At 40.2% G+C, this 144,179-nt stretch overlaps 5 protein-coding genes across 5 annotated transcripts; 3 read left to right on the forward strand and 2 right to left on the reverse strand.

Annotated features, from left to right (window-relative positions):
* Nucleotides 1-1,750: 1,750 nt before the first annotated feature.
* itga5 (integrin, alpha 5 (fibronectin receptor, alpha polypeptide)) lies at nucleotides 1,751-37,058 on the forward strand. Its single transcript, XM_080898790.1, has 30 exons — nucleotides 1,751-2,211; nucleotides 13,671-13,801; nucleotides 17,607-17,707; nucleotides 18,250-18,373; nucleotides 18,535-18,596; nucleotides 18,694-18,739; nucleotides 18,854-18,979; nucleotides 19,066-19,110; nucleotides 19,349-19,392; nucleotides 19,607-19,663; nucleotides 20,272-20,324; nucleotides 20,412-20,617; nucleotides 21,479-21,670; nucleotides 21,763-21,808; nucleotides 22,078-22,191; nucleotides 23,523-23,578; nucleotides 23,975-24,132; nucleotides 24,323-24,460; nucleotides 26,777-26,844; nucleotides 28,255-28,405; nucleotides 28,511-28,603; nucleotides 29,165-29,244; nucleotides 29,395-29,475; nucleotides 29,578-29,683; nucleotides 29,982-30,140; nucleotides 30,735-30,842; nucleotides 33,466-33,579; nucleotides 34,186-34,287; nucleotides 34,416-34,538; nucleotides 34,666-37,058. The coding sequence occupies exons 1-30, from the start codon at nucleotides 2,003-2,005 to the stop codon at nucleotides 34,747-34,749; spliced, it is 3,177 nt and encodes a 1,058-aa protein (XP_080754916.1). The 5' UTR covers nucleotides 1,751-2,002; the 3' UTR covers nucleotides 34,750-37,058.
* Nucleotides 37,040-62,618, reverse strand: rapgef3 (Rap guanine nucleotide exchange factor (GEF) 3). The gene is made up of 28 exons (XM_080898792.1): nucleotides 62,562-62,618; nucleotides 61,900-61,985; nucleotides 57,528-57,572; nucleotides 53,013-53,119; nucleotides 52,812-52,933; nucleotides 48,722-48,899; nucleotides 48,486-48,570; nucleotides 48,102-48,162; nucleotides 47,681-47,757; nucleotides 47,430-47,576; nucleotides 47,156-47,262; nucleotides 45,971-46,059; nucleotides 45,774-45,862; nucleotides 45,424-45,567; nucleotides 45,229-45,308; nucleotides 45,097-45,127; nucleotides 43,718-43,793; nucleotides 42,606-42,743; nucleotides 42,291-42,388; nucleotides 41,422-41,547; nucleotides 40,476-40,657; nucleotides 39,140-39,230; nucleotides 38,981-39,031; nucleotides 38,781-38,868; nucleotides 38,632-38,696; nucleotides 38,473-38,527; nucleotides 38,232-38,303; nucleotides 37,040-38,089 (listed from the first exon to the last, which is right to left on the reverse strand). Exons 1-28 carry the CDS (start codon nucleotides 62,584-62,586, stop codon nucleotides 37,971-37,973), a joined length of 2,634 nt encoding a protein of 877 aa, XP_080754918.1. The 5' UTR covers nucleotides 62,587-62,618; the 3' UTR covers nucleotides 37,040-37,970.
* Nucleotides 62,619-65,758: 3,140 nt separating this feature from the next.
* slc48a1a (solute carrier family 48 member 1a) lies at nucleotides 65,759-69,244 on the forward strand. The gene is made up of 3 exons (XM_080898336.1): nucleotides 65,759-66,480; nucleotides 67,031-67,198; nucleotides 67,357-69,244. Exons 1-3 carry the CDS (start codon nucleotides 66,351-66,353, stop codon nucleotides 67,491-67,493), a joined length of 435 nt encoding a protein of 144 aa, XP_080754462.1. The 5' UTR covers nucleotides 65,759-66,350; the 3' UTR covers nucleotides 67,494-69,244.
* Nucleotides 69,245-71,602: 2,358 nt separating this feature from the next.
* Nucleotides 71,603-77,601, forward strand: LOC308407381 (solute carrier family 26 member 9-like; the record flags this gene model as incomplete). The annotated part of the gene is made up of 20 exons (XM_080898972.1): nucleotides 71,603-71,727; nucleotides 71,935-72,074; nucleotides 72,200-72,310; nucleotides 72,457-72,632; nucleotides 72,735-72,899; nucleotides 72,986-73,138; nucleotides 73,268-73,350; nucleotides 73,445-73,592; nucleotides 73,678-73,791; nucleotides 73,912-73,989; nucleotides 74,096-74,191; nucleotides 74,283-74,389; nucleotides 74,477-74,546; nucleotides 74,632-74,724; nucleotides 74,815-74,952; nucleotides 75,101-75,352; nucleotides 75,874-75,928; nucleotides 76,291-76,427; nucleotides 77,173-77,232; nucleotides 77,341-77,601. The coding sequence occupies 20 exons, from the start codon at nucleotides 71,603-71,605 to the stop codon at nucleotides 77,350-77,352; spliced, it is 2,313 nt and encodes a 770-aa protein (XP_080755098.1). The 3' UTR covers nucleotides 77,353-77,601.
* A 12,051-nt stretch (nucleotides 77,602-89,652) lies between these two features.
* Nucleotides 89,653-92,380, reverse strand: tmdd1 (transmembrane and death domain 1; the record flags this gene model as incomplete). Its single annotated transcript, XM_080899631.1, has 5 exons — nucleotides 89,653-89,959; nucleotides 90,440-90,583; nucleotides 91,323-91,442; nucleotides 91,748-91,939; nucleotides 92,311-92,380. 5 exons carry the CDS (start codon nucleotides 92,378-92,380, stop codon nucleotides 89,724-89,726), a joined length of 762 nt encoding a protein of 253 aa, XP_080755757.1. The 3' UTR covers nucleotides 89,653-89,723.
* Nucleotides 92,381-144,179: the final 51,799 nt, after the last annotated feature.

Raw genomic sequence — 144,179 nt, forward strand, 5'->3', positions numbered from 1 at the left:
TACACGTACGTACTGCATAGAGGCTATACCACAGTGCCAATATGTCAGTTCTATATTTAAAATAGTTGACCAGCTGTGTTGAGTCCTGTGAAGTGTGCTATAAGTGTTTTGCAGCACTTCAAATCTGTTGCCATAGAGGCTGAGTGATGATGTCAAAGTCCAGGCATTGGAATAAAACCACACCCCCTTTTCAACCGAAAAGACAAGATGGAAAATACTGTTCAGTTAGCCAGACCCAATTACACATCACCGAAAGCAAAAGAGACTCTGGTTTTAGGCACAGAACATACTTAATAACGGAGCACGCTTTGTGCACTGGCTTGTTCCTGCTTGATGGCGTACATGCAGGTATGCATGAAAAGAAGTAGAGGAGGAATTACTTCAAAGGAAAATGTAACCAATACTCTGATGCTTTAACAGGTCACACAGATAAATGTGTGTGCACAGATAGCACGAAACCTATGGCTGTCAGTAAGTAGACAAAAAAGAAGCCCGTGATGACTAAGAGCTGATTATCATTTGCTGATACTATTATACCTTGTGTCTAACCTCATGCATGAGGTCATAGGACTCTGATTGCACCACCATGACTACCTCCAACTGCTTCAGATTTCAGAACATCCAGAAGCATCATTATAAAACAGCAGTGCACCTTTGGAAGATGCACTATCTTGTTATTTGAGAGCCATCGTGTGTTGGGGTTTCTGAATAACAGACCATGACCTCAGCTGAAAACTTTCAACAACAAATGTTTTTTATGGGTACAGCTCGTTTGTCTATTAACCACACCTTGTGCTTTGGCTCAAAATGAACCAGCACTCTCATCTTAGGGACTTAAAAACAGAGTAAGAGAATGAGACCTCTCTGGGATTAAGGCTTTGAACCATCGAGCACCCCCGACAGCTGTGAACTGCCCCCCCCCGACCCTCTGGATTACTCCCATCAGTTTCTGCTCTGTGTGTCAGAGCACTTAGAAGAGTTATAAATATGAGCAGCACTTGACAGAGAGTTCATGTTGCTACTGCCACACAGCCAAATTTGGCCCCTGTGTTCAATTCCTGAGGCCTCAGATGAATCAGCTAAACCAACAGTCACTAATTCCAGTCGGCCTGGATTGGTTTATTAAAGGTCTCATTGCAGTGAGTAGATGCTTTTCACAGCCTAACCACTTTCCTTGCTCCTCTCTCGTGTGACTCAGACAGAAATACATAATCTTCCTACACCCCCCCTTAAGCTCCCCAGAAGACATCATATGCCCAAATCAGATCCACACTGTAATTAGATAGAAATACATATGGATCACACATTGAGATCCAAGAGTGGCTGATGGACGTATAATTAGTACAGATTTATGCAAATAGGTCATAAGGGAAGGGGAAAAGGCACATGGGAGTCTTGCATTTGGAAAGCGAAGCAGTTATATTTATAGTTTTAAAAAAAGCGTGAAGTGACGTTTCATTGACCTTTCAATCACCTAGCAGCCTACCTTCTCTGCCAACAAATTTGGTCTCAAAGGGTCACGATAAGTGTGAGATAAAATCAGAAAGAGGCTTTAAGGTCCATTGTTAACAGTCTTAGTGTGAGTGATAAAAGTATTTCTATCACATTAGTAAACATATGGGTTAGTGGATTAGAAGATCCCTCTTCGAAGTTTTTTTTTTCTTCTCCCCTCTCTCTCTTCGTTTTTTTAGGGAATCACAAACTCCTCCTCTTCTAAACTCTGTTACGGGTCTGGGAACTCCCTGCTGTATGTATCCTGATTAGGTGAGCAGAGAAGGCGTGGGTCTGAAGAGGGGCAGAGAGAGAGAAGCCGCAAGAAGAGCGGGGACGCCGAGAGGAGCTGACGGAGCATTAATGAGATATTGGCCGCTTAGAGTTACAGGGATGCAACTGTAGTTTTACTCCCCACTGTTTACAGGCTTCATCTACGGACTAGAAAACAAAACATTTGGCCAATTTCGCCATTCAAAACTAACTTTAGTGGATTAATTTATTGTCAAAAATGGGCTTGGTGAGATTTCTCACAAAGACGCCGGGGATAGTAGCCTTTCTCGCACGCTCATTCCTTTGTATTATCGGGCTATTACTGACTTTTTCTAAGCCTGCCTGCAAGGCTTTCAACTTGGATGTGGAGAACCCAGCTGTTTACAGCGGACCCAATGGGAGCTACTTCGGATATGCAGTTGACTTTTATTTGTCTGATTCTGGCAGGTAAGTGTGCTTAATATAGAAAACAGAAAATGTAACTGCAGAGCGTTATGTAGTAAAAAAATAAAATAAAAAAAATAACATAGTTTCCGTATAAGGTCTGAAACATTTGAGGTTTATCTGGGCAATTCAAGTTTCCCAGTTGTACGCAAATATTGCGCACAGATTGCAGTGTTCATTGAAGTATTTCGGAACTTCTGGCCAAACTTCAGCCATCTACAGCTCACCCGTTAAAGTCAGAAGTTTCCAATAGGAAACACATTTCATTTGTGGGATGTTGTTTTGGCTCGGAAAATCGGGGTTTTGTGTGTATACTGTGCTTCCTGGACGCATGCCTTGCGCACAGAGCGCACACGGTCAGTCTGCCTACAACTTACTGCAATTGAATTTATCCAGAAAATTTGATTTTTTGTTGTAAGTGTTTTCTGAAATAAAGCCCACATAACTCCAATATAAAAGACTGAAAGCTTCAGTCTTTTATATTGAGATGAAGATCAAAGATCGGAACATTCGGAAATCTTCCTCAAAGCTTAATCTCATTGTCCCACCAAATTACAAAATTAAGATGACCTTTTAATCCGCCCTTGCCTCGAAACCCCAGAACATGCTACCTCACTGCAACCTTTAGCGATCAAATCTCGGTATTAAATGCTGTGGCTGATTTTGATGCTTCCTGGTTCATCTGGGATGTGATCCCAGTGACTCTTAGCATGCAGTGACCGTCTCAGTATTCTTCCCGAGGGGTTTTTGGCATCAGTCACTTTTGGAAGTAAAACTTTGGCAGGCATGGCTGTGACCAGGACTTATACTCCAGTATTCTGTGGGGAATATAAATAAGGGGTGGGGTGGGGGATGCTCTGTCCCAGGATCATATAGTCTTTCTACCAGCTGGAATGCAGGAAAAGATAAGACATAGATTACATTAGTTCCTGACAGTTCTGCATTTGTGTTTGTTTTTTGTGTTGCTGACCATTCACTATATTTTGGTGAGTCCACTCAAACCTGTAATTGCAGTAATCATTAACAAAAGGTTATACAGCTGGAGTCAGGACTTCACTCCAATGTAATCACACTCTCTGGCTGACGATGTGTCTGCTGAACAGTTTCTCAGACCACTGTTCAAGCAGCCAGCATGCAGCGATTTGAGAACGGGCTTTGTGCCGAGTGGGCTGCGAGCATCAGCTTTAGTTTCCCTGTTTCTCCTCCCCACTTCCCTGGACGGCAGACTCTCAGACATGAACAGATTTCCTCCTCTTCTATGGCCCTGACTGTCTCTTTAAACTCCTTCTGCTATTGGTTTTTATTTCCCTGCCTGGGAAGCAGGGGTTTTAGGAGAGCTGTATGATTTAGAATGTGAAGCTTGCATGCACAGAACCCTCTCCCCCTCTCCGGCTTTCCCCTCCTTATTTCCTCCTATGCTGATGTCATTCTGCAGGCTTTTTAATTCACCCATCGCCTAAACCTTCCCCCACTGTCTAGCCTTTCTCCCCATCATAACTCCTAGTCTCATTAAGTATCAGACACTGTAGACGTCATCTTACCGATGACTTAATCTGAACTTTTTTACAGTTGAGTCGCTCTGCTCTTGGAAGCGGACGTGAGACAATGGTTTATATGTCCAGGACAAGGATATTGCTTAAATGTAGTTTCCTAAAACACACTGCCCTGTAATTTTCCTCCTGGTGATCTGTGTTCAAAAGGCAGACATCAAATAAAACGAAAGTCTGAGAGAGCACATTTAAAACCATTACTCATCGCTTTATCTGCAAACCACATTCATCTGCCACATTTCATCCACACTTTCTTAGAAGTGTACACATCAAACATTATCAGCAGTGACATGAAATGAGTTCCTATTATCTCTTGTTTTGCCATCACATCATCATCGTCCACAATTTTTGGAGCCATAAGATGTGGGGGAGTATCTGGAACCACTGTGAGGTCAGTTGAGGGTTGCACAAAGAGATTCTTCTTGTCAGGATGAACTGCTGTGAGCCTGGCTCCAACCTTTAGGTAAAATTATTGCTGCTTTTCATCCATGCAGATTGCAGATGTGGATTCAGAGACTGAGACTTTCTCCTATCAATAAAGCTGCTGTCAAGTCAACAAAGAAGTGGGCTGCTTTCACCCAGTTTGATGATCCTTGACAGCTAGTTTATATATGTGGGTCTGCCATGCCCTTTGGCATGACATAATAAAGTTAAATTTAGACATTTGTGGATGGCCCCCCATGGAAGGACGCCTGAGGATAGAACTATGTGTGACAGCTCTTGTCAGAACAGGGCAGGAAGAGCAAGAGGATATATGGTTCCCTGTTGTGTGAGCATGTTTCTCCATGTTGAGTGAAGATGGACATTTCACAGGCTTGCTGTTTTCTGTGTACATCAGTCCCCTTGTGTACCCTCCTCTACATGGACTTTGGAGGGCCTACTCTTTCCTCAACCACTTAATCACAACCACTAACTGACTGCTCTTTCACTTTCTCTGGTGTCTGGCATGGATAAGGGAGTGGATCATACCGAGATAGAAAAGGTTAAAGATCAGGAGCTGTAAACAATAACATACCTTGCCTGGAGTGTATGAGCAGAAGAGACAGGTTGATGTGTTTCAGTGATGTGTTTGGTGATATGGATTAGCTTAGCCCTGTGCCTGTCCTGGTTTGGCCGTGACAAACACATGGCAAGGTCAGCCAGTCCATGTTGGTAACTCTCCTACAGTTTAATCTCTCAAACAGTGTTAGAGTTAAACTAATATTGACACTGGACTGGCTGCTAATGCAGCAGTGTTTTTTCTGTGCCTATGCAGGGGTCGCTCTCCATATATGATCAGTCTTATTTCTGTTATTGTTTTCATTGGTGTCCTGTTCTATAGACCTGGTTCTAAATCAAACCAGTAAGTGTTTGAGCTGCAGCACAGCACAGCTTGTATATTTGGGTTGCCAAGCTTTTCTTCATCCAGGTTCTCGTTGTTACGTGCAGACAAAGGGGCCCTTTGTCTAATGGCAGAATTTGTTTACCATTTTCCACTGGAGGAGCTTTCACTGTGACTCATTTCTTTTTTTTAATTTATTAGCCTTAAAAAGCAGCTTTAATCTTCTGTTGTCAAATGTTGTTTTCACCTACTGGCCAGTAGGTGGGAAATATTCATGCAGGTTTTTGTGAAGTCAGGCGGGAATAGTTAGCGAGGTTACACTGTAGTCTCTTTCTAAGTTTTGCTGTTTTTCTTTTAGTTAAAGATACTTTTTTATACTGAGTCTCTGTGTGTTGCAGTGGAAACAGATGTCAACGTGGATGGTGATGATGGCTTTAAAGGGCCACTGGACCCCACTGTAATGTCTATTCTATTAGCAATGTCCCGAGGATGTCAGGTTTACTTTGGTTTTGGAATGGTCAGGGCTGGCCGGACTGATACTTCAGATTTAATGTCTCACTGCCAGCAAGCCTGGTTTGTTTTACCTTGAATCATGAAATGACTCACTTCTATAGTAATCTGATATGGGCTGTCCTTTATATGGCAATAAGCACATGACGCCATTGTCCTCTTGTGAAATTCAAATTGGAATCAGTTTTATTATTTAGGAATATTTAGGTAACATTTAGCCTTTCTTGCCTATGAATGTGAGCTTCTGTATATGCATGTGTGGGTGCAGCAGGGGTCAGAGGGGTGGAGAGGCAAAGTGCTCCAACAGCTGCAATCCCCCATGTTTAATACAACAGCTTCTCTATTCTGAGGTGAGAGCATTAGACCCCCTGATGTGGCCATTGTGGAGAGGTGTGAACCAGCAGCAGTAAAATCCCTGCAGAGGACTGTGAAAGAGGAAGAGACTGTGATCGTGGTTGGGGATGGGCAACAGTTTGGTATGAGCAAATGCAAAGATGAAAATCTGAGTCATTTTGGATGTTTTTCTTAGTAGCTGGGTGTTTTAAATGTCTTGCTTGCCACTTGTGAAACAACTTGACACATCGACGGTTTTAACAAAACAGCTGATGCTTTCCCCACATTCACTCTAGTGAGTTCAAACTGATTGCTGCTTGTTGAAAAGTTGGAAGGAAAGGCAATGATCGCTGAATGAACTTGTTGTCAAGTTGCTGATCCGCGTAACAGCTCCTGGTTGAGAGCTGTGAAGAGAGTCAGCTGCTGAATAGCATAAAGTATTGAAGCCTTAGCTGTTATTTCTGGTTGTGACATCTGCTTGGATGCGCACACATTTTGCCTGTGTGACAATAAACAACATTATTTGGCTACCTTAGCTAGCAGTGCCTCAATTTCCAGGCCACCTGTTGCCCGGCTATATTATCCTTCTGAGGATACAGAGGAAATGGTTTTGCTGTGATATGGGATCAGATCCTTGAGAGACTGGGCTGTTTATCTTATCATCACTGGTGGGTGCTTTTTCAGATCTTAATGACTTCTTTTCAAGTCAGTGCTGGGATCTGGAAATGTCTGTAAATTGTTAAAAAAAAGGACATAACTTGCTCTAGGCTTTTAGAGCTACATATAGATCTTTTCCCCGTCCTGCAACTTACAGTAACATCTGACTGTTAAGAAAAAGGTGGCCTCTGCTCAGCGTAGTAGACTCACTGTAGTCAGCACGCGCCAACCAAACACTGCTACTCTCATCATATTCAGGCTCCTGGACAGCAGCACTGACAACATGTGTGTATGTGGTGTGTGTGTGACTAGACGAGCGTCCATATGGCAGCTGTAAGGACTCAAACAGCTTCTGTCTGGCCTTGACTTTGAGAGTACTATCCTATTTGTATGGGTCCATGTGATCTGCAATAAATCATCAGACACTACTGCCTCTCATTTCTGTCATTCAGCTGATCTCACTTCTCAAGTGTCAGTCACGCTACAGTTGGAAATCATTCAGCTTTTCTTATACGTGTTCCACATTTGAACTTGATTTCGAAATTTTGTCTCTGCTCCCACTGATCCAGGTTTCATTCAAACTGTTCATGAGAGGGACGTTTAAATCTCTTTTTTTCACTGAAGGAATGAGAGCAGCGAAGGTCATGAGCTGTCTCTGGCTTAGATCAGATCACTGCATACGAGATCCTTTTTCTGATATGGAACCACTCCAGTGTTTAACCATATCCTAATAGGTTAGTGCAAACTCTGGGGCACATGTGTTTTACTTAGGTGTTGCTAAGGTTCAAGGGACGCTGGTTCTTTTCTCCGGCCCTCTTTGTGCACAAGAACCGTAGCATTTGTTGAGCCGTGTTTATGACTGCAGATGGTGACTGCAGCCGGCACTGGAGGCTTAAAATGTGATTGTAATTTTTCCCTTTTCGAGCTTAAATCCTTTTTTTTTTTTTTTTAATAGTGTTCAAGTGACATCAGCCTTGCAGCTGGGTGGAAGACAATTAAATGTGGAATGGGGGGGAAAAAATGCTGTGCTGAACAGGAGGGGGGTAACAGAGGAATTTGACTGCTGACAACTTCCCTCTGTAACCTCATCATAAAGCGTATTAGTTACGGCTACGCACTGTTGTGTCACATCAGCAAGTTCCAGCACTCTGTATCACCCTTAATTTCTCAACCCCACATAAAATAGTGGTTGCAGTCTGGCAATTATGGCGTGGTGAAATGTTTTTTTGTCGAATGTCCCCTGATTTCTGACCTTCTAATGAGACAAACCCAGTACTTGGTTACAGTGAAGCTGTTGTTTACACATTCCTTACTTGCAGCCTAAATCGTTTAAACTAGTTTAATTAATGCTTAATTGTCAGCTGGGTGGTGCGCATCATTAGTGGCTGCTGTAAGGCAGTTGGTGGGACATGAAGAAGCCGCTAATGCTTTTCATCTGCCCTGACTTTCCCATTAAAACATTGCTCAAATCTCTTTGTGTGCTGTGAAATTGGCTTGCCATTTGTTCATAGCAGCATGACCAAATGAGCAGACCGATCGGTTTGAGATGATCACATTTGACCTTTTTATTGCCTGTCAGATGGATACTGTACTGCTGTTTTCACGGCACTACAGGAATTATTTGCCTAGTCTCCACTTTAGCCATTGAAGCATTAATACAGCCCATCTCAGGAGTATCTCTGTCCTGAACAGCTGAGAAATCTTGTGCCTGCCTCTAATTACGTGTCTTTTCTATGGGCAGAAATCTGTGCCATCAGAAACTGAATTTGAATAAGTTAAATTTGAATTTGAATTGCTCAGATTGAATCTGAATTGTAACTTGAATAAATGCTTTTGAAAACTGAATTTGAATTAGTCTAATTTGAAATTGAATTTATGGTTTGAAAATGATCATCACTAAATTGAAATTGAATTTTATATTTTGAAAATGAATTGATTTGCTTTGAAACGGCATTTTATCCTTTAAAAATTCAGCTCTCGAATACTTTCAGTTTCACTTCTCACCATTCAGTTTCAGTTCTACAATTCAATTTCAGTTCCAAAATTCAGTTTTTTGGAACTTACATCCGGTTCCGGTTCAAGCGCAGATTAATAGAACTACGTTTTACTAGCGGACCGAAAGTGTTACTGACGGGAATCTACAGCGTCTTGAGCTGAATTAAGACTTCAGAAGTCATTCGTCATGTCGAATGACCAGCGGATAAACTCTCAGGTTGGTGATAAATGTATTACATGTATAAGAACAAGCGTCATGTTAACAAAAGATAGCCGTAAGGTAACTGTTATGCTTATTGTAGCTGCTAGCTAAAAACGCTAATTTAGCGTAGTTTGCCCTGAATTCAGCTTTGACAACAAATATGATCGACTGTTTCTAGTAGAATTCCAAAGTTGTCATCTTGGACCCTCTCAGAGTACCCCCTCTGTATGCTTGCAGAGACCCCTACAGTAGGGAAACATGCAAAACGGTGTCCAAACCTTTGTATTTTAGCTTTATTTATGTCTTACACAGCATCCCAACTCTTTAGCTAACTTAATAACTTTAGCTAAAGTGAATAGTTAGTCTAATTCATTAGTGCAGCATTACTGGATCACCTCTGTTTGAAGTGATATAATGTGATATACAACTATCACTGAAACAGCAAACTTTGTAAATAAGCAAACAACACTTCTCATTCTCTAAACGTTTGGCCACAGCTGTAGATTACACTATCAGTGCTTGTTCACTCTTAACAATAATTACATTTCTAAATTTACTTTGTGCATTTACAGGTAAACAATATCTAATATTTTATCTAAATGACTTCTTTGTCTTTGAAAAGGGTGAAGAGCCTGAGGCCGGTGACAGTCCAGTTCTACTCTAAGTACATCCTTACAGTGGCTCACAGGACAAGGCCACATTCCTGTCCTGCCAGAAGAGAAGAGAAGCTTCAGAGTCTTCATGCAGTTCAACCACACCTGTCATATTCCATATGACAGGGGTCTCAAACTCCAGTCCTCAAGGGCCAGTGTCATGCAACTTTTCCATGCCCTCGAGGACTGGAGTTTGAGACCCCTGCCGTATGGTGTTTATGCTGTTTTCTACCCCACCGTTACAGCATGTCTGACTGCCTGTTCAGCATATGCAAAAATATGAGTTTAAGCATGTGATGACTAAGGCCTTCCATTATGGTGTTTGTCATCACATGTCACAGACATCTGGATGATCATTTGGAATAAACTAAAAACTAAAAACTTGTTACTTCATCTTATCTTTATTATTGTTCTTATTTTACATTGTTAGGCATTAGGTTTATTTGTAGTAGTCCTTTCCAACTTCTTTCCCTCTTCCATGTTACTGTGGCAACTTGTCAGCATCTATTTGGGGTTGGGAGTGGAACAGAAAGTAAGGAAATCCAAAGTGCCATTAAAACCAGGAGAGGTTCTTATATTTCAGAAGAAGGGATTAATTCAAAAGACCTCAATGCCATATTTTATTTAGGAACCCTAGAGAGCACTTTGCAAAATAACACATTCTTATAATTTCACCCTCAGATGAGCCAAGCTACGACTGTCAGGGAAGGTGATGTAGGTACAGAGCATATGAGAGTGGTTAAGTTTGTCTCTTGTCTAGATGAAGGCACAAGAGGGATGGATGGCAAGGCGTAGAGATTCAGTATCTTCAGTCTTCAGTGGACACTCCATTTCTGGCACAAAACACCTGTAAAAGATGGTCGATTTAGGAGGTGACCCGACAACTTCAGCCTGTCAAACATAGTAATGGAGCAGTATGTTTAAAAAAAAAAAAAAAAAAAAAAAATCTAATTAAGTAGAATTATTATGGTAGTTAAACACAGTGATAGTTGTATATCATATTATATCACTTCAAACAGAGGTGATCCAGTAATGCTGCACTAATGAATTAGACTAACTATTCACTTTAGCTAAAGTTATTAAGTTAGCTAAAGAGTTGGGATGCTGTGTAAGACATAAATAAAGCTAAAATACAAAGGTTTGGACACAGTTTTGCATGTTTCCCTACTGTAGGGGTCTCTGCAAGCATACAGAGGGGGTACTCTGAGAGGGTCCAAGATGACAACTTTGGAATTCTACTAGAAACAGTCGATCATATTTGTTGTCAAAGCTGAATTCAGGGCAAACTATGCTAAATTAGCGTTTTTAGCTAGCAGCTACAATAAGCATAAAAGTTACCGTAGGCTATCATTTGTTAACATGACGCTTGTTCTTATACATGTAATACATTTATCACCAACCTGAGAGTTTATCCGCTGGTCATTCGACATGACGAATGACTTCTGAAGTCTTAATTCAGCTCAAGACGCTGTAGATTCCCGTCAGTAACACTTTCGGTCCGCTAGTAAAACGTAGTTCTATTAATCTGCGCTTGAACCGGAACCGGATGTAAGTTCCAAAAAACTGAATTTTGGAACTGAAATTGAATTGTAGAACTGAAACTGAATGGTGAGAAGTGAAACTGAAATTATCCGAGAGCTGAATTTTTAAAGGATAAAATGCCGTTTCAAAGCAAATCAATTCATTTTCAAAATATAAAATTCAATTTCAATTTAGTGATGATCATTTTCAAACCATAAATTCAATTTCAAATTAGACTAATTCAAATTCAATTTTCAAAAGCATTTATTCAAGTTACAATTCAGATTCAATCTGAGCAATTCAAATTCAAATTTAACTTATTCAAATTCAGTTTCTGATGGCACAGATTTCTGCCCATACTTTTCATGCCCCTACTTTTACCAAGGAATTTGATGAGTCGCACTCAGCAGACTGACGTTTGAGCCTCATTAAATGCTAATTATGCAAAAGCTCTTTCTTTTGAGCATGCAGCTATAAGATAAGGGTGGGGAAATGCCAACGAGAAGTTGACAGATCATCCAAAGATAAAGACCCATTAAATACTAATTCTTCCTGCTTTACAGTGCAGAACTTTGTGTGTGTGCGTCTTTGCACATCTGCATGTATCAGTGTAAAGTAGTCAAAAAAACTGCCTTCAACTGCCAGCTTGCTGATTAAAGCATGATGTGCTTGTTTGGTTATTTCCTGATTTTTTTTTTCCTCCTCTCTTTGAAAAGCTGCCATGGCCAACTGTGGCTGGACTCTGTTCAGATCTGATTCAACAAAAGATGCTGGAGCTTTGTTTCCTCTGCCTTGTTATTGTGTACATGTTCCTCCAGCTGTGTCATTTATTGCATGCATGTGCTTGCAGATTAATTCTTAAATTATTTTGCCAAAAAATCATTTGCTCATCCTGGTTGTCCGAGAGCATTTGGCTGAAACAAAGGAAACTGTGCTCAATGAACTTTTCTCGCATAGGTTTGGAGGACTTGTAAGAGGCACACATGAAGTGTGTGGTCTGCTGGTGAGAAACTTCTGCTACTTCTAAACTCAGATCTGAATTTAAAGATAGCAAAAGCAAGCTCTCCATCTGTCTTATTGTGAGAATTCATAACTAGGAAATCCTGCTGTGATTTACAATACCGAACATGCAGGTCTTTGCTGCTTTACTGGGATATCCCTGAGTCTGCATATACAATCAAAAATAAAAGGGTGGGGGGACACAGGTTCTTCCTCTCCAAATTGAATTGGTTTGCTTCTTTGTTCCTCTTCCAACGGGAGTTTCTGCTCTGGATTTGGAACTGGCATTGCACATTCTTATGAGGTACAGGCTACAGTAACAGTGTGACCGTGACCTTGTCTTTGTTCTCCCACATATGTGTTTTCATAACCATAGATGCTGAGAGGATTTCAAAGCTTTGTGCTGACCATCAGTAGACCCTGCCCCACCGCTGTTAGAGGTTTTTTCTCTGTGGTTTTCTGCATCTTAGCATCTACAGTCATGTTCCAGGAGGATTAATTACAGTGGATTACACCATCCTTGGAATATTCCACCGTTTAACTGCTGTTTGACTCATACTGATTCTCCTGTCTTTTTCTGGACCCTACTGAGTAGTTACCCTTCGGGCCATGATACTAAGTTTAGCCCCAATGTAAACCTTCATGCACTATTGGTAGATCTAGGGCAGGAAAGGGTGTATTCTTCCTGTTTTTAAGCTCCCTGGACACTGTCTGGTCTCATTGGTCCCATACCTCCTCTACCCACATCAATCCCAAATACGTCTGTGATGCTTGTCAGGTCAAGTGGCTCAGGAATGAGGTAATGGCTAAACCCTTAGGCACATTATCTAGCCCCCCCCCCAAATCTTGCCTAAGGCTTGATTGTCTCAATTTACATAGCACCCCCTTACTGCTTTTATTCTTTTATTTCTGTTTGGAACTCACCTATAACCTCACTATTCTTTCCGTGTCTACTGGTTGTGCCTCTTCACGGGTGACTTGCCTTTCTGTAGTTGTACAGTGTAGCTCCAAGGACACTGATGTTTAGTATCACAGCTGTAGAAACAAGAGAGTGACTCTACTTAGCCTGTCTGCTTTTTTGTTTTCCTTGTGAATCTGGCCCACAGGGGAGCGTGTGTGACCATGCAATTGTTTCCCCTTGTATGTGTCTTACTGTAAACAAAGGGAGTGAATGTGCCTGTCAACATTGCTGCAGCTTGCAGTGGTTGTAGGGGATTATGTAAAACAGTGCTGCAACCTGTTAGGATGTTTAAAAAAACGTGCGCCGGATCATGCTTAAAGCTGTTCAGGTGGGAGGTCTGGAATGCAGTTTTTAATTGAAGTCAGGCTGGAGATGTTTTCACACATGAACTCCCAAAAATGTTGGAAAAAATTAGGTTGGGACAGTGTCCGAAAGTTTTCCTTTCTCACATGTAGCTCACAGCAGGAGATGGCTGGCATTTAGCTGTGTTGGAAATATTCTCTTTACTTTAGGTTTGACACCTTAACCTAAAGCAAAGTACCCATGCTGTTCTCATATCGGTGCAACTTCAAATAACAGAAACATTGTATCTGTGTGGTACATTTGCACTCTCACATGCACCTCTGATTGATTAAAAAAGGGTGTAGCATATGTGTGAAATGACTTTTGAGCTACAAACCGTGGTTTGATTAAAAAAATGTACGTTTAAAAATGCTTGGTTATCTGTTAGTCACCCACCCTGTCTGTCTTTTCTTTGCAGTGCAAGTGTGCTGGTTGGAGCCCCCAAGGCTAGAACAAAGCAGTTCAACGTTACAGAGGGAGGGTCTGTATTCTACTGTCCATGGAGCTCCAGCCAAACCGACTGCCACGCCATCAAATTTGACCTTGAAGGTAAGTCTTATGACTGATATTTACACTCTGGGCTTCATTAGCACCAAAGAAGTTTTATGCTCTTTTCTAGCTTTGCAATTCAAAAGAAATCCTTCTCCACGGGGCCTTGATGCTGCAAATCAGTTCATCCACTCTCTGAAACAAACAATTTTCTTCTGCCTTCTCCCTCCCTTTATGTCAAATTTCTTCTGTTCAACCATGAGGTTTGATCAGAAGATGTGCTGTGTTTTCAGGCTCAAAGCTGGAGCTGTTTCTCACTGACATAATGCAGAGTTAGAAATGAAAGAAAAAAAGGAGCTTTTTACTTCATAGAAGGTTATTTGCACAATCCTGCCTGTTATCTGTGCAATGCAACTACACTCTCTTTTTCCTTTAACCTGTTTGTTGGGACATATTGTTTGCTCTTAAACTATTCAGTATTGTTGTTTCTCTGCCCATTTTTTGGAGGCAATCAGAGCATTTTCTTTCTGTAAAAGGAATCATTGTTTTACTCCATTGAGTGGTTGTTGGCTACATTAGTTCCTGGACTTTGGGTGTTCCTTTTTTCCTGTTTGTCTTCTCTTCAGGGATAAAAAGATAATGAGGTGTCAAAGAGTTCTTGAAGGGTACTACTTCCTTCCTCCAGATCATGTTCGTGTTGCCTGGCCTCGGGAGGTATACGGAGATAAGCAACCAATAAACAAATAGGTCGGACAAAGAAATATCCTGTTTGTATGACAGGTGAGGTAGACACTACTAGTCTTAACAAAGAGGCTCCAGTTGAGTCAAAATCAAGTAAAGTGGTTTAGAAGAACACGAGGAAGCGTGTGAGGTTGTCTTAAGAGTGGATTCATGTTTCAGTATGTTGACAGAGTGCCCACAAGCCCTGTTTTGCACAATGGATCCACGGCGAAGTGAAGAATGAGCAGGTCAAATTATAAATGATGTAGCAAAGACATACTCCTATACAAACACACAAACAGTATGACTCATACATGTAGGAGGATCCCATCACTTCTGGCTTCTTTCCTGGGAAATCCAACTTAAATTTATTCTCCCTAATTGACAAAGTGGAGAAATATTCCACTGCATGTTTCACAAGCCCCTTTCCCCCCTATTGGACGCCACTGCTTGGTACCCTTTGCTCCACTATTTTAGCACTGCTTTTCTTGCAACATAAAATGTGTCGTGCAGCCATGGATGCTGGCTAAAGGCCACGCGGAGTGATATCATGCACATTCAATGAGCCCTCACGGTCAAGGTTAGTCTCCTGGGCTGCCAGAGTCCTTCATATTTTGAAAATGCTTTGAAAGAGCAGATTAGAGTGCCAGTGCCAGCTCTCACATCTGGATCAGAGTAAAACTGCAGTGCTGTGGAGGAACGCTTAGTCCATGAACATCTGCATGCAAATATGGCTATGACAAGCAGCTGTTACATGAATGACATTTACTGCTGCAATTCATTTACTGCAGCTTTGCCTGTATTTTCTTTGCCAATCATGATAGTAAAGACTAGTGCAATAAAAAAAGACATTTAGTGATTTTTTTTTCTTTTCCCCCAATTTATTCAGTATGAATAATAAAGAAAATGGCTCTAGAGTGTCTTGTATATTCTTGAAACAAAGTGGTGTCAGAGGTCGCCTGTTTCTTGGTGTTTTTGAGCTCTGACCCAGAGGCCACAGAACCTCTTAATTAGCCTAACTAATTGGGTCAAAGTGGCCAGAGACTCCCTCCTATCCACATCCTCTGCCACTGAGATAAGAGCCTGTCTATTTGAGAGGACACATACAGGATGGGAGGCAGGGAACGAGAGAAAAGAGGAAAGGCCAAGAAACCAGAGACCAGCTCTCTTCTGTCCCCCTCTCGTCTCCTGCTGTCAGTACTCCCACAGGGGCAGCTGATGTGATGAGTGAATTTGGCCATTTGTCTTCTACCTCACTGACACACAGCAAAACACTTACACACTTAAAACGAGAGGGTCTGACCACACTAATGGCTCTCCACTCACCCACAGTTCAAAGTAGACAGTGAGTCTGTATGCACTCCAGACCTTCACTGCCCCTCTGCTCCCTGGAGAGACTGGCACCACATCACATCAGCACACCGTGCTATCAAGCCTCCCAGGGGGACTTTGGTCGGATCACATCTTGTTGTGGGTCCTTCTCTGGATTTCCCTTTATCTCCCCTGTGAATCTCCTCTATTTTCATCTTAAAGGAATTCCACATGATTACAGCTGGCTGCCTTCCGTCGCCTCACAGACAACAAAAAGAGCTTTTCATCATTCATTATAGTGACACAGAGCCATGGCTACCACATAAAGACTTTGCTAACCTTGTTTGGGTCCTTACTATGAGGTGCTTCCTTTCTGTCACCCTGCAAGATAACCTGAGCATAGTTAGACAGTATGAATTACAAGACCACCTTTTTGAATGCTACTCTTGGTTATCTTGGGAAGTTAACGCAAACCAACACAGATGTTGGTCAGTCTTAAACTTCACCTGGCCGATTAGCATTTGCCTTGACCAAACAAACCCTTCTGTTATGAAAATGTTAAAAAAAAAAAAACATACCATGCAGCTAAGGCAGATTAGTTAAAGCAACAAGGAGCTGTTTGAAGTACTGGTTGGGGTTTTGCCCATGCAGCAAAAGCACTTCTTATCACTCTTTTGAACACTTGAATCATAGCAGCCTGCTGCTCGCCCATGATGAATACTGTTAGCACGAAAGCCCCAGAGATGGAGATTAAACAGAAATATATTTGGGTTATTATAAAACTATATTCTCTCTGCTTACTGCTTGGGTGATGGGAGGCATCACTCCCTGGAAACAGATGGGAGAAGGGGCTGTGCAGTTGAGGAGCCTTGTGGTGAGATAGTGAAAGAAAAATGAATAGGAAAATAGTGATAATGTTGAAACTGACAACAGAGAAGGGGAGAGTGAAGTGGGTGCCTAAATAGAGATGAGTGAGAAGCTGCTGTGAGGAAGTGAGGCCAGAGTGTGTTTTCCTTGGACCCCAGCCCCTTTGCTGTTTCCACAAAGACATGGTGCAGGCCTTCATCCTCAGCTCCAGGCTGCCTAGTTGGCTTGAAAGAAAGACTAGAGGAAGACAGGCATGGACAGAGTGAATATAATACACAATTCCTTCCTCACATCCACATGGGTCTTGATCTTTCCCGGTATCTCCCAGTTCTGTCTGACAGACACTAGCTCTGTTCTTTAGAAAGACACCTGTGGTTGCAGAAGTCTGAGTGAATGGGGATTATGAGTGAAGGACTCGTGGAATGGCTGATCTTATACGCACTTCCCCTTACAGATGTCAGCTCCTACACTCATATGAGCGGTATGTGTCTTCCTTGCATAATCAATTAGTTCAGATTTCGTTCTTTATTGCAGCACAGATGTAGCATCTGTTTTCCAATAAAGTTGTGTTTAAACTGGACTCCCCAGACCATCTGTCGCATCACCTGCTGCTGTCAGAGCACTAAAGTGGGAGATCAGTGATACTGTCCAGGTGGTCAAACAGGGCAAAGGGTCAGCAGGGTTAAGCCACACCAGTCCAGTCCAAACCTGGCAAAAGCTAACACAACTACTATCTGTAGAACAGTGGCCTAGTAGGAAATAACATTCTTTTCAAGTCTAACCATCTCTGTATGAAGAAAGTGTAACATAATGCATGTTGTCTGCCAGTTTTTACAGATGTTTCCAAGAATCTGGAAGGGAGGGGCAGGCAGCGTTATGATGCTTGAGGTCCAGCTGAAGGAATGCATGTGTTATCATGCTGCTATAACTCAAATTCTTTTCTCTCTCTCTTCCTTTATTTCCCCAGGGGATCGCAATGTCTTGCTCAATGACACAAATTACCAAGCTGATTTCAAATCCCACCAATGGTTTGGTGCCACTGTCCGGTCTCATGGTGACACAATTCTGGTAAGGTAGCCTTCAAAGAGATGCATTTAAAATGATAGAATCTTCCTTAAGGGATGAAAACCTCAGCTGTTGCTTTCTGCTGTTAAGATCAGGAATTTCAGACTAGCCTGATATACGACTGTGAGAAACTTTTTACTTGAGTGATGACTCACTCTCTTGGCTGGGTGATTGCACATATCCTGTGTTAGTTAGAAGTTAGGAGAAGTGGCTAGATTATTGCCCATTAAGTTGTTGTCATTCAGGTCCACTTTTCACCCCTAGTCTCAACTCACTGTACTCACAGCCACACACATACACCATGTGACATCAAAGTTTAGCTGCCTGTTGTTTGGTCTGATTGTACGGCTTGTGACCTGGGTTGAGTTACATGGTTACCCCCACACAAGACACTCCACTGACCTCAGCTTGAGACCCATTCTGAGTTCAACGGGGGGGGTTCACAACTGGAAAAACATCTCCCACCTAATGGCTCACCCTGTTCATCAACACACTGTTAATCCTCCACTTTTCTTACTTGTCATTCCCACTCCTGTGAACTGCAGGCTTGTGCCCCACTTTACTCATGGAGAACTAAGGAGGATATTCCCCATTCTGATGCTACAGGAAGCTGCTACCTCTCTGTCGAAAACTTCACCAACTTTGTGGAGTATGCTCCTTGTCGTACAGGTAATCATCACCTCTCTTCAAATCTTATCGGCATGGATGCTTTAATATATCAGGATAACACCAATGGTTGTTTCCTGGATGGTTTCTGGATATCATTTGTTGATGCTTCACTTATTCTGACAGTAAGTCCTTCATGATACACCGCTCCTTTTGTCCTTCAGAAATCAGTGGTCCATCAGGACAAGGTTACTGCCAGGGAGGATTCAGTGCCGAATTTACAAAGGTAAATGTGCATTTTCTGTCAGTGAACCAACACGGGTTTCTTGAATAGTTGTATTTTTTCCCACTGAGGTAATTCACAGGTGTTATTTTTCTTTTAGGATGGCAAAGTGGTGCTGGGAGGACCAGGCAGTTATTTCTGGCAAGGTATGTAGGACCTGCATCAATCAAAAGTCAAAAACAAAAAACACACACGCACACACAGAAATCTCAGTATGTCCTTCCAAGTTTCTTTCTTATCATTATCTTATCGTATTTTAGGTCAAGTGATCTCTGCAGCTAAGGAGGACATTATCAGAGCATACTATCCAGGCTATTTTATTCAGGCGGTGAGTGGCCAGATCCAGACCAAACAGGCCCATTCTTTGAAAGATGACAGCTATCAAGGTAAGCTAATTAAAACTTTATAAATTTTGCTAAATCACATGTCGTCATGTACCTGCCACGAAAGCTAATTTTTCTGTTTCCTACAGGCTACTCTGTTGCAGCTGGGGAATTTAGTGGTGATGGGGTAGAAGGTAAGTCAACAAATCAGGTAGCAGACACTGCCAGCATTAGGTGAGGTTGACAAATAGTGAAACACTTAAAGACATTTACAGAGCAACATGAATGTTATAGTTGTAGTAAGATAAACATAAATCATTTACAATATTTTACATAATTATTGAGCTGGAAATGTCTTTAGTAAATTCTGTTATCCTCTGACTGGGCTTTAACCGTATTTTTCCCACTTTAAATCTTTGCTTTGTCTCACAGATTTTGTTGCTGGGGTTCCAAAAGGACACATGCTTTATGGTTCGGTAAGATCGCTTAATCATCACTCTCATTTTGGCTTTCATTTAAGCGCTTTTAGAATGGGAAGCCTGGGATTTATACTTGGGAATGATACAAGAAAGAAAACAACTTTAGCGATATTGTCACAGTGGGGATTATTTTTGCAGTGAATTCCTTTCCATGGATCGTGCTTATATTAGACCCTATAAAAGTTCCCCATATGTGCTTGCTGTGTTGCAGGTGTCTATTCTGAACGGTACAGATCTGACAAACATGACTGAGTACACTGGAGAGCAGGTGAGTCCAAAAACTCCCACCTGAGCCAACTACAGAAAGTTCTGTAATGCTCCACTTCCTCTGTGTTTTTATTGCTCAGCTCCCCATGAGAGCTCTTAATTTGCTGATTCATAGTAAGCATAAATAATTTCCTCTACTGCAAACCACAATAGAGACAAAAATCTAGCAAACACAATACTGCAAATCTCAGTTCTTGGGGGGGAAAGTGCAGTCGCAATTTGTGCAAATGGTTCTAGGAATAGAAAAGCAATCAACTTATTTCAACACTGGTGATTGACTCAGCTGAACAAATATAATCACAAGCGAATTTGCATACACTACGGCGAGACTGCTTTTGCAGTGCTTTGTAGACTGAAAATCGTGACAGAAACTGAACGAGAAATGGAACCGACAGGCCTTCACTGGACCCAACCTGTAAAACCCATCAAGCCTTTGTGATTTCTTGAGTCTTTATGATTTTTTTTTGTTCTAGTAACAGAGAAAACACGCCTGAAGTTTAGTTTAACAGTGTGAGGGTTTGGGATTTTGGACTGCTTAAATTGTAATCATGTCTTCTGTTGATGTGATGTTTAAAGTCATGGAAACACCTTTTCTTTTTTTTTTAATAGATGGGCTCATATTTTGGGTATGCAGTGGCCACAACTGACATTAACAGTGATGGGTGAGTAGTAGCTGTCTGTCTTTCTTTATTTTATTTTTCAGTGCATCTTTTTTTTTCTTTTTTGTGATGTTCCTGTTTTGTCTGCAGGATGGTTGACCTGCTGGTGGGAGCTCCCATGCTCATGGTCCGAAGCTCTCATGGACGCCTGGAAGAGATGGGCCAAGTCTACGTTTATCTCCAGCGTAGCCCCTTGAAACTAGAGTCCCGCCTACCTCTAACAGGCACTCAGGTGTTTGGGAGATTTGGCAGCACCATTGCACCCTTGGGAGATCTGAACTTGGATGGTTTCAATGGTAAGAATAGGGAATTATAATATGGTAGGACAGAAATTGGTAATGTGGGGAAATGATATATAAGGCGACAATTTAAAAGAAAGAAATTTAGTAACAATCTATTATGATGCTACTTTTTTCTCATTACACTTTGAGAATGCTTGTATGCTTTGTTATAATATCGAAGATTACGCTATAACACAATGACGCTCTGTAGAAATGTGCTTGCTTGAACCACTTATGGTCTCTAAAGAATGAAGCCGAATAGCTTTGGTGACTTCAACAATATTTATAGCCTACAATACATTTCACTTTATGAATGAACCAAACTAGAAGACTAATAATGCTAAACCTAAAGACTGTTATGGATGGTAACTAAGTGTTTAGCTTAAAAGATAAAACAGTTATTGGTTATGAACTTTAAGTGTTGCTGCTTATGTCACAATGTAAGGCATATAGTCAATAAATGATATAGTATATACAATGATGAGTATGTTAAGTGATCTTGGTATAAGAGGATGAACATGAGAGCTTATCAGCTAGGATTCAGTTTTAGCTTTAATCACAGAAATGGACCGGAAGTTTCATTCCTACATAACTGGGGATTATGTAGATCACACAGAGCATCATCACATAGGTTGACTTCTAAATACCCCTGTGTCCTTATGTCAAAGAAAAAAAGTTTTGCTTCTTTGTGCAATTTCAAAACATTAGCAACACTTTGTAGAGCAAGGAAACCTACATACTGTAGGCTATTTAAGTAAATCATGCATATTAATTTTGTAGTGAAAAACAGCTGAAACTGTAAATAAAGTGCTCTGGGATTTTAGTTTCTTTCTCTAAATCTCAACGGTAATATAAGTTAATTTCCCCCCCTGCAAGATGTGGCTATCAGCTGTCCATTTGGAGGAGAAGATCAGCAGGGACTGGTTTATATTTACAATGGATACTCAGAAGGACTCAGACAAAAGCCATCTCAGGTGATTAGGGGGCAGTGGGCTGCAGGGACTATTCCTGCTAGCTTTGGATTTGCTCTCAGAGGTGCTAAGGACCTGGACATGAACGGATACCCAGGTAAGTGAGGATGAAATTTGTAATGAGCATCATTAACGGTTTATTTATTTATTTTTTGTGTGTGTTTAATTTATCTTTCTTAATTTCCTCAGATCTCATTGTTGGAGCTTTTGGTATTAATAAGGCTATTCTATATAGGTATGTTTTATTTTTATGTATGTTTTTGCTTGATCGAAAAGTCAAATTCCAAAATTAAGTCTGGGGGAAAAAGCATGGCTGTGTTCGTCTGCCTGGTGTGCCAAGATAAATGTTTGGTCACTCTACAGATATAGTGTAAGAACAAAACAAAAGGAAAGACATAGAAATAGAGTTTCCAAAATCTGAAGCTAATCTATGAAGCACTTAAAGTGGAAACTGTAATATCTGATGACTGTGTCTTCAATCAGCATTCTTGTTGTTGCCTACAGATCCCGGCCGATAGTCAACACCAGTGCCTCGCTGACAGTTTCCCCCACCATGATTAATCCTGAGGAGAAGAACTGCATTCTCACCACTGGAAACTCCAGCATTCCCGTTTCCTGGTGAGTATTCAGACGGTCCAGAATTACAGAACACTCTGTTTCCTGCAGCTCTTCACTTTTGGTATTTATTTGACCCAACTGCAGAGACATGGGCTTCCCCATTTCCCCCATGCATAAACATTTCTATCATAATAGGAAGTTTTGATAAAGAATATCCTTTACACAGTGATGGTATTCTGAGGACTGCTCTTATCTGACCTATTTTCAGAGTGTCTTCATATAACACACTTTATTTTGTGGAGTGGAGAGAGAAAAAAAGTTGAATAGAAGCATTGTTTGCAGTTTTCAGCCTGATCTAACTGTGCAAAGTATCCAGCTCCAAAAAAAAAGAAAAACCCTAGAGGAAGGAGACCACGGTAGCTTGCTGCTTGACACGGTTGACACTGTGCTCCTGTTTCAGCTTCCCCCCCTTCTCTACATGCTGATCCATAAAGGAAACTGTTGTATACACATATGTCTTGATTGTGCTACGTTGCCTGGTGATGGGGAGATTTTGGTGATCGGGGGGAGGAGAGCAGAGGAAATAATGGGAGGGGAGGGGCTGGAAGGTTTTTGCAGTTGCTTTGAATGAGATATTGTTTGGTGGTGGAACACAGCTGGGAAACATCAGGACACGTAGACTCCCGTGAGCGTGCGCACACAGTTGTGCCGAAAAGGGCAGACACAGGAGCATTCATATGAAGTTACTGCTACTCTTCAAAAGGAGGCTTTGCACTTTCTCTGTCTTTTGCTCTCATTTTTCACCTCTCTTCCTGTTACTTTGCTTTTTTTCGGTAAAGCCCATCCATCTTTCTTTTCTCTTTTGCATTATTTTTTTTTCTGTGACTCTTTCAAGGGGTTACTAGTGATAGGGGTTGGGGGTTTTGGGGTTGCAGACTTGGACAGCGGCGGCATGTTGTGTGGCTGATGTCATGGGAGAGAGCTACAGGCTTATATAGACAGCCACTCACTGGTCAGCACTGAAACCTGAGTCGTTGCTCAATTTCACCCTTCTTAACTCTGCTATTTCTTTGTGTGTGGGGAGGGCTGCGGGTGGAAAGCGGAGACACACTGATTTATCAGCCTGGCCGGCAAAAGTAGTTTTATGCCAGCCTATCTCCAAACATGTGTGGTTTTTGTCATAATATTCACTGAAAGCTCAGTGTGCTCCACGCCTTGTAATGTGAACCATGTAATGAGCTGACACACACAAAAAAAGTCACCCATGAGAAAAGGCGAGAGAACAAGGGAGGGCATCTGAGGTGTCTTATGTGTACAGTATTTACACAGAGTCTCTGCCATTAATGGATATGCTTCTCTCATCATGTCCTTGTCCTTTCTTCCCAAAACAGTGTCAACCTGAGTTTCTGCATATCTGCTGATGGGAAACACCTTCCAAAGAACTTAGGTGAGCCAATTTTCCACATCTGCATTTTATTACAAACTGTCAAATAGCCACCAGTGGTAATGTTTTAAATCCATAACAGTCTGTAGGTTAAAGTGTTTTGGCAGCTAATGCAGATTTTCAGACTTTGTTATGACAAAAAGGGAGTGCAGCATGCCAAATGTCCTTTGTGATCCACCTTGAGTGATCTAACCTCTTCTGTCCTCAACATTTTTCCTCGTTACCTCTTAGTTATCATCTCTTATTAGTCCCCCTCAGTACACAACAGCTCTATGTGCCATTGACTATGTTGTGTGTATTTCAGAGTATTTACGGAGGTCCTTTTCAGACCTGTCACTTTGTGACTCTAGAACATTCATCACACCATGAATGGTCATTTGTGTGTGTTATGCGTTCCAGATTTCCAGGTGGAGGTGCAGCTTGATAGTCATAAGCACAAGCAGAAAGGTGCAGTGAAGAGGGCTCTGTTCTTGGATTCCCAGCAGCCTTTGCTCCCGATGACTGTGAGGCTGAACCACGGACAGCGAGTGTGCCAGCATAAAAGAATCTACCTAAGAGTAAGTCCTCTCTTTCTCTAACAAAAAATGACATTTAAGCCTGTGCAATGCTTAGAATCATTATTGAAAAACTGCATATAAGTGAAGTGTAACTAATAGCTGTAGTCATTTTATAGTTGTGTTTCTGTGTCACTTTTGAACAGCCAAATTGCACGGTGGTATGACACAAAATGTGTTTTTCTCACTGTAGGATGAGAAGGAGTTCAGAGATAAACTCTCCTCTATTTATGTGGCCTTGAACTTCAGCTTGGACCCAAAAGCTGCAGCTGACTCCCACGGCCTGCGGCCCATCCTCAACTATCAGACCACACACGTAATTGAGCAAAAGGTAATTTGACGTGAACTACACTTCTATCAGCTAGGTTAATTAACCCGGGTATCTACAGAGCTGTTTAAATTATTATATAGTAAGTTCACTAATAATCTGCATGTGCGACTGAGATTCCTTCAACTCATTCTCTCTGATCTCTCGATTGCACTTTCCGCCATCATTCAGTAATCACTGGCCAACTCCTTACTGACTCTTCCGTTCATGATGAAAGTGTGAATCTTTTCTTTGTCGGCTGGGAAGAGATCCAGGGTGTCTGGAAAGTTGTTTTCAAAATGAAAATGTGAGACACATGTACAGTGGCGTGTTTCCTTGTCCCAGCAGGAGTAGCTCTTGGCCTGCTTAGCTACTGAGGTGAGTGTTTTCAGAGCTGCAGGCACAGAAGGATGGTCAATATTTCAGGGAGGGGCACGGACAGAATGTTGGCCCCTCTGGTTGAAGTGTCTCAGCATTTCTACATGAAGGCATCTTTTCAGCTGTGGCACAGCACGCACCATATGTTTAATTCAGCAACAGCCACCAGATTGGAGCATTAGGGGAATAGCAATCAGTCTAGTTTGATCTCCATCTCTTTCTTTTTCGTTCTCTACCCTTGTGTGTTTCTCTTTTTTCCTTTTGGACCTTGTCACTGCTGTTTTTCTTTCCTAAATATCAAAGCTTTTGGGCCTCCAACAGATGTGGTCTACTGCTGTACCAAGACCTTGAGACAAGCCTGAGAGAAAGAATTAGCCATAAACCTGAATCCGTTCTTTGAATGTATAAAAGCAGAGTAGGAGTGGTGTCAGACTGCCAACAAATTTAATTAATTTTGCTTTACTCTGTATGAATATAACGGTATACAAACAGAGTATGGTGACTATTATACCACAGCCTTGGCCTAGAATAGATACATGATGCCCTCTTGATTTCCACACATGCTTTGAGAATGTGTGGAAGGCGATATAACAGTTCATAGACTCTGCCAAGTTCGTACTCTCTCAAAGCTGGAGTGCGAATGAAAGGCAGCTTTTGCGCCGAGCGCAGTCTCACTCTCTCACCCTAACATTTTCCACATGTATCTGTGAAGATTTGTGGCATTATGATGGATCTATTAATTGCTATCGCATCGCTCGTCTTGCACATAGCATGCATTTGTATGCATGCCAGTAAAGATTCAAGTTGCAGCCACCTTTGGAGAACTTGGAACCGGCTGAAATTGTGAATCAATGCCCTCCTTGTTCTTAAAACAAAGTCGTCTGACCAATTGAATATGATTCTGATGAATGTGCTCCAGTCATATTGCCAAGGTTGTGTTTTGTTTTTGCCAAATGATACTTGGACTCATTATGTCACATGCTGATGTCAGTGTTGATGTTGTTTAAGTACAGTAATGGTGGTACGAATGTTGTTTTCCTGCCCCAAACAGACATATGAGCTGGGGTGCACATGTGGCCAAGTTAGCATGGTGGTTACCATGGTGTGCATAATTAGAGCTCCTAGATGGTGTAATGACAAGGGGGGTTCTTGGCTCTCTTTAATCTTCTTCTCTATTTCTATTTATTGTCTTTATCATCATGAACATCATCACACTGTCATAGTCGCGGCGAGATGCAATTTAGCAATCCACAGGGCTTTCCCTGCCACACGTTCAGCGGTCATCCACTTATCCGGCAGTGTTTCTGCTCCTTTCTTGTCTTTCCCTCCACTGTAATCTCTGAACCATCCCTCCTGCTGTCAGGTCACCAGAGATATCTTATGTCTCAGCAAGTTCCTTTAGGCTGTAGGCCTCCACAGTGGTGTAGTGTGTGGTGAAGGCGCGGTTTACCACATAGCGCTGTGATGTGGGACACTGGTTAAAGTTGGGAGCTGGCTGCTTTGTGCTCAGCTCCATAGGAGTATCTTCTTTTGTACAGGCTCTGATCTGCACCCTGTTTATAATCTCCCCCAGTTTTACATTGCAAACAGAAAGCACGTGCGTGCCGGGACAGCTGGCTCATCAGGCTGTCTGTTGCTGTCATGACCTCACTGAGGCAGTTATTGTCTCTGTGTTTTTAGCTGTCTGATGTGTAGTGATGATGTCTTGTAAATAAGAGGGGTTGCAGTCCAGGTGTGTGTGCATCTTGGGTGGTGGTCCAGAGACAGGTGGTGGAATATATTAGTCATAGTGCATGTTGCATCTTGCTACACTCATCTTGTTCTCTTCCTTAAACAGAGCTTGTGATTTATCTTGTGTACCTAATTCTCTTCACGTGTAGAATAAGTGTCACAACCTACTGTGTGATGTTGGCCTGCACCCCTATATTCAGACTTTTATCATCTTCAATTTGTATCTTCTAGGCACAGATTCTGTTGGACTGTGGAGAGGACAACATCTGTGTTCCTGACTTGAAGCTGGCAGTTAGCGGGTGAGTCTTTTTCCTTAGCTGTTGCTAAAAATCCCAGAGCATATAGGTTTTAGAAAATAGAATAAAGTTCAATGGATATTACACAGTGAACCCTGAACAGGATTACAAACACTGAAATTTTCACCTCCGCTATGCAAAAAGAGACCCTAAAGCATAAAAACAGCTGTTATTGTTGTTCTCTACTTTCTGTTTAGTTTAACAAACCACAGTGTGAGTGTTAATAGCTACAATTTTGAAGTACAGTAGGGGCACCATTCGTTAAAAACAAAACAAAGCAGGAAATAGCTCAGCTCCACAGGTGCTGTGACAAACGCTAAAGGGGGAAAGACAGAAAAGATGAAAGGAATCTGTTTGCAAGAGGCCCAACCCTGTCTTCATCGCCATCCCCGCTACACTTTGATTCGAGAAATCTGTTAGCAGTTTTCTCAAAAATAACTGCCTCCCTGATACTCCCTGCTCTGCTCTGTCATTTTGATTTCACATTCCTATATTTATCTACCATCTGACCCCATTTTTCCCAATGTATAACTTATCTATTACATATGGAACAACCTGCTGGGATTCTGCTGCGCCCCATCCGATAGAAACCCAGACGCAGAAAGTGTGATTAGTGCAATTAAAATTATACTTTGTTGATTTTCGTCTGCTCTGCAGTAAATTATGGCAGCCTAATAGTTGTTGGAGGGGGTGATCAGATGGTCATGATTTAGTGGAATTTCAGAGAAAAATGTATCCAACATTTGTACGATGTTTTTTTTTCTATTCCGCTGCCAAATCACATACCCTGTTAGACCAAGGGTCCCTCAGGGAAGTCTTAGGGTTTTGTGGTGTTTTCTAATTTTGAGGCTTTGTTTGCTTTAAAAAGTGCCATGTCAGTTAAAATCAGGCCCCAGCTGAATCTTTGGCCAGCAGAGGATCGGCTTTATAACTCGTCTCCCTTTTGCTGTCTCTTGCTTTTATGAGAATAGACTTTAATTAAAAGTGCCCTTGTAGCCCTTCTTGTGGAATTTCTCTTTGTGCCTAGCTTTGGAGGAAGGTGTAGGGAGTGAGAAAAAGCAATAATTGGGAGATGCTTTATAATTCTGCGCCTTTTGTATGTCTTTAATATCACATGGGGAAAAAAATTATGTAAAGTGGGCTATTTTGAGATTAATCTAATTGTTGCATTTTTGCAGCCAGGTTCTAAATAAAATAGATCTTATAAGCACAGAGCATGCAGTTATATTAGTTTTATTAGAGCAATTTGCAATTTATTGCCTGTTCCACTGCCAGCAAATGGGAACAAAGAATGCCCTTGTTTACTTGGAAAACAACTTAATCCATGTTTATTTATGGAGGTATTTATCTAGTGACCCAACTAATCATTTGGGGGTTTCTTTGTTTTGTATTTCTTTTTCCTTGGGTCCTCAGTGACAGGAAGGAAGTCTACCTTGGTGATGACAACTCACTGACCTTGACATTCAATGCCAGGAATGAGGGTGAGGGAGGGGCGTATGAAGCAGACCTGTATGTGGTGCTGCCCCCTGAAGCTGACTACATTGGCATTGCCCGCAATAATGAGGTGAATAGAAACAATCAAACTGACACCCTGATTTTGGGACTATTGGGACTTTAATCTTGATGATTTTCTTTCGATGTGGTTTGACCAGTCTGTCCTCTTTTCCAGACCTTGACCCAGTTGACTTGCAGCTATGAGACGGAGAACCAGACCCGATACCTCAGCTGTGATTTGGGGAACCCAATGAAGTCGGGCACCAATGTAGGAGCAATGTTGTCTTTTGGCTGTCTTTCTCTTTTAGCTCAGTGCTTAAGAAGTTTAAGTGTTGTGACACAAACAAGGTTGTTTGTTTGCTTGTTTTGTTTACATAGGACATATAAATAGTATCTGAAATTTAATGTATCAGTTATCAGTTCATAGAAACTAAAAAAGGAAGTGATGCGATCTTCATTTTGGGTGTGGACAGCACAGGAAAAGTCAACGTGTGTCAGGAAATGGTGTGGCAGGAAGTACAGGCTACATTTGTTCTATTGGTTCCCTTTTTTATTGATTGAGTCACAAGTCAGCATGTTTTTAATAGGTTTGCAGTGCAAGACAGTTGGCTACATGTTAACTCAAAGCGACAAAAAGACTTCTTTATTGTAAATGGATCTGACTGAATGACCCCTTAATAATGTGCAGCACAGGAACAAGAAGTCACATTTTTGTGCTGCAACATGCTCAAGCAGTCAGTCAGTAATTTTAGGTCCTTTCCTTTTCTCTGTTACTTGTAATGAGAAAAAATTCAGAGGATGTTAATATGTCTGAACTTCCTTTCCTTAGCTCTGGGCAGGCCTACGTTTCACAGTGCCGCGGCTGAAGGACACACACAAAACGATTCAGTTCGAGGCGCAAATCCGCAGGTACAATTTCATGTGATCACCAACACAGGAAAAAATAGCAAAAGTGTACACAATATCAACTACTTCTGATTTAATAGTACTGATTTTCACAACTCTCAAATGACATCAGCTAATCAGATCTTCTTTTTTTTCCATTCTCTGTTTCCACAGCAAAAATGAGAATAATTCCCATAGTGAGGTTGTAGCCTCCAAGCTGGAGGTGATTGTTAAGGCTGATGTCATTCTACAGGGGTGAGCTGAGTGTTAGAATTCCCCCATTCGTGCTTTTGTGACTTCATTAAATCCCTAGTGCCTCCCTACACATACTCTCATACCCCTCCTTCCCATTTTAAGTGTGTCTCGACCAGATAAGGTCTTCTTTCCGCCGGCCAACTGGAAACTGACCAAAAATTACAACGTGGAGGTGGACGTTGGGCCTGCCGTGGAACACATCTATGAGGTAATCGATGTTAGCTGTGCATGCTCAGTGGGGTTGAGCAGATTGGTTTGGAAAGCAGATATTATAGTTTAAAAAAAAAGAAGGAGGAGGAAGACAGAGGAGGAAAACCAGATCACACGGTGGGATTTGCGCCAGTGCAGATCCATGGATTTGTGGATTAAAAAAAGTACACCAGATATTAATATTTCAACATGGGAAAGAAACTGCTTGGAGAAACAAATGAAAAACTTAAGGGGACTCTTACAGTTTTTTTAATGTTTGATATAGTAAAATGTTTCTTTTTCACTCCTTTTTCCAGCTTGTGAACAATGGCCCTAGTAGGATCAGCCACACCCTACTTGAGCTGCGCTGCCCTTTCCGTGTCCAAGGTCAAACTCTCCTTTACCCTCTGGAGTTCTCCACTGAAGGCCCCATTAACTGCACAGCTGACAAAAACATGAACCACCGAAACCTTAAAGTGAGTGACATTCAGATGAACACCTCTCAGGGTCAAATGAGGCAAAGTCAGAGAGTGAAGATCTCCCATCATTTCCCTGTGTGATTCCCAACGGTTGGCCCACACCCACCTTCTCCACCCTGAATCTCGACTCCACCCAGGACACTTTCCCCACCACTGCTTTGAAGTTCAAACTCTTCCCTATGCTCAGCACAGCTTGATGAACCACCTCACCCAGCAACACACTCATTCATCTACAACACCCCCTCATACTAAGTTGTAACTTGGGGATTTTGTGGGCAAAACATTTTAGTGTGGTTGTTTGTGTTTACATGTGACGTTTGACAGATGTTGAGCAGAGCTGTGAGTGGTCATCTGTCTTAGCTGTGATCTAATGTTTTTCCCACCCCCTAGTGAATTGCTAAGTATGGTGTATTTCCATGGGAATCCATAAGGAGTAGAGCTCACATGCTTCTGATTAATGACAAAAAGCCTCAGGGTCATGCTAACATTAGGTCTTATATTGACAGAAAGGGTGGTGCACTTTTTTTGCCTAGTGAGGTCAGTATCTGTGTTGTTCTAATGGGTGGCTGGTGTGTTTCTGTTTTCCTTTAGCTCCAGCGCTCATCCACGGAGTCACCTATTCTGGCGCTAAAGGGCCATGAGCATCGCCTCGAGAGGAGGGACGTCCACAAGAATCAGCTTGCTCATTTGACTAACCTGGTAAGGCACTTAGCGGGAAATTGTCACATTCTGTAAGAGCAACATGTTTTATGCATGAATGAACCCTGTCGGACAAAAGGGTGGAGTCTAGCAGTCGGGGACTGATTGTGATAGTGTCTTTAAAGCAAAGGAATGACAAGCTTTAGTTTGTAGTTTGTAGTAAGTATGATGATGGAAGTAAATTCATTTTTGCACCACATATAAACTTATATTTGAAACTATAGATTTGATGCTTTTCTGTGCGACCCTGTTTTGGTGACACTGGCCCTGCTCCTACATGAAGCTCTGGGGACGGGAAATTAGGTTATGATGTCGTTAAAAGGGAGGGGTCAGAGGTTACAGGCTTGTCCCATTGTGGTGATTAACATTAAAGAGCCTTTAGTAGTGGTGGGGAAAAAGGCATGGGAGGCTTTTTGACTGTGATGCACTGCTTAGTTCACAGACTTGTCTCTAATTTTTGGCTCTGGGTGTTATAAGCCTGCTCAGCCCCCACACACTGGTCCTATTGATCCACCCAGCTGTAGGTAGCTGCTCTATCTCCCTCTGTCTGTGGATACCTGCCTCTACCAAAGAAGTCTTTGTCTCTGTGCCCGTCTCTCCTAACTGTGGTCGTTTATCAAGCATGTCCAATGACACTCTAGTATGAAGCAGCCCTTTCTCCTGTTTCTCTTGTGTCTGCACTTTTTCCTTATGCCTGAGAGAATAGACATCTCCATTCAGCACGAGTCTTGATCAGAATGCATTACTGTTTTGTGGTCAGAGAAGGTGAGATGGTGAGAATTGTAGATGACCTGTTTAGTTTTTGAAGGACTGGGATTAACTGCACCAAAACTCAAAAGACTTCCAAATTACTTTGATTTAAAATGGCCTCACTTTCATTGTGTTGTGGGACATGCAACATTCAGTGGCACTGAATGGGGAGCTCTTTGAAGATAATAGTGGTATATCTTATTGTTCTAGCACATGTAATACATTTGAAACCACTTTACAGACTTTTCTGCTTGCTAAAAGCAGGACTTCTTGGTTCAAAGATACCAGACGACTGGGGTGTTTCTGTGCATGTCCTCTTTGTGCTTGTGTGGGCTCTCTCTGGGCACTCCAGCTTCCTCCCACAGTCCAAAGACCTGCATGTTAGGTTAATTGGTGACTCTAAATTGTCCGTAGATGTGAATGCCTGTTTCTCTGTGTTAGCCTTTCAAAGGACTGCAAGCCTGTCCAGGGTGTACCCCGGCTCTCGTCTTATGACAGCTGGGATAGGCTCCAGCCACCTCGCTACCCTGAATTGGACAAGCTGCTAAGAAAATGGAAGGATGGAAAAATTTGTAGGCTAATAATGGCCGAGTGCTTTACACGTATGTTTAAAGCCTTTAAAACCTCATGGGTTTACCAAGTTGGGATACCTGGCAGATGTTTATCTTTATCAGGGGCTGAACCAAAGTCCTCTTTATTAACAATCTATTAACATACTGACTGTAGACGCGTATTAGTCTTAATTCTGTCCTTATTAATGTTGAATGACTGCCATATTTATGAACCAGCAACGGTAACTGTCAGCTTCAAGATTAACTAATTATAAATCTAACATCAAGCATGTCATATATGAAAAAGGGCTTCCACGTATTTGATAGTTCTGTTATGTTTTACCTTACCAAATGCTCTCATTATCTTACTTGAAATATGGCTGCAGTTAACAGTAGTTTTACCTGATCAACACTCTGATTCAAAACCACCTAATTTATTATTAGCACCATTGAAGCGTAATTGTAAAACTTTACAGACCGCTTCCATACAGTAGCTGTGTTTTCAAGCTCAACTGTCATTTTATTAAGGATCCATGCCTCCATGATCCAGCTCTTGACCACATAATCCTGCCAGTGAGGATATATGTGGGAACTGGGTCTGAGGCATCTTTGGCATTCGACCATGTGCATGTCATTTTCACAAACCTTTGAGGCCCTGCTGCCCTTGGGCATCAAGCATGACTACCGAACGGAAACAGACTGATATGCTCTCTGTCTGTCTGAATAATTATTAAGACTGTCTAAGACTGAGCCTAAAGGAACTAGGCGGGTACCCTCTTCTCCTACTTTTGCCTTTCTCTGTGTAATAAGTAAACTAATGGGTTCCCGCAGGAAACCCGCCGAAACCTCTCAGTCTAGGGGTGGTCTGGCTACAGTACCTTTAAAACAGAGTGTGCACATGTTTTAAAATGTTAAATGTATCAAGCTGCACTATGGGGATCTAATTAAGATTGTGTACTCTACAGTCTTGAGAAAAATGGGCTGGTTTTAGTGGTTGGGCAATAATGTGGCGAGTGGTGCATGCTGCATTTTTACAGTCTCATGACATTCCTTCAATCTAATTCGAAGCAGGCGTGCAATAGGGATCATAACATTGGGTTCTTTGTTATATTTGTATATTTGTTCCACCGGCTTTTATTTATCTGTTCTGCTAGTTTTTAGATTTGCTTTAATAACTTCCACTTGAATTTAGGCTTTGTCATATTATTTAAGTTTAGTGGGAATAAATTTTTTTTCAGATGGTATTCTCGCACAAAATGGCTTGACATGTATTTAACATCGCTAACCGCATCATAATGATGGCATTCTCTCTGTTTGCACAGAACTGCTCTACTGTGGACTGCTGGAAAGTTGAATGCAATGTGGGTCTTCTGCAGAAGGGGACTACAGCTATCCTTAAAATGCGATCCCGTGTCTGGGCTGAGACCTTCACTGAGGTTTGTGGGGGAAGAACCTTGCCATACAAACTCCCCACACACATACTGTACATTTTACATATCTTCCAAACATAAGACAAAATACAGTAATAAATTGATCTTCCCCTACCAGTGGCTGTATATTTTCTCATGTCAGGCTCTGGGAGGAAGTAAGAAGCCATTTTTATTAAAGCGTTATTAAAACAACACTGAGACTCGACCTCAAATGTGCTGCTAGGAAAGGCAAATAGTTGGAGTTGTCAGTAAGACATGTTTGGTTGTGATCAATTTGTACTCAGCAGCAGCTCTGAATCAGTTAACAGTATTACCAGTTACGCATATTTGCCTAAACAAATGAGACAACAGTTGCTTTCTGAGGATGCAGTTTGCTCCACACTGGTGTTCATACTGCAGCTTCTACCAGTGTTTGTCATGTCTAAAATACACAGATTATTTCCCATCTATGTGGTATGTACTGAAAATTTAATATTTGGTTATCACAGCTTCTCATAGGGTAGGAATGCTAAAGGGTGTTTCGCAGGGAGATGCACATGGTCAATGTCGCCACCTAGTGTATAACTAGTATATTATATGCATTTTGAATGTAATTTCTTTTTTCTTCTTCAGAGAGCTTATAAGCAATATGTGCTGGAGTGCCTGGCAGAATACCATGTGAAGAAGATGCCATATGCAATCCAGCCTAAACTTTTTCCCAGTGGAAACAAAAAGGTATTTAATGTGTTTATTAAGTTATTCAATTTATTAGAACTTGTTCATTTCACACAAATCTATATTTTTAGTACATATTTTTGTATTGTTGTAGTTTGGAAGAAGACATCTTGTCTTGTCATCCTCAGGTGGTGACTCCAGTGGTTTGGAACAAGCCGGATATTGAGAACTCAGTTCCACTGTGGATCATCATCTTGGCTATTCTGGCTGGTTTACTGCTTCTGGCTCTTCTCATATACATCTTATACAGAGTGAGTACTGCTGTGATATAAAAAGAATCATAGCATGCTTTTGATCTGAAAGATCAATTAATGGGCTGGTTTTCTGTTCTCATTTATGTTTCCTGCATTTCTGAAATGTTTTTTTTTCTTCTTGCAGTTGGGCTTCTTCAAACGATCTGACCCTTACGGCACTGCCATGGAGAAAGCGGAACTCAAACCGCAGGCTGCCTCTGAGGCCTAAAAGACCACCAAAGCTACCAAAACCACAGTACCTGGCCATATGATTGCAACGGAGAATTGTGGTGGAATATGTAGAGTGGATTTAAAAAAAAGAAAGAAAGACAGAAGCAGTTGAAGAGTTACAAGAAAGAAAGACTACTGGAACTCCACTGTGCTGCACTAGAGGAAGACAAAACTCCAAAGATCTCAAAGCCAAATGAATGTTTTCTTTTTCTATTTTTAATTTATGTCTTTTTTGCTGGCAGGGTTGGACTGTTATCAAATGGAACTTGTGTCAATGCATAAGGCTAACATTGGACTGTACAACAAAAAACGACTGCAGAAGAAATGCAGGCTACCGTCAACCTGCAGATGCAGGAAGATGGGTTTAATTTTATGGATTCTTGGTATGGATCATTTTGTTATTTCCCTGTAACTGCCTTATATTGGTGCTAATGATCTGATATGATTGCTGCCTCTAACAGGATATGGCCACATGTTGCTTGTGGCATCTAGGAGCTGTGAATTATGCTGCCTGCTGAGGCCTGAAAGTATTCTGATATCTCCTAAACACATTTAATTGACAAAAAATAAGAAAACTGTTTATCTGCCTTTAGTAAAGGCTACATTACATCGACAAATATTTAACAACAAAACCTGTTTTAAAGCTCAGATTTCATAGCTAATTGTAATTCAATTCCTTTGCTAAAATTTAAGTAATTTTAAATCCCAACTATTCAGAGGTGCTGATTCTTGCCCAGTGCATGCTGGGATATGCTCCACCACTCCACCACTCCGGAAATTTAAAAAAATGCATAGATGGACATTTCTCACCCGACCATGGAACTGATCTCTCTCTGCCTCAGGTTGGTGGACAGTGCCGGGTTAAGTTGTTTTTGCACTCAAAGGAAATCTACTGATATTATTCCAAAGACACCAAAGACTGACTGACCTTCCTTTGAGTTCTGAATTTGACTCCTACTGATCACTTTGTTTAAATCCTGTATGTTTGAGTCGAGAGTTACCAGTGCTGGCAATGTCATTGTTGTGTAGTCGACTGGGATGGGACTGGAACCACCACAGACCTGTGAAACCTCATGTAAGGCCTGAAGCAGTGTGGTGCTTCTGTCAAAACGCAGTGTTCTCAAGATTTAGTTTTAATGTCATTACTCCTGCTTTGTTTGGATTGGGTTCATTCAAGATGGAAGCCTAAATGAAGCAAATTGTGCTTACGGTGGAGGAAATAAGCATATAATGATATATATATTTTTTAAACTGAAGACATGACAATCAGCAATCCTGTAGCCTCGACAGTAGGCTGAAGGCAGAATGATTCTTTTTCAGCATAAAATGTGTGTTGCTGTGAGATACTGTATTTTTCTATTCTTTTTTTTTTCTCTTTTTTTGTGTAAATGCTGCCCATGCTTAAAATGAGAAGTAGCTGAAGCCATCCCACACCCAGAGGCTGCAGGGACGCAACATTAAAATGCCTCGTGTTGGTTTCTTTTGACATATGCATAAGTTTAATGTGTCCTTAATGTAAATACTTAGTGCTTGTCAGTTACCGTTCCAGTTGTGTGTGTTTACATGTATACATGCGAGATTTCATGAATACATGCATTTGTGTGGATGGTATATTTATGAATGTTTGTTTTTGCCTTATTACCTTTCCCACTGCCTAGTCCTTTTTATGCCAATCACATCAGTAGCTTGAGATAATTGAGCTTAACCAGTTCTGCGTTACTTTTAAAATTGATAGCATAAATACCTCTAACAAAGGGATGACAGCTAGGCACTGGGAACTACATGTTGTTTGGAAGTGCAATATTTATATTCACTTGTTTTAATATTACAGTGCTTTCTTTTGATTTATGTTTTGTTTGTGATTGATTTGTGATAAATCAGACCTTTACGTGTGAAGGTGATGAACATGTAGCCAAATCCTTTGTTGGTGGTTCACTTGCTTTTTCTCACTAAGCATTATTTCAGGTGTGAAAGTTTTTGTTTTTCAAGGATTTTTCCCACTTCATATGTACTCACCACTGCAGGACCTTTCTGATCTCACTTTTTGTAGCATAGATTTTCATAAAAATACAAGCACATTTCTGGTATGTTGAATTAGTTTGGTGATTTATGTGCTCTGGTGTTGCACCTGTCCAAACAGCATCATACTGACCGTCTGCAATGCATTTGTTTGCTTCATTAAATTCTCTTCATAAATCCCCTTGTAGTTGATAGATACAATTTTCCAGATAGTCCACAAAATTTGCGTTTGGAAAATTATTTTTATCCTAAAATGTAGTCAGTAGACATTGTTTTTTTTTTTTTAAACGAAACACAGAAAATCATTATTTATAATGATGGGATAATTTTACTTCTTCCTCCTCAGTTACATCAGGAGAAAGCACTGGTTTCTTCATTTTGTTATTTACATGTCTTAGCCAGGACTTTCAAAAAGGTGTTGTAAATATTAATAAGATGGAGAATTGTGAATATCCTCACCCCATATTGGGGAGACCCTTTAATGTCAGGTGGAATGGGGGCTCTTTGAAGGTCAATTTTTACCTGTTACGGTTTGTACTTTAAATAAAATGATTCCTTTTTAAACATGTTTGTACTGTCATTAAATACACATTAGTGGGAAAATAATTTATTTAGAAAATAATATACGAAATTATGCATGTCAGTTAGTGCCAAACATGATCTGATACAATATATTTAATGTGAAAACACTTGTGCACTGACCTAAAGTGGTTAATTGTGGCACAGGTCTGTGTTCTTATGGCAGTTTTGTGGAAAAAACAATGTGATTCTTCCACAGACAGCAGTATAAAAAAACTTCACAAAATGAATTTTGACACCAAAGACAAGAATACTTCACTGTACATCATGTTGTAACATTTCCTTTTGAAGGGATCACTTGAAATGTTTAGACACCAGTGTGACATAAGGCTTTCTGAATAACCACAAGTCCTGTCAACACAGAGTCAGGGCCACTGGAGCTCATTTCTGTGCACAGAGCCCATTTTGACTGTCAATGTTTTGCTGTGCAGAAAGCTTCTCCAGTAATGTCCAAACTCCTTAAGTAACAATGAATTTCCATGGGATGCTACATCTCCAAAGGTCCAGTTCCCACCTCTAATTGAGATGAGTTTGGAGGTTTTATTCCGTTATACAGAGTTAATTTTTCGGCTGTGATTTTGCTTCAGTTTCACAGTCCTTGCACATTTTCAGTCATATTTCCTAGCAATCGATTGTTCTCGATAGCTGCGTAAGCTTGCGCTGGTTGTCAATCACCTTCAGGTTTTGGATATAGTGCCGGATGTTTGTGGAAGTCCGCAGAGGAAAGGCGTGATCTGAATCTAGAAAAGATTAAAATCATGCCTGAATCTGCATATGTTTAAGTTTTTGTACTTTTGTAGAAACAAGGTTAAACTGAACCTTCTATAGATCTTATGAAGAAAATATTAAAAACTGTCGAATGGCATTAGAGATGTGGCTTACATGTAGACAAGCGAGTAGCAGCGCCTTCCAGAAACATACGATCTGCCAGGCCTCTCTGTGGAGATGAAGGCACTGCAGAGGGAAAATAAAACATTATCTTACCCGATTTATGCACAAAACTGCATTGTATGTGTTTACTCCAACATGCCTGTGAATTACTTCCAACTTTTCCTGAATGCATACAGTCTCAAAGGTATGAAGTCAGTGGGCCCGATCATTTTGCTGCCAAACTATCACTTACCATAAGGTTGGCTTCTGCATCCTCGAACGATTTTCACTGTTTTGGCAAGCATTCGCTACGACAAGGTGAGAAAGGAAACTCTTCAAGTCAGTCTATACTGAGGATATGATTTGTAAGGAAACAATTACATAACAACATTTGAAAATAACTTTTCCATACCATTTTCTCAAAATTGACCAGTTTGTCTACGTAGTTTGCGTTTCCCTCATGGATAAACGTCATATCTAGATATAGGAAGGGACAGAAGTAATTAGTATCTTAATAATAAGGACTTGCCAGTGGATTTGCGATTTACTGGTGTCTGTTACCTTTCAGCAGCAGAGGCATGAAGGGAATGTAAGGAGGACTGAGTTTAGCTATAGCCAGTCTGTATGCCCTGTGGTTGCGTGAAGGGTCCTAAAAGAATAAGCGAGCATAGCACAATCAGACCATTAGAAACCTTAAAGAAAATCTATTGTTTAGGACATTTATAAAACTTATTCAAAGCTGAGTACATAGTATAATTTACCATGAGTCTCTCAAGAGAACAGTAAATCCTTTTTGTCTTGCTGGGTATTCTCTGTAACAGACCAGCAAAAGATTGCAAAGTCAATTTTAAAGTATTTGTTTAATAAGTGTGGCAGAACATTTATTATTATCATGCCTGCTGCCTCAAGGGGGCTCTCACCTCCCAGGTCTTGTAAAGCCTCTGAATTGCACTGTTGCTTAAGCCAAACATCACAGCAAAGAATGAATTTAGATTCTTCTGCTCCTTTAATCTGTGATGGAGAGGACACATGACTGTAAATAAAGTGCAGTCCTTGAAGTGGATGGATAAAGTTTAAGATGGGGGGACAAAAGTAAGTACAAAGGTCCTGCCCGGATACTCACAGTGAAAATACCTGTATGATTACAATATATGATATTAAGCAGGATATTAATGTTTACTGTATCAATTTCTTTTTTTGGTATAAGACCATGCTAATTCTTCTAAATGTATACTATATACAAAAAAAGTATTGGGCCGCACCTCAGTGGATAAAAAATGAGTTGGCCTGGATCTTTTAGTTTCAAAGAATGAAAACCTTAATGCTTCTGCTTACTAAGACATTTTCAATGTCTACTAAGACATTTTCAATGTCTTAGTAACAATTCAATGGTTCGAATGTTGTGGTAACAGTTTGGTGAAAACCTGTTTCTGTTCCTGCACGACTGTGCTCCACTGCACAAAGCAATGTGCACATATTTCACACATTTCTCTGTGAACCATAAATAATAATATATTGGATTTATATAGCGCTTTTCAAGGCACCCAAAGCGCTTTACAATGCCACTATTCATTCACTCTCACATTCATACACTGGTGGAGGCAGCTACAGTTGTAGCTACAGCTGCCCTGGGGCAGACTGACAGAAGCGAGGCTGCCATATCGCGCCATCGGCCCCTCTGGCCAACACCAGTAGGCAAGTAGGGTAAAGTGTCTTGCCCAGGGACACAACGACCAGGACAGAGAGCCCGGGGATCGAACCGGCGACCTTCCGGTTACAGATGCGATTCCCAACCCCCTGAGCCACGGTCGCCCGTGGCCAAACGTTTGCACCAAACCATCTGAGGTTTCAATCAACAAGTCTAAACTATGAGTTGCTTACTGGTAAAGTAGATGCACCTATGGTATGACTCTGAAAGTCGTAGATGACTTCCTTGTTGTGTCATTACATTAAAATGTGACATTGACCTTGAAGCTGACGTCACTGAGATTTAAACTGAGATTTGATTTATAGTAGATGCACCTATGGCATGAATCTCAAAATCCTACATTGCGTCATTCTTGAGTTATCGCAACCATAAACTTGACTGTCCACACCGCCCACCCGGTAAGGTGATGACAACACCCCATCGGCCTTTTAGGGCCGGGAAAAAGGCAAGACATGCGTGAGGTCAGTAGGTTTCACTGTTGAGATGCTTATTTGTTCAGTGGCCAACCTGCTTTGGCTAAATGTATGGTTTATGCAATTAATTCTTACACTGAAGCGATCTTGATAAACTTCTTGAGCAGCATAGCACGTTTCACGAGGTCTTCACATAGGCACAGCTCAGTCAGTACCCAGTGCTGCACCTCATTAAAGCGACGCACAAACCGCTCTAGGTTAGCCGTGATGGCTCCAGGGAATTTGTGGCGCCCAAAAATGTAGTAGACCAGCTCCACCTGGAGAGACACAGACAATGAGTCACAACCACTGGCATAATTTAAACACACCGTGAAACAAGCGGACAGGAAGTCTTTTGCAGGTATCTTTTGTTTCTTTAGAAATGTGAGGCATGCAGGAAATGACCCAAATAATCTGATGGCAGAGATGATACTGGTAGATAAAAGGCGGTAAAGTTTGAGAGTCATGCAAAGTTCTTTGTTGCACGAATGCTACTTTGAGCTTTGGTTATGTATGTCAGTGAGCAAATAAACAGCTATGGGCGTAGTGGCCATGAGATACAAAACACAACTACAAAGGGAAATCCACAACATTTAGAAAATGCAACAAAAACAACAATTCAGAGAAAAACAAAAACAAATGCAGAACACTTCAGAACATGCATAAAGAATGTACAACAGGCAAATACACTGTTGAGAAACAAAAAGGCTTCAAAACCAAAAAGGAAATGCTGTTATAGGTTCCCTCGCCACCAAAACAGTCTTCTCCTTCCTGCATGGTTCTTTCTTCTTTCTCACTCCCGTCAGGCTGTGTTTGCTCAAAGGGGATTACCAGATCATTGTGTATCACTCTCTAATGTTGTAGGGCTTTTATCTTACAATATAAAGTACACAGAAATAGCAATTTTTGTAAAATATGCTATATAAATCAAATTCAATACAATTAAAGTTAATTACTAGTTAATACTCTAGTGTTCTGAAGCAGTTTTGAAGCAGTTGATTGGTAAAATCAAACGAAACATCAATCATAGCCGCCAAGTTACCTCGTGCATGGCAGTGAACAACTCCCAGTCATAATTGGTGAGCTCACTGGCAATGTCTTTAGAAGACATCTGTTCAAGGACGTCAGCGCTTCCTTGCTCTGGACCCTGCTGCTCCTTTAGAGGTGTCTGACAGAGAGAGAGACGGCGCAGTGGCAGAGAGAATGAAAATCATCAGGAACAATGTTGTTCAGGTGAACATTTAATGACTCGCCTTATAGTTGGGGATGCTGCTTTCAACAAAACCATAATATGAAAAACCATAATAAACAACAAACATATTTAGAATATATCCCGTGAGTTAAATCCCCTCCTCATTTTCTATGAAATAGAATAGGATGATATTAATCGTTACTAGTTCATGACCATGCTACAGTACTTTATGGTGAAACTTGGCTGTGAGATGAAAATGACATGAGGCTTTTATTAGGTGTTGCAGGTACATAAATGCAAAATATAGGTTGTTTTAGGTTTGGCTGCTAGGTAGTTGCTATGAAACATAATAATATTGTGTATGATTCAGCTTTTGTGGCTATAAATGAGATGTTACTGTTACAAAATTAAATGATAGGATGTTTTCATAGGTGCTGTACATGCGTAAATGCAGAAAACAGATCCTTTTAGCCTGTTGATAGTTGGTTGCTAGGCAACATCATAATGTCTGCCATAGATAACAACCGGCAGCAATATCTGATGTAGATAAAGGACATAGGATGTACCTGTCTTCCAAGTCTGGTTGCTCAACCCCTGATTGTGTAGGAGGAGTTGGTGGACAGACAGACAACGAGTTCATGTATTTTAATAAGTGTGTTTTAATAAACTAAATAGACCAAAAAATGGTAAAGAAGTTATGGAAGAAAACAAATCCTCACCAGTTGTTCCACTTCGCTGATTGTGCAGATGAACAGTCTCTCGTTGAGTCCCAGGGCGGTGTAGACTGCAGTAGCATCCAGCTTTAGCTGAGCTCTTTCTGTGCGCAGTCATAGGAAACAGAGTAATTTTCACCGTAATTAAAAAAAAAGGAGAGCATTTGAAATTCTGTGAACACGACATAGGTTTGATGACAAACAGAATTACTCATCTGTTAGTACATTAGTCTAGCAATCTACAAAAAACTGATTATTTTAATGAAAAATAAGTGTTGGTTCTAGAAAACAAAACAAAAACATATGACTAATGCCTCCCACCTCCTGTGGAGTTCATTTTGATGAGGACATGATCTTCTCCAGCTTTTCCTAATGCTGACATTATCTCCTGTACAGATGTATTCACCGGCAGCATCGGAGTGAGAGGTTTGTTGTCTGGCCTGTAGATCTCATACAACACTAAATCAGAAGAGGACAGAAAATAAAATGTCACATCATGCTAATTTGGTGATTAATTTAAAGACTAATGGTGCCTGTTAAGTTACTGGATACTGAGATTGTTGTCCTTTATTGACATATTGCGTGACACACACGTCACAAGCACTGATTCTAAACCCTTTTCCCAACATCTGTCATCATGGCCATTCACGTGTTCATTTAAACTAACTCTAACCTGGATATGGACTTCAGCTTAGCATTTAAAACATTTTTGACTAGTTTTACTATTCCATCAATCAATCAATTTTCCTGTAGACTCCTGGTGGAGCATAGGGCTGCAACAACACCACGCCAACGGACTGTTCTGGGGCGTTCTCTTCAGCTGGGTTCACGTCATTCAGGCGGCCAGTCCAGTGCTTGCCTTGTGAAGTTGTCGGACGGTTTTCGGAGTGTGTGACCTATCCAGCCCCATTTTCTCTACTTGATGCCTTGACCGACCAGATTCTGGCTGCTTCTCTTCCACAGGTCTGTGTTCGAGATCTTCTCAGGCCATCTGATGTTAAGGATGTGTCGCAAGCACTTGCTGATGAAAATCTGTATCTGTATCTCGGACCCATACAGGAGGACTGCTTTCACATTGGTGCTGAAGATGCGGATCTTGCCACGCTTTCTATTCCATACTGCTATTTAATGCATATAGTGACCAAGTTGAACTTTATATTCAGTATTTTTAGTGAACATTAAACATGAACATCTAGCAAAACTGTTTATACTGTTTAGCTATATTTCAGACACAAATTTGGCCAGGTTTGATTTTGAAGTTGTTGGTAAAGATAGATGTAAAAGTTTATGTATGATGTTTGTAAGATTTGCCATCAATTTCAGGTCGTTTCCTTTTTTCATTTATTTAAATATCCCCCACTAGACTTCTATCCTTATTATGGGGATTTGGTTTTCTTGATTATTGTCAGCTGTAGTGTTTGAGCTTTACTCACCTTTATCATGTGCTCTGATTGGTTGAACCCTCCCAACTGACTCCTCAAAGTTTGAAAACCAATCAAACTGGTGGTTCTGCCAATAATATAAAAGGCGACTCAGTGACACTTCAGCGACATTAAACTCTCTAATGGCAGTAGAAAGACATTTCTTACACTCTGTCACACTTTTTGGCAAACATCCCAAAGGGTTTAAGCTCCAGTAGGACTTGTAGTATAAAGAAAAACTTTCATTTTGGCCTTTAGCCTCTGTCAGGGTTATCAAAAATATACTGCAGATACAACTTTAAATAGAACACATTTTAAGTAGAGAGTTTAAGTAGAAAAGACAAGCTGTGATATATGTCTGGTATACATATCCATCAATCCACTCAAATGTGTATTTTTGGGGAGGAAATTTTATTTTTAGTAGAAAATTATTCAGCATACATATTCACCAATAGATATAAGGCCAACTGGGCCTTATACCTTATGAGCCCCCCCTCAAAATAAATTAAATATGTCATGGCTGTGTCCAGGCAGGGATAGAGGACCCAAATGTAGACTCGAAAAGGGCAGATGTGAGCTTTAACAGCTTTATTGCTGGACACAAACTGAACTAAACCGAGAGATACAAACATAAGCTAAACCGGTAAGGGAGACAGAACACACAGCTAGAGTGAGGGTACCATGCGACGACGAGCAGTAGAAGACACGGACACTAAATACACACACTTGGTAACAAGGAAGTGGTGCACAGGAGGGCGACACACCTGAATCTAATTGCTCAAGGGAAGCAAGACAGAATACACTAACCTGAGACACGGACCCTCAAAGTAAAACAGGAAACACACAGACAGACCCTCCAGACACAGACTCAGACACACGATACTGACTAGACAGGAAAGGTGGGACCGCGGCAGGTAAACAGAGGGTGCACTGAGTACAGGGACATGAGGAGCACAGGAACCAAAACCTAAAGAACTTGAAATGCAAAACAGAAATCAAACCCTGATATATATGAACCAAGATGAAACCAAAGACTAATAAAAAATAACAATACAAAATCCAAAACACTGGGTCACTGACCCAGGACTGTGACAAAATATGGTAAAGGATAAAAAACTGGTTTAAAACCATAGAAAACATACTATTTAAAAAGTGCTCAAATATGATCCAGTTAAGGAATACCTTAAGGAGTTGCTACTGTAAGAGAATTTTCTTGGACATGATATCTCTGAAAAAGGGCCAATTTTCTTTACTTAATGGGTTGTTCCTCATACTACAAGAGTTGCTGGAGCTTCAGCCTCTTAAGACATCTGCTCTTCTCCATGCACCTTTGAAGTAGGCGAAGTTGTGCCAGAAACCTGTACTTTGTTTCCACACACTCAATAACTTACCCTGCTCAGTGACTGATAGCCATTCTCCAACCTGAAAAAGTATAGAAGAATTAAAGTGTTAAATAGTATGCGAAGAATATCTATGACTTGTGAATTGTTAAGAAATATGAAACATGATCTGATAGTGCGTACACTTTTGTCCTCCTCCTTTCTCTGAAGTCCTTCAGCACGTTGAACAGTTGTGAATTCGGTGCCATATCTTTCTTTAATCTCTGTTTCAACCCCAACATTAAAATAAAATGATTGATGAAAAAAACATACTGACACAAAAATCACACAGTGATATGTTTAAAATTTTAATTTATGACTTTGGGGCTGAGATCTCACCTCCAGAAAGTCCAAGGCAATAGGGTCTTCTTTCAGGTGAAGGCCAAACAGTGCCACCCACTGGCCAACCAACTTTACTACTTTCTGCTTAATGTTGAGAACATAGGCAGTCTTCTCCTGCTCTGAGCCCTCAGCAAGCTGTGCCTGGTAAGTGCAATGTTGGTTAAGGGTATAACACATAAGACCTTAATTACAAAATAAAAACAACATTAACTATAACAATTTATTCTGGTAATAAAATGCACTGAGAATTCCATTATATTACAAAAATACACTATAATACAGCTTTGTTTGACTACAGTAATTCTCATAAACAACACTAGCTTCACTGTTGTCAGTATAAATGACACTGTAGGATATTGGTGCTGTAGTGCAGGACAGAGCTGGCTGGAGGGCATGAAGACTTTGTGGGTGAGCAGGAAGTCACTCACACAAGAAGCTGCAGGGACACAATCATCACCATAATACAGTGATTACAAAGTAACTGACTTGGTCTGAACATTTTTCAACAACAGAAAACAGGTATCTGTAATCTTAACAGTGTCACCTATAGCATCATTTCCATTACACTCCAACTTTATTGTTTCCAGTAGGTGTTCCAAGATTTTCTCAGGTGTTCCTGACATAACTGTGTACCTGCAAAAAGCAAGACAGAAAAAAAACAAAGAATAACTTTCAAAACCTTGTGTTTGCCTTACATTGATCCACATAAATAAAGCAATAAATTAATTAAAAAGTATTTGTTGTGTAAATGTTGACTTGTTATCTCCTCAAAAAGAAGAAGCACAAAAAGTCTCTTGACGTAATCATTGCATAGTTTGTCTAGCAGACTGTGTTTACAACACTTTGAAAGTTCTTAGCTGTATATCACAGCCGCGTAGACAATAGCGCTCTGTCTGTTTCAGATCATAGCTTTACTGTGTTTGCTTAAAACACTTCACCTTCCAGCACATCTCTAATTTCCACACCCCTCTTTCGCTCATGATGCTTTTACATGACGCTACCTCATGTTATTAACTTTTGTGTACTCTCTCACATACTTTGTTATGCTCTTGTCTATTTATGCTCTCCTCTTTTCCTCTTTTCTTTCCCTCACCCCTCCACAGCCAGCTGATTGCTGCCCCTCCCTGAGCATAGTTCTGCTGGAGGTCTGTTTCTGTTAAAACTAAGTTATTCTTCTCCATAATCACAAAGTGCTTGCTCATGGGGGATCGTCTGATTGCTGGGTTTTCTCTCCAACATCAAAGGATCTCTACAATGCAATATAAAGTGCCTTGAACTGTTTTGAATTGATTGCTATATTAATCAAATTCAATTCAAAACTTTGAGAGCACAAAAAGGGACTGAATGTTCAGAGAATAAATGTTCTTTTCAATTGTGTAGATTTACAAGTAAAGAGAAGAAAGTGGTTTAAACGTAATCTAAATAAGAGTCCTGCATCAACTTAATTGACCTTCATACTTGATAAAGTGGTTCAAGACTGATAACACGTCACTCAGAAAGGCAGGGTTAAAGTCCGCCTATTATGTGAGTGTTAGGTAATACTCCATTAATAAACGGTTAACCACATCTTTAAAAAAAATTTATGTAATCATCACTTATTGTGATGCAGTGTTTGTATTAGAGCCATGCATTATCAGCCCACACCCAGGCAAAGCGTCTTCATGATCATAAACCTACTTGTAAATTAACTGCAGTATTTTATAGAAGTTAGTAGGTCAGAGTCGCTTACTTGCTGCTGTTCCCTGCTCCTCCTTGTTCAGTCGAGTCTGCACTCTTTTCCAACACCAGCACAGTCTTTCCGTGCTCTTCCAGTCGCACTGTATTAGCCTCCACGTCCTGAAGGACAGAGAAGGATGACAACCAGTTTGAAAAGTTATTTGAAAATTTGCGTGAATCTCACATCTCTTAAATTGTCACATGGGGCTACATGTGTTCAGTAAGCACCCGATGTCTGACAGACAACTTCTGGTGATAAAAATGCAGTAAGAGGAAATCCAACAAACCTTGAGGATCCTTATGAAGTCCTGTTTATCAACACGAAGGAAATGACAATTGTCCTCTCGCAAGATGATGGTGGCGGCTCGAGGTTGCTCATTTAGCAAAGCTAGTTGCCCAAAATCCTCACCTTCATGTAGAGTAGTCACCAGACCCTATATGCACACAATACTCTGAGCTATACAGCATACTTGAAATCAATTGCAACGTGTTTTATTAGAGACAGTGGGTTTTATTAATTTGGAACCACTGGCTTTACCTTGCCGTGCGTGATCACATTTACAGAGCCTTTCCAGATGATGTACCAAGAGGTTCCTTTATCCCCTTGACTGAACACTATATTGAAAAACAAGCAGAAAGAAACCACATCAGTCAGTCATATATCTTTCTAACCATTACAACTCCTAGAAGATCACACCTTGAGAGCACCTTCCTTAAAAGTACTTTGTTAAATATGGCTTTAACATTAAAGAAATGGGTAGGATTGAAGAGAAAAAAGACCTGATGATCTTCTTATCCACAGTAAACAAAGAAATTAATTATAACATTAGACGGTCTGAATAGTCTTAATCTTATTTTCTGGAAACAATGAATGTTTCACAGAAAAAGATGCTATTTTCTGTGCATAAGAACCGTATTATCGTGTGATTCAGCAACACAATGAAGCTGTGTAAACTCACAGACTGTTCCAGCTTTGGCATGTGATTCAAAGACCAGCACTGCTGCCAGCTCCTTACGCACCTACAGGCACAGCAGGACAAGAACAGACAGAAGCGCACTGATACCTTTTGCTATCATTGTTGTAAATGGGTTTTTCTTGATTTTCACTTTCATATTTCCAGTGTATTTTTAACATTTCTTTCATGTGGCATAAAATACAAAAGAAAAATATTATGGTTGATGTATGCAAGTAGAATAGTGTCTTTTAAAAAAAAATATTTTAATAAAATATATCAGATCAAATCCATGGTTAACTATCACGAAAACTTGATAACAGTTCACATTAAAAAAAAAATCAATATGTAGAGCCTTTAAAAATGTTAGGGGAGTTTATAGAGACTGACTGAAGAGGAGAGATGAGCGGCAGCTTTGACGTGGAGCAGCTCCTCGTAGATAACCTCCAAGTCCTCGGGACTCCTCTGACTGGGGCTGTAAAAAAAAAAGGAAAGAAGAAGAACATAATAAGCCAAACAAAACAAAATACAGTAACTTTGCTAGCACCTTGAACTTGTTGTAAGAAGCTTTCTGACAATACAGGTTATCATGAGGAAATGCTCATGTAACAACTAAACAAACTGACCATTTACGTAGAATCATAGTGAGCAGAGCATCAGGACCAAGCTGAGACAGCAGAGACAGAGCTTCCCCTAGTTCATCCTCTGAATCCTTCTCATTCAATATGTGGTTAAGTCCAAACTGGGAGTCTTGGAAGCGATAGAACTGTGTGTCCTTGTCGAGGAAATTCAACTCGTGTTTCACTTTGATTGAGACAAAACACAGAAGAGAAAATAAAACCCTTAAAATGAAATGCAAGAATGCGGTTAGACAACTCCAACACACACGTTGCTTTAGAAACAACAACGAGGCAGATGAGTAAATTTTTAGATAAGTTTTATGCCGGTCATTTATAAAACTTTAGATATATGGAAATAAATGCAAATGCTTTCTGAGTGAGTTCCTTCATTTGATGATGAAGCATTTCTGTCCTGATTGGAGTGGTCTCTTCCAGGAAGACAGTGTCTCATCCAAAGAGCTTAAGTGGTTAGTGAACACTTGACTGACTGAAATAACAACGCAAAACAAATGTCATGGTAGACTCGGTCACCAGATTTCAAGATACTCGAGCATGTCTGGGACATTTCTAAGTGCTACCAAAAGCATTATCATCAGAATACATGAAAAGTAATTTGTTTGGACATTATTCCACATTCATCTACAGTTCACAAGAAGCCCTAAATTCACCCAACACATGACAAGTATCCTTCCTATTTTTCATCAAAATACTAAATTCTTCCCCTCCTTGAATCGCTACCTTATCGTGGTGGAGGGGTTTGTGTGTCACAGGGATCCCAGGGGCTATGTTGTCTGGGGGCTTTTGCCCCCTGGTAGGGTCTCCCATGGCAAATTGGCCCTGGGTGAGGGACCAGACAAAGAGCGATTCATAAGACCCTTATGAAAAGGACATCGAGGGAACAGTTTACCCTGCCCGGGATAGGGTTACTGGGGCCCCGCCCTGGAGCCAGGCCCGGGGAGGGTGCCCGAGGGCGAGCGTCTGGTGGCCGGGCCTTAGTCCATGGGGCCCGGCCGGGCACAGCCCGAAGAGGAGACATGGGCCCATCCTCCCGCAGGCCCACCACCCGCAGGAGGCGCCATAGGGGTCGGGTGCATTGTGTGCCGGGTGGCGGCCAGGAGCGGAGGCCCTGGCGGACTGACCCCCGGCTGCCAAGACTGGCAATAGGGACATGGAATGTCACCTCTCTGGTGGGGAAGGAGCCTGAGTTAGTGCGTGAGGTTGAGAGGTACCGGCTAGATATAGTCGGGCTCACCTCTACACATGGCTTGGGCTCTGGAACCAGTCTCCTGGAGAGGGGCTGGACTCTGTCTCAGTCTGGAGTTGCCCCTGGTGAGAGGCGGCGGGCTGGGGTGGGTATCCTAATATCCCCTCGGCTTGCTGCCGGTACGTTGGGGTTTTTCCCGGTGGACGAGAGGGTTTGTTCCCTGTGCCTTAGGGTCGGGGAACGGGTCCTGACTGTCATCTGCGCTTATGCGCCAAGTGGCAGTTCAGAGTACCCAGCCTTCTTAGAGTCCCTGGGGGGGGGGGTGCTGGAGGGTGCTCCACCTGGAGACTCTGTTGTCCTGCTGGGAGACTTCAATGCTCACGTGGGTAACGACAGCGAGACCTGGAGGGGCGTGATTGGGAGGAACGGCCTCCCTGATCTGAACCCGAGCGGTGCTCTGTTATTGGACTTCTGTGCTAATCACAGTTTGGCCATAACGAACACCCTGTTCGAACATAAGAGTGTCCATAAGTGCACGTGGCACCAGGATGCTCTAGGCCGTAGGTCGATGATCGATTTTGTAATCGTATCAGCAGACCTGCGACCATATGTTCTGGACACTCGGGTAAAGAGAGGGGCTGAGCTGTCAACTGATCACCACCTGGTGGTGAGTTGGATCAGGTGGCGGGGGAAGACGCTGGACAGACCTGGTGCACCTAAACGCGTAGTGAGGGTGTGCTGGGAACGTCTAGCAGAGGCCCCAGTCCGCGAGATCTTCAACGCACACCTCCGGCAGAGCTTCAACAGCAGTCCGAGGGAGACTGGGGACATTGAGTCCGAATGGACCATGTTCAGCGTCTCCATTGCTGAAGCTGCTGCATTGAGCTGCGGCCGCAAGGTGGTTGGTGCCTGCCGTGGTGGTAATCCCCGAACCAAATGGTGGACACCAGAGGTGAAGGGAGCCACCAGGCTGAAGAAGGAGTCCTATCGGGCTTGGTTAGCCTGTGGGACTCCGGAGGCAGCCGACAGGTATCGACAGGCCAAGCGGAATGCGGCTCGGGCAGTGGCTGAAGCAAAAACTCGGGTGTGGGAGGAGTTCGGAGAGGCCATGGAAAAAGACTTTCGGGCTGCCTCGAAGAGATTCTGGCAAACCGTCAGACGTCTCAGGAGGGGAAAGCGGTGCTCTACCTGCACTGTGTATAGTGCTGGCGGAGCGCTGCTGACGTCGACTGAGAAAATTGTCAGGCGGTGGAAGGAATACTTCGAGGACCTCCTTAATCCCACTGACACGTCTTCCGAGGAGGAAGCAGAGTCTGGGGATGAGGGGAATGACCCGCCAATTTCCGGGGGCGAGGTCACTGAGGCAGTTAAACAACTCCTTGGTGGCAGAGCCCCTGGTGTTAATGAGGTCCGCCCCGAGTTCCTGAAGGCTCTGGACGTTGTAGGGCTGTCCTGGTTGACACGCCTCTGCAATGTTGCGTGGAGATCAGGGGCAGTACCTGTGGACTGGCAGACCGGGGTGGTGGTCCCCATCTTCAAGAAAGGGGACCGGAGGGTGTGTTCCAACTACAGGGGGATCACACTCCTCAGCCTCCCTGGGAAAGTCTATGCCAGGGTGCTGGAAAGGAGAGTTCGTCCGTTAGTCGAACCTCGGATACAGGAGGAACAATGCGGTTTTCGTCCTGGTCGCGGAACACTGGACCAGCTCTTTATCCTCTCCAGGATACTTGAGGGTGCATGGGAGTTTGCCCAACCAGTCTACATGTGTTTTGTGGACTTGGAGAAGGCATTCGACCGTGTCCCTCGGGGTGTCCTGTGGGAGGTGTTGCGAGAATATGGGGTGTCTGGCCCATTGCTACGGGCCATTCGATCCCTATACAACCGTCGCAAGAGCTTGGTTCGCATTGCCGGCAATAAGTCGGACTCGTTCCCGGTGGGTGATGGGCTCCGCCAGGGCTGCCCTTTGTCTCCGGTTCTGTTCATAATTTTTATGGACAGGATTTCTAGGCGCAGCCAAGTGGCGGAGGGCTTTCGCTTTGGTGGCCTCAGAATCTCATCTCTGATTTTTGCAGATGATGTGGTTCTGTTGGCTTCATCGGGTGAGGGCCTCCAGCTCGCACTGGAGCGGTTCGCAGCCGAGTGTGAAGCAGCGGGAATGAGGATCAGCACCTCCAAATCTGAGGCCATGGTTCTCAGCCGGAAAAGGGTGGAGTGCCCACTCCGGGTCGGGGATGAGTTCCTGCCCCAAGTGGAAGAGTTCAAGTATCTTGGGGTCTTGTTCGCGAGTGATGGGAGAAGGGAGCCGGAGATCGACAGACGGATTGGGGCTGCAGCTGCAGTAATGCGGACGCTGCACCGGTCCGTCGTGGTGAAGAGGGAGCTGAATGTAAAAGCGAAGCTCTCAATTTACCGGTCGATCTACGTCCCTACCCTCACCTATGGCCACGAGCTGTGGGTAGTGACCGAAAGAACGAGATCGCGGATACAAGCGGCCTCTCCCTTAGAGATAGGGTGAGAAGTTCGGCCATCCGGGAGGGGCTCAGAGTAGAGCAGCTGCTGCTCCACATCGAAAGGAGCCAGCTGAGGTGGTTCGGGCATCTGACAAGGATGCCCCCTGGGCGCCTCCTGGGTGAGGTGTTCCAGGCATGTCCCACCGGGAGGAGGCCCCGGGGCAGACCCAGGACACGCTGGAGAGATTATATCTCTCGGCTGGCCTGGGAACGCCTTGGTATTCCCCCGGATAAGCTGGAGGAAGTGGCTGGGGAGAGGGAGGTCTGGGCCTCTTTGCTTAGGCTGCTGCCCCCGCGACCCGGCCCCGGACAAAGCGGATGAAAATGGATGGATGGATGGATGGATACTAAATTCTTCAAAAGTTAGCTCTTCAGTTCTTACCATGGAGAAGTATTCCCTCATCCACTAAGACCTGCCATATTCCCACTGCCTGACTTCTTGATTGGAGGCCTTCATTTTGGGTCATCAGCCAGTCAACAAGGTCCTTACCGGAGCAACATTGCCTATGAGAGAAATTTGCATGTAATTAAGAGACACTGTTACTTTTAATCATGAACTAAAGCACATCGCCAGAATAGGTACCTGTATGTTTTGAGGTGATGCTTTCTATCTCGGATCAGACCAGGGTTCTTCTCAATCATGACACTATATACTGATCTGGCTGCCTTCACCACGCGATCTGAGAGAAACTTGATAAACATGAAAGATAGGTGAAGTTAGCAAATACAGCAAAGTTACTGTATTAGGTGAAGTGTTTTTTATAAACACAATTTCTGCCAATTTTTGGGTTGGTGAAAGGCCGAAGTCAGCAAAAGAAACGAGTGTTTGTGAAAGTGAGGAAGACAATTTCCCCCTCAGTTTTGAACAATGTTGTGTGTGGAGACTTCTGTAGGTGTTGGAGTGTAATGGAGAGTTTGTGGGGGTTGCATAGGTGTCAAAGTGTAATGGAGTGTTTTTGGGGGTTGCACAGAGGTGAAAAGGTGTTAAAGATGCAAACTTAAATGCTCTGAAACTTCACTGACTTTCCAGCTTCTGACTCTGGCCAGCACAGAGCAACAACAAACTGTATGACAACTCTGAACTAGTTTCCCTTTAACCTGCTTTGATGTCCCCACCACTCATTCTCAACAGCACACACACACACACACACACACACACACACACACACACACACACACACACACACACACACACACAGTCCTGTTTTCATATCTTAGTGGGGACATCCCATTGACATAATGCTTTCCATAGCCGCCTACCCTAACCCTAACCATCAAAAATGAATGGCTGAACCTAACCATAACCTAATTGTAACTCTGACACTAAAACCACATTTTGAGTCTCAAAAATGCCTTTAAACTCATGGGGACAGGCATTTTGTCCCTATAAGGGTTGTTATGGGGACAAACAGACCACACACACACAAACACACACCCAGACACACACACACACACACACACACACACACACACACACACACACACACACACACACACCATAATATAAAGGGTTGCATTAACCTAGACCATAACTTTAACCTAAACCCAAATCTTCAAATTTAGTGAGATTATGGGGGCTTTCTTTTTGTCCCTATAGTCCCAACAATATTGGTAATACAAATACACATAGCTGCACATAACACACTGAGGTCAGGCTTAAACTCACAAAGACCTGCACACAAGGGTGCACAACCTGCCAGCCACTCATGCAGAGGCAAAGCTTACGTAACAAGAATGTACTTTGTTTGTGGCTGAAATTCAGCTCTCCAATTTTAGACCTTCTCATGCTTTATGCTTTGTATTTTGAACATAAAAGAATTGATTTAAACTACCACCCAACGATATTTACTGTCTCAATGACTGACAGTCGCACAAACTTTAATTCTGCGCCTCCCTGGTTGACTCCCACAGGTCTTGTGATTACATGCTTGACACAGGCTGTGGATTTTCCCCTAGACACTGTTGTTTGTCTAAGGTGGTGACCTGGAGATTCACACAAAATCCAACACGGATTACTTCCTATATTCTTTTCTTAAGAATGCAATGCAAAGAAGCCAGCAACAGAAACTACTTTCTGTCTCCTGTAGGTTTCTGCAATTCATTCAGGATGTAAAAACACCTACTGTTTGACTTATCTGCTGACATCATGCCTCGATGACTCCAACACAGCCCCTGGTTTTCCCTATTTAAAGTGGGCCATAACACATCCTTGGTAAATCCAAGTTCACACAAAGTTGTTAATTCAAATTTAAAATTGCAATTAACAGCTGCGGGCACAGTGTACACTTTAACCTATCGCCCTGACACTGGACTCTTCCCAGACCTGACATCAACAGAGTAAATGCGTCCTGAGGCCTCTGCTGTGCCCTGCTGAAGTTAGTGTGTCGTGAGGTCACTTGTATTCCCAGAGGCCCATTTTCCCATGGGGCTCCTGCAGTCACATTCTCATGCCTGTCAACTCCCAACTTATTTTCTTGATGAGGCGACTTTCCATTACCTTCAGTTCAGTTCAGTTCAGTTCATTTTTATTTCAAACATTTCAAACATGTGCCTTCACAATCATTACAAAATATCATTCCATTATTTGTTTGAAAAGGAGTAGGCTGAAGTATTTACTTATTTGTCCCTACCCCCTCAAGTTTTACCTCTCATTCATTTAATTTTTTTTTTGTCTTAAATTAAACAAACAACATATGAAACATATAAACATATGAAGTAAAACAAAACATAACATACATAAATCAAAAACAAGAAATTAGCAAGCCCCACCACAGTATAGTTACCTAACTCATTCCTTACAAAAACAACATCAAAAGCCATACATCACTGTGAGCCCTCTGCTGCTGACTATATGTGGTTGAGTCGGCTTCCTGAACTAGGCCATCTAATCCCATTATCTGAGAACTACAACACACATGTAACTGTTTCTAGTGAGTGAAATTAAAGAGCAAACATTTTTCCCACAGGTGTGCCAGTCAGTGACACAGAGTACAACACACACTCAGCCCGTGCATACACAGCAAAATCTCCAGTGTTAAATTAACACTGGAGAGTGTCTATATGGGTCCACACCTCTGAGTGTTAAATACAACACTGTTGAGTGTTAAATTAACACTTTTGACAGTGTTATATGTTTAAAAGTAACCTAGTCAGTTTTGAAGATTAACAATGGCTAACACTGAGCAGTGCTGATTTTCTAACACTGGAAAATAACTCAAAATGTTAGAAATATTCCAGTGATGTATATGCCATCTATAACAGTTGGACAGGCGGCCATAATATATTCATGACAGGGCACTATACTGTTGTTTAGGTAATTTTAAAGTCAGGAACCTACATTATTAGGTGATTTATGACTGAATATGTATAGTATAATACTCACGTGATCCATACTAGATCATACTCAAATTGTCAAGGAAATGATTCTAATCTGTGATTATAAATTACTACAGCCAATTTTTGCAGGACCAGGCAAAGAACAGCTGTTCTACAGGTTGTACAGTTTACTCAAACATGCTAGATGCTTGAGAAAAGCTTGTAATTGTCTTTATCACAGCTCAATTGGATTATCTTTTCTCTGTCTTATCCTTTTTGACTTAAATCTGATGGTGACTAAAACCATTAGTCATGCTCTTTTAAAATGTTTAATTTCATGCCTTTGTCTCATTCAGTGGAATATTGATGAGTGCAGCATTCACTGCATGTCTCCTTTGTAGGCGAGACCTTTCTCTACTTTCTCTTTGACCTCAGTGGGCTGTGTTGTGTGAGAAGCACAGAGTGAGTTGACAAGCAGCTTCATCTTTGGGCTGATTTTTACCCCTCTCTTTCTCTGTGAGAAAAAACAACAACGCCACACTTCTTCAGCAAACATATATACCACAAACATGGGTAAAAATGTACGGTAAAAAAAAAAAAGCTTTTCAGAGATTACAGACAGATTTCCGTTTCCATTTCATGTTTGAATTGGAAAATGTTGGAGCACAATCAAACCTTGCTTATTAAAAACACCAATCCTGTACAGTGCTATCATAATGTATGATGCTCACTACTGACTTTTAGAATCGGGAGCAAACATTTGCTAAGCAACAATAACAAAAAAAAACCCCAATGAGGTTAGCAACACATGTCTCCTGCAGATTCAGTTGCTCTGTCCTCCCTCTGTGTCTTTACAAACCCGAAAATATTCACAGGGTTGATTATTTACCCACATGGAAAAGATATATATAAATCTTATAAAGTTTGTATCTGTCTTGTGTGAAACTTGTATTAAAAGCAGATATAAGATCCCTTGAAAAATTACATAAATGAAACTTGTATGTTTTGGATACTTATGAAAACAATATATGAAAGTAATGAGAAAGTGGCCACTTTCATGAGTAAATCATATAAGCCTTATATGATTCACTATATGAAGTAGGCCACATCTTATGCAAGTCTTTTATAAGTTTTTACTATTTCTTTTCCATATGGGTAGGAGTTGAAAGATGCACTCTCTGTACTGCTTTCTACCTTTTCTGTCGCAGGGAGACCACTGAACCTAAACAGAAGCCACTTTCCCTGTCAATTCTTCTTATCAGGGTTTTAAAGGTTCACTACTTGGCATGCTGTTGAAGAAGCTGAGATAAAGCAACATGAGGGGCCTGGACTGAGTTAGGTAGGACTCAGGAGAGTGGGGAGGGTCAATTTATTGTGGGCCTTGGAGTGCTCTTTAGACTCCTTATGACTGCTTGCCCCTGCAAGGAATGTGTTTTTTTAAAACTCGGTTGAGTAGTAATGCAGGATATTATAAACAACAAAAGAACAAGTTCAGCAGTTTGAGAGGATGCAAGCTCTGCAACTCTGAATTATACTGGAGGTCAGTAAAACTAAAGCCACCAGTGCAGTGAAACTTGTCAAAGGCTAACTAGAGTTTAATCAGCTAATTAGTGATAACCAACAATAGATCTCACATGTGCTTAAATTATCTTTCAGGACAGGGGTGAAGGTGTTTACACTCTGCTTTAAATCTTACCTCTGCTCTCACATTGTGGTTCTCCTTATGGTCAGAGTGAGAGTCTCAAAGCACCACTGAAATGCTGTTAAATGTTGGCACACATACCTGCTTCATAGTGTCCTTTGAATTCAGAGCCTCTGGCAGTGGAGTCTGGGAGAAACAGAAAGACATACTTTATACCCAGTGAACCGTTTCTCCATATCTAAAACCTCTAAAATAAAGAAAATAAATTGCTTGGGAGCAGCATTCCACAGGAACTAGCTGGGCTGGTTGTTGATGACAATCTTGTTGTAGCTAGTCTGAAAAAAACACAACCAAGCTGGACCATCGAGAAACGGAAAATTGTTTTCTTTTCTTTGGTATGAAGGTCACTACAGATGCATTATCTCAACCTGTGATGTGCCATTGTCTCCAACATGGTGTGGGTGGTTGTCAAGTGTGTGTAATGAAGTGGGAGGAAAGAGTATTTAGACCTCGGCAACAGAAGGTACATGGTTAAACTCTTTGAATTTCATTAAAACAAATATTTGCTTTAAACTACAGACTATCCTTTCATGTAAAAAGTAATTGAACCTGAATATTTAAAGATTAATACTGAAGCAGCTGCCACAGGTAAACAATATTGATGATTTTTCATTACACTCTTGAAATGCTCACTTAAAAGAGTCAAATCATTGCTATCTCTAACGTCCTACCATGTAAAAATATTCAACATTCCCACGTTTGTACTTTGACCCAAGTCAGACTTCCCCTTTGTTGCTTAGATTTTATGTTTTTATGACCATCTTGCGGCTGTTGTTGTCTGTCTGTATTCCCAAGGTAATTGGGTTCAGTGTAACTAATTGAAAATATAAAGGACACACTACGTTTCAACTTGCCTCACAGTTCTAATAATTTACTAGTGTCACTTTAACACAAATCTCTCTCTTTCTACTGAATTGATGGATTGTAAGAGTTGTAACAAAACAAAAAAAGGTAAATATGCAGAGCACTCACGTGACATAGAAGACATGTAAACAAACAGTAGCTGATGTGATTCTTCACATCGGAGATAGACATCGGTTTCTCTGCTTCTACTGCACACACACTTTGTGGCATGTTTTATTTGGCCTGCTGTACAGGCAGCTACATCATGTGATATTAGCCTGAATGGACCACAATTTAGCTTGTAACCCAATTGCCACTGAATGGCAGTAACTCCATGAAACATTATGCATAGCATAGCTAATTTATGAGCCAATCAAAACAAACGTGCCTCGTAAGTTAAAAACATGTGGAGAACATTTCAATATCTGTTCGACAGACACACTTAGGAACCCTTATGTATGTGAGGTATTTTTTCTGCATTGTGTCCATGTGTCAGCACTGGTATGCAGGAGCAAGAAGTCCAGGAGGGATGCTGCAAATGATGACAGAAAAATGAGCTCAGCTGTGCTCTTATCTGCCTCATGTGCTCAGAGAAAGAATTAGCTTAACCTTCAGGGCTTATTACTAATAACACACGACAATGAATAGAAAGATTGGATATCACTCTACTGCCAAACAACTAAACAGCTTTGAGTAAAACCAAATACAGCATACAGGCTTGCTATTACCTGTTACAGAGTCAGATTCCACTAATGTGCTGGCATAGCACAAACAATATTTGAAATGCACAATGCACAATGTGAATGCATGCATTTGTCAATTTTGCATTTAGGATGATTTAGCATGTTTTCAAGTTCTGTAATTTGTCAGCTGTAAGATATCCCTCGGTTTTATTCGGTTCAGCGATACTTCTGACGTTCAAAAAAAGATTGATACTTTTATACTTCTAGATTAATGTGTTGTGCATCATAGTGTTATGGTAAAAAAATCCAAAGCAATTGTTGCTGTTCATGCAGAACTTTTAACTAGTTCACGGAAGTATGACATTGATATTTGGCTGGTAAAAGCAGGTAGTTTGGGACACAGTCTCTGCACGTTATCTTTGGCCCCCTGATAGTTAAAAATCAGGTAAATTTAGAAGACTTTCAGCGCTGTTATGTGTCTTCCTGTGACCTGGCAACCGAAACCTCCCTCATTTTGCATTCTTCTACAAACTCTTCTGTAAACTGAGCAAGGGTGTTTCAGGGAACGTGAACAATAAACAATGCACTATTTATAACCCGAGGTAAATAATAATAATGAAATATGCTTTGTTACCTTCCTGTGTCACCACAGCCAACTGCTACAACAATAGAGGAACCTGCTTCAGTCTACTTGGAAGCGTTCCTGAATATCTACAAAATGCAGAGACTCCAGCTGATTTACATAGTTAAGGCTGAGCTAATTTTATTTATTCTGTATATGACTAAAACAGCTGCTTAAATGGATGACATTCCATCTATTTTCCTGGAATCAACTGATGATAGGTTTTCAAAAACTAAGACAGTGGCAAGAAATGCTACCGCAGTCAGCCACAACCAGAAGAGAAGGGTTCACACTCCTTGGTCTGTTTAATAGCCAAAACATCAACATCAATAACAATGAAAACAAGCTATAATAATAATTCAGAGGGAATTTTGAAAAGTTGGACTCATGAAAATGCTGATGTCAATTAATTTGCTCTAACTAACTAATTTGTAGGCTTGTTAGCTGCAATTGTTTCTGCTGTGGTTTCTATAATGAGGCTAGTATACAGAGAAAGTAAGGCTGGGAAAACTAGTAAATAGAGCAGGAAAGGCAGCATAGTGACATCAAATAAACAGAGAAGTGCCACAAAACTGGGCTGTACTCAGTTACATGCACTGTTCACACAACCACACATTTTGCTCCCAGATCTTCAGAAATGTTCTGTCACTTTTCCATCTTTCCTATTTCAGCACCAAATCTCGAAGCTTACTTGCAACGTAAAGGATACTTTTAGGGCCTTTTAGGCAACATGTGTCAGACATTTAGGAGATACCAATTTGCATACCAAATTATGATTACAGTCTTTTACCCTCGCAGTAGCTCTACCAGCAGTGATTTCATATGAACTAAAGCAAGAAAGCAAATGACATCTTGGAAGCCCTATTTTGTGCCAACACCTCAAATTTATAAGCTTTTTATGTTATTTTATTTTTTCTTAATGAACGCTAAGCCTTTAAGTCACGTTACTTTGGAAATGAACGGATCAATATAAAAAGACAGTGAATTATGATGTCATCGTAGTCATCATTCTCATCTCTTCTTATCCGCATATTGTGACACCATGCAGTAAAAGCAATTCTTGCTTATGTTCCATGAAATATTCCGCAGTCGTTTCGCTTAAGTAAATGTATAAATATTAAAGAGGCATACCCAGCTGATGCCCCGTATTGTCTGTTTTTCCACCGAGCAGCGGTCCGGGAACACTTGGTAATTGTGAGTCCGAAAGAGATGCATCTTGTTTCGGATCAAAACAACCGACAAACAAGTTTCCCAGTCAGAAGATCTGCAGCTCGGCAGCTCTACACATTATTCACGGCACAGTAATCTGGATAGCCCCGTCTCACACTCATTACTGCACAGCGGCGACTCAACACGGCGACAATGTGAACTCATAACTCCGCATTTTGTCCTCCTAGTAATTCCAGGCAGGTCCTGCATCAAACTCAGATCTTGCTGCCTCATTGAGGTCGAGTCGTGTACTGTTCAGCCATCCCTCGCGGCACAGGCGCACTGTTGCTGCGTTGCGTGTGTGCGCTCTTTGGCTTTTCACAAGAAACTGCATCAGAGAGACTGCCTCTTCTGGCAGTTTTACCACCTAATTAAAAACGGCGTTTGACGTATTTAGCTTGACCTCGTGTGCATGTAGAACCTTAACAATTTGTCCTTCTGTTAAAACACGTCAGCGAGTAGACAAATATGATGTGTATATTTCAACTCAAATTCATTCTTGAATGCTAGAGATGAAATTTTCAAAGATGTCAAACCTTACTCAAGTCTTAGTCAAACAAGTAATTTGCTAAAAATGTGCACCCTTTCTGTAAAATAACTGGCTTATTTGTTACAAATTTGCATCATTTCTTGGCTGAACTGTTAAAAAAAATGGGTGAATCCACACAAACATTGGGGTCAGGGGTATTAAAGGAGGTATAATGTTGCATGAAGGTACTATATAATAAAGTTTGTTTAGTACAGTAGTTCAGGAAAACACACAAGCTGCAGCACGTTGTATAGACCACACACTTATCAGGTTATCCAGCTGCCTGGCTCAACTGGGCCTGTAGGCAGAGATAAACTGCTTCAAGGGCAGAAAGTAATTTAGGTTTGAGGACAACACTTAATGCGTTTATGCAGTTCTAGTTCACAGGTGTTTTTCCTTTGGTGTTGAAGTGTTATGTACCCATTAAAGCTTTATGAAATCATAAAATTCATAACAGGTGTTCAGTTTTGAATGGATTTTTCAATATTTCTTCCTGTGATTCAAACCTTACACCTGTAGTTCACACTTTTGGCTTTTTGTGTTCGTTTATAGATGCAGGTGACTTACGTCCCCCAACTCTGGTGTACGCCGCCTTGGTGGAAAACTGCTGTTTCTGACGTAGTTCTCCATCAAGAAAACAGCTTGAACAAAATCTGTGTGAAGAAAAAACAGCACAATGATTTTATTCTTTAACAGTCGAGAAAGTAAAATGGGAAGGTAGCGTTTTCCCTTGTCAGTTAATAGCAAAACAAGCAGATGTAAATTTGCAATGTCTTACATAAGGACAAGGAGACCCTTCTAAAAACTTAATTTCCCATGTTCTGTTATAACAGGATCATGTCTGTGTGCTGCAGGCTGGAAAAGTTATGCAAGAATTGTTTAAATCCCAGCTATTGTTCTAGTGCAGGGCAGCCCTTCCTGTACTGACCTCAGTGTCTGAGTCACTTTGCCAAACCTTTCCACAACACACACTGACCAGAGCATCCATGTTTTCCATGCTTGGCTGCAATTTGAGCTGTGTGTTCAAACCGCCTCTTTTGTATGTTTTTATTAAAAGCTCAGCACCTGTTGCTGACCTTTACTGTAGACATTACTGCTTCCATCTTGGAACCCTGTTACATAATCGTGTGGTAAGTGAACGGTGGCTCTTGGAGTACAGAAAACTGTACTTTAAAAGGTACCGTGAGGCACATTTGCTGCAAATGTTCAAAAGAATAATGATTTCTTACCATGTTTAGACCTCCTTCGAGTCATGACAACAGTCACAATTGTCTCAAAATCCAATCTTAAAAGTAGCCAAGCAATCAAACCCAACCAAACAGAAATTACCGCTGAAGTTTAGTCGATAAATTTTGTGTTCTCTGACTAAACTGTGTGTTTCTCTGTGTCTTGAAAATGGCTCACAGGGGCTCTCTGATGCCACATAAAGAATGTTCACAACCAAGGAATCCGGTTTTCCTTCTTATGACCTCCTGGGGGAATTTAAATACAATAGTTTAGCTGATAAGGAAGAGCATATTGCTACAGTCTGGTTGATAGCATCTGAAAAAGTGACTGTCTTGATTGTCTTCTGTAAATAGCAACATATTACTGGGAAAACATTCTTTCAGGGGATTGATGTTTTGCACCAAATATCAAAAGACCTAAGCTGCACTTAGACTATGATCAGCTTTCACCCTGAAAATCCTAAAAATTCAGCAGTGGCGATTGCTTTCTGGCCCAGGGATTGAAATCAAATCTTATTAACTCGTTTGGAGATTTAGGTGACCTTGTTTTAGCTCCAGAGAATATAACCAGCAAAAAGCTCCAAGTTTCAAGGTAGACTGAATTTAGACTGTTGACACCTTGAACTCTTATGGACCCAGGTCTGCATTGCGTATCACATTCCAGGCTGGCACTTTGAAAATAAATGCTGCCCCCTATTGATGATGCACATGCCCTGCAAAGCAATTCACAGGGTATTTAGAAATTGAGCAACTCGCTGATCAGTTTCTTATAAAGAATGCTCAAAATGAAACAAAAAAAAAAAAAAAAATGCAAGCATTAGTTATAGAATGTTATAGACTTAATTTTATTACAGCATCAAACTATAATGGATTGTTTTATGTGCAGCGCTTCTCTCTGTGTTTCTATCTCTAAAGTTGTATTTATTTGTGTGCGTGTGTTTCTATTTAGATCCTTCGGGAATGGGAGTGGGATTTCCTGCAACACACCCATGGAATGTACTTTGCCAGTAGTCTTTGTTGTGACTGTCTAGTGTCTCTCCATACACACACACACACATAAACACACACATGTCCGTGCACATACACACATTTTCCTTCCTTTATCCAAGCCAGTTAGCAGTGACAGGGAAATACGTGTTTGATCTGTTTGACCTTATGGTCTATTGAGGGCTGAAGCAGAAAGCAGAGCACACATAAGCAAAGACATTAAAGCAGTTGGAGACAATATTTCTGCACCCACTGCAACACTTTCACATTTGTCAACCACGTTCTTTCACTTCTAATCCCCGCTGTGCAGTCACATGTTGACATTTACATTACCGACTTAGTTTCAAATACTAAAAAGTAACAATTTAAATATATTATTTGGAGAAAAACTAGAATTTGAACACCTGTGATGGAAAAGTGCCTTTATAGACTGAAATTATCCTTAAAACCCTGTCAGACAAATCAGCAGGGGCTTTGTAAAGCACAAGATATTATGATTAAAATAGACATATAATATTCATTAATTAGCACAACGAACCAAATGGTCTGCCACAATTCCACACAATCCTTTCCTCTGCAATCAGTAACTCACCAATGTCGCAGTCTTATAAGATTCTTCAGTTTGATTACTTCAGTTCTTTAATTTGTCTGCTTTCCTTTTCTAGCCTTCGCTTCTATCATATGTCTCTCAGTCAGGGTACTTTATGTGAGTTACGGGGAGTGCTACTGGACACAGCTTCCTGTGTCTTTCTGATTGGTCCTGAAAAGAGTGCCCGGGGGCATGGGCTTAGTACAGCACTGATACATGGCAATGTATGTGAGAATATGAAGACAGAATTTGAATCTAAGCAATGTGAATTGCAGTTCATCAGAACTAGGTTATGTGGTTTTCTTGTTTAACAGTCTCGACTGTAGACGAGCTGCAGACAACCACAGGAAATCTATGAGGCTCAGCTTCTGAGAAAAAAAGTCAGTACGCTTTACTATACATCCTTATCACTGTTCCATTCATAGTGAGATTATAAATACATTATGTTTTTCCATGGGAAAACTGCTTCATGCCTGCCACTGTTAGCCAGGAGCCATGATTTACTTTGAATACAGTCTTTGGTGTTATTCTTTTCTGTGTGCAGCTGCATTAACACATGTCCATTTGTGCAGGAAAATACTGTGATATATTTGTCTGACCTTATGACCACATAAACATTTGACATTTTACTCATAAACTTCTAATGCATTAAACAGAAAGAAAAGAGACAAACTAAAAATTCATCTCAGGTCAGTTAGTTTTTTGTGTGTGACCAAAATGCAAATGTATGAACAGCACTACAGCACTGTATAAGTTATAGGGATTTTAGATGCTTACATTCTTATTTATCAAAAGTACATCTGATCAAGCATCATGCATTCAAGCATCAAGCATTCAACATAAAATTGTCTTCAGAGACCTGATCAAGTAATCATGACACTTCTTCTTTCGGAGCTCCCTTCAGGGGTCCCCACGGTGGATTATCTTCCCCTATTCCTAGCATTCTCTTCTGATAACCCAGCCCCCTGTATGTACTTTTTCAATACACCCATTAACCTTCTCTGCAGTCTTCATCTTTTCATCCTACTTACCAGCTTCATATTCAAATATCCCTATATTCCTCCTCTGCACATGTCCAACCCAGCCTTGCCTCTCTAACTTTGTCCACAAACTGTTGAACCTAAACTTTCCCGCTGATATCCTCATTTCTTATCCTCTCCATCCAGGTGACTCCCAGTGAAAATCTTAGCATCTTAAGCTCTGCACCCTCCAGCTTGGCCTCCTGTCTTTTTTGTTAGTGTCACCGTCTCCAAACCATACATCATTGCAGGTCTCACTGTCATCTTGTAAACCCTCCCTTTCACTCTTGGTTTTGTCCTTCTTTCACAAATCACCTCTGACATTTGTTAAATTATAATACATTAAAGCTGTTCAAATTTGCAGAATAGTTGCGCAAAGGTCTTTAAGGTGCTCAAAACAAAAGTCCCAGAGAGTGCAGCGCACACAAACACTAAAGGCAATGGGTTGAAGTTAATAAACAAATTAAAAATTTATAAATTCCTATTTTGTTTTCAGTGCCTACAACTTTGCACAACACATTTAATTCTACAAAGCTCCATTAGAGAAGTCTAAGAGAAATGCTGTTTCTCTTTGCTCCACTAGGGGCGGTGTGTCGATAAGAAGGGGGTTTCCTCTGTACAAAGATATTTAAAGGGGAGGTGATAGTATGGCAAATTTTTGTAAACAGAGCATAGAAATTCGTTTTTTCCCTGAACTAGCAATGCTAGTTCATTTGTTTGTCCTTTGTCGTGTAACAGCGAGTGGCAGGTAAAGACCAATAACGAAAGTTTTTTACTGAAATAAATATTTCCTCTGCGGATGAAGAGGCAGCTCTCCGGGGTGGTTTTGTTTTCTCGATGATAGCCTAACATCTTTGCGGCGTACATCGGATAAGCTCGTCTGTTGTTATTTTGATGTTGCTTGCTAGCTGGAAATCTTAACGCCATTTTCGTCTTTGTATTACGTACAAGGCACATGAAGTGACTGATCTCTATTTCGAAATAGAGTTTTGCTAGCAGGGATAGCTGTCGGTCTCTCCCTGGGTCCTCTTTAGCGGAGGGGAAATTCATTTCGTCCTTTTCCTGTAGCTTAGGGTATTGCATAATGTGGCAGTAAGCTGTGGTTTAACCTAATAATAGTTTGTTTTGAGGGAAAAAAAATACTCCTTTATCTTCGACGACGGTGCTAACGTTGGCTAACAGTAGCAATATTCCAACATGGGAGTCACCAACATATACATTAAAATAGGATATGCTACTGTTGGTACTGTGTTTGGACTGTCGGCTTTCTTGGTCTGGAATATCGCATATAAACAACCATGGACGGCGGCTATGGGAGGCCTGTCAGGTATGTTGAAACACATAGCATTAACTAAAAACACTGCAAACAGTTAATGACTTTATCACGGGATATCGGCGCATTTAGCCATGTCAGGCATCCTAATCGCGATGTAGGCCTGGACAGTTAAGCGCCATAATCATATAACGACTCTTAAAATTTAGTCCGTCACTGAAATCTTTATAAGATACAATGCATTATTGGTACATTATGATTTTTAAAAAAAAATTTGTAATGATATTTTTAATGCTAAATTATAATTATTTATCTTTCAAGTAGAAAAACCGTATTGTTCTTTTTTAATTAACTTCAATAATTGAGTAATTTAAGTGATTTACTTGCATTTCTGAGTATCATGTAAATTTTGTTTTAAAACACATTTTTTTTGCAGAAAATTTCTAAAATAGTAGTCTTTTCTTGTTTTGTATGGGAGTAGTCTATTACATTCTATTACAACACTGTAATTTCCATAAATTACTGTCACGTGGTGGTTTTCTGTAGTCTTCAGGCTGCAGTGTTATCATACTCAATCGAAATCTGTGTTTTTCTGTCTTGACAGGAGTTTTAGCGCTCTGGGCTCTCATCACACACATCATGTACCGTCAGGACTACTGGCGAACCTGGCTCAAGGGTCTTAGATTCTTCATCGCTGTTGGAGTATTCTTCTCAGTTTTGGCTGTGGCTGCCTTTATTATCTTCCTAACTATGGCCATCGCACAGAAGCAATGTAATCTTGTCTTTTCTGTTCCTGTTTTTTTTTTTTTTTAATGAATTTTGTATTGTTGTTCATTTATGTTAAAATAAGTGACTGACAATTCAAATACTCAGAGAGGTGAGGATTGTTGTAACTCTAGTAGTAACCACCTTGTTTTTTCTGTCCCACAGCTTTCACTGACCCGAAGAGCTTCTACCTCTCCTGTGTGTGGAGCTTTCTGACCCTCAAATGGTCTTCCCTCTTGGCCTACTACTCATACAATTACCGCCAGGAGTTTGCGGACATCAGCATCCTCAGTGATTTTTAGTCAGTACTCATTTTAAAGACTTTGGTGGACTTAAGGGGTTTTAGGCTGCCAGCAGGAGATGGACAATGAGCTTTTATAATAAAGAAGAGGAAAAGCAGACATGGCTAGATTAAAAAAAAAAAAAAAATCATCAGACTTTTATCACATGGTGCTGCATTTGCTGCACTTGCTTAACAAGCTCTGTATTTGCATAGTAACCTGTTCTCCCACTTTTAATGGCCTACGTGCTACAGTCCTGTAGAAATTGTAAACCTCTGAAAACGTCAGCTGCTTTTGAATGAATTTGTGGAGGACATTTGAGACGTGCAGGTGGTTTTAAACAGCTACATCTTTGGATTGTTTCATTTTTAAACAGTCAGAAAATCCCCTCCATAACAGGCTTTTAATCCAGTGATTAGTGTTTCAAATGAAAGTTAAAATACTCAACCATAAAATCGAAACCAAAATTAAAACCATTTACCTTAAAAGTTATACTAGCTTGACAGCGAGTGATTGTTTTCATCCAAATTAGCTCTCAAACAGTCAGCACTCAACTGCAGAATACTCATATCTCCTGATAGTCACTGACTTAATGTTTGAGAAGTGTTTTATAGTTATTATAGTCCAGGATTTGCTAGACAATACCAATACCACTGTTCAATACCAAGTTCTTTATTCTGCTGCACTACTCTGCTATTGCTATTGGCGCTTGTTATTTTAGTATCACGACTAAACATTATGTGTGAAGCATTACTACAAAGATCAAGCTGTTGCAGTGCACTAACAAAAATGGCAACATTATCGAGAACGTTTTGTTTATATAAACTTAACTGAAACTTGTTCACCTTCACTTCTGTGTACAGATACAAATGTCTGTCTTAGATGAGTTAAATATGTTTTATGTGCATCCTACTTTTTGATGAAAATCCTCTGCGGCATTGGTTTTATACAGACTCATGAAAAAATGTATACACTCACTTCTTTATATTTTTTCCCCTACAAGTCCATGTACATGTTGCTACATGTAGCCACGTATCACCAGTACTTGCAGCATTTTACTACTGTTGGCACCATTCACAAACAGTACTCTCAGCTTTTCACAGTTTTTGTTTGGAAAATGACTGGTTCTCATAACATTTCTGTCATTGTCAATTTATTCGTTGAACTATGTTTTTGGAAATTTAGCTGCAGATATAAAGTTTTGTGTTCTCATCGAAAGCTTTCTGTCATGTGAAATGTTAAGAGCATTCATGCTTCTGTAAGAAAGGAAGAAGTGCTCTATTGTTCTCTCATTCTTGAAGGCGATGCCTTCATGTGAAGTTTGTGCTTTTCTTTTTGTTCCACCAGAGGGAGACTTTCATTTTATGTCGAGAGGTTATCTGAAGTCTGGCATTCCTCTTTTAGAGAAAACACAAATGGAACTACTATATAATTGCACTTTAGTCTATGATATTGATGCCATTGTTTTGCACACAAATTCTAATACAATGGGACAAAATCATGTGTTACACATTGTCATGTCTGTCTCACCCTTTTTTTGTGAAAAGAAGGTGTTTGTATGTATCATTTTGTTGCAGTTAGCAGGATTACTTGTATTCGCCAAATTAAACTGGTTTGTAATTGGTTTAGTTCCAGCTCTATCTTATGTCTACCCTTTTCCCATAAAATATGTAAAGTTGTATTTTTGTTTGTGTGTTTCTGTTGATAAGTATGAATATCAGGATGCTACATGTATATAGAAACTGAACCTATTAAAATACATTTATTGGTAATTACATCTTGTGTCCTTGCTCGGTAGCACACTGATGAAACGGCACATTCGGCAATCAGAAGTTTAACCGATTTAACTACACTGCTCAATAAATTAAAGGAACACTTCAGTCAGAGTATACCATCAAGTCAGTTAAATTTCTAGGACATTGATGTGGTCAGTTAAGTAGCAGAGGGATTGTTAATCAGTTTTATTTAATTTGTTTTAGTGAAATTCAACAATGAGACAAGCCTTCAAACAGGAATGTTTTTATAGATGGAAGCTGACATTTTTCCTTCCTCATCTCTTCTGATGACTTTTTTCACTGGTTTTGCATTTTGCTAGAGTCAGCATCATTACTGGTATCATGAGTCGGCACAGGTAGTCCAACTCTCCCAGGACAGCACATCAGTGTGTGACATTGCTAGAACGCTTTGTCAGGGAAGTCTCCAAAGCATGGAGGAGAATGTAAGCTCTAGGAGAGCTGGACTGGGCAATAGAAGGCCTTTAACTCATTAGCAAGACCAGTATCTGATTCTTTGTACAAGGAGAAACAGGATGAGCACTGCTGCAGCCCTATGAAATTGCCTCCGCAGGTCACTGGTGTGTATGTTTCAGACCAAACAATGAGGCACAGTCTTCATGAGGGTGGCTTGAAGGCCCAACGCCCTCTAGTGGTCCCTGTGCTCACTGCCTGACACTGTGGAGCCTGATTAGTATATTGCCAAATATTACCGGAATTGGGAGTCCAGCACTGGTTCCTGTACTTTTAATAGATGAGACCAGATGTTAAAAGGTCAGGAGATGCCATGGAGAACATTATTTTTCTGGTAACATTGTTCAGCATGACTGGTTTGATTGTGGATGGACGGACAGACCTCTACTGGCTAGGCAGTGCTTGGCCTCATGTGGCAGGAGTATGCAAGCAGTTCCTGAAAGATAAAGGAACTGAAACAGCTAACTGCCCCTCACACTCGCCTGGCTGAAACCCAGTAAAACAGCTCTGGGACATTATGTTTTGGTCCATTCGATGCTACCTCAGACTGCCCAGTAGCTTAGTCATCTGGTCCAGATATGGGAGGAGATCCCCAGAAGACACCATCCATGGTCTCGCTAGGAGCATCCCCTGACGTTGTCACGTATGCATATCTTGGGCCTTCACATACATCTGAATACAATTTTGAGTTGCTACAATGAAAATTCAGCATAATGGACTTGCATGCTGTATTATTTTTTCACTTTGATTTTTTTGTTGTCTTTGAATTCAGCCATCTATGGTTTGATAATGATAATTTTCATTAAATGATGTGGCATCCTTATGATTTCATTATGTGTTTGAAAGTGTTTCTTTAAATTTTTGAGCAGTGTATTTCACAGTAAGCGTGCATGCACCAGGCTTTATCCTTTTAAGCTCCACCCAGCAGGTGTAGAAGGTCTTTAGCATTACTTCAAAAGTAATCAAACAAGTCTCATTTGAGTCAAACATCTGCAGACGTGCTTCAAGAGTAAGCAAGGCAAAAGTAAGTACAGTGTCTTAAAATTTCTGTTTTTTATTTAACATTGTACAACAAAATTTCTTTTTTTATGTTGAGCTTTAACATCTGTCTAATTGTGTTTGCCTTTACACACGGCATTTTAGTCAGCTGCAATCAGTCACACTACAGGCATACACCAGTTGTTAGGAATCGCTTATTTACATTAACAGGTTATATGTAAGAGATGTAATGTAATATCCCTAGGTTGTGATATTGATAAGATATATTATTCACACAGTATTTCCATATTGGAGATTTATTTATTAGACAAAAAGGCTAAATCTAATTTCATTTTCTTAATGCAGTTATATCTCTTTTTAGCTTTATTTCTTTAAAATCTTCTTTTCCTGTTTAGTGTTTAACAGTTTATAAAAATATAACAACAATTACAACTGACAGCTGTTGGATCATCTGTTCAATATAAAAAGTAAAAATATCTGTGTATTCATAATGTATTGTATTGTCATTCTGGTGAAAAATAACATAAGTTTTTCTCCTGCATGGAGAAAAGGATTACCGAGGACTGAATAAACTTGTGCATGATCTTTTATTTACCCAGTGTAGATCAAACATTTTATTAGTCCCGTGAAGTTTTGGCTGATCTTTCATTCATCAAGGTTAGATAAGGACCTTACACTTAAAATATGGGCCAGGTTTAGTATCGGGAAAGGTGAAGTATAAAGTTCCAGGTATGCTGTTGAGTTTTTATGGATACTTTCATGAATTAATGACAAATTTAAACAAAAAAGACACCAAATGACTTACTATATTAATGTGTTAAATTTCACTTTGAAGACATTGCATAAAATATCTGCCTGCTTAATATATTTTGCTATGTTGTAGCCATGCAACAGGAAAGCCCACGTTATGTGATTGACAGGCCGGCATATAACCTCCCTGACTTTGACAGAGAATTTGACAAAAAGAGTCGACAGTTCCCTGTTGGAGAAAAAGTAAAGAAACTCTTCAGGTACCGAACTGCAATCTTACTGCACAGTCAACATGAACAACGTGCTTTTCTCTCACACAAACTCTTCTGATAAGCCTCTGTATTATATTCAAAAGCACGGGGATACATAACTAGAACTCAAGTTTACATGTGTGTTATTGACTTTTATAAATGAACAAGCAGAAAACCAGAGATCTTCTAAGACAGTTTTTTGTTTTTTTGTGTTAGATGTTCTGTACCCAGGCTCAAAGGATTGTTACTTAAACACCTGCCGGTTCTAAGCTGGCTTCCCAAGTACAAAGTAAAAGAAAACCTGCTGTGTGATGTCATTAGTGGGGTCAGCGCCGGCACCATTCAGGTTCCCCAAGGTCAGTCAATCTTCTACTCTCAGATAACTCTGTATAACAGCCTTTGACTGATGCTAGCTGGTGGAGTGGATAACAGTTTTTGTGTTATTTTTTATTATTTATTTGACAGCTTCTTTTCTTTCCAGGCATGGCTTTTGCTCTCCTTGCAAATCTTCCTCCTGTCAATGGTCTCTATTCCTCTTTCTTCCCCCTCATCCCATATTTCTTCATGGGCACTGCTCACCAGATGGTCCCAGGTAAATCAGAATGATTTATCTACAGCAATTTTGTGTGATGACAGTGATAAGTTACCAGAGCTGCATGGTGCTGCACTGAGCCTGACTTTGCCCGCTTTGCAATATGGCAAGGAAAATAGATGTGACACCCTACTTTCTATGTCTAGGTACTTTTGCTGTTCTCAGCATTATGGTGGGAATCGTGTGTCTTAGGCTAGCCCCTGAGTCGGATTTCAGTCATTTCAATGCCACTCTTAATGCCACAGTAGTGGACACTGACAGGATGAATGAAGTTCGTCTGGCTATATCTGGTACTCTGGCCTGTCTCACTGCAATCATACAGGTACTTATACCACTAAAAGCTCAGTCCTTTAAGGTAAAATCTGAAAGGAATATGGGATATAGTTTAAAGGTGGCACACTGAGTATGATTTATGTCTGTGCAGATTGGTCTTGGCTTCATGCAGTTTGGGTTTGTAGCCATCTATCTGTCAGAGTCGTTTGTCAGAGGCTTCATGACTGCTGCAGGACTGCAAATCTTAATTTCAGTGCTCAAGTACATCTTTGGCATCACAGTGCCATCTTACAGTGGTCCGCTGGCTGTTATATATGTAAGTTACCCATTCATTATTAAAGAAAATATGATCGGATACTTTGCAAAATTATGATTTGCTGAAAATGATTTCTTTCCAAACAGACTCTCAAGGATATAATATTGGGCCTTCCTGATACCAATATAGCCTCCTTAGTCTTTGCTTTGGTCAGCAGTGCAGTTTTGATTGTGGTGAAAGAACTAGGTTTCCACTTTCGTCATAAACTTCCTTTCCCTATTCCTATTGAGATCATCGTCGTAAGTAGTTAAAATTTTTTCTTTTAGATATTTGAGATAGCTGTTGCACAGATGTTTTTCTGGGTGCACATAAGAGAATTAACAGTATATAATAGAATGTAGCGTGATTTCTGTTCCTGTTTTACACAGGTGGTGGTGGCCACAGCCATCTCAGGTCCGCTGCATCTTCCTGAGATCTACCACATGGACATTGTGGGCAATATTCCTCTGGGGTAAAGCAGACATCAGCTTTTTTGTCCTACTGTTATTCATGAAAGTCATTAAAGAATGTTTAACTCTGATTTGTTTCTTGTCTCTGTTTTCTAGATTTCCTGCACCGATCCTCCCAACAGTGAGTCAGTGGGAAGACATGTTGAGCACAGCTTTCTCTCTGGCTATTGTCGGATACGTCATCAACTTAGCTATGGGCAGGACACTGGCAGCTAAGCATGGCTATGATGTGAATCCCAACCAGGTTTGAAAAACTGCATCTCTCTTAAAAATGTAAGAAGTGTATTTTATTTCACTTTTGTCAACACTGAAATGGTCTTTTTGAATAGGAAATGTTGGCTCTAGGCTGCAGCAATTTCCTTGGGTCTTTCTTTAAGATCCATGTGATCTGCTGTGCTCTGTCTGTAACGCTGGCTGTTGACAGTGCTGGAGGAACTTCACAAGTGAGTGCAGATCATACTCAAATTATAACTAAGAACCTACTGAGGAAGATTTAGTATGGACTATAAATACAGCAAATGTTTACCAAAGCCCCTAACTACTGCACTACTGCTCTCTTGTAGTTTGCCAGTCTGTGTGTAATGCTAGTAGTAATGGTCACCATGCTCGCCCTGGGAATCTATCTAAAGCCACTCCCAAAAGTAAGTGGACATAACAGTGTGAACCTGAAATATCATACAAAACATACAGACGTAAGAGAACAACTGAGACATATTAAGTAACTTCAGTTATCTTTGTTTCTCCAAGTCAGTGCTTGGAGCGTTGATTGCAGTAAACCTGAAGAACACGCTCCTACAGCTCTCTGATCCCTTTTACTTATGGAAGAAGAGCAAACTGGACTGTGTAATTTAAATTATTTGATATGATATTGAAGCATAATGCAGTGGGGTTTTTTTTACTATATTTTTTTCATGTCTTATTGTCTCTTTTTTAGTGTGTGTGGGTTGTGTCATTCTTGGCCACATTCTTTCTAAGCTTGCCTTATGGTGTTGCTATCGGAGTGAGTTTTTCCATCCTGGTAGTTATATTCAAGACACAGTTGTGAGTAAACTGTATGAACATGTAGTACATTTGAACCAAAAATGAGCTCTACTGTTTTAGTTTTTCATAACTACGTTTTCCTTACAGTCGCAATGGTTCAACAATTGTTCAAATTAAGGATACAGATATCTACAGAAATCCAAAGACGTACAGCAAGGTATATTAAGTATATATCTTTTTTTTTTACCATAAGAAATTACTTGGGGTGAATTGCATCTCATTTTTTTGTAACAACTCCACAGGTCATGTCAGTAACAGGTGTGAAAATAGTTAACTATTGCTCACCAATCTACTTTGCAAATGTGGAAATATTTCGCCAGAGAGTCATCAAAAAGGTAAGACAAAATGGCCACTTTTCCCGTCAGGCAAGGTTGGCCATGTGTTCATGTGACATGTAGACGTTTATATAGTATTTGTATACCTAGACTGGGCTGGACCCTGGCAAACTTATCCTGGCCAGGCAGAAGTTCTTGGACAAAGAACAGAAGGAAAAAGTGAAACAAGATAAGGACAAAACGTCAAGAAGGCGGAAACTCAGCTCTTTGGTTAACATGAAAGCTCAGGTAGGATCAAGTTCATATGACATCAGACTCATGTAATTTACGGGCCATCCAACTGTTGATATATATCCCACTGAGTTAAAGGTGATTCACTGAAAGTACAACTTGTGACCTTTCTGTACCTTTCTGTATTTGTTTCCTGTAAATCTAGACCATATCTCAGCTTGAACTGCAAAATGACTTTGATATGAACGATGGCAGTGCCAACAATGCTGAACTTCCTACAAGCTATGTCAACTTCCACTGTAATGACATTGAACTTGGTGAGCAGTTGCCTGACCAAGAGCCATCCAGTCCCCCTGTTCTCACCCTGGAGCCTCAGCCAGTGCCCTTCCACACCCTAATCCTCGACATGGCGGGGGTCTGCTTCATAGACCTGATGGGCATAAAAGCATTGATAAAGGTTATAAAGTTCTCTCCTGTGCTAACAGAGTCAGGATTAATACAATATAGGATTAATGTAATGTAATATAAGTACACTAAATGTTTTAAATTTTTTTTATGGTGCAGAAAGTAACCATAAAAGATTAAAGATGCAGTTATTTTAGATTGGAAAATAGTTTAAATTGGCAGCAAAAGTTTTTTGAAAGGGGTTTTATTATGTTTAATAATATAAAATGGATGTCTAACAGCTAAGTTAATTAACACAAATTATAATTTCAGAGAATTTCTCATTTTGATATTCCCATATCAAAGAGACTGAGGCAGTTATGTCCAAATAGAAAAAGAGAGCTTCTAACCTGCGTTGAACACGTTTTTGAATCATGAAAGGATGCCTTACTTTTTTCTCAAATATTTCATTTTCAGTTAGCCAGATGCTGTTCAGCCGAGCCTTTTTATGAGAGCATTAATAATTGGATTTCGTTGTAAGTTCATGTATGTGCATGTCCATGACAGGTTTTCTTTCTTTCATTTTCCACGCAGATGAACTCGGGCTACACGATGCTGGGCATTAAACTGTACCTGGCTAACGTTCAAGGTAAAATCTTAAACTACCTGCATTTGTTCACACCTGTTGGCTACTCTGTACAGTTGGCATGGCAACAAAGACCTAATCATTCATAAAGCACTGAGTCCATTAGCTCTGTGAAGTGCTCTGTCAGAGGAAAACAAGTTAGACATTGCTTAACATTTTGTGCAGGTAATCTCAATTTCCCAGCGAGATAAAGGGAAGATCCACAGTGACTGTAGTTTATCATGCTTGATTACTTTAAAGCTGCAAATTTTCTCTTGTTTCCTGCCTTAGAGAATTGTAATTACAATACTACAGGCGCGTTAGGCAAAATCACTACGTTTAACAATGTCTTTGTCCCTGTATAATATTAGTTGCCTTACTTTCAGCCCAGGTGTATGAAGAACTGGAGGCCGGGGGAGCGTTTGAAGATGGCAATATTGCCCGCAGTAATCTCTTTCTTTCTGTTCATGATGCCATTCTGTTTGCTCAGCAGACCTCTGGAGAGAGGGAAGTCTACTCAAAGGTAGGCCTCTCTGCATAAAATAACCTTATCAGACAAATCCTTTTCAAAACATCACATACAAACACATGCTGTTTAAAGCCTCTAAGGTTAGGGATATGGGGACAGATTAAACAGAGGAGAAAAATATATTTTTTTCTTAAGTGAAAAATTCCTCTTCTTAGTACAGCTTTTGTCACCTTATCTGGTTCAGCAAAGGTAAACAGAAATATCACAGGGTTTTGTGACAGAGTAAGCGCCACAACAAACAAAGCTGTACGTTACACCAAGGTCATGGCACATGCTGTATGCTCTGTATCTGATTTAGTCTCTCATATTGTTTCTCATTGTCACATGAGCTAGAGCAGCCTTTTTATTAATCTAACATGACATACACACCATGGAAGACAATAGCAAATTATTATAGGTGAAAAGGTAGAAAATTGTTAATATTTTTTTAATTCAGAAGATTAATAAAATAGATTATGTTGTACATTTCTAAATAGAAAGTAAAATAGCTCTGTAAAAATTGGTTACTGATAAAAAAAATATTACTTAGCATGGATAACAAATGATTTTAAAGTATACTTTAGTTCTGTAATGCAAAAGTCTAGGTCTTTGAAGAGCACTTTGGAGTAACTGCTTTCACACAGTTAAAGGAGATTTCATTGTATGCCAACTGTCTTACTGCATGTCGTGTCAGTATTAATAGAATCACATTGTGTACAAGCCTATTTAACTAAAATATGTGAAATGTTGTTGGCTGCAGGCCCAGGGAGCAAAACACGGACTTGATTTTAACATTAATGAGGAGAAGGATCTGGAACAGGTACACTGACGTTTGTTTGCACAACCTGATACAAAATGACAGGTTCACCTACTTATTATTAATTCTGTAGCGAACATTCTGTGTCTAAGAGTCACTTTACTTTTGCAGGAAATGTTTTGAAGTGAACAAGAGCAGAAGAAACATACTGAAGATATTGTCAATAATCTTGACATTATTCTGCAATTTATGAAATGCGTTCTTGCCAAAATCCGTCCTCTGCTTAAACTTTCATCTTTTATCCGACTATCTAAAATTTTCCTATGTTCTACCTTGATCAGTAATCAGGGGCAGTATCCAGTACTTCACGTCACTGGCAGGGGGTGGCACGTACTAGCGCAAGAGACACTAGCAACAAGCAAGTGCTAATGAAGGGAACTCTGGGGCTCAGTTTGCCTACCTTTTACAATAACCGAGGAGTGAACTGCTGACTGCGCAGTCATACAGAAGTGCTCCTTTAATTAAATGAGAGTGTGCATGGCCACAGCTGTGAGCTACAACTAGCTGAGCAGTCTGGCTAAGCCCCTGTGGAGGTAAGGAACTGCAAAAGGCTAAACATAAGTGAAAGGAAGATTACATAGTATCAGCAGTTTCATGGCTTTGTTGTTGCAAACTCTGTTAAGCATCAGAGTCTTCATAACTGTCCATAAGGCAGAATTGAGCTACAACAACCAAATAACACTCTTAATTGTTGCCTCTTGCGCCAGTATAAACTGTAAGAAAGAGAAATGTGTGGGCCAGATAACTTGTGTTTGTGTAGCAGGTGCTTAAAGGCCTGTGGTGTCTAGTCTAACAGCAGGCTGTCAGTGGTGTTGGTATGCCTGTGATGCATGAATGGATTTATAACGCTATTAAGAAATCATCCTAAGGTATTCTGGCACACATCTGCTCCTCTGCTCCCCTTCGTCTCTGCAGCAAATTGGCACCACAAGTGATTACAAGGTTTCTATGGCCATCAGCTTTAATTTGGAGCCTTGGGAAAGTCTTTCATCGCTTAATGCATGTAAGTGTCTGTGTGTGTTTGTGTTTAATTCATCACCTGCAGCTTACACTTCTCTTTCTTCTCTGCCTCATTGTTTTCAGGCTGCCTGTGTGGACTTGATTTGATTTAAATTAAGGGATATTTTGATTGAAAGAATTAGTTTGACTATTGTTTGACATATGGTTATGAGCTATTATTGTCCTACTTTTCTTGACTATAAATGTTTCAATGTACTGTGTAAGAAAAGGCAATCTCTCTGTCATTTTTCATTTTCCATACACAACACTAGCAAAAGCTAATAGACCACTATATTCATTTGTTGTACTAACTTTAGCCAGTATAGCAGTTTTTATTATGTACATGTGATAACTCATTAGAAAAAAGTTTTCAAAGGAGTCTGTGCAGTCCTTTGAAATGCAGAGGAGTTCAGCTCAGTGACAGCAAGGCGCCCAAATCATCACCCCTCCACCCCCCTTGACAGTTGGTATGGGTTGTTTGGCTGTGGGTTGTTTGGGGTGGTAGAACAGGTCAGCTACTAACCAGAAGGTTGATGGTTCGATCTCAGGCTCCTCCAGTCTGCATGCCAAAAATATCCTTGGGCAAGATACTAACCCCATGTTGCTCTCCGATGCATCCATCAGAGTGTGAATGTGTGTGAATATTAGATAGTGAGCACTTAACAGCTTATAAAAAGTGTTTGTGTGACTGGGCGAATTAATTAGCTGTATAAAGTGCTATGAGTGCTCAGATAGAGTAGAAAAGCCCTATATAAGAACCAGTCCATTTACCATTTGTGCTGATATACTATGTTTGGTTTACCAGACGTGGTTCTCTGGTTCTCTCTGCATTGTGGTCAAACATATCTACTCAAGTCTTATCTGTCAACCTTTCCAAAACATACATGCTCAGTTTTTTTTTCTAATGGTGCTGTCATTAACTTCAACATTTAACATGCTCACTGAGGTCTTGGTATGTTATTTTTCATTTTCTTTGAACATTGAATGGTTTGACTTTGAATTTGCTGGGACATGCAGACTGTGGCAATGTGTTAACGTACACCTGAATAAACCAATAAACAGCCAAAATGTATTCTTTTATAGAGGCAGTCACACTTACTGACCATCAGTTAATCAGATGCATTTGATTAGCAGTACCTGGCTGTTCCTCTTAATTCCTATAGCTCCAGTATTGGTGAGGACTTCATAAAGTCATTTGAAAATGTTATTTTTCAAATTACTGTAGTATTTAATTTCAATCACTTTCAATTAATTTCCAGTTTTTAATGTTTTTTTTAATTTTATTATTTTTTATAAATGTTATGTTTTTGAGTTTCAGTTATATTATGAAAGTTATTAGTTATTGGTATGAATCAAGATGTCTTTCATTGCAATACAAAAACAACACTCTGTTAAGACAAGTCCCTCACATTCATGTAGAAATCCCAAACTTAGTAAGCATCTACATTACTTACTCTTCCCTGTGCTAAGAAATTTTGATAATATTGATTGTTGGCCTAAATCAATTTTCTTTGTATTTTTAGTTAAATATGTTACTTCATTTGTGTTGTTTTTATTTTTATCTCAAAAATAAATGATTGAACGATGAAATTAAACGAGTTATTTGCAGTAACATTGTGAAATTTCAGTGGTCATTACTGAGCATTAAATTACTTTACAGTAACAATACTGTAGGCCTATGCACATGTTTGTGTGTAAAGCAGGCCTAGCTTAAAAACACCAGGTGACTTAATACACAGTAGTTTCTTGCACTTTAGGAGAATCTTTTAATTTGCTTCCATACTGTAAAAAACAAAAGTAACGGAATACAGTAAATAATGTATGCAATAAATATATGGATCACAGAAACATGTCAGTCATAGCTTTTGAAATCGTGTGGTTGCAGCTTTTTGTGAATTGTTCAGAGTGAAAGGGATTAAAATACTGTAACACCCCCAAGCCACTGGTTCACATCGTCTATGCACCCACCCATGAATTCTGGGCAACTGTTTATTCTTATTTGGTGTTGTTACAACTTTACAGTTACCATCATATTTTATTCCTTTCTAACGTATTCAAATTGAACAACAGACTTTGGACTACTTCTGTTTTCAATCGGACCCCCTTGATACTGTGACATTACTCCATAATTACTCTTTATCAATGAAGCAATAGGTAGAAAAAAACCAAACCTTTCTGGAGGTCAAACGATGATTACACTGAACTATGAAATACCTCCAGCTAAATCCCTTTTCAAATGAGATGCTGTTATAATGGACTAGCTTCTTAATCCTATAATAGCAAGTTCACATAAAAATTAATTTTACACCCCTTGCACATTCATTGACCATGATGGTTTAATTAACAAGGTTCCTTTTAGAAATCTGAGACCAAGAGATTTATGTATTAAATTTGTTTACACGCCCAGTGGTTTCATACTATTGAGACTAATTGCATGGTGTCAGAGGGTATCTTCTCATTGAGTTATGGGACCTTGTCATTTAGCGCTCGTGTACTTTTATGAAGCGCCTTCCCTGAGAAAATATTTAGTTCTGACCTTTCAAAATCAGATTTAAAATTGGAGCGCTTGGATAAAGACCCAGGAAGCCAAAGACTGTTGTGCAAATTGGATGTGGGCTTGTGAGCCTCATCTGAGGAAATGAGGATGATGGAGAAAAAACATATCACTTCTGTAAATTTAAATAATTGTTGTCTGACATTGATCAATTGACAGCAGTTGGTGCTTTGCATATGCATTTTACAGGCCTGTGTTTGGGGATCTGTTCTGCATCATTAACAAACTAGTTTTAAGCTGGGGCATCATAAATCTTGATTGTGTAATGTCAGCAAATTGTCTTTGGACAGGGTTTGTTTCCAGAGTTGCAAAGAGCAAATGTGACCAGTGATATCTGGTATTAATTAATGCTGCCTATTGTCTCATTCCAGTAGTTCAGCAGCAACTAAATGCACCAACAATGGAACGTTCTCTTGTGATTAATTAAGGCATAAAATCATTAAGTCTGCGTGTCTAACTGAAAGATGGTTAATTATTTATAGTTGAATTAAGCCAGAACCCCACATCTGATTGAAGATGCTGTTCAACCTTCTTGCCATTTTTGTTTTCCTCCTATATCAACTTGTAGATGCACTGAATTTACACGCTACCATTATTGCATTAAAAGCAAAAGCAATGCTAACTAATTATTTCAAAAGCCACTGACCTTCATTAAATGATTGAAACTACAAACAGCAGAATTTTTCTGTTGAAAACTCAGAGTTGGCTTTATTTTTTGTTTTTAACAACTTAATTGTGTGATTTCAATTTCATAAACAGTATCATAAACAAACTTGCAACAAGAAGATAACTCTTTAGAGAGATACACAAATTTGACCTTGCTAATCAAGACAGATTTGCAGCTATTGTGTTGGACAGGTATGCAAGTGAGGTGTTTTATCATCCTATCAAGTCATTAAACAGAGTGGGGGTGCTGTTTGCGTTCCTGTCTCTTACTAGATTAAAAACAACAACAACGCAACAAAAACCAACCCCCTCCCCCCGCCAAAAAACAAGTGATGACTATAGATTCTGGCTCCTTACTGAGCCCTTCAGTATCAGTGGGGAAATTAGACAAGACAATGCAAAACAACGCAGTGTGGTGCAATGCTGGGAGAAGTCATTAGAAGACTACACAGAGTGTAGAACAGAGCCACATGATGCTTTGCAGCATGTCATCAGGGGTGTTATGAGTGTTATTACACAATGATAATTTAATCGCTGCTGTACAATTATTTCATTTATTTTGAGAATTGAATGATAAGCTCACAGCCCAATTTAGAAGATCTCCATCAGCACTGATGGAGTGTTTGTATGTTCAGACTTTTAGAACCGAACTGTTCAGCACAACAGACACTTGACTTTAGAGACCATCACTAGGCATAACTGGGTGCCTACAAATGCCTGTCACATGGAGTATGCTGAGACCATTAACCGCATAAGCATTAGTGAAATTGCCACTTGCTTCAGCTGCATAATATAGCAGAATCATTAACACAAACATATTAGCATCCCAGTGAGTTCTACATGAAAGTGATCCATAAAATTTTCCATAAATGCAAGTCTGAAAGCTGAAAAAAGGGGGAAAATAGGAAAAATAGGAATAGGAATGGGCTTCAATACCAGACCAGTTGAGACCAGTTTGGCTTGCTCTCTTTATGCCTGATGTCTCATGGGTAAATCTGCCTTTCTCTGGCTCAGAGGAAACACACCTGTCAGAAACACACAGGAGAAATCTTCTGCTTTTATCTCCACAAGTAGACAAGCCAAGCAGCCATTACTGAAAACCCTTTACCAGATGTTACCATGACTTTGCTGTTGCTCACCTCTTGGTTATTCATAACCTTTCTTTGGGGGAATTCAACCTACCTTTGGGATGACTTTTTCTAAAGTCTTAAATTAGAGCTAAAATAACTTAATCTGTTGTAAAATGTATTAACATTCCCTGATTTGAAAGCATCATGCTTATCTTAACATGTAAACTGCTGCACACAATGCACTATTCTATACAGTAGAATAGTGCAACCAGATATTTTTTATTCTTTAACACCCCCCCCCCCCCCCCCAAAATAAATAAATAAATAAATAAATAAATAAATAAATAAAATAAAGGGAGATTTATGGTGGAAGTTGAAGTTTCAGCATTGGCCATTTACTATGTTTAGGCATATGAGGCGTTTTATTGTGACAACAGTACACAGTACTGCTTAGTGATTCAGTGTGCCTGACTCACTAAAACTCTAACTGCATCACATTATGACCATCTGTTCACCTTTCTCTTGCATTTTATTAGATGACAACTGCAGGTGAAACTGCTTTTCTATGGCTGCTCTCGGAGTTAAAGCAATAAACGCAATATACAAACTCACTTTAAAACGATAAATGACAATATGCATTATTTTCTGCTTTTATAACATGGACATTTATTATAGCCATTAAAAATTGCTCATAAGTAGGGTTCAACCCCATTCACAAACGCAATCAAATGATCATGCAGAATCCTGTATTGACGTGCCATAACCACAGGATGGCACTGTGGCTATATCTGTCAACCCAGAAAATCCTCCTGTCTGATCAGCACTAAGAAACTTTGAAGAAGTCTCAGACACCCCCCCCCCCCCCCCCCCCCCACCCACCCAAGGAAACCATGAAAGGTAAAGTTGTGAAAGCTGAAGTCGAGGCGATTAAAAAAAGTATGACTTTAAAAGAGCTGGTGTTGTGATCTTGTTTCCTGTGATCCATATATATTGAGCAAAGGCAGAGTGATGGTTGAGTGGGGACTGCAGCACCTCAGTGGCCCTGCAGATGAATGAAGATGCAAATGGAGGGAGGGGGAAGTTAAAGCCTTTAGTGACACTAAGCACACCCCAGAGGCCCTGGTGCAGAACGCTCAGCCTCAGCACATCAAGGACGCAGCCCTCTGTCTGAGCGTCCCCTTGGCACGCGCTACATCCAGTCCGTCTACATTTTCATCCAGACAAACACTTGACTCCTTATGCCAAGCTGAGCCAATGACAAGAGACAGATGTGTCCTCCTCAGAGAATCCAGTTTGATAAGCTGGTCCACAAATTATTAAATAACCCAAAGAAACCACAGGAAAAAAACCCTCCTTCTGTTTAACATGAGAATGGATATGCCTGGAAACCGTACCTTCAGACGCTGGCATCGTCTTGGCTGCAAATGTCAATTTCATGTCACATTCTCTCTCTATTCAGCCATGCTATCTGTGATTGCTACATCCTTTGCATGAGAATGGCTTGAAATGAACGCTGGCCTATTCTTCGGATCTCTGGAAATGACATGAATCTTAAAGGATGGGGTTGAATCCAATCACGTGATCAGGCTTTACTTTATAGAATCTAAAATGGTGCACCACATTGTATCCTTTTACAGTTATGAAGGATGCCTCAACAAGATCATGGTGTGCTCATAGCTTTCTTTGTCAACCTTAGTTGACAAAGTAACTAGAAACTAAGCTTTCTGGTGGGACCTTCTCTATGCTAAAGAGTGTCACAGTTATGATGCAGGCCCCCTTGTGACATGTTGTTTCTGTGAGTCATTCAGGCATACAGAACTCTGGCTTTCCTCTCCACTGGTTACAGAAATACGGGTGAGCCCACAGCAGGTGAACCTGTCATACTCAGCACCTGCAAGATCCTAACAGCCAGCAGGGGAAAACTGAAGGACAGAGGAAGTTTTGTCATGAAGAGTTTTACTGTGCCACCTGGGAAGCTAAGCGACGAAGGTGAAACACAATGTTGTTTAAAGACACATGGCGAGAAAGACAAACTGTTACAAAATGTCATTACTGCATGCTACAGGGTTAAGGCTACATTCTGGCAATGTAAGGCATCTTTATTTTCAAAATCAAAGTCAAAGAAGTGTGAATTGCCTTATGCATTTGAATATTATGGCAAACCAAGAAGATTCGAATTCAAATGACATCACTGTAAAGGGAACCCTTACGATGTTCTAGGATTTTAGGCCAGTGCTTCGGTAATACAACAAAACTCCGCACACACTTTTGGTCTTAGAGCTTTGCTCATACAGCTTTGCTTGGCACTATAATTTGTTTAAATGTTGATTTATGAACTAATAGTCGGTAATTGCTACTTAGTGCCACTGTTAATCCAAGCTGTCTGACTCCTGAAGCACATTAGGCCAGATTTGTATAATGAAGTAATTAGTTCAATTATGACGAAGAAAGTAGTGTTAGAGTAAGAAACAAGAAGCTCGAAAGTACTCCAGCGCCGTGAGCTTGTTTTCTATCTTGCAATTATGAAACTGTTTGTCTCAGCAGAGTACGGTAAGTAAAAAAAATATTCTGAGAAAATGCTTTTCTTAATTAAAACTTGCACATGTCAACAAAGTAAATTTGAAATTAGACATTTTTATTTTGTTGGTCTCCCGATACAAATTCTGGACTGACTTACTGCCAGAGGTGTGGACTCGAGTCACATGACTTGGACTCGAGTCAGACTCGAGTCATTAATTTTATGACTTTAGACTTGACTTGAAAAAATGTTCTAAGACTTGTGACTTGACTTGGACTTTTACACCAATGACTTGGGACTTGAATTGGACTTGAACCGGTTTACTTGAAAAGACTTGATATTTCACCCCAAATATAAAATTTAACACGCATATTATATAGAGATTGAAAATGTGCAAGATGCATCTTGCAGGAGCTTTCTTCTCTCAGGAACTCTCTGCAGGAGGGGGAGATACAGGAGAGGTGGAGGAAGATCTCAGCCTGGGCGTTTACCGTCTTATGTAGTCTGGAAGATGTGTGGTTGGTGGGGTGGGTGCAGTTTTCTCTGTGGTGGGGTTGGGTGGACTGTCCAGGGCTCTGTGGAGCCGGGGGGCGCTACTGCACTGGGCCCCGGTCTGATGGGCCTGGGCCCCCCTTCCCTGGCGGGTCGCGGAGGGTGGGAGTGCCTACTGGGGTCAGCGGGGGAGCTGGCCCCAGGGAGGGGTTACCTGCCCCTCCCTTCCTTCCCTCCCCATCTCCAGCTGCCTCCCTCTTCCCGCTCCTCCACAACCACCCACACATGCAGGGCCTTGGAGTGGGGGTATGTCACCAGGGTGCAGAGGAGGCTACCCCCCCCCCCCCCCCCCCCCCCCCCCTGTCCCCTTCTGGCTGCCTCTGCCTCAATTTTATCCCACAACTTAGACATTCACATTATTCACACTCTCATCACACATACATATAGGATCTTGGGGGTGGGCACAATCACGGAGTCCAAATCACCATCAGGGTGTATACCTCACCCCTGACGTCGTTGCCCACCTCTCAATTTTAAATACACTTAGTCATTGAGGGTTAGCAGGAGGGACTATGCGCTTACCTGCTGCTCCTTGGCAGGTAGCTCCATGCCCTCCTGGGTTTTAATTGCACCTTAGAACACATATGCATCAACACTACAATGAGCGGGTGGAGGGAGGTTTGGAGTCTTCTCCCACCCCCATTCTCTGCGGCCTGCTGGAGCGGGAGGGCTAGTAGGAGGAGTTGGCCGTCCGACTGCGGTCTGGGGTGTGGGGCCTCCCTGCTGCTGCGGAGTCGGGGTGGTCTGCCTCTCCCCACCGCAGGGAAAAGGGTAACACCACCTGGGTCTGGGTGCAATTCCCCCCTCCAGGGGCAAGGGTACCTAGACCCGGTTTGTAGAGTACGCTTGAGGAGTGTGATTGTGTGTACAGCGTCTCTTTATGTCTGTCTCCACGTTGGTTGAGTGTGGAGTGAGTGCATATGAGAGCATGAGGGTGGGAATGGATGTTTGTGTCTGTGTGTGCCTGTATGTCTGTGTCTATATGTCAGGTTGGGTATCAGACGCCACCTCTCTGGGGACACCTCAGGCCCTCCAAGGTTTGGAGGCCTATCTCCACCCACCACCACTTCCCCTGCCGGTGGCGGACTCCCTCAGGTGTCGGTGTGTTGGTGGTTCTTTGTGTCTGGGGGTGGGCGTCCGGGTACACACCGGCTCACTCCTTGGCGGCCGCTTGTCGGGGCCTGGGGCCTGGGGCTCGCTCGGGCCCCTTTGGAGGTGGGGTGCCCCCGGCCTCTCGGCCTAGGGCTCGGTCACTCAGGCGCAGCTGGGGGCCGGCGGAGCTTACGGGCGCGTCACTGCAACTCCCCCTGACTTCTGCTCCGCGGCTGCTGGGCGAGCCCTCATCTGGGACTCTCCTCAGCTCTCACTGGGACAGTGGCGCGGCTGCCCCTCTGTTGGTCTTCCATGGTCTCTTGTGTTCTGGGGGCCTCTGGATGTCTGGAGTTTTGATCTCCTCCATACCCGCTTCACACCCTGGAGGACGGGGCTGTGGCCCCCCCACACTCCCTAGCAGATCATTACATGGAGAAACCTTTGGAATGCAAGCATGCTGATCCACACAGGTATGCACACATGGGTATTCACAGACGCGGACTAAAGCTTTCTTGGCTGCTGCCTCAAAGCACACTGTGCGCTGTCTATCTTGCGTGCTGCACAATATCGTTTATTACTTAGTAAATACTGATATCTATGACTAGCTAGTTTATTGTGATGGTGCTTTGTTTTCTCTATTATTATGTTGCTCTTTGTTGTTTGCTGTCTCCTCTGTTTGTTTTTGTTTGTTTGTTTGTTTGTTTGTTTGTTTTTTCTCCATACAGGTGACCCAGGAGTTTTTTTTTTTTTTTTTCTCTCTTCCCCCCCCTTCTCACCGTCTCTTCTCCCCTTTGGTTTTCTTTCTTTCTCTCCCCCTCTCTCTCTCATTCATTCCCCCTGTCCTATTTATTAAAAAAAAAAAAAAAAAAAAAAAATGACAAAGGATGAAAAAATTAGAAAAAAAAAAAAAAAAAAAAAAGAGATTGAAAATGTGACGTCATTCACGGGTAGAACCGCAAAGGATTCTGGGAACTCGTGGCAAGAAGTACTAGCGCACGCAGGCTTTCAATTAAAATCAGTCACACAGCGATAAAAAGAAACACAAAAATGTCAAGAAGCTGTTGTATTATTAACTGCAATAGCCGGTCGCATGACAGCCACGGGAAGCCGACGGGTAAAGAGATCGGTTGTTATCGGATTACGACGTTTAAGAGAAATTGTTCGAGCCATGTTTCCGAAGTGACAAACAGGCGACGGATGGCCTGGATTGCAGCCATTCAAAGACCAAATATAACGTCCCAGAACACTCCAGCTCACAGGTTAGTCTGCTCCAAGCATTTCCACAAAGGTCAGTCTGCTGTTGTAGTTAATACGTCACTTTCATAACATAATTGGTGATATAGGTTACAAGCAAGTCTGGCGCTGAACAGAAATTGTCGTGCTATGCTCCTTTGTTTATTGTGCATAAATAGTGAATTGTCCTGACACAATATTGCGTTTCGCTTCTGTTATTATGGTACATTGACAAAAACACATACTTTTATTCACAGGATAAAACAGGTTTTTTGTATCACTAATTGCCCAGTACGATTACAGCATACAGTATTATTGTCACTGCTACATTTCTGTGATGCTACCAGAAATTATTTCCACTACTAATTAATTACCGTTGAGCTCAAAGGTCCTATTAATAAACGGTTAACGAATGTGTATTTATGAAGACGATTTGTGAGACTGGTAAACTTATATGATACGTACGATGGTCTTTCGTTCTACACGGTGCATTTCAAGGTCCTGCACCCATCCGGCGGTAAACTGTACCTGGGCTTGTTGCAGTGACCTGAAGTTACTAAACTTCATGAGTGTATGCACTCACTCCAAGAACCGTATGCTTATAAATATGCATATAAATATGAGATAGCTGACTTCATCTAACTAGCAAATGTTTTCCAGGCTACGTTGGTGATGCAGTTTTTTTTAAATGTGTGTGATATTTTTGTCATGCGATTTTAAAGCTGGTCCTACAACCGCATCCAAGAATAACATGCAGCTTATCTCAGAACTGTCGGTGAAAATTATTCTTGGAGCTAGGTTTAATTGAGCTGCATTCTAAAGAGGTGCAATTTCACAATTTGTGTATATTTTCTAAGTTCACTATTTTGTCATGTGTTGAGAAAAACACAGATTTAAAAATTACATGGTCTAATATTTACATTTAGCATAACTGCAACATGCTTTTTTTCGTTTTTTTTAATGACTCGAAAGGACTTGAAATTCAAAATTTCAGACTTGTGACTTGACTCGGACTTTTACACCAGTGACTTGAGACTCGACTCTGACTTGCCTGACATTACTTGAGACTTGACTTGAGACTTGAGGATAAAGACTTGAGACTTACTTGAGACTTGCAAAACAATGACTTGGTCCCACCTCTGCTTACTGCATCTCAAATATCAAGTTATTTCAGCTTGCTAAGAGTCCTTCCCACTTTACACTTTCAAAAAATATAGCCCTGTGTTTTCTGTTTGGCTTTGTCACCCGCTGGAAGCTGCCATCACAATGAGTGCTCCATTGTCTGCTAGCATTGTCATTGTTATTAGTCTTTTGGATTGCCTGTGGAGGTATCGGCAGGCTCCGGGGAAGCAGGCGCCAGGCTGGATAATTAGTTGTTCTTCGATGCCAGACGGGCACGTTGCCGTCACTTGGAGGGGAAATGGAAGGTGGCATCACTATCACAGTAACACTGGAACAACCTTTGGTGTAAGGGCTGGGTTCCAGCGCATCTGTCACAGTACCAGTCATCTACCCACTGGCAAGACAATAACACTTACCAGTCTAGCAATACACACAAGGATAATTATTTGATCTCAAACTACATTATGCTTGTCACATTTATCATAATTAGCAGTAGTGATTTAGAATCGATATTTAGGTCCTGCATTGGTTCTGGTGATGATTGAATGTTTCAGGCATATTTCTCTGCAGGACTTACCAGAACAGCAAAACCAAAGAAGACAAAATATGTTCAGCTTTTATTTTTGTACACTTATTTCATTTTTGATAATTGGAATGTTTACATCTGACATTCCAGAAGCTCCCCAAACTACATGGCTTTATTGCTGGAACTGCTGGTGGCTCTGGAGTGACAGTTCTGAAGCCTTCCATGAGAAATGTGGACAATGACGAGGAGTAAAGCTGTGCCTATGAGCAAGGTGCCCCCGAAGCCCAACAGAAGACCGTACAATACTGGCATAGCTACATCCAAAGGCCCCTTCTGGTACGGAGGGACGCGAACCTGCTCCACAATCAGATCCAGGTCACGCCATGTCAGATCGCTAACTAACACACACACAGACACACACACAGCACAAACAGGACAGACACACTTACCATCTCAAAGGATTATGGGAGCATTTCTGTCAAGTTTTAACTTGAATGAAGCACCCAGGAGACTGACGAAATGGACAGGTGATAATTACATTTTGGGTTTCCTAACTGTCCTGGGAAATATTACTTGTATAGCGAGAGTGTTGATACTGAGAAGTAATGAGCTGGAAGCATGCCCACGACCACCAAATCTAATCTGTCATCTCATCTAAACACTTAATAGATTCAGGGTTCAGTGAAACATTATACCATTTGTCATTCATGGAGTCTCCAGAGGAATAACCCAGAAATCTCCTTTGGACATCTGTAGTCACAGATCTGGGCTTAGCATGGACACAGTTGCTAAGACTTAGTTGTCTATCATGTTTTCCTGTTTTATGATCTACCAAGCTCAAAAGTGAAAAATTCAAGCTTTGAGTTAAGTGATCATACCCGTTCTTTTTCTGACCCTCTGGTGTCCGCGCTTTTGGTGTTTTGTGTCTGAAACAAAGTTTAAAGAGTTGACATATTTGTGATAATCTTCAACATAGCGCTTCAGGCTCAGGGCTTTGTCCTGGTTGATGTTCTTCCCCACTTCTGTGAAGACAAAATAACACAAGCGATCATTATTTCTCTGCATCTCAAGGTATAAATGTGTTTACGTATCCTATAAAAGATTGTAAAATTGGATTTGATTGTTGTTTTTTTGCAATGACCATAATTACTTCTAGCAGGAGAGCTCCTGCTGTCCTTCAGAATAAAACAAAATGAATCTCTCAGGTTTCGATGTATGAGTAGAGCTCTTCAGAAATGCAATCAAGTGTAAGATAATTGCTACATTTTGCATCCAGGCTTTTCCATCAAGGCCCCCACTCCACCCCACCCCAAACTCCAGCTCATCTCTTCCTATCCTTTCCTTGTCTTTTTTTCACTCCAAAGCTGCTGATGAAAGGAGCAGATGGTTTGTTCTGTGGCTGGTGTCAGCTCCACTGAGTCCTCTGTCAGATCATTTACACCTCCCTCTACCCAACGCCACTCGGCTGTGGACTTGTGTGCACACTGGACTGCAACACATGCCAACGACTGGCATTCTGCAAAATATGCCACTTTTGAAGTTCCAATTAAAATAAATCTCAGAGTAATGAAGCAATTATACAGCAATTATATGCTGTGATGTCTGCTCATAGGGATTTGTTCCTATCAACAACACTGTACTGTGTATAAAAAGTCAGCCATTTTAATTTGAAAACCACTACATTAGTAGCACAACACAGTTGTTCTGTTTAAAAATAAATGATTCCATGCTACAGGAGGCAGGAGTCACCATTATTCTCACCAGTGGCGATGTCTGTTCTGCCGATGTGATGCAAGGCACGTGAAAGCCTGTCATAGTAGGTCTCCTTGCCGTACCTCAGCAGCCAGTCTGTCAGGGCCGTTTGGCACTGGGCTTCACTATCTAGTAAACACAAAACATATGGCCCTCAGAAAGACTTTTCTTTGACTGTCAGTTTGCTGCCAGAAACTCTCTAAGCTGAGCTGGCTGTGTGAGAAACAGACAGGTTTCAAGGTGCGCTTTGTCTTTATACCTTATTACAGCTCATAGCGTCTTTTCATCTCTCGCTAAAAAGTTAACTTTGCATTATTTGTTCTATAACTTATTTTTGCATTGAAATGAAGAGTGACACTTAATGTTTAATGTATAAATAAGAAGCTTGTGACTTATGTGTTGCTGTCATCCTCAGATGTAGAAGTTTAGCTAACCTAGAGCAGAAGGCGTCTCTCTCTTGGCTCGAGGCTGGAGACCTAGGAGATTTTTTTCTGGCGAGAGGCGCTGAAGGTGCTCAAATATGTTTTCCTCTGGGTGAGAGAGGGCAGACAGGAGGTCCTCACACTCCCTAGGTGTCAGCATCTCCACTAAACGTTCCAGTTGTTGGACATCAATGTCTTCCGCCACTAAACAGCCATGACACAAACTACTAAAAGCGGTGCATAAACTCAAGGAAGACCACCAGTCTAACCAACAACATGGCAACGTGACCCTACACTGAAATCAGCTGCTGTCACATTAAATGTCATGCTTAATGAAGCATGGTGCAGACACAACAGAACATTTCTGCAGCACGGCTGTGCTTTCAATTAACAAGTGCCGCTTTTATGGCGTGAAACTGTCATTTTATCCTTCTCATCTGCAGTGCATAGAAACTCAATAATTCATACTTTATAACAGAGAACAGGAAAATCACAAATTTCATACTTCCTGTGTCAGCTCCAGTATTGCTGTCTGCTAATGGATACGAACCCAGCATAAGAACATTTTCTCTCACCTGTGTCCTCTCCGACTGTTGAACTGTGTAGCAGAAAGAAGAAAGAGAAACAAAATTTCAAAATGTCCATGTCAGCTGTGTAGACCGATTTAATGCTGCTAACAATCAAGGATGTTTATTTCCAAAAAGTCTAAATGATCTAGAATTCAAATGTAAACAATGTAGCTGAGTCAGTTTTGTTTTGAATATGACTGGAATCTATTTTTTGTTAATCATTCATTAATATCTTTGGATTAGTAATATATCTATTGTATGTCAAGGGTTATAGTTAACAACTTTTTTTTAAAAAATCTTTATTTAAACAGCAAAAATATCCATTGAGTTTACAAAATCTATTTTACAAAGATGTCCTGGCAACCATAACAATAGTAAAAACAACTTATCATTTTGGGAAATGGAAAATTCTAACAAGAAAAAAAGAGTATTAAAAAATACTTTAGATTTATTAGAAGATTTATTAGGCATGATTTTCAGGTGTTTTGCAGCTACAGGTCATTTATTTTGTTTCCCATTTGGGACAGACAATAAACATACCCCCCACTTCTTAAAAACCATCTTAGTTTATTTCCAAACTTCAACAGGAATAATACAAAAACAAACTTAAAACTTATTACAATGGCTACAAATGAATGACAACCTTGATCATGCAACATCCTCAAACTCAGGGCTACAACTTTTGATTGGAAGACAGTCGCACAAGTTGGCTTGTTGGAAGCAAGAGCCTGTGGACAGCCCTATCACAAGCACTGTGCTGAAAAAAGATACAATGACTAAATGACTATCACCCAGTGGCTCTGACCTCACTTGTTATGAAGTGATTTGAGTTGGTCCTAGCACTGAACAGAAAAGGTGTCCCTCCTCTCTACATTAATACTTCTTTTCTTACTGGTAAAAAGGTCAACAGAGGATGACATTTCACTGGCCCTTCACATCGTCCTGTTACAGCTGTATCTATGGATGTTGTCACTTATTATAGCTCCAACTTGAACACCTCCTATCAAGCTGGCTATGAAGCCTACACCCTCCCCCAACCCCAAATGTGTTTTTGGTAATCACACATTTTTTGTTAACTTAATAATCCTATCTTATAAGTAAATGTCCTGCATTTATCACAACCCAAATTGCTTGAAATGTATTTGAAAAATGTAGCGCATTATGATGATTTTAACTGTCAGTTGGCCACTCTCTTTTATAAGCGTGCATAAGGAGATGCCACTTCCCTGTAGCAACATAGTGGATGGATTGACTCACAAGATTTCACAGGATTTAAGTCTGATGTAGGGGAGATGTAGGAGCCATGTGAGTATTGTTAGTTTGTTCTTTGGTTTACTGTTTTGAGCTGTGTTTGTTACCATAGTGACATGAATTCTGCATGCTTCACACAAGGGGTGTGTTTTCACATTACTTACCTGTTGACTCGGGCAACATCAGTATGGAGAGCATGGTGTAACATGTCGTTCGTGCCTTCGTGCATAGGCAAAAGATTCAGCCACTGCATTATTGCCATTTTCATACACATCAAACATTTTAGAGACTGCTTGTGTCCTGTTTACAAGGACATTGTCATCCTGGAGTGGACCACTCCCATTAGTATAAAAATAATTATTCAAAGGAAAATAGGATTTGACTCAAAACTAATTTGCATTGATTTAGGTGTGAATGCTTCTTCTAAAGGAAAATGCTGAAACCAAAAAAATCCCAGTGAGATGCGCCCCCAAACCAAAACACAGGGAACCGGATCCCCTCACTGTAAAGGTCAAGAGTTCATGAATTTCCTTTGATTTGTTATTCGTCTGTGTCTGGGGGCATTTCATCAGGGCTTGCACATTTTTTTATTGTCCCAATTGTGTTTGTTTGCTGTCTGAAAACCCCCCCACATTGCTTGTAGCAATGCACTTAAAAGCCTGGTAGTGCAAATGTCTAAAACCTTTTAGAGGCCACTTGGAAAAAATCTTAATATTTTTCAAGCCACTGTGAAAAGCTTCAGCCACTGTTGAGTTTATATTCACATGCATGTACCCACATGCATAACCATGAGCCAAGAACATGCTGCTTAGCTCTGTTTTGTTATTATTATTTCAGACAGACCCCTGCCATAAAGACAGATGAGCACAAACCTTGAGATGCAATGCTTTATTTTAAATGACACAGTTCTTAAAATCTCCAAGTCTGGTTTAAAAAAAGAGAGAGAAGAAAACCCTGTAGTTATAGACTTTATAAAAGCTGCAAAGCATAGCCCACACATGGAATCTGCATCACAAAATGCTGAAATCTTGCACAGAGTAACACTCAGGAATGGAAAAGTAAAGCAGCAAAGACTATTATCTTTGCCTTTCCCTTTAATGTGCGCTACTGGAGAGAAGTGTGATGGGAGTAGTGGAGAGGCATCTCTCTAGCACCAAGAAACATGTTTAATGTGTGGGCTACAGTGAGGGCATGTTTTAAATTGTTAATAAGCTTCATTTGCCAAACAGTAAAGGTTGTTTGTGTGGGCTGAGTCTTAAATTCTCCATGTTGGCTAATGAAAAAAAATCATGCTTTGGGGCTGAGAACCACGGAAACTCGGGTGTGGGTGGTATAATAGCTCTGTAATGATTTGAGATGTTGCACTTTTAGAAAAAAAAGAAACACTGGGCACAAGGTTTGGAAAATTTATTCATATTAAACAGTTTTTCAATGCAGTATATATTGATTGAAAAGTATGCATAGCTTATTTCACACAAAAAGTACATAAACTATACTATACAACAGTGAATAAATGGAAGCACCTTGTGAAGAAATTAATAGTTTCCAACATTGAAAATGCAAACCATAAAACAGCAGGTAGAAACTGAGAAACTTCAAATTGCCACGTTTATAACCTATGACTCAGTTGCCTTCTGCTGTTGTGACTGAAGTCGTATTTCCATGTCTCTTACACTTCACACCACTGAAATCTGGTCAAATACAGATACAGACTCCGGTGGAATGAAGGATAGAACACATGGAATATTCTGGCAGCGTCTGAAATTAAAGATAAAAATGTACATTGCCAAAACACTGCGCAGTTTTCTTCAACCTTCTTCTCTGAATTTCTTTCTGGCTCCGAGTCATCCGTTTCCCCAAAGTAATATACCAAAATCAGTGTGTTTTTGCAGGAACATTGATTCCTAAGTTACATTAAGGAAAGCCTTGAGCTTTACTTTCACTATTAAGCTTCAAGATAGAGGCAGAACCTGGAAGTTGGTGCAGAGCATGCAATTGGGACTGTGAGATTTATGAGGAAGCCTCCGAGGTTGAGGGGGTGGCAATGAGTGCGGCAGGAATTGGATGTTGGCCTCTCCCTTAGTTTAAGTTTGAGCCTGAGCCTGAGCGAGACCAGGCCTGCCCTTCTTTGTGGCTCGAGGGTTTCAGGCTGCTGTTAAAATCCTTAGCTCTGGCACGTTATCACAGGCCTGAGCTGAATGACGGTTTAGTCATCATTGATGCAACTGCAGCACAGGTCTCCTCGAGCCCACTGTGGCCAGCCGTGCTATCTGTATACCTCAGAGTCCTGCTCTTGGGGAAACAGAGTGTTCACTCTCCACACCTGAAGCTTTCTGATAGTACTTTTTTTTTCTCTTTTATGCACTTAGTCTTGCACACTTTTATTACTACTTCTTATATTCAAAAATCTCTGCTGATTATGCTGGACCTTAACACAAATGATGTCTCCAGGTTAATTCCACAAGCACGTAAAAGCGACTAGCTATGATATGCAGTAGTAGAAGCTAAATTCATATGAAATGAATTTAAAATGCTTTTTCATTGAATAAAATAATACTGTACCTTGCCTTAAACTCATCACTCACCCTTTTGCTCCTTCATTTCCTTGGTGACTCAGTGAATGGAAAGCAAATCAAACAAAAATGCTCAAAGAAGTCTTCAGGAAGGAGTGAAGGTGCAGCTGACAAAGAGCTACTAGGCTTCCCTCTGACTTTTTTCTCTACCTGATCCAGGTATTGGTGTTTTAGAGGACTGTCCCAACCAATAACATTCAAGCACCTGAGTAGGACCACCTATTCCTCAGTCATAAAAAATCTGCCACACCCTGCCATGTGCTACAATGTATTACCAAGAGTTAAGAAGCAGAACAGAAAAAAAGAAACCAAATAAAAATAATAACACAGAATCAAAAGTAAAGTTCCCAAATCCAAAATGTGAACACCATTACAACAGTATTAGTAAAATCATCATATTTTAGATCCGTTATTAACATAATAGACATAACATCTTATTCACTTCAAAGGCTTTAAAGGAAGCCCCCAAGGGAGGCAAAAAAACTTACAAATGAAAGACTGGATTTCATGTAATATTAAGGGCTTTGATGAGTCTCTGCTGTAATTTGCTCATTTTCATCTCACCCTCTAGAGTAAACCACATTCTTCATTAAACCAGAGCATCTCTGAGCCATTATAGTAAAGTATTTGAATTATAATATGCAACTATGGCAAGAAAGAAAAACAGCCTTTGGAATTAGTTAAATGTGTATATCTTTACAGTCACGTTCCTGATGATCAGTCCCTTCTAAGATCATTGTGAACCACAAAACAGTAGATGATTAAAACAACTGTATGCTATGCATACTTTAGTTAATTTTTGAATAGCATGCATGCATTTCTTAGCAAGAGATTCCTAGCTTGGTGTACGTACCCTATGTTTAGCCTTAGATGAAAACGGGGCGACACCAGCCATCCGTCACTGTGAACTTTTTGAAAAGCATTCCTTCCCTCAACTCACAATGGCAGAGTTGTGGGGGATGGGTGAGGAAACACAGCACTGAGACATTCCTGAGGTAGAGAGCTGCACCATGCCTCACCTGACAAGATATTCCTCTGGAGAGTACATTCATTTGAGCCCAATCTTCTTTATGTGTGATTTTATTGACAAGGACACCAATATCTTTGAGTTATGAGCTGTTGTTCTCCAGAGACAGGCCGTGTTTTACCTTTGTGTTCGGTGTGGGCCAGATAGCTCTGGACAGAGTGACTCGTTCAGGGTAATCTTTTGGACCACTGGAAGGTGACAGCTGAAAAACGAGCCTCTAAAAACATACCGTTTGAAAGAGACCCTGTGGCTGGCTTACTAAACACGCAGACAAAGACTTTGCAGGAGGATTTCTTAGCTCTGTTGGTTATATCAGAGCAAATGGTCAATTGTTAGAAGGGATAATGCTGTTTAGTTAAAAATGTTGACGCGCATAAACAAAAGAGAGAAAAAGACAAAGAAACAAAAAAACTATTCCTTCTGTTTGCACAGTCAAACTTTACCAGACTGGCAGCATGTATCAGCATGCATCAAACACATCAACTGATGTCTCCTTGAAGTCTCTGATAAAAGAGGGTGCTGTTTTTGGGCAAGCTGCCTCAGAAGAAATCAAAAGCCCTGATGTTAAACAACACCTCCTATCCACGAAAATCCACTTTCACAACACATATTTGTCCTATGAAGTATTCTAAGAAGTGTACTGCCTGCTGAGTTGATTTGACTGCTCCTAAGTAATGTGGCGCTTCATATCACATCTGCTCTTACATAATTTTAGTTTACCAAGTTTTATTGTCTCATGGTTTGTTAAGCATATTGATGCTATGATATCCCAAAATATCCCAACTCTTTTCATTGCAAAGAACATGATTGAAATGCTGTTCTTTTGACCTTAAACTGGTATTTTATGTCCCAGTGTGTGGCATACCTCGAACTTAACAAGTTGGTCAACGGCGCATTCACTCCAGAGGATTCAAAAATGCTGCACCTCCACCGAACAAGCAAGGTTACTGGCAACAAAACACTGTCATTCAGAGATGTTGTTGGGTGAGCATTGACCCTTATGACAGAGATTTGTTGAATGAAAAGGTGCTGTATTTCAGTGCACTGCAGTCCCTGGAGGCACAACAAAGAGCGATGGCTCCATTGTAACACGTCACTGTGAGGAATGTGAGAGCATCAGCACAGTATTTAGAAAGTCTCTGCAATGCCACATGGGCATGCCAGTGTATAATATCTATCTATCTATCTATCCATCCGTCCGTCCGTCCGTCCGTCCGTCCGTCCGTCCGTCCGTCCGTCCGTCCGTCCGTCCAAAAAGTATTTAGTCAGCCACCGATTGTGCAAGTTCCCCCACTTAAAATGATGACAGAGGTCAGTAGTTTGCACCAGAGGTACACTTCAACTGTGAGAGACAGAATGTGAAAAAAAAATCCATGAATTCACATGGTAGGATTTGTAAAGAATTTATTCGTAAATTAGGGTGGAAAATAAGTATTTGGTCACCTCAAACAAGGAAAATCTCTGGCTCTCACAGACCTGTAATGTCTTCTGTAAGAAGCTTTTCTGTCCCCCACTCGTTACCTGTATGAATGGCACCTGTTTGAACTCATCATCTGTATAAAAGACACCTGTCCACAGCCTCAAACAGTCAGACTCCAAACTCCGCCATGGCCAAGACCAAAGAGCTTTCGAAGGACACCAGGAAAAGTATTGTAGACCTGCACCAGACTGGGAAGAGTGAATCTACAATAGGCAAGCAGCTTGGTGTGAAAAAATCAACTGTGGGAGCAATCATCAGAAAATGGAAGACATACAAGACCACTGATAATCTCCCTCGATCTGGGGCTCCACGCAAGATCTCATCCCGTGGGGTCAAAATGATCATGAGAACGGTGAGCAAAGATCCCAGAACCACACGGGGGGACCTGGTGAATGACCTGCAGAGAGCTGGGACCAAAGTAACAAAGGTCACCATCAGTAACACACTACAACGGCAGGGAATCACATCCCGCAGTGCCAGACGTGTTCCGCTGCTGAAGCCAGTGCATGTCCAGGCCCGTCTGAAGTTTGCCAGAGAGCACATGGATGATACAGCAGAGGATTGGGAGAATGTCATGTGGTCAGATGAAACCAAAGTAGAACTTTTTGGTGTAAACTCAACTCGTCGTGTTTGGAGGAAGAAGAATACTGAGTTGCATCCCAAGAACACCATACCTACTGTGAAGCATGGGGGTGGAAACATCATGCTATGGGGCTGTTTTTCTGCCAAGGGGACAGGACGACTGATCCGTGTTAAGGACAGAATGAATGGGGCCATGTATCGTGAGATTTTGAGCCAAAACCTCCTTCCATCAGTGAGAACTTTGAAGATGAAACGAGGCTGGGTCTTCCAACATGACAATGATCCAAAACACACCGCCCGGGCAACAAAGGAGTGGCTCCGTAAGAAGCATTTGAAAGTCCTGGAGTGGCCTAGCCAGTCTCCAGACCTCAACCCCATAGAAAATCTGTGGCGGGAGTTGAAAGTCCGTGTTGCTCGGCGACAGCCCCAAAACATCACTGCTCTCGAGAAGATCTGCATGGAGGAATGGGCCAAAATACCAGCTACTGTGTGTGCAAACCTGGTAAAGACCTATAGTAAACGTTTGACCTCTGTTATTGCCAACAAAGGTTATGTTACAAAGTATTGAGTTGTATTTTTGTTATTGACCAAATACTTATTTTCCACCCTGATTTATGAATGAATTCTTTACAAATCCTACCATGTGGATTCATGGATTTTTTTTTTTTTTTCACATTCTGCCTCTCACAGTTGAAGTGTACCTCTGGTGCAAATTACTGACCTCTGTCATCATTTTAAGTGGGGGAACTATCTATCTGCAGTAAAATGCAATGATGCAATGTATGACATGTATAACAATCTAGAAATGTGTTGACTGATGACATATGGAAATGTTACATATTGTAGACATATCACATCTGGTGCAGATGCTTAATATTTATTTATGAATGTAGTATCAAAAACATTGCATTATGAATTTGCTTTATTGCATGTGCCACCATTTTTACTCACACCGCGATAAACCTAAATAATATTTGCATAAAAAAACAAAAACACTATTAATTTTTAAGTATTGGTGCTCGCTTTAGAGGCCTTTGACACATGTTGCAGTTTGAATGTATTTGCGTGAGATTCCTGGGTGTTGGCTGTGTCTGCAGGCTCTATAGCCTGTGGCTGCCCAGAGGTTGTCTCCTTCTACCTTGATACTCCCCTCTGTCCTTCTCTCTTCGATGCCTCATTGGCTGATTCTGTTCTGATTTGCCTGGGCAAGAATGCACCCACCTTCTAATGCACTTTTATGTTCAAGCAAATTGACAATGAAGAGTGCCATCATTTTGCAGCATAAATATTTCATTCCCCGTTTGGATGCAGATTCGAAATGTCACACCCAGAATACAAATGGGCTGTGTGAATGGGCTGAAAATAACAAAGGCTCTCAGTGAATATGATTTGTGTGAGCGCTAGACAAATATGGTGCAATGTGATTAGGTCTTATTGAGAATCACTGTCACTGTAAACTAAATAAATAAATAAAGTCTGAATAATAATCAAATTTGTAATTTAAGCTATCCCCGGCAGCCAAGACATGCAATTACCTTGAATGTCCAACACTTTAAGATTTTAAAAATTGCTGAAAAATAACATTGATGAGAGGCCAAATGGAAACAGTTTCAGGCAAATTCAGTACTCTCTGATGCCAGCTGCCTACAAGAGGTGAGATTTTTACTTAGTGAGTCTTTTTTCATATCTAGATATGTATAGTTCTGAGGCTTCCTGGGTCATGGCATTTTATAACAAGTACATAACGTGAATGAGCGAACAATATCAGCAAGCAGCTGAGCACAGCTTTTGCTAAGCAATGAAACCTGTGTTACTGAAGACAAGTAAAAAGGAAGAAAATAAGTACTTGTGCTCCCCCCGAGTTTTTTTTATTTTATTTTATGTTACTGATACGCTTTTGCTTCCACTTCCACTACATTTTAGAAGGATATCTGGTATTGTAGTTTTTACAACACTCATAATATTATTAGGGGAGTGCAAAGTGCCACTGAGTGTCTCCTTCCAGCTGACTGCATATGCTTGTAAATGGTTCAAAATAATTCTTAATTGGAGCACTGTGTGCTACATGCAAAAACTTGTGTCCCAAAATGAATCTCTTGGGGTAGGTGGAAGCTGGATAATTCTTCCATTCATGTGTGAGACAGGGGGTCTGTCAGCACCCCGTGTTTATGCACTTCTCTCACTGACATGGAACGCGCTCTAATAACTGTGGAGGGATGGCATCGCAGCGGGAATCGTTAAAATGCTTCTCTTTTGCTGCAACATTGTGACTTATCCAAATATTACTGGAGCATAAATGGCCAGTCGTTGCCATAACCGCAGTATAGTACAAGACACCACAGACGCTAAGCAACTCCTAAGTGTGGAAAATTGTTTCAATTCTTCTTGTAATAAAGGCATTATTTCATTATTTCTGTGAGTGCATTTTTCTGTCAAATGTGCTTACTTACGTTGAGGCCACAAATAAAAAAGCTTCTCAAGCACTCCCAGTTTTTACACTGCACCGCAGCCTCACCAGCGAATTAGTCTGGGCTTGTTTTCTTGTCAGCGTACCTGTCTGTTTTTTCACTAAGCCTCTCTATAGAAATTGGGAACATTCCAGTAGGCTGAAGGTGCTGATTACTCCTGCTTTGTTTTGAATGAGAGCGTATAGAGCTTCCGTGTGTTGTGGGAGGAGATTGGGGGCAGGCATAGTTGAGAGGTCAACACTCATTTATTGACAAAAGGTGAGACTGACGTGACCAACACCCTTTGATTATCTAGTCCATTAGTTAAACTGGTCACACAACAGACATGGAGCTTTTGGGTTAAATAGCACTGCCAGAACTTTGTCTTCCAAAAGGGGGTTTCATTGTTTGTTTGTTACTGTGAGTCTGTCTGTGTATCATGTATATAATTGTGCTCTATATCCACAGCTTAACTTTGCTGTCTGACTAATGTGGAGATAAAATTCATGTGAAGCTTCATTCTTCATTTTAGATGTAACTTGAGACCTAAATTCCCAACTCAGATAAATAAAGTAGAGGTTATTCAAGCTGTATTTCCTGAATCCTTGTTTTCAGATGCACAGATTCACCCTTAAATTGATTTTGTCTTTTCCTGCTAACCTTAGGGCACTGGGTTTGGTTACCTTGGCGTAAAAAGTCAATACACTGTCTAAGGGGACTCAAAGAGGTCACTGAGAGCCAATTTAGATTTCTCATTCTCTAAAGTCAGAAGTTAATCCAGAGACAAAAGAATCCGTAGAAAAAGTGAGAAAGGTGTGACTGATTGTACCGATTTCCTCTTTGTAAAAAAAAAACACAAACAGAAATGGACCGAAAGTGTTTTCTCCAACAAACACACTAACAACATATTTGTGATTTTCTCAAAATAACAGTAAACAAGTTTTTTACTTTGACATGTGGAGAAAAAAAAGGAGAATGTAATGTGATATATACAACAAAAAAGCAGTTCCACAGAACAAAATGAATATTAGCAGAGGGACTAAAAACTGTGGAAAACAAAGGTCCCAAAAGGGTCCCAAACTTAACAAAAACATAACAAGATTTTTATTTCACTAGTTAAAAAAAAGTCGTATTGCTCGTATTGCTCAGATTTCTCAAAAGTATAATGTGCAGACTGATATGTGACATTTGATATATTTTAGATGCTGAATTTTTTTCCTGCAACAATAGCTACTAGTCACCCTGCTGTGATCAAAACTACTTGCACAGTATTATGAAAATTTCAAACATTTGATTATGTTGGCAGGTTTTGACTGGCACAGTGCTAGTATAGACTTCAACACTCGTTTGTGATTAAAAAAAAGCACAAGTGATGCCATTGTAGCTACTAATTTCTCAATGGCATATTTCACACTATTTCTGTGAAATATGGAGGAGGTGTGATTGTAAAGCAATACAAAAAAATTCCAGCAGAACTGACCTGAATATAATGTGAGACGGCAAGTAACGCCAGGCAGTTCCCAAAACTCACTGTGTATTGTCAGCTGAGGGTATTTATAGCTTCCCCATAAACAGCGGGATAATATGTGAGAAAATGTTCCTGTGAATTATTATAAAGACACATATGGGAAAATGGCAAAATTACAGTAACTTCTGTAGTCTTTTACATAGAATCTCAAGCTGCATTATCCCCACCAACTACCTGCCATTGCCCTTGTATATTTATTGGTTTTATTATGGTCCTTTATTTTTCTAGTTTTCACTCCCTCCTGCCTTCTGTGTCTTGTCTCTGTCGTCATGTGAGGTGTTATAGTATGGCTTTATGATTCAGTCTTCTCTGTATTTTGGTTACTTCCTGTTTTACTTTTAGGTTGATTTTCGTATATGTCTTGTTGTGAACTGTGCATGTGCAAACGGACATACGTGATGGTTTAGAGAATTAAAAGAGTTAGTATAGGATTGCCTTGGGTCGCAATGATAGGTTTCTAGACTACTTTAGGAAACAAGGTGGTTAGTCAGACATATCTCATGTCTTTACTATCTTTTGAACTTGACACTGTTACAGTGTGTAGGTCTGGTCTTTAAACTCTGACTGTATTGAGAGCAATCAGTTACTGTAAAATTAATTTAAAGGAGTATTAGAAAAAAAAATGATAACCAAAGCTGACAACTGAGTAAGATGTTTTTGTAAAGCTCAGGAGCAGTTATAATCCTCACAAAACAACAACACTCCCGCTGCTTTTCTGAAGCACCTAATCTGTCAAAGGATTGGTGGACCTGGGCAGCTTTTAGGCTGTCGAAGCTTAAATCACCTTTCATAGAGTTGTTTTCCTCAAAGTCAAGGAGTTACCAGATAATCCAAGGCAACATCACTGGTAACAGTCAGAAAATAAAAAAGTGATACTGTGGACCAATAATAACTGTCAGAAAGGTGAACAAAAACTCACTTATAATTCTTGGATCTTATTTAATTGGTTACAATTTATTGGTTATTTAAAAATCATGATAGGCTATTTATAGGCTCAGTTAGCACTTTGATATAAGTATAAAACGATCCAGTAGAATTATGAGTATGACTGTTTTTATTATACCATATGGCTACATGTATCGACATGTTTTAGTCTTAACTTGCTCCTAAGAACCTCTTATGGTATGTGATGCATGATGTTGCTGGAAGAGGTTTGTTTGTGTGGGAAGGTGCTGTTATTACTAAGAAAGAAACTCTTCTCTTAGAGATCATTTATTAATTAAAGCTGGGTTAAAGCTGCTAAGGCATTGGGGGTATTGTGTGGTAAATCAAACCACTGACTTTGATTTACTTAAATGTATAATTGCAAGAGACAAACTAACAAGTCACTATAATCAACATTTTTACCTAGGGATAATTATTTCCGGTCTATATTATAATGCAAATTCATTATCAGTAGACGATCAGCAGGACTATGCTTTTCGTGTCATGTTGTTTCAGCAGAAAAACTTGACTCCTATTTCTCCAGGGCTACCAAATTATTCATTTTTCAGTTGTCTACTGTTTCATCACAGAATGACACATGACTTGAAAAAACTTGTACTTGTATTTAAAAATCAAAGCAATGAAAACTGATCAGGCAAAAATAATGTGTTTGTTGCGTGATGAACAGGTATAATATTTGGTTCCTACGAGAAGAGGCGTGAGTTGTTGTGAATGTGTGACACAAGGTTTTCATTCAGAATGTGTTTCTGGGAAATTACAGCCCATGTAGGCCGAAAGGCTGAACAAAATGTGCCAAGTGCATATGCGAGATGCACATTGCAGGTGTGTTGTGTATCTTTGTGTACTATCTAAGCGTGTGCATATGTTGATTTCACCTTTTATATGTCTATTTACTGTGCTCACACTTATAATTTAGAATACTAAATTTCAATAAATGACCAGCTTTTTGACCAACGTCGTTTTGATGGGTGTAAATATTGTTCTACCTTGAAAAGAACAAATAAAAAGATACTTAAAATATCATCAAGTTAATTTTTCTAACATCAGCGTTGCCCTAAACACAGGGGTTGGTTAATTTCACCCTTAAGTCTATTACCCCATTATTACAGAAGTCAGATGGAAGTAAGCTCAGGGTTTGTAATCTGGTTATTGTTCATTTTTTACCCACTGCTTATCTGAATAGAACATGAGGAGGAGAATGAATTTCTTACTTTTGAAAATAAGATCCACAGCCACTGCCTTTACATATTTATTTGGTGGCAAAGGTTGGATAACACAGCTGAGAAGCTAAATTATGTATCAACATCTAATGCTGATTTCTCTTCATAGGCCAAGCTCTTTAGACGAGAAGAGGGCAACAGCGATGTCAGATGTATAATTCTACACGGACCTGTTTATTCCACTGAAAGTATACACAGCCAGAATATGTCCTGTTTTACATGTAGATAAAAAAAAGTATTCTGGATTTGCGATCAGATTGAAAGCAATTTTTTTTTGCTATAAATATTCATTCTTGGCATTTTTTATTCAGTTGTTGTGAAGCTCAAAATTAATGGGAATTTATCTGGTGATCTCCTATCTGCTATGTAGATTCATGACATTTGGATGTCTCTTCTGGGATAACCCTACTTCCTCGGGACGGGTTTTGTATTCTGTTATGACCTGAAGCAAGTCTACACAGATTTTCTCAGAATAAAGCTGATGTGGATTTATCTAACAATGAAAGATTTATTTTACAGTTAGTCAAGGATTTTAAAAATGCCTTTAGTTTCTCTTGCTGTCTGTTCCGATTCTCCTCCCGCGTTTTTCTTCTGCTTTCTTTTCAGGCAGGAATTTTCCAGAAGAGTTTCTGCAGAACTGTGGAATGCTGACAGGATGGAGCATGTTTCCAGTTCTTGCACTAACTGAAGAATATGTCAGAATATGTGGTGTCTGTGCAAACTAGCCCACTTTAAGAAAAACAAAGGAAGTTGTATCAGGCCATCAACGTGTCAAGAATTAAAGGTCAATTATAGTATTTGGATACCAGGTTTTATAACTTTATTACCTGTAATACATGTGCAAAAATATTGTGTAAAGGAAGTAAAAATACAATTTCTTCTACTAAAAGAACACAATGACGTTTTTTGCTGCTTTGTGAATTAGTATTCTCCAGTCTTTTACATCGGAATTATTCAGGGAAGTGACAGACATGCTTCATGCAATAGCACTGGTATACCAGAGGAAAAAAAGTTTAAAGTGAGGTCTTACCGAGGACTCAGACTGAGCTCTACATGTGCTTTAGGCTGACTCACAAATTAATGTTTTGCTTTCACCTCCTCCTCAACTTTCATTCCTCACAAGCTGAAGTCTCCTACTAAGTTACTGCAGGAATTTGACAGAGTGGAGGATGCCTTTATTTTCTACTGAACGATGCTGACACAGAGCTACATGAGCTGCGGCTTTGTAAAGCTTCTTGTCCTCTGTGATCAAGTCTGGTTAAGTCACTGGACCCGCTTGCCAGTGAAACCTGAGCCAGTAGTGAAATTTTCTTTGAAATGGAAAGGTAATACAGTTTGCCTACCGAAAGTGTGGATAACAATTTAGTGCTTCTTGACTCTCTCCATTATGTGGGAGTACCATCAAAATGCATGAGTGCAACACATCTCTGTGGAGGTAATGGGATCTGACTCCTTGATAATGGTGTACAATTTGAAATCTCATTTTGGTGGAATGGTTAAGCATTAGCACCAGAAATGCTTGACCATTATCTGCCTTGATGCTGTTGACAATTCGAATGATTTTCAAATTAGGCAAACTTAAGCACAATGTTCTTTAATAAGAAAAATACTTGAGGGAAGACTCATCACGTAGTTACCCAATTTATTCCACTGGGTAATGAAACTAAGTAAGTTGCCAAAGAACAATAACAACCTCGGGAGCAGAGCTGACGACCTGCAGGAAGATCATCAAGTATGTGCTTTGCCTGGCCATCCGTGAGACTCAAAGTGACCTTGTGCGCCATCTGCTGAAGCATAGACAAAAGTCTGATTGAGCAAAAGCGTAATTACTAGAGATCACTATGCTTTGAAGCAAATTACAGAAATCTCAGTAAATGTACGGGTTGTTTTTTTTTTTATTTCAAAGGAAAAGTGAATGCTTAAATGTTTTAGCGTGATGCCATTATTATCATGCTGTGCTTTCAGTAAGTAAAATTTTTTGAGATTTATTTTGTTTGTTGGGACATGTTGGATACTTTTTCCATGACTAAATAAAAATAATCTGAGATGAAGTTTATAGGTAGATTTGATAAAAAGGAAAACATTTGTTGGCAAAGCATTATATACAAGGTTTTATAACATATTGTTTCTCTGGAAATCTTTCCTTTGAAAGTCATTCAAAGACAGTGGAAGTCATCAGGTTTCTTACTTTCCACAGTTTGCTAGGTCACTGTACTAACATCTCATCTGAAACCTAACATTTGATGGAATTTGTCATTCTGGTCAGTCAGTAGCTCTTATGGACCTTTCTTACCCAGACTGACTGAGAACTTTCAGTTGATTACAATTCATGGTGGATCCACAGTGTGAGCCTGGAGAAATGTGAAATGAGCACCCTGACCAGCCCCTGTTTAATAGGTTCCAACTATTTCTTCCTATTTTGACATCTAATTTAATTTTGCTCTTTAACTCACCCAATATGCACTTGACACAGAATGTGAACACAGTGAGTCACCCCTGTCATTTCATACCAAGGTCTGACAAAGGTTACTCATTATTGCCATCAAAAAGAGGATTTTACAGCTCCAGATTCTCTCCAGTCAGAGGATGTATATTTGTAAACTTTAAAGCATAGATACTGCAATGCTAAACAATAGATTTTCAGAAATTTTATTTTGTAATGCAATTTTGCGTGGCTTTTTGTGTGGTTATTTATGGTGAGGGCACACCGAATGCTGCACACAGCATATACGCCATCTGTCTCTCTCAGCATGTAGCCTATTTTCACTCTTGAAATATTTCTTTTTCTTTTGGAACTGAGATATGGATATTTTGAGAAATGTGCAGAAACTAGATTTTTGTAACTTTTGAAAGTTACAAATGGTTTGTTTTTTCTCTGTATGAGAGTGGGCGAGGCGTACGGAGGTATTTTCTCCAGCCGGGGGAGACACATAAAAAAGAATGTTGGCAATATTATTTCTGAAACCGAGTTGACGTTATTGCAGTTTTATGTGTCATGGGAAATCATTGTGTCCTGGGTGGCAGCAAATGATTATTGAGAGCTAATAGTGTGTGATGTTTAATATAAGGGAAAGAGCAGACAAAATCACTCATAGCACCGCGGGGAATAAATTAAGGGTGAGGGAAAGTGAGGATATGAGGCATCTCTGCAGAAAGAGAATCTTTATTACCACCCGCCTAGCTTTGTGTTGTGTCATTACTGGGACACAACAAATTTCATACTGTGCAGCTGGTTGAGAACTCTATTCCCAGTCTCTGCTGGAATGAGCACCATGTGTGGACTGCGGTATTTACTGAAACCAATACATCCAGCAAATATTGACTTGTGAAATGTAGTGGGAAGCCACGGACAGCATTCCTTCACTTCTTTGACCATATGTTTGACTTAACAAGTCCAGCGTCCTTTCATTATACATCCCATGTTCTCAAGTGTATCAAGGATAAATTTGCTGTCTGCAAACTAGATCATACATAATTTACTTCTTTAACTTCTGCAGCCCAGTGGTCTGTGGTGTCAGGTCATTGAGTCTCCTACATCCAGATCCCCAGGCAGGCAGAAACAGCTTTCTCTCTCACTGACCTTCTGCAGGGCAAACTATTGCTCGTGTGTTGTGGAGAAAGGCAGTATGGTCTCAAGAGGCCAACCTGTGCCTGGGTGTGCTTATCAGCAAGCAGAAGACAGGCTATTTTCCCATATCCTTCAGTGAAGGGCACCTGGAGAAGCTTCTGCACAAGTAGGTAGGGATAACTATAAAGTATATTGGATTACCAGACAGAACAAAGAAGGAATATATTAAAATGTATTAAAATGCCTTAATATGCAGAAATGATCAAGAGACAGAATAAGTTATCATATTTTTACATGCTGAATAATGAAGTCGTAGTATTAGTAGTATAACCAACAAACCCAAAAATGACACAAAATCAATGATTTCTTGGTTTTAATTGTTAGCTTGACATCCCAGTTAGAAAGCCAGACCATCCTACACTTAGCTATATACTGGGGGTATAAATGGGCTCTAACTGTAGGTTAGTGTAAAATGCATGAAGAATTGTGACTCACATGGTAAATGGTAAATGGCCTGCATTTGTATAGCGCTTTTCTAGTCCATAGGACCCCAAAGCGCTTTACACTACATTCAGTCATTCACCCATTCACACACCCATTCACACACTGGCGATGGCAAGCTACATTGTAGCCACAGCTGCCCTGGGGCGCACTGACAGAGGCGAGGCTGCCGGACACAGGCGCCACCGGGCCCTCTGACCACCACCACATTACAGTTATGCTGTCAAATCAGTGCCTACTTTGCTTCCTGCATTGACCTTTATGTAGCTTTGACTGATTGTACATGAGCAGATGCGTTTACTGGTACATAATTCTCTGGCATGACTGGGTTTTGCTGAGCAGAACAACATATGTAAAAGAAAGTCTTGACTGAAGGCGATTTACGAAAATACAATACAATACAATACAGTTTTACTTGTATAGCACATTTAAAAACCAAAGGTACACCAAAGTGCTTCACAATAATATAAACAAGTTAAACATCCTATGCCCTTATGCCATCTAAGGTAACAACTGTAGACACTTGAATTGTAAACAGTAACATGTAACAGTAAACATGCAGATATGCAAACTAAAAATTAAAACAGGGTACAAAAATGGGTACAAAAATGTTTTTGATAAAACAAATATATAACTGTTTGATTGGAGACGTAATATTAGCGGCTAGCCCAGTCCAAGAGGAGTTAAAGCACTTGTGAATGTAATTACAATTAAGACTACATTTTCAGTTTAAATATGGTGATGTGAAGGGAGCAGTGTGGGAAAATGAAACAGGCAGAGAGGCTGGGAATGTATCCAGGAAGATATGAAGGAAGAGATCACAGACTGCAGAGATCACAGACTGTGTATTTGCATTAGAGGTTAACTAAAGCCTAGAGAACTGTGTTAGGGTCTTTCCCACTTAGCTTAGAAACAAGGCCTTACAGCTATGAAAAGTTGAGTGGAGCAGAGGGACTATTCTCTGCTATAGATCACACTATATATACTAGATAAAAGTTAGAGTGGATGATTTTAATAATTTATATAAATTAACTTATATACAGTAGTCTAGTAGTTAGCAAAGGGGTTTTAGGCATAAAGTTGATACATAAGCTTACAGCCCATGAGGGCAGGGATAGCTCAGTAGGTAGAGTGGTTGCCCCATGATTGGAAGGTCGGGAATTCGACTCTGCTGAACGGCTGCCCTCAGGCTGAAGCTTCTGAGCAAGGTACCGTCCCTACACACTGCTCCCCGGGCACTGCATTGGTGGCTGCCTACTGGGTGAATGGGTTAAATGCAGAGGAGCAATTTCCCTACGGGGACTAACACCTTATTATTATATTAGCTTTTGGGAATTTCAAAAAGTAATACATGTAGGAAAATTACATACACATTGCTTTACAATAGAAAAAAAACCAAAGTAAAAAACACATTTGCTCTCTTAATGTATATTTGAATACCTGTAAGGTTTCTTAGTACAATTATGAGAAAGAAAAGCAATGTATTCTTTTCCGCCTGTCCCGTTTGGTTCTTTTGTCATCAGAATTATTGTCTAAAGGCAAAGAAAGATGCCCAACGGATTTACTTTACCAAAAGGACCATCCCAGCTTTGCCGTATTGGTCTATTTGATTCACCTTTGCTTTTATTGTTTATTTTATTTTATTTTCACTTGCTAAACATGGGACAGACTTGACTGGGGAAAACAGTAATCTATGTGAATATCAATACTAAATATTGAATATTATTGTGCAGCACGTAAGATCGACAGCGCACAGTGTGCTTTGAGGTAGGAGCCAAAAAGGGTGTAGTTTGTGTGTGTGAGCACCCGTGTGTACACCTGTGAGCATAAGCGTGCTTGCATTTAAAAGGTTCCTTCATGTAATGATCTGCTAGAGGGTGTATATAAAATAGGCTTATGTGTAAATTGTAAAAGAACATTTAATGTTGTGTGTTATAAATCCCTTCATTTCATCATTAACATTTATTAGTAAATCTTCTCATAATTAAAATTTTAAATGTAAATAGACAGCACTTTTTTGCCAGGTAAGCACTATGTTCATATGAGTAATTGCCATTAACATTTATGCTTTTACATCTTCACAGTTTATTAACATGAAGAGATATTATGGTAAATATACTGCCTTTAAGGTTATTATGATTTTCTTTGGGAAGGAGTCAAGATATGTTTTGTTCAATAACACCTTTCAATAAATCAATATATATCATAAATAGCAACATATCCTTGACAAAGAGCTTAATTTAATGACAATGTATATCCACATAAAGTTCTTATCGATCACTTAGAGTTCAGCATAGTCCAGCTGGGTTCCAGAAAGTCTCGCTCATGTTTCCAGTGCATCTAGCAATATATTGCGGTCAACCATGTGGAATGCAACGACAGCAAGCCTAAGAGTTTTCCACTGTCCATGTCTACATGTGCATGGCATTCAAGACCTTAATATGAGGAGTGGATAAAATTCTGACCGGAAAACAGTAAACATCATGTGTTTAAATGAATCAAAAATGCTTACTGGAGCTTTCTCCAGTGACATTTGGCCCACTAAAGGCCTTGCCCTCTGTAACATCTCACAGTCCTGGAGGTCTCAACAGAGTACCAGTGGAGAGATTGGTGATTAAGTTAGAAGGTCAGGTGGAATTGATTCTTTTCCCAGCGGTACTTTCTTGCAGCACTTAGACTGGAGACGAAAGCCAATTTGTTTTGGGAGCATAGGATTATTTTGGAGACTCTCATTGCTCCCTTCATTTCCAACTCATCTCTTGGGGTTTTCATCTGCTCTTCCTGACCCTGTGGTGGTGCCTTACTGGACAGCTTCAGCTGCTGGCTGGAAGTCAGACAGACAGTGGTCAGACATGGGGAACAAGAAAAGGCAAGCCCTACGGCGATTGGCTTAATTTAGCTCAATTACTTCATGAGATGGCATACACTAACCCGGAATGATCTCTTCTAATGATTCATTAGTACATTAATCACCCATTTAGCTAATAGCTGGTACAAACAAAAATCATTTGCCCTTGGTGTGTAAGACTTTTTCAGTCTTTGTAGGATAACACAGTGATGAGTCAAGCCTTCAGATTTTGACTGGATCACATAGTACAGAAGCAGCATATATTTAACATAGAACAACACAATTGTTAATTAATTTGTCAAACAAAATGTTCTTTCCTTTTATTGTTTTTTTTTTATATCAGAATGTGTGGTCTGTATGGCAATTTATGGAGGAGGCAAAGGCAGGCGTCATGTATTTCATGTCATGTAGACAATATCTGAGCTGTGTAAGCTTCAGGCTGACAACTTGTTCTCTTGTCTTAATGCTTCATCAAGCATTGACAGCAGGCAGTAATTGTGGACCAAGCTTATGTTTTGATAGAACTAACTGACACAACGCTGACAGCACATACAGCTGCCATCAGTTATGAAGCCACTGACATTGTCTATGTGCTTATTAAACTGAACTGAATTCAAAGACACCTGAAATGTAGCAAAAAACAAAACCAAAAACCCCCCACATACGCATCTTTAACTGCTGACATGTGAGTCAGATAGGAAGCCACAAACACAAATAGTTTATTGTGTGACAAGTGGAAATTTATGCATTACATAAAATGTATCTTTTGATATAAAAAAACACAAAAAGCCCCACAAAAATCGTTTCCAATTCCACGTATTTCTCCCTGTTAGTGTAAATCCATCCATTATTTGTTTTTACACCTTTCCATGTGTGCCCAATGTGTGTCTGAGAGAGTGAGAGGTCCACTGGGACTGGGATTGTGTGTGTGTGTGTGTGTGTTTTAACGATTCAACCTTTTTCTCCTGCAAGATTGCTGTGCCATAGCTGCACGTCAGGTGGCTATTCCCCTCATCGCGGGTGGTGGATGGAGGCACTCTGGGTGAAGAGTGGGTGTAAAATGTGCTGCTAAGCGTCTTACCACACATCCCAAGGGAAATGCAGACACTGAACTCTCCCTCACCGATACAGGAAATGGGGGTAGTGGTAGGTTGGTAAGTTTGGGCTGTTGTGTTGCAGGCTTGGCAGAGCAACAAATGCGGTCATGACGTAGGTAGTGGCTGCTTGGAATGGTAATGCTGTTATTATGATTTTGAGGGAATGTCTTCATAAATGTCTGCTCTCTGGGGAGGTGGAGAAGAGATGCAGGGGCCCTTGCACGGATGGACTCTTTTTGCCATGAATAAATTCATGTCCACTCCCGTGTGCTGCTGCAGCCTCTGTTTGCTCATCTCGTATGCAGCTGATTCTGCTGCCCATCCCAAGAGATGAAAGTTTGTAAACATGAATAATAATTAGGAACAGGTCGACGGGCAGGTAATCTGCATGTGAGTTCCAGAGGCGTACTTGCCCAGTATGCAGCCAGCTGGGTGGCTTTCATTAGCATTTTGTTTGCACAGCGATGCAGGTAACGTTTGATCTCTTATCAAGGCAAACAGAGTAGATGTAATTTCTAATTGCTTTTAAGAGAGATTAGGTGTTATATAAAGAGGGGAATGGATAGCAAATAGATTTCATGACTTCTGGGCATCCTTGATTTTTCAATAGACATTTATGCTAGCTACCACACATACCCCTTAGCGAACTGCACCCACACAAATTTTAGGCCTATTTGAGTTTAAATAGCAGACAAACAGTGAGTGTGTCTTATCAGTAGGATGCATATACACAGGAAGTTTATGCAGTAACACTCTGTTTACCAGACAACATAGCCATCTTATTTAGTTTTAATTTTCAAATGTTCTCAGACCTCAGTGTTGGGAATTGCGTAAGACTGGCACATGGAACATCTGGCATGGGGCGCCTAAATTGGAACTTATTGGTTTTAAAGATTTGATAGGAAGCCCCTAGTGGCACTAGCTTTCTGACTTATTATTATAATGACAGGATGCTAATGATTAATTAAGAGCCTGATTTTCATTATTACTGTGGCAAGAGAGTGGTTTGATCTTGAAGTGACTTTGGAGCACAAACAGAAATGGAAGCTTTTGCTATTCTGCAGCCGTACCTTTTCCTGGCTCTAGCAAGGCCCTGACAGCAAACAAATCTTTGACAAGTCCCTCTCATTGCCCGGCCCCCTTTTATAGATAGTCTTAAGACTTTAATCCGGATCCGGTGACAGACTCATCCTCAGTCAATAGGGTAAAGAGAAGCGCATGCAAGGGATGTGTGGACTTGTCCAAAGGCTGGTTCAAGTGCTCATGACCTGAATCTTAAACTGGAGCTCACCTCAGATGAAGGGTATTGAAGGAGGAATTGACGTAATGTTTTGTGAATAAGCCCACGCCTTTATTCAATTCTGTAACGTGTTCAGTCTCACTGTTTGACTGTTGTCAAAAATATATCAGGTGAATGTGTAACACATTTAAAAAAGTGTCCGTAAGCTATTGTTTTATTTTCATATAGTGTGAATACCAGAAGAGCTCACATAATGCACACGCTGTCGTCGGCTTTATCCACTTCCACATTTGATTTTTAGAAATATACATTACCTCGTGTGTGTCCACTGTGCTATATGTGTGGTATCTCTGTACTGTCAGCAGTGATCCATGTGCACTCACATTTCAGAGGTTTAAGCAGGACTGTGTGAAAAGATCCACTGGTTATAACGATGTGCCCTGCAGGTTCTAATCTGTCTTTGTTAGGCCTGCTGTGTGTCCTATCGCAACCGCCTTGGCTAAGACTGATTACCACCATCTTCAACAGCATGTGCAGGTGCATCTAATATAACAATGTGTATCCATTTTGTAATTGTCAAAAGAGGCTAAGTAACCCTGTTGTTTCTGCATAGGGACAGTAGTACCTCTTTACAAAATGTGTTAAAATTAAGTTTAAATAGGAGGTTAAAAAGCTTAACTTTATAGGGAATAGTGATATCAGTGATCAAGCATGTTTTTGATATAATGTTATTCTTAATCTTAGTGGATTATTGCAACAGAACTGAGCACAACAGTAATTTAATGACTGCAACCGGTTCAAAATGCTGCTGATGGACAGACACATGCACAGACTCCTTGAGGTGTTCCCACAGCATTTCAACCAGGTTGAGTTCAGAACTTTGACTGAGCCATTGGAATAGCCATTTTTCAGCCGTTCTGTTCTACATTTGCTGCTGCTGTGTGTGTGATCATTGTCCTCTTTAATGACTCAGTTTCGGCTCATCTTGAGCTGTCAGACAGAGCCTCATATTTGACTCTAGAATGCTTTGATATTCAGAGGAGTTTATGGTCAACTCAATGACTGAGAGATGTTCCAGTGACATGATTTGAAAAAAAGATTCCCAATTATCCCCCCACCACAACTGACAGCTGGTATGAGGTGTTTGCTGATATGCTGTAATTGTTTTTCATCAAATTTGGTGCTGTGAATTATAGACAAGCTGTCAAGGTCCAGAGGCAGGTGACTCCGTGGTTAGGTTTTGTTTATTCTTTTTTTTTATTCTTTGTCATGGTTTTGGCTTTTGTATTTCCTGTTTTTTAGTTATTCTTTTGCACCTCAGGGATTTTCTAGCCTTTAGGTTTTGTCTTTGTGCCTATGTTGTGTTCCTTGTGTCGTGTTGTGTGTTCGCCTCATTTACTGTTTTATTTGGACAATCCCATGTCAGTGTGTCTAAATTTGCTTCCCCTTGTCTCGTTATGTCTAATTAATCCCGGCTGTGTCTCCTTCCTGTTTCCCATTCCCTCATTACTCCTCCATATATTTAAACCCTGTGTTTTCCTTTGCCCTTTGTCGTGTTGTACCTTCCTATGTGTTTAAGGCTCCCTGCGTTTCTAGTTTCCATTTTTCTAAGTTTAGGTTGTTTTTTGAGCCTATGTTTGTGGAGAATTTTTCCAGCAATAAAGCCTTAAGTTCATCTTTTGTGTTTAAGTTCTGCATTTGGGTCCACCTCCTTTTTGCTGGCCACAGCTTCACATGACACAAGCATCTCCACTTTGATCTCTTCTGTTCACCGGACATTGATCCAGAGGTCTTGTGGCTTGTTTGCATGTAATGTTGAAAATCCAAGCCATACTGAGATGTCCTGAGAGAAAGACTTTCTCCTGGCAGTCCTAAACAAGCCATACTTGTGTTTTGCATTTCCTCTGAGCATTGCACAGTCTATTTACTCCTGGAAAAGACTGGTAACTGTCTTGATTGTTTTCACTTGTGAATAATCTTTCTCACAGTAGAATGATGGATGCCAGCTTGTTTGGAATTAGACTTTTAGCCTTTACCAGATTGATGGCAAGGAATTATTGCATATTTAAGAGTATTGCTGGCATCTATCCTCCTTGGAATTGTGTTTACACACACCTGTCTGCTCCACAGACTCTATGTACAGTATTCAAACCGATGGTCCGATAGATTCCACTCGATAGTGAAATAGACTTCTCTCTCCAACTTGCACGCACAAATCCCCCTTGAGGAAAACAGGGCAGGCTCCTGGACAGAAGAGAGAATTGTAAGAGGCACATACACACAAACACACAAAGACAGAGGAGAGAGAGAGCCAAGTTGGAGAGCGAGAAGAACTTGGAGGGGTACCAGGAGGACTGAAAGACTATGGCATGTACGCGTGTTTGCTGCTGATCAGTTAACTAACCAGGGCCTGCCAAGAAATTACCCCTCATTTAAAATAAGACAAACACTACAGTCAGCAATCTCCAGTTTAAGCGCTGTTAAAAGCAGCTTTATTAACTATGCAAAAAATATCAATTAATTAAAAATAGATATGTTGGTCTAGCTAAAACTTCACAGCACAGTGTGGAGCACTATTCAGTTAGTATTCACTAATTCTGTGATCACACTCCAAAATCCACTGCAAACGATTCAGGTACCTCACTTGGTGCCACCACAAACCTGACTAGTAAACACAACGGCTGCTACCTGGAAAAACTACAAGGCACAGCAGGGCCAGGTTTAAAATGTCACTGACATAATGTCTAAATGACACAGAAAACAAAACAACAACAACAATCTTTATTTATAGAGCACATTTAAAAACCAGCGGTATACCAAAGTGCTTAACATAAGAGACAGAGAAGTAACACGAGTATTATAAGGCCTTAGCAAAGTATCAAATATACTCACAGGTCAATGCCACTAATACACAGGGGTAATATAAAATACATATCAAATAAAAACATAATAAAAGCACAAGCCATAAAAAATATTTATAAGGAAAAATAGAGTAAGTCTACGAGTCAGGTGCGACAACAAAAAAATAAAAACAGAAACAGTTAAAAACTCGTGGATAATAATCAACAAAGAAACAAAGAACAATTAGAATCACACATAGCATTAACAAACATGAATTGCATTCATGCAACAAATATGTTCAATAATTACCCAACACTTAAATACAGCTTTTCTAAGCCCAAAGGAGCACCCATGATCCCATTTGAGTAACTATTCTTAAATAGAATTGCAACCAGCAAAAATAAATATATATATATATATATATATATATATATATATATATTAGGGGTGCAACGATACACAAAATTCACGGTTTGGTTTGGTTCGATACTTTGGTGTCACGGTTCGATATTTTTTCGATACAAAAAAAAAAAAGTTCATGCCTTTTTAATTTGTCAGTTTTTAAATTTTATGTTGCTGAAACAAAAGTGTAATAAAAAAAATAAAAAAAACCTCAGGGCTCACAAAATTTCAAAATCCCTGGTAGCCCTCCGGGACTGGGACTCTTCAGTTTTTGGTAGCCCAAAATAAATTTAAGTAGCCCGAATAAAAAAGAGAGCAACTTTTTGATTTATGTTTTGTTTCCTGTTTTGTTTCCTTTACAATATTATACATTAAAGTATAATATTGTATAATTATATAATATTAACTTCTTATCTTGTGCGCGTTTTTTATTTTGACAGCGAATGCGCACCTGCGGACCACTTATGTGCAGCCCTGGTTATATAGCTCATCATATTGCAGCCACAGAAATTCTTTTGTCCATGAAACCATAAAGCTGCACTTTCTTTTTGCCTTATAGTCTGATTTGTCATAACTTTTCTGTTTTGTGGTCACTTCTTCACCCTGACCTGTCTTATTTGGCTCAGCAGAACTAAAATATATATCCTGCTGCTTTTACACACTCACTCACATAACGCTCAGCGATTCTCTGTGCAATCAACCTCTCACATGTTTAAGCTTGCTGCGGGAGATTTCACTTGTCATGTTTGCATAGTAAGCTAACGATTGATAAGACGATGTCAGAGGAATTGGTGCGCAAATTATCGTCACTCACCAATCAGTGCTGTCGCTCTCTATACACAGTTCGCGCGATTGCAAAGTGAAAGCAAAAAACAAGCGCAAATTCAAACGCGATTTCAATATGTCACATATTGACAGTGGCTCACTGATGCCAATGACATAATTACCCAGCTACATTTCCGAAAGAATGCAAAAGCATTGACATATATTTTTCCTTCCTATGATAGCCCGACGGGCAGGGCAGAGACAGATTTTGGTAGCCCGACTGGAAAAATCGCTAGCCCCGGGACGTCGGGCTAGCAATTTTGCGAGCCCTGTATCTGATTGAGGAATCACTCATCTTTGGAAAAGAGAGTTTATTACAGAGAAATGGCTCTTTCCAAAATAAAAGCTATACTATACGCTTCTTCTGGGGTTTATTCTCAGCAGCATATTAAACATATTAGGTCCCCATAAGGAGAATCATGTGCTAACGGCTGTCTAAATGACTCAGGTAAAGTTTGTAGCATGCCTGCTTGTTGTTTTTGTCTGCTTCCACTTGTCTTTTGCACTAGGATGATGTCAGAGTAAATGTGCAGTCATATTCGTTGTGTTCCCACTAGTGCTGTCAGCGTTGAGCTCGTTGAAATGACGTTAACGCCACAACACGGCAAATCTCCGTTAACGAGCTACCGCGGATCGCCCCGAGCGTGGGGCTGGACGGCCAACACGTTAACGAGCTAACTGTGCTAACACACTAGTTCCCACCCCATGTAATTGAGCATTGCGTGGCACATCCAACACACTGTTTCACTTTAGTCCATGACGCGCTTACCTTCAGGGTCATTCGTCACATGAAAACCAAAATAGTTCCAAACGCCACATCTGAATGAGGGTGGAGGAGGTTCAATTTGCCATGTTGCAAGGAGAGCTTAACATCTGTCTCGCTAGCTTGCCCTGCGCTCAGTGAATCTGCGTTCGACTACTCCGCCGAGGCTGCACTGTCGAGCGCAGATCCACTGAGCGCTCAACACAGACAGCATCGTCAGAAGGAAAGTTGATAAAATAAATTAAAAATTTTGTATTGTTCGATACATACACTGTATCGAACGGTTCAATTTCGATACGAGTATCGTTGCACCCCTAATATATATATGTATGTATGTATGTATGTATATATATATATATATATATATATATATATATATATATATATATATATATATATATATATATATATATATATATATGCATATATATATATATATATATATATATATATATATATATGCATATGAAAATGGAGGAGTTGTACTTACATACATTTAAGTTGTCCAAGGTCACAGTTTCCTTCCACTAATTGCTATTATATTAATAGCAATATATATAGTTACTATTGTCCTAATGCGTACATGTTATTAAAATTTGGGATATGATAGTTGTATTCATGTATAGCAACTTGAAATGCTCCAAAAAATGGCAATTTTTGTATGGCTTCTTAGGAAGTGCTTTAACATTGATCTGTATAAAGAAAACACAAAGAGTCAAAAGGTACGTCATTAACACCAGTTTATTTTGTTTTTATTTAATTAATTTTATCCTTAAAGTTTATGACATACCTCTATGAAAAACATACAGCCCACAAGTTATAAGTTAATCAGCTATAGTCACTCATCGCATTCATCACTGATTAAACCTCAAAGTATCTCTTATATTACGTATAATACATTTACTGCACATGGCTTAGAGGACTGTATTAAATCAACCTTGTTTCCTGAGCAGGACAAGGCCTACCACACCTGGTGCACTTTTGTTACCTAAGCACCTCCCACTAATACACCCACATTTTTTAATGCATTATGTGGTTATTTTTATTCCTCTCGAACTACTTAAATATTTTAACTGTTTATTGATAGTTTAATTTGTTGTCCAACATATACACAGTGTCAGTTGTGTTCAAATGTGCTGTATAAATACACTAATCTGACCGAATCCTTTTCATTTCTTCATTTTTTCCCCTCTTTCCTTTAACGAGCTGTAGTTTCCCAGCTACTGGTGCTTGGCAGTATACTGAAATGCCATGGGGAAAAAAACATTTAGGATTTTATTGGAATGTTCTTTCAAGTTGCAGTCAGTGGCTTACTTTTGGCATTTACATTTGCTGTTAACATTTTATTCTTAAACATTTTAGAGCATTTTATAGAATTTTAAAATGCACCAAAAACTAAAGTCATAAAGCTTTCCAATGTGATGTGTCAAAGACCGTGCTATGTTTCTAAAAGAGTTGACGCTGAATCAGTCAGTTAGATCCGAATGAGTCATACACTACCTGGCCCTCATTGTTTAAACAAAAAGCACCTCTGTATTGACTTGTTGTTAACTTTATAAGGATGTCAATAGTCATTATCGCTTAGCTTGTCTTGATTATCCTTTGAGCTGTAAAATCAATTAGGCATAATCCAATCCCGTTCTGCAGGTCAAAAGTTCGCGTTGTATGATGATTCACTGTAGAACTCGACCTTGTTTTTTCAACTCTCTTACATTTGTTCCTGTTCAGAGAACTGCAGATATTATTTCATTTTCTGGGCACCCCAAGAATAAATGTAATTTGCTAAATAATGGCATCGTTTCACCTGTTTCTCAGTGGGAGAGTACAGGTCATGCAATACTAATCACAAGGCTAATAACGTTGAATACAGTTGTAAGCAGGAGCTACACAGAATGGCAATGACCAATACAGATGAGCCAGTGTAAGCAAATGCAAACTATTCTTTGCAGAGTTTACAGGTTAAAGGTGAACAACGTGACCTAACTTGCTTTAGCAGCTCACATGGGATAATTGTAAATTTCCATATTCAAGGACAGACTTTCCTACTGTTCCACACTCTCCACATACTCAGCTTATACATTACACCAATAGAAACATATTGAGACTGTTATTCTTTAAGCTCTGTGAATGACTCCATCATTCTTTGGCTGATTATGCGATCATACATGAGTGAGACACAAGAGAGTGTACACAAACAGAACACTAAAGTAGCAATAATACTGTATTGTCTGATCAGGTGTTCATCCTTGACTGAATTTGATGGAAAATTTGATGTGGGCATAAATACCTCAGATAATGCAAAGTGACAATTTGATGAGTGGCTTGGTTTTCCACATTTCTCTATGACCCCCTACAGAGTTAGAAATCAAAGTGCTTAAGAAAAAACATAATCTAACAGGTTATAATTATGTGGACAAGTCTGTAAATGAATAGCACATTGAATTCTTTTGACATCGAAAAGCACAAAGTCAAAACAAATGCATGTAAGCTGTTTGAATAATCAACATGTAACTTTCATGGGGGTGGGGTGAAAAAGCTGTAGGTTACTGAGGAATTGTCCCTGCTGCAGCCCTGGCCTAAGACCTCCATGTCTGTGGATCAGAGTACACTAATTTGATTTCACGGCATGCTGTTGAAGATGCATTAATCTTTCCCAGACCATCATATGCCCCTGAGCAGCTGTAGAAAGAGGGAGAGTGAGACACAGAGAGGAAAGTGGGGTCAGAGCGACGTGCTTCCCATGCTAACAATGTTCTCCTGCCAACAGAAGCGCATCCCTCCAGGCAGGCCATGTAAACAGTGCACACCATCTCTAAATCACACTCCCACCCTCAGAGACTTTCTAGACTCTCTGTCCTTTTTCCATACATCCCTCCCCCTGTCTGTAGGTTCAGACAAGAGTTCAGTTGACTTGTTTTGGTGATACCACAAAAGTTTTCTTGTCACCTGTGTTATTTGCTTTTTGTTAACTGGGTTTTTTCTTTAAAAAAAAAATAAAATCTGGAAAGATTTTATCACCTCCCTAACATTTCACTAATCACTCCACCCATGAGTTTATCTTTTAAAGATGCAAGTTTTTATGGATGTGACAATAGTGCTGATAGTATTAGTATTCCATACAGGACATCTCTATCTCCTTACACAGTCTGGACCCTATAGGTTGGCCCTGAGACAGCTGTGTGCAGTGATAAATTGTGTCACATAATCAAAGCTAATCCATAGCTGCAAGGCAACTCCTATTATCTTATGTTACAGCAAAGTGGAAATAAAAAGCTCTATCAATGAGCAAATGTCCCCAAGTCAATTTTGGTCAACAGAAATCAAAGAAAACAGAGAAAAAAAAACACAGAGAGGGAGGAGATAAAGGGGACCACCACAGAATCTTTCTTGCTGTTAACCTCCACCCACCTCCTGTCCCATTGGCCTACCCAACTGTCATCTCACTCTGGGGAGCAGCACAGCTCTGCCAACAGCTTTCTTGTCTTGTTCTATTGATCCATTTTAACACGCAGTGGTGAGCGCATCAAACGCTGTGTGCCATGCAGGATCCATACCCCCCTCCCTTCACGGTTTTCAAAGGAAATGATGAAGGCATGAAAATATGAAAATGCTCTTCACAGGGGTCTGTGAAGGAGGCAATTTCCATCATGCCCATGTCTATTTCCTATGTAGAGGAAAATAACACATTTCTCTGATGTTTTCTGCACACAGAGCAGCAGTGACTCTACTTCTGCTGAAGCTTACAGAGAGAGTAGAACAGACTGGGGGAGTATTAAATTACTGAGGAGGCTGACATTTTTTTAAACTCGTTATTTGGTTTACACCCCTGGGGTATGTAATCATAGCCACAGCAAATCCTTGGATTGGCTTATTAGCATATTCATATATCATGACTTATTTGTTCACATAAAACTTTGTGGTTGTCCAAGATAAGCATTTTAACTGGTTGTCTGATTACAACAAAATGTTATATACTGTACTATGCTTTGGAAGGTTAGAAAATGCTGTGGAACCACCGCGAGTATTTTATTTTTAGACATTTTCCTTTTTACTTTGTTGTAGAGAAATAAAAATAGCAAGGTGTAAAAAGTAAAATGTGACCCACTGCAGATAAAGCTGACATGTTGAGAAAAAACTTGTTTGAATTCTTTTGACATCGAAAAGCACAAAGGTGCTGTAAGTATTTATATTGAAAGGTTGCTCAATGTTAAACAGCTATTTTCTGTCCCAAGTCACATTTTCCTGTTTCCAGGCTGGTTTTTGATGTCATTCAGCTGTCTCTTTAGAGAGTCTCTGTCCTGTGGACAGAATCCAACTGCTTCGGCTTGGACTGCAGCTGGCCAAGTCTTGTTCTGCTTTGCAGCCACTTTGTAAGAGTGGCCCTTGAGCTTGCCACCAGAACATAAACTATCAGTTCTACATGATAGATGACAAACTCAATTGGGAAGCACTTTAATGACATTTAGAGAATTAAAACAAAGGTTTTCAGGCTTCAGGTAGGGGCACTGAATGAGCTGGCTAGCCAGTTAGCAAAACTTGTATCAAACAAACAAAAAATCAAAAACAAAGAAAAAAAAGCTATTGAAATGACACCTTTTAACCCCATATCTGCTCTGCTAGTGCACTATTAGGATCTAATAATTCCGACAATGGGGACACCTATATTGTTCCCCTCTTGCATATTGCAAGTATATTTATGCAAAAGTACAAAATTGATATTTTTCAATCTATTCCTTTAAAGGAACAATATACTTTGATGGATGGATGAATGGAAAAATGGGTGATTATTTGATACCTTTACATTAAAAAAAATATCACTGTGTGACTTTGGTTTAACAGAATTCTTTCCTAAGTAAAGATTTTAATACATTCTCAAAAACTCACCATTGCTCTTTTTAAATAACCACGATGCCCTGGGGGGATCGTGTTGTTGTCGGGGAAAGTGAAGTATTCACTGGATAAAAGCTATTTGCATGAAGGAAATATACCCATATTAGAATTTGATGAGCTGCACTTGCTTAGTAAATAAATGAATTAATCCTGTCTATTGTCCTTGTGATTTATTCAGCTAGTGTCCTCACTGGAGACTAGAAGTTAATTAAGATCATAGTGAAGGATGCGGTTCTGTCTACCTACTCATAAAGATATTGTGTGTGGAGCAGCAGTCCTCGGTTTGACTGCAGTTTACACGTACACTTCTTTTATCTAAGATTTTCGTGCTATTTGGAGATAATAGTAATTTGATTGTAATAATTGAATTAATCATCACCAATTGTACATTGGAGCAACAGTAAAAAACAAAACAAAAAAAACCTCCATCCCAGTGTGATCGGTCATATCTGATCTGATATATCTGTGGGAAAACAGTTTTTCAATTATCACCTAAAAATTAGTTTTAATGAAAAATAGCTTTCATTATTTTCACAGATTCAGTTCTCCTGCTCAGGTGAATTGAATCTATGATTTAATAGCAGTGCCTTTGGTAGACAGAAGGTTTTATAGAATAACACCAAAACCACTGGTGTAAAATGAAGAGAAACTGCTCTGTTTGCTAACATTTATATTCATGTAGGTGTTCTTTCCTTTACGTAATAAGAAGACTTTTACACTTTGAGATGATAAAATAATAAAAAATATATCCTAATAGTGGGCAACTTGTTTTAATAAAACAATAACTGCATTCTCATTCTCAACAGATATTAGTGAGGTGACTTTTCAAAACATTATTGTAGCAATGATTTGTGTAGTTTGCAGTTGTCGTACAGTGCATACATATTTCACCTTTCAGCTGATAGTTTTCCAAAGCAGGTGTTTTTTTTTTTTTGCAACAGCAAAAACAAACAAACAGGAAAGCTGTACTTTTAATTTGAATATTTTTTGTCTTTGCATTTATCTTTGAAGGTAGTGCTCATATGAGTGAAATGGTTAAGGTAGAGTTTTAAGAACTGGAGATTTCCACAAGCACTTAAAAGGACTATCAAGAAAAACCCGTGAAATCCGCTTTGCTGACAATTCCATTAGCATACTACACATTGAGATTTTAAGCAATTACGACAAATGAGAAAGCCAATGTAGTTAAAGCTGTGGGGCCCTGTTAAGGCATCTATAACATGACGGCAAGTTGTACTAACATGAATTGACAGCCACATAAAAACGGGAAGAACGTATTTGTTGGTCGAAGATAGTAAAGGTGTATCTGATTTCTTTACTGGGACAGACCATGAAAGAACTCGAGCTCATACTTGGCTTAGATCAGCTATACAGTCCTTTTCTCATTCCCAGCACATGTACTGGTTAATGTATTTTATTTAACTTATACCTTCTACTGCACGTGCGTTTTGCTTTTTCAAGAAAAGAAGAAAAACATGTTTATTTTTTTTATTTAAAATCTTATGACAATATTGTCCTGTCTTCCTCCCGTCACCCCAACCGGATGTGGCAGATCGCCATTTGTCAGGGACCAAGCAGTAAGGCATAAAGCACACAGGTGTTTAATTTAAAAAAAAAAAAAGGGGGTTTTATTGACCCCAAAATATAAAAAGATACTTAACAAAGACAAAAAACCTAAACAGGCAGCCAATAAAAGAGGTCAACTCAATAAACTAAACTCAAGATAACAATTAACCAAACCTCAAACAACCATAAGACAAACTAACCTGCTGAAATGACACACGAGGGAACTTAAATACTGGCTTAGCTAAACCAAATGTCACACAAAGGGGAAAGCATGGCTGCCATATAACCAACTACTACAAAACAATTAAAGAAACTTGAAACACCCCCCAGGCAATGAAGCATGTGGTTTCATCCAGTGAAGCTGTCAGCAGTACTACAGCTCCCCCAGCCCTTTGCCACACCTTTTGCCAACCAGGAAGGAGAAGCCAAACCCCAGGTAACTCAAGCAAAGAAAGATTGATTAATATAACATAAAACAAAACTTTAACCTTGTAGTGTTAATATGTGTGCACGCCATATAAACATTGGAAGGTGTGATGAAAAAATAAATAAATTTAATAAAGAAATAATATTGGACAATAAGTCAGATATATTTAAAGTTGACTGCAAAGCAAACTAAAGTGAAGCAACTAATGGTGAGGTGTGGCGCTTACTCTGTATGGCTTGCCATCACACCGCCCCTCCCTGAGCCTGGTTCTGCTGGAGGCTTCTTCCCATTAAAAGGGAGTTTTTCCTTCTCACTGTTGCCAGTGCGCTTGCTCACTGGGGGGCCACGTGATTGTTGGAGTTTTTTCTGTTTCCTTTGTATTATTTTGGGTCTTGGCCTTACAATATACAGCATCATAAGGCAACTGTTGTTGTGATTTGGCGCTATTTAGATAAAAGTGAAGTGAACTAAACTCATTTATTCAAATCGTTTATATTACTTTGGAAGTAAATCTTAAATAGATTTGTTTGACATTTGGTGGGGGAGAACAGCCTTAGTTGCACTTCCTGAACTTACGGCTGTTTCAGCTCCTGCTCAAAGCAGGTGGACACTTCTTACCAGAGACAATGAATGACTCTATATAACATGATCAGCCCTGCTCATTGTTGGTGCCTCACTGGTAGATGTGTATGTGGATATATATCAGGGCTCTAGACTAACTTTTTGACATGGGCGCACCGGTACGCCTAACTTTAAAAATTTAGGCGTACCGGCACAAAAGTTAGGCGCACTCAAATTTTTCAACCGCATCGCTTAACACCGCAGTTTTACATGTGCACTTTCTTTGGGGGGGGGGGAAGTCCATACAGACAATATTAATTTCTAAATTATTAACTAACAAACTTGTGCTTAAAGTGCTTTGTCAATATTGTAGAAAATGTTAAACTTAATCATCATCTTGGCCTCCTCTGACGACCTGTTTGCTGCTGTCTGCTGCTGAAAGGCCGTGGGGAGAGGGGACACTTGGGCAGTGCATTTATTGCAGCATATAATGTGTTTTCTGGATACACTGTGCTTTTTCAGCATTCAAATATTGATGGCACCGTGTCAGAGCACTGGCTATGAATTTCAGACAGATCAGGCCTTAACTTAACAAAAAAGTTATCAATAGTTCTTTTCATCTTTTCTTATTACCCACAGCTACATCCACTTCTCTCAGGCCTAGGCTGCTCACTAGGGCTGAGTATCATCACTGATTTCTATAATCCATTCAATTCCGGTTCTCAAAGTCCTGATTTGATTCAATTTAGCCTCAGACAGTCAGAAATATTATAATTCTGATCATTTATCAGTACTGATACACATGAGACTTCATCAGAATTGTGAAAATCACAGCAGATGCCTTTGTGTGAAAGTAACTGAGAATAAAACACAGGAAAACATGAAGGAGATTTTCCTGGTCTGGCTTTTTATAGCAGATAACCTTAAAAATATTCTGCAATTTTGCATAATTTTAAGAAATTTACATTTCTTCAGTATTGAACAGCAGAAATTAGGCTTTCTTGTCCGAGGTCATTTAAGTGAAAAAAGAAAAAGCGCTGTAAACAACGGTAGACTGGTGGGTAATAAGCGAATGAATAATGCAGAAAACAGATTTGAGACGGGAAACTGTTCCTGAAGTACAGAGAGAGAGAGAGAGAGAGCTGTGCAGGAAGTGTGATTTTTATCGTGGTGGAAGCAAAACAGCAAACGTCAGAGGGAATTCATGACGACATTGATCAAATGTGAAGCGCAGTTTGCTGCTTCTTTTGCTGCAGGCTCGGTGAATTTTGGTTGGAGAGAGGCAAAACCTGCAGCTCAGAATCAGCGCAAAAAGATGTAAACACAGCGCGGACCCGAAGAATCGCTAAGCTCCGACAGCGTGTCCGTGTTCGGGCTGTCGGGTGAGAAAGACGAGAAAGACGAAGCTGATTCTGATGTGTCAGGTCCGCTCCGTGTTTAGGTCTTTGTGTGGAATCCGTTAATGAATTGATATCGCTTTATTCAAGCTACTCACCTCTCTCTTCCACCTGCACTTTCAACTGGACCACGGCCAATCAGAGAAGTCCCGCCCCTGACTATCTCTGATTGGTTTAGTCCACGATAGGGGCATAATGTGTGTCTGTTGTTGACCACACGGAGAGTTGCAGAGATTTTTTTTTTCGTTACCGGAACAGTTGGTCGCACCTGTGCGACCAAATATTTATTTTTAGTCGCACCACTGAAAAATTTGGTCGCATTTGCGACCAAATTGGTCGCACTCTAGAGCCCTGTATATGATTGGTTGTTTTGTAATTTTTCTACTCTAAATCTATCCTATCCTATTTTTAATAATATAATGATGAAAGCCAGCTTAGCAAAGTTGTACTAAAACATTTGACAGATTTTCGAGCGCCGTGTACCACATAAAATTGTTTCAAGGTCAGTTAAAACAACCAGAATTCCTACATAAGGCACACGGGATTATAAGCGGCACTGTCGATTTTCAGAAAAATCAAAGGATTTATTTTAAGTGTGCCGTATTTTCCACACCACTAAAGTTGCAGCATTTTTACAAACCAATTCTGGTTCATCCATTTCATTCAACGATCCGCTTTCGCCCTTCTCATTTTTGCGCCACGTACGTATGAAAACAAAGGTACTGCGCATGCGTGTTTTACCCATATTCTATCGCAATATTTAATTTTCTTATCGTTGCCCGACATTATACCGGTATTACTGTGAACGGTATGATATGGCCCAGCCCTACTGCATGGACCATGGAAGTAGGTGAAATTGTGCCAAAAACCACTTTTTTTTTTAAAGTATTCTAACTCTTTTAGCAAACCTAACCAAGCAGGTCCCAGTCATAATCTGTGATGACCCCAGTGATGTAGCCAAAGAGAAAAACAAAACATGACTTTTGAAATCCATCAATTATACTTTTTGTCTACTCCATAACAGTACTTGGAAGAATAAATTCTAAAAAAGACAAACAAAAAATACTGTTGATGACTTAGCCCTCATGGGGTCAACCAGGCAAAGGGAAGCAAAACCTAACAGTAATTGAAACACCCCGCCTCCCTATGTGGATGTTGGGGCTCTTTCAACCAGGAGTGGCACAGATGCCAAAGGACAGCATTCAGCATCTAAAGCAGCTTTAACAGAATGGCAGTATTTGACTCCCTGAATGATGAAGGGTTGGCTTTTTTGTTGGTGCCAGCTGAGTAAAAGCCCCAAACCTGCTTGATAGTACAACAGCTGCTCCTGGGGGCTACACATGAATATGTCAACAGACTCTTCCAGCCCATTTATTTGATTTATCCTCCTTTTTGCAAATACTGCTTATTTATTTGTCTGTTTGTTTGTATTTATGGAAATTAACTTATAAGGATCTTGTTTATTTGAAAACGTTTTAGCAAGTTGCTCCATGTAAAGGCTGCTTGAGTCAGTAACCCAACAGCAATGGCAATTTCATTTATTTGGCACATTTCATTATGTGTAAACTCAATGTGCTTAACACAGGTGATAAAAAACAGTGTAGCTTTAGAATGCCTTAAGGCAGTGAAAACTGGAGTAAACTGAGTAAAAGGAAACAGTATTATTAGCCTGATTATATGTAACTGCACAAGCCACCATCATGTTGTTTGAATTAACATGTACAGAAAAAAGTCCCGATCACTCTGTGACATGTGGCCTCTAGTGCTTTAAGTTTGTTTTTATAAACTGTTTACCTTTAGAGTGATGCCACTTAGTTGTCATAAAAGATAAAAGATATCTACATCTGTCTCTCTTCCCTTGATTTTTTTTATTTCAAAAAGAGCTTTAGGTAATAAATGCACTCATACTATCTAAAACCTAAAGCTGCATGCTCCCATAGGTCCTCATTACTGCCTGAATTTTGTATGTCTTGTTTTTTGCTGTGCAGAACTCACCAGATCCAATAATAGATGGGCCCCAAGCTGTTTCAGAACATTACAGTATATTTAATTCATTTTTTTTATTATGAATATCTGTTGGTACCACTGCTGGCCATGTCCCCCAGCAGCTATTTAAACGACTTAATAGCCAGGCACAGCAGCTATATTTCACATATACTTCTTTCCTGTGTACTTACAGAGGCAAGCAGTAGAGGCACAGCAGTGATTGAAGTGAAGCCCTTAGTGGTGACAGTTCCAGCCTTGATATTAATGGAAGCCCACATAATTGCGCAAGCCATTAAGGAAGTACAGATGCTATCAGGGAGTGCACACATCGTTATTTCTCAGTGTAACACCTCATTAATATTTGTTGTTTTTTAATTTTTTTTCTCCACCTCCCTCCTACTTTGAGAGGATGAAGGGAGGACTGGATGCTGTGCGAGATAGAAAATGACAGCGAGATGAATCTTCCTGACTCCAGGCAGATGTTTCCTGTTAAGCATTCAAATTAGAGGCACACCTTGATGAGAGCTTCAACAGGACACCCAGTAGAAATATTTTGGTAGATCATAAAATAGATGTAGGCATCCTCATCGCATGACTGAAACTTCCCTGAGTATTTCAAAGGTCAGATGGCTAAGAGCGAGGTGTGATCTATTCAGAGCTGGCAGAAACAGCAGCATCCCTCTCTAACCTTTTACTACTCAGGTCATTGTTGGGTTTGTTGTCACCTCCGGTCTTTTTTACAGTCTCTGGAAACATCAAGTGTTGGACCTGAAGTGTTGAACTGGCAAACATGGCCATGCTGTAAATATTTTACTTGCAATGTGTCACTTGTTCAATTTAGCTGATCTTTAGTAATTAAAAAGATGCTCTGATGATACAGATTCTCTCATGCAGATTTGGTTATTGAACTAGAGCAATGATGCTGGAGAAGCGGTTGACCTTCGTGTATACCTGAAGGAAAATGATCTCAAGAATAAAACTAGGTCTGATTTCAATTAAGCACACTGCCACACTTCCTGTATGATTTGTGTGTATATCAGAGTTAGCTAATCACCCCACATCATTTAGGATTTAGGATATTTAACAAATAATATTTAGAACATACCTGTTCAAAATGCCAGATATACAGTAGATGAAAAGCTCTCTTTCCAAGTACTTGCTAAAATTGTACCAAATAGACAATTAGCCATGGTTGCTAATTAACCAAATACATATATTCCTGAATTAATTTAGAATAACGTTAATTGTAAATTTTTAATTCCAGAGGTCATGACAACTGATCAAACATAGAACATTAAAATAATTCCAATCTAATCCATTGACAAGGTGTCCAAATATATTTGAATATAATGTTTTCTGTTTTATATCCATGTGGGCATCGATTGATGGATTGACCTCAATCATTCATCTATTCTATTGTTCTATTTTTTGCTCTTTTCTATTTTTTCCCGTCGAGGAAAAAGCCGTTCCATTTACCAATGTTGCAGGTATCTGGATCCAAACTTCGCAGCTGCTCCAGGATGAAAATTTCCAGTTTGGCTGTTGCAGAATTTCAGGGTGGCTCTTGTTGACTTTAATCGCCACGGCTTGGTTGGTTTCTGTGTTACGACATTTGGTTACAAACCAAAGCCCCCTTCTCCAAGGAAAGCCTCTACCTCGTGGTGCTTTCCCAAAATGCTCCCTTCAAATATTTCGGGCTCATTTGAGTTGAAGGATGGGTTCACACTAAATCTGACCCTAATCAACTTAATATGAATCAATCAAAGAAAATTTTGTTTTGGAGAATTTTGAAATGATGAAACTGAAAATTATGAAACATTTTGTTAGTGTATTTATTTCTTTTTTCTTTTGCATACCATGTCTAGCTTTTCTGTATATGGTCATGTTGTAGATTTGGGAGCAAACAAGAAATCGATTAAAATGTTCTGTTTTATTTTAACAATCATTAACTTCATATATTCATATTTATACAAGCAGTGCTTTTATACCTCTGTGTGTGTGTGTGTGCGTGCGTGCGTGCGTGCGTGTGTAGGTGTGTCATTAATAACCTTTCTGTGTGGAACTTCAGGAAGCAGTTGCTGGTAAATGTGAGGTGGACATCACATTTCTGACTTTTGGAGTACCATTGAATTCCTGTACTTTCTGCACCCCTTTGTAGTCCTATCTATGTTCCTAACACACACACACACCAACACAGATGTGCACATGCCCTCCTTTACATGCACATACTATTGCTTACCCACACACATTACTTGAGTCTTACCTGAACTGACCCCTGACCTCCTAATTGCACCTCAAAACTGTTTCTGGGTCTATTTCAGTTTAAACATGGATTAAAAAAAAAAGAAGGATTTTACGTTCCTGTTGGGGAACCATCAACATGCTGCTGTGTTGTTACCTACACTTACATAACAAGCACACAAAGAGCTTTGCTTATGTTTTAGACTCCAGCCACCACTTTTATTCTTAATTATGTACAAAATCTTTCACATTAAAATTAACACAGGTTTTAGTCTTTGTAGGATTGATTTATACAAGGCAAATTTTTCCTGTAAAAAGAGAACACATATTGTTAATATAAACAAAACCGCGGTTACCTGATTTAAGATCTAGTTTGCTCTCTCGTTTTTACATTTCTTATTACATAACAAATCCATGCTTCATTATTCTTAATTTGTGTTGTTCTTCCATGAAAATACATGAATTAATCTTATTTTCTACTTTAAAAAAAATAATTTCAGTTCAAAACAATAGCTAAATGGGTGATAATTTCCATTTAAATTTAATTCAGAAGTGTCATCAAAGAAGAAGAGATATACAGATACATAAGTGTTTGTGTTTGATAGTTGCAGTTTGGCACATCAACAGTTCGTATAGGCAACAAAAGAGTTAAGCTGCTGTAGTTGGACACTGCAGAGGTAGTTACGTTTGTTGCACTTCCTATGACCCCACAGTTTCCCAAGACACATTACAAACAAAAGTAATAGTAGTAAATACTAAAGTCATAGTGAATGTAAAACTCCTTGAAACCATGAATTCAGGAAAGTAATCACAGGATTCTCAAGAGTACAGAGAGGATTACTGTCATACTTTTATAAGGCATCACCTAAAAAAAATCACATCCATAACAACCAATTAACTCATATGAAAAATAGATGAAATGAGTAAGATTTATGCAAAGATTCCCTACATGTTTCAGCAGTCGTGATGCAATAATTTATTTAAACAGAGAGCTCAAGGAGAAATGATTGAATGTATTAAACATCTAACCCATAATCTGCAAAAGATTAAAAATTACACATAATGCCCAGTATGTAAACCAAATGCTGCAAAAATTTTTCATTGATTACCGACCATGGTGGAGGATCAATATTCACCCTTTAATAACCTCAACTTGGGCATTCCCACTGCTTGTGTGGCAATCCCACATAGAAACATTACTGTAATATATAGCTTTGTTTACAGTTAGAACCCTTTGTGCCACTACAGTTATTTATCTCCACCACCTTATTACTGTTATTTGCAATGAGGTAACTACTTCAAGGCAGTTTTCCAGCTTCTAACTAGACCAACTGGGAATATGTTTGTTGAGAATGATATGACTGGGACACATCACCATCACTCCTCCCCAAATTACTGTCATGTTATAGTGCTCCAATATAATTACTGTATATGAATAATGCTGTGCAATATCGCTTTCTAAATGAAGCAGGCCTTAAATTGGCCCCTGAAGGAAGTCTAAGTCGTTGAAATTGAGAAAGTATTTGATGAACTGGTCTAAGTTTTATATTGTTTCGACTTGCAAATCCAGTTTTCCTCTGTATATACTACTTGACAACAAACCAACCTAGGCCAAGTGTGGTAATCTATTGGAAGCTGCTTGGGAACACTGTAAAATAACAAAATAGGACTTAAAGTAATCAATAATATGATGCGTATTTTTCTTTTAAGATTAAGGTTCAACATACAATGCATTAGATACAAAATAGTACATTTTTTATTCAAGTCATGTTTATGATTCACTCTCGGAGAAAATAGTTGCTTTGTATTTAATTTCGCCAGTGTCGTCACAGTACCCTTGCTTGCAGATCCCTTCCCAGACGCCTTAACGCCCACTCACATCCTGGGCCAGCTGACCTCAGGAATTCGCATGATAAGGTGGGGCCAGGTTTCACAATGAGCTCACCCGAAACTCTGGCTGATTGGGACCCACGCCCAGTTTCACACCTTGGCTCAGGCGATTAGAGGATCATCAGGGGGTCCTTTTGTCCCTCTGTGGGGGGAAACTCCCACTAGGTTTATATCTGGGACTCTCCACCATTTGACCTTAGAACTGAAGAAGCTTCTCGGATGAGAGGTGAAACGTCTTCAAGCAACTTAAAGAAGTCCAGACGCTTTTCTTTGCAAGCTCCTTTGACTACGATGACCTGGATGACTGAGAACCTTCACAGACACCTTGCTTGCATCCTTTACTTATTCCTCTGAATAGCATTAAGAAAACTTGGATGTCCTCAATGATGGTGGTCTAGATTGATTTCCAGGTCAAGCGGAGAATGGAGGACAAAGAAAAAAATAGAATACGAAAAATGAGATGCACTAATAACTTGGCTGAAGCTGAAAGAAGTCAAACTAAGTTTTAGAAAAAGTTTGTGTCGTCAGGGGCCAAGCTTACATCAGATAGACCTTGTTCTGTTCCTCCTAGTTATTAACTTAATACATGAAGGTAACTTATCTTATCTCGAAATGATGTGAAAGCCTCTGCACATTATCTGTGTGGAGAAAACTGCCTTTAGCTTCTTGTGAGCACAGGCATATTATCCCCAAGGGTTGATTAGACTGACCTAGTGACTTCGGGATGATTATTGGCATAACTATTATAGCCAAAATATTTAAATTGGGCTATTTCAGAATTTGCTGCTCCCTGGGGATATCACACCACCTGTGTCTGCTCCTCAACGCCTCAATCCCTGTGGGGCTGAAACCTTCACCAAACACAGGCCAGCAAAATGCAAACAGACTAATGAGGGATTTATCTTCTTCCCTCCTTTTAACTCATACATCCCAGCTCCACTTCTGCCCTGTATTAGCATGGTTTTGTCCACACTGAGATCATAATCCATTTGTATGTCCTTGAATGTAGCACAGTAAAGTCTTTTCTGTCAACAGCCCTGAAATCACCCCAAGTGCTCAGCAATCTAATTAGAATTATTCTTCCTTTCCCTCGCAGTGCCATCCGACCAGCTTTGTGGGGGGTTGTTAAGCATGTATTACTCCCTGTGGGTGGCTTGCCCCAAAGAGACGGCAACACCCCATCAGAAGAAATATTATACAGTGCCTTCATTACCCTGTGAACCAGCAACATTTCCCACAGCTAATAAGTAGTATAAGAAATACTTTTGGTTTAGCTTAAACAGTGTTTCTTTCTTTTCTGTCTTTCTATTTTTTTCCTTTTTGGTGGCATTTGGACAGATGACATGTATTTCATGTAATTAACGTGCTATATTTTTTGTCACAAACTCAAAGCAATTTGAAGTAGAAGTTCATGTTTCAAGAAAACATCAATTACAGTCTTTTTAATAGGAAACTCATGTGAGCATCCTGAGACAGGGATGAGGAATTCTCTCCACAGTCATCCTAAATATCTTTGCACTCTTTATCCACTTCCATTTCCTCTGTTTCTCTTCCCCTCCCTCTTCATTTTGTTCCCCTTTCAAATATCCATTCTTTCTAATTGGATCTGATGAGGATGGGGACTTCATTACCGGCTTGCAATGAATTATTATGTGGTGTAATTGGCCCTCCAGTCCCATAGGATGTGCCCTGCTCCAGCTGACTCAACTGGAGGAGGCTCTTCTGGCCCAGGTGGAGGCTTTTGTACAGCTGAGGTCGAACTTTATCTCAGTAGATCAATTTGTCTTTGTGTCAGAATTTCCAACAGATTCTTACTGGAGTTGTTCGAAGATGAAATTTAATGGGTCTTCAACAGATGCTTTAGAATTGCCCATATTTATAGTTTCAGAAAACTAATGATCAAAATCTTTCTGTTCCATAGTCATGAGTTAATTAACATGTGTTAATGACTTCTGAGATGCTAATTGAGAGACAGTGTTTACACCACAATAAGCAATGCATTCAGGCGGCCGAAAAGAGCTCATGACTGATGTATGGCTGGCTAGTGGTGCATGGCCCACATGACTCTCCAAAATATATATTTAATAAATCATGTCATTCTGTCAGAGTGACTGATAATTACCCTAAAGACACTGAAAGATTATCAGATGTTTTCCTGTTTTACTCATTGCAGCTATGGCTGTATCCTTTCTCATTTCAGCAGATTAGCAAACAATGCAAGCAATGTGGTCCTGGAGAAAAAAAAAAAACCTAATGTTGATTGTTAATTGAAAAATTAGAAAGTCAATCAGAGGCTAGAGATCTAATTAAACTGGAATGGAAATCCTGCTACAGACTCAATTGCTCTCTCCAATTTATAATCTCCTGAAGGTTCTGATTTGCCTGGTAAGTGAATGCAGCTCTCCTCTGTGTGATGCTAAAATACAATTGGCTTTTCTAGCTTAGCCATCTGACAGGCTGATTTGGATTCACAGTCCCTTCTCTGGCTGTGAAAAAGATGAAAATAATAATCTAAAGTCATTATGCGGATGGGAAGTCTCTAAACAAGGACAGACCTGAGTATCTGCTTCTCCCCTGAGAAGCCCATGTGGAGTCATTTTCTAATTCAGGCCCGAAGCTTACAGGATAGAGTAAGCAGTGGAGTCTGCTCTGAGCTGGCATGCTTGAGCAATGCCTCAAATGTCTTAGTTAAGGACAGCACATTATTCTTTAAGGAACTGATGGCAAAATGAAGATGTCACTTATGACAAACTAGTCTGAGTGCACTGGGTTGCTGCTCATCAGTTATGTTGTCAGAATCTGAGGTAGCTGTGCCTGAAATCTCTTGCAACCTATGAAGACTGTTGCCTCCACTCACATCATTGTTTACCTTACAGTTAGTGTTTCTTGTGGAAAGGGACGGGCAAACCTTGTTAATTATAAATAACAAGAGCCAGATAATGTAAAGAGATTCTGAAACCCAGCAACGCTGTGTCTGTGGGGGAGTTCTTTGACAAACACGTGAAAATGAAAATTCTCTTAGCCACATGTAATCTATATTGGCTGTCTCTAATATGTTATGGGATTTCATGGGTGCTGACTGCAGCAATTTTTATTTCTGCCCAAACACTTTTCTTTCTGCCTCCCGGTGATCATTACAGAGATCCATGGAAATGACTGATTGAGGGTTGTTGAATATGTGAATTGTCAATAATCAAACCCATGCCACAAAAATATTCACCATCCGACTTTGAATTTAATTTGGCAAAAAAAAAAAATCCTAATTCTACAGCTGCAACAATAAAAATGTCTTTGCTAAATACCAGCATGAGCATTGCCATTTCAAATAGGGCAACTAGCTAAAAGCACTAAGAAGTACTGTCTCACAAAGCCAGTAATATGGCTGCACACTGCTTTTATGGCTACTGATCGTGATGGCGTCACCAGTGTTGGTAAGGTTACTTTTAAAATGTATTCCATTACAGATTACCCCAAAATGTATTTTGTAACGTATTCCGTTACGTAGTCTGAATACTTTGGATTACCTATTATATTATCATACTTTTTACAACTACATGAATGTTCTATTGCTGTGTGAATTATTACTTTTACTGAAGGTTACTCGCCATACCAATACCGACGAAAAAAGTGTACAGGCGAGTCTTAATAGCTTACTTCAGGCACTCTTTTTGGCTGCAGTGGTTATTATTATGTTTGCATGCTTCCATCTCCCGTTTCTGGTCGGTGACAACTTGTACTTTTCAACTATCCTTTTTTTCCCTCCCTGGCGCTCACAAACACATAACAAGTATGGCAGTCCATTCTCCCTGCAGCACGGACTACACCGCCCATGGGGCTACATTCTTTAGGGCTATGCCTGTAAAACTCTGCCTATTGCCTTCATATTAAATCATTTTTGTGAATAATTTTTTTAATATTTCTTCATGTCGTTATGCGGGTCACAAGTAGGGGTGACATAGGCCGCGAGATTGAGACACAGGCATTAGAGCCTCTTAATACGTGTTTTGTTTGGGGTGTGGAAACCAAAAATAGAGAGGGTGTAGCCGAACATATGAAACAGGAGAATACCGCCGTGTAATCCCTTTATTTCAGCAAAGTAACTGTATTCTGAATATCACCTTTTTAAACGGTAACTGTAACGGAATACAGTTACTCATATTTTGTATTTTAAACAGGTAACGGCGGTACATGTATTCCGTTACTCCCCAACACTGGACGTCACTCATATGAAAAACATGAAAATTAGCATGTGGAGATGTACTGTTTCATAATGAATAGAATTAAACAAAATAAAAATAAAAATATTCAATAAAGTTTGAGGGTATTCTGAAAAGATATCCCCAGATGAATGATATCATTTAAATGCTATCTATTTCACAAAAGGAGCATAGAGCTCCTCTCTGTGCTTTATTATGTAAAAAGCTCTCTGCAAACAAACTGAACAGTCATTTGTTCAGTTTGGAGTTGGCTCCACTAAGCCATTTATCCCCTCTCATTATCTAAGGCGTTCTCTTTCCCTGATGGGGAAGGCAAGGGCAAACGTTCACCTTCGCATCCCTACTTGATCTAGTTCTCCTAGGTTGACAGACAAAGGCTAAAGCAGGACAGACTGGATTTTCTCTGCAGCATGTCTTTATAATCCTACTTTGAAACATCCAGGATGATCTGTCTCTTTGAAAACAAGACTGCAGGTTCATAGAAAAATATATATTTAAATCACAATCTGATTTGAGTGACGTTAGTTTTCAGAACCAACCTGCAATTCAGGTTTTGATTGGTGGATTGTTAAGCTTTTTCAGCTTTTTTCTTCAAATACACTTAGACATAAATTATACTTGTGCTGTCCAGACGTACTAGTTTGTAGAAAAAACTTTTAAATTGCTATCAGCAGAAATGGCAAACATTGTGCTTCTGGTGATATTATACAGTACTCAGAGTAGTCCAAGCTACCTTGGCTGTGCCCTTGTCTGACTTGGCACATTTTTACACCAGGTGCCCTTCCTGACCTGATGCAGCCTTCAAGAAATCTGAATTTCTTCCTGGGATCAAACCAGGGCTCTTTTGCTCACTGGACAAACATGTACACCACTTGGCTATGGAAGGGCAGAATACAGCACTAAGGATTTACAATTCATTTAAAAGTACTACTTTAAAAAAAACCCATCTCATATTAAGTAAAATGAGCTTTATCAAGGCATCTCTAAATTCTATTAATTTTCAAGATATACGAGCAATCTCTGTGTTCTTTCCCTGCCTATTTTTCCTTTTCTCTTCTTTGCTGGCTGCATATAGTGTCTACTTCAATTACTGTAATTTTTAAAATAATTTATTGTTTTATTTTTTTTCTATAGTACCGAGTCTTGAATGGATTTCTAAAAATTTTCTTGGCACTCCAGCCTCTTAAGTGGATTGACTTGTGGCTATTATAGAAAAAGAAATTGCTTGTGTAATAGTCCTTTAAGAAGCCATTAGGGAGTCAACAGTAATAAATTATGAACAATACTGTAATGAGCTTCCAAGATAGAAACCTCATAGAACTTATTAATGATGACTGGTCACAGACACTTAATTTGAAGCATTAACTCTCATTCATTTGTTAATATTTATCAGAATTGGGGGGTGTATAAAAAATGACTTTGAGGAGCCGAAATGTTATTAAGCTCAGAGCTGAAATTACTTTTGCTGCCTTGCAGGGCACAGGACTCTTGAGTCTTCAAATGAACTCCCTCGCTTTAGAGTTAGGAGGAGTTCAACCTTATCCACTGTCTAGTACTCTACATGTGCTAGTCTGAACCTTGGAGAGAAAATGAGACCAAAAAAGTGAAACAGAATAAAAATTTCTCCAAGTTTGTACATATTATTTTCACAGCCTTGCTGCTGGGTAGGAGGCTACACAAGCGACCTTTGAACAGCCTGAGGGATGTCAGACACCTCAGCACTCCCAGCAGAGTTCTGGTGCCTAAGAATTAAAATCATTTATAGAGCGTGGAGTAAGGACCAAGGAAGAGAAGGGTGACGGAGATAAACAGTAGGGGTCAGAGTCTTACTTCACTCTCTGGTGGCCTATCTCCCTATGTCTGATTATCCTGTGGGATCACCGGCTTGCCCCCGCTCTTTCTGATGCTTTGTCCAGCAGCTGTGTGTGACAAGGCCTAGAGAGAAGGGCGGGGCAAAGTCACTCCCATCTGGTACAGTCGGATCAGCTTGGTCTGAGATGCGGGTGTGGGGGTCATGTGTCCCTCTGCATCAGTGACAAGACTGTTCTGCTAGTGATGACACTCTATCCACTGGGGAAGAATGTTTTCTTCGCTTGAAAGAAATAGGACAATTGCGTTACTTTTTTGTGAGTATTTTTTTTAACACAATAAAGAAATTCCTTATCAGGTTAAATACAGGGAGTGCAAAATTATTAGGCAAGTTGTATTTTTGAGGAATAATTTTATTATTGAACAACAACCATGTTCTCAATGAACCCAAAAAACTCATTAATATCAAAGCTGAATGTTTTTGGAAGTAGTTCTTAGTTTGTTTTTAGTTTTAGCTATTTTAGGGGGATATCTGTGTGTGCAGGTAACTATTACTGTGCATAATTATTAGGCAACTTAACAAAAAACAAATATATACCCATTTCAATTACTTATTTTTACCAGTGAAACCAATATAACATCTCCACATTCACAAATATACATTTCTGACATTCAAAAACAAAACAAAAACAAATCAGCGACCAATATAGCCACCTTTCTTTGCAAGGACACTCAAAAGCCTGCCATCCATGGATTCTGTCAGTGTTTTGATCTGTTCACCATCAACATTGCATGCAGCAGCAACCACAGCCTCCCAGTGTCATGGGCTGGGTCTGTGACCCAGTGTTTGAGTTCTTATATGTATCTTTTGTATTCATTTGTGCCCTAGTTTAGCTCACCTAGTTAATTTCTAGATTGCTGTTTAGTCTTGTTCCTTAGTTGTTTATGTCATCTCCCCCTGTACTAAATCTCCCTGGTTCATGCGTCATGTCTGCGTGGTTATGTTTAGTTCATGTCATGTCTAATCTCCATGTTTCCTGTTTTACTTTGAAAGTCTGTATTCAATGTCAGTGTATTTAGTTTCACTTCTCCTGTCCTGTCGTTAGGTTCATGTGTGTCAGCTGTGCTCCCATGTGTGGCCACTTCCCCTGATCATCCCTCATGTGTATTTAGTCTCTGTGTTTCATGTAGTCTGTGTTGCGTCGTCTGTGTTCCCACCCTCCATGTTGTCACAGCCAGTCTTAGTATTCATAGTTATGGTTTCCTGTGTCTTCATAGTTTTTCCTAGTTTTACTTTCCCAGTTTAGTCATAGTTTAGTTTGTCACTGCGTTTCTGCCTTGTCTGCACTCCCTGTCACCAGCCACAATAAAGGCTCACTTTCAGTTAAGTTTACTCCAGTCTACTCTCGTGTGTTCGCACCTGGGTCCACCACACACACCACCGCACGGTCTGCCTCCGCAGATCATGACACCCAGACACTGTTCAGAGAGGTGTACTGTTTTCCCTCCTTGTAAAGCTCACATTTGATGATGGACCACAGGTTCTCAGTGGGGTTCAGATCAGGTGAACAAGGTGGCCATGTCATTAGTTTTTCTTCTTTTATACCCTTTCTTGCCAGCCACGCTGTGGAGTACTTGGACGCGTGTGATGGAGCATTGTCCTGCATGAAAATCATGTTTTTCTTGAAGGATGCAGACTTCTTCCTGTACCACTGCTTGAAGAAGGTGTCTTCCAGAAACTGGCAGTAGGACTGGGAGTTGAGCTTGACTCCATCCTCAACCCGAAAAGGCCCCACAAGCTCATCTTTGATGATACCAGCCCAAACCAGTACGCCACCTCCACCTTGCTGGCGTCTGAGTCGGACTGGAGCTCTCTGCCCTTTACCAATCCAGCCACGGGCCCATCCATCTGGCCCATCAAGACTCACTCTCATTTCATCAGTCCATAAAACCTTAGAAAAACCAGTCTTGAGATATTTCTTGGCCCAGTCTTGACGTTTCAGCTTGTGTGTCTTGTTCAGTGGTGGTCGTCTTTCAGCCTTTCTTACCTTGGCCATGTCTCTGAGTATTGCACACCTTGTGCTTTTGGGCACTCCAGTGATGTTGCAGCTCTGAAATATGGCCAAACTGGTGGCAAGTGGCATCTTGGCAGCTGCACGCTTGACTTTTCTCAGTTCATGGGCAGTTATTTTGCGCCTTGGTTTTTCCACATGCTTCTTGCGACCCTGTTGACTATTTTGAATGAAACGCTTGATTGTTCGATGATCACGCTTCAGAAGCTTTGCAATTTTGAGACTGCTGCATCCCTCTGCAAGATATCTCACTATTTTTGACTTTTCTGAGCCTGTCAAGTCCTTCTTTTGACCCATTTTGCCAAAGGAAAGGAAGTTGCCTAATAATTATGCACACCTGATATAGGGTGTTGATGTCATCAGACCACACCATTACAGAGATGCACATCACCTATAATATGCTTAATTGGTAGTAGGCTTTCGAGCCTATACAGCTTGGAGTAAGACAACATGCATGAAGAGGATGATGTGGACAAAATACTCATTTGCCTAATAATTCCGCACTCCCTGTAGTTACATTTTCCACTAACTTTAGGGACTTCAATTCTGAATTTTATCACTGAGTCTGGAAGAAAAAGTTCTAGGTTTTCTACTCTCATGGATCCCAGCACAGCAACTCTTTAATAACTTTAAAATGCATTTGAGCCCCCTGCCTTTTAAAGTACTAAACATTAAGGTTCCCTGCACTGGTATGAATTGTTCTCATTGCGATCTAAATTATACAGCTTGTTTATTGTCCTAATCACAAGACATTTCTGGTCAATGTTTCTGAAAAACAGTGGGAGTACTTTTAGATAAAGCTAATGATCTATCTTAATGTGTTATCTTTCATCTTTTAAGTATTTGCACAACCACAAACATTATTCCACTTTTGGGGATAAATGATTGGATGCTTGTTTTTCATTTCTTTCCTTTCTAGATCCATTACAAATACGTTTTATTCATCATCCCTCACTAAATAGTAGTGAATGGTGGAACTCTAAGAGGGGGTTAGTAGTTTGAAGAGATATCGATGTGGCGATATTCACTGCTCTTTGTTGATTTAGCCACTCAAATTCAGCAGGATACAAGCAGATATTACATGAGGTCTGTGGCTGATTTCCAACTCCTAGACACTAAAGAAAGAATTAAAAGTAGAATTCAATGGAAGAAACTTGGCATCAACCCCTAAAATATAAGTTGATGCTTGCCATCCTTGATGTAATGAACCATAGATGTGATCAGTCCAGCATGGTATATCACTATAAACTTTAAACCGTCGCAACACTGCAAAGTAATCCTTTACATAGCACAAAGTTAGTATACTCCAGTTTATTCCACAAAAACATAATTCAGCAAAACATCTTGTATAAATCCCAAGAAGTATATTCTGTTCATTTGGATGCAGCATTTTCAATGCAAGTTTTTTTCAGTGAACTTTTTCATCCAATGACGTCTTTAGTCTCAGCTGACTGCAGGTTTCCCCAGTTTTATAAACGGCACAGTTGAATAATGAATGAAACAAGTATCACTGACTAACAATAGGCTGTGAGCTCAATTTCATGAGTGAACAGTGTAAGCTTTTTGGAATTTCCTTACCTGGACTGCTGTGCATGCATTAAGACATAGATAGTATAGATGTGTATGTGTACTGCATGTACAGTTTAAATTTCCAGTCTATAAAATTCCATTTGCTGAGCAG

The sequence above is a fragment of the Rhamphochromis sp. 'chilingali' genome (genome assembly GCF_963969265.1).
Source record: "Rhamphochromis sp. 'chilingali' genome assembly, chromosome: 12".
In the NCBI taxonomy this organism is placed as follows: domain Eukaryota; kingdom Metazoa; phylum Chordata; class Actinopteri; order Cichliformes; family Cichlidae; genus Rhamphochromis; species Rhamphochromis sp. 'chilingali'.

What these genes read in the sequence shown, in the direction of transcription:
- rapgef3 (XM_080898792.1), bottom strand. Translation starts at nt 62,586, where the DNA reads ATGACTCGAAGGAGGTCTAAACATG. An exon ending in ACTATGATTCTACGTAAATG is followed by an intron (nt 48,571 to 48,721) that starts GTCAGTTTGTTT and finishes TTTTTTTTACAG; the next exon opens with CCCCAGTCAGAGGAGTCCCG. An exon ending in GTTCTCTTGAGAGACTCATG is followed by an intron (nt 38,869 to 38,980) that starts GTAAATTATACT and finishes TTATTCTTTTAG; the next exon opens with GACCCTTCACGCAACCACAG.
- slc48a1a (XM_080898336.1), top strand. Translation starts at nt 66,351, where the DNA reads ATGGGAGTCACCAACATATACATTAAAATAGGATATGCTACTGTTGGT. An exon ending in GGCTATGGGAGGCCTGTCAG is followed by an intron (nt 66,481 to 67,030) that starts GTATGTTGAAAC and finishes CTGTCTTGACAG; the next exon opens with GAGTTTTAGCGCTCTGGGCT. An exon ending in GGCCATCGCACAGAAGCAAT is followed by an intron (nt 67,199 to 67,356) that starts GTAATCTTGTCT and finishes TCTGTCCCACAG; the next exon opens with CTTTCACTGACCCGAAGAGC.
- itga5 (XM_080898790.1), top strand. Translation starts at nt 2,003, where the DNA reads ATGGGCTTGGTGAGATTTCTCACAAAGACGCCGGGGATAGTAGCCTTT. An exon ending in AATAAGGCTATTCTATATAG is followed by an intron (nt 21,809 to 22,077) that starts GTATGTTTTATT and finishes TGTTGCCTACAG; the next exon opens with ATCCCGGCCGATAGTCAACA. An exon ending in GCTGATGTCATTCTACAGGG is followed by an intron (nt 29,476 to 29,577) that starts GTGAGCTGAGTG and finishes TCCCATTTTAAG; the next exon opens with TGTGTCTCGACCAGATAAGG.